This window comes from Galendromus occidentalis, unplaced genomic scaffold (assembly GCF_000255335.2).
Source record: "Galendromus occidentalis unplaced genomic scaffold, Mocc_1.1 scf7180000075543, whole genome shotgun sequence".
Lineage (NCBI taxonomy): Eukaryota > Metazoa > Arthropoda > Arachnida > Mesostigmata > Phytoseiidae > Galendromus > Galendromus occidentalis.
The window spans coordinates 35472-144190 of NW_003803533.1; the positions used below are offsets into that span (position 1 = coordinate 35472).

At 51.4% G+C, this 108719-nt stretch overlaps 11 protein-coding genes across 14 annotated transcripts; 4 read left to right on the top strand and 7 right to left on the bottom strand.

Annotated features, from left to right (window-relative positions):
- Positions 1–2953: 2953 nt before the first annotated feature.
- On the top strand, positions 2954–8287 carry LOC100902912 (NAD kinase 2, mitochondrial). 2 transcript variants are annotated; one of them, XM_018638844.1, is made up of 7 exons: positions 2954–3418; positions 4253–4294; positions 5040–5128; positions 5976–6230; positions 6589–6849; positions 6979–7271; positions 7445–8287. In XM_018638844.1, the coding sequence occupies exons 1-7, from the start codon at positions 3026–3028 to the stop codon at positions 7621–7623; spliced, it is 1512 nt and encodes a 503-aa protein (XP_018494360.1). In that variant the 5' UTR covers positions 2954–3025; the 3' UTR covers positions 7624–8287. The 2 variants fall into 2 exon arrangements, with proteins under 2 accessions (XP_018494360.1, XP_018494362.1); XM_018638846.1 differs by lacking the exon at positions 4253–4294.
- A 450-nt stretch (positions 8288–8737) lies between these two features.
- Positions 8738–11197, top strand: Glys (glycogen [starch] synthase). Its single transcript, XM_003737393.2, has 2 exons — positions 8738–10819; positions 10966–11197. Exons 1-2 carry the CDS (start codon positions 8982–8984, stop codon positions 11156–11158), a joined length of 2031 nt encoding a protein of 676 aa, XP_003737441.1. The 5' UTR covers positions 8738–8981; the 3' UTR covers positions 11159–11197.
- Positions 11198–12585: 1388 nt separating this feature from the next.
- Positions 12586–18335, bottom strand: LOC100905800 (CUB and sushi domain-containing protein 1). The gene is made up of 10 exons (XM_029110990.1): positions 18275–18335; positions 18015–18173; positions 17203–17782; positions 16758–17050; positions 16098–16607; positions 15035–15808; positions 14631–14857; positions 13524–13685; positions 12995–13320; positions 12586–12883 (listed from the first exon to the last, which is right to left on the bottom strand). The coding sequence occupies exons 1-10, from the start codon at positions 18333–18335 to the stop codon at positions 12586–12588; spliced, it is 3390 nt and encodes a 1129-aa protein (XP_028966823.1).
- Positions 18336–27654: 9319 nt separating this feature from the next.
- On the bottom strand, positions 27655–28794 carry LOC100903198 (telomere length and silencing protein 1 homolog). Its single transcript, XM_003737394.2, has one exon. It carries the CDS (start codon positions 28645–28647, stop codon positions 27814–27816), a length of 834 nt encoding a protein of 277 aa, XP_003737442.1. The 5' UTR covers positions 28648–28794; the 3' UTR covers positions 27655–27813.
- A 25101-nt stretch (positions 28795–53895) lies between these two features.
- LOC100903341 (protein N-lysine methyltransferase FAM173B) lies at positions 53896–55260 on the top strand. The gene is made up of 3 exons (XM_003737395.3): positions 53896–54193; positions 54362–54473; positions 54947–55260. Exons 1-3 carry the CDS (start codon positions 53957–53959, stop codon positions 55258–55260), a joined length of 663 nt encoding a protein of 220 aa, XP_003737443.3. The 5' UTR covers positions 53896–53956.
- A 946-nt stretch (positions 55261–56206) lies between these two features.
- On the bottom strand, positions 56207–64803 carry LOC100903485 (uncharacterized). Its single transcript, XM_003737396.1, has 9 exons — positions 64732–64803; positions 61694–61784; positions 60754–60864; positions 60439–60558; positions 58999–59127; positions 57648–57815; positions 57055–57147; positions 56615–56753; positions 56207–56450 (listed from the first exon to the last, which is right to left on the bottom strand). Exons 3-9 carry the CDS (start codon positions 60849–60851, stop codon positions 56235–56237), a joined length of 963 nt encoding a protein of 320 aa, XP_003737444.1. The 5' UTR covers positions 60852–60864; positions 61694–61784; positions 64732–64803; the 3' UTR covers positions 56207–56234.
- A 9574-nt stretch (positions 64804–74377) lies between these two features.
- On the bottom strand, positions 74378–77529 carry tun (N-terminal glutamine amidase tungus). The gene is made up of 3 exons (XM_018638865.1): positions 77239–77529; positions 75548–75808; positions 74378–75413 (listed from the first exon to the last, which is right to left on the bottom strand). Exons 2-3 carry the CDS (start codon positions 75800–75802, stop codon positions 75021–75023), a joined length of 648 nt encoding a protein of 215 aa, XP_018494381.1. The 5' UTR covers positions 75803–75808; positions 77239–77529; the 3' UTR covers positions 74378–75020.
- Positions 76075–77309, bottom strand: LOC100903632 (RNA-binding protein 42). The gene is made up of 3 exons (XM_003737398.1): positions 77279–77309; positions 77076–77201; positions 76075–76950 (listed from the first exon to the last, which is right to left on the bottom strand). Exon 3 carries the CDS (start codon positions 76936–76938, stop codon positions 76075–76077), a length of 864 nt encoding a protein of 287 aa, XP_003737446.1. The 5' UTR covers positions 76939–76950; positions 77076–77201; positions 77279–77309.
- Positions 77530–77825: 296 nt separating the features above from the next.
- RpS21 (ribosomal protein S21) lies at positions 77826–78460 on the top strand. 3 transcript variants are annotated; one of them, XM_003737399.1, is made up of 3 exons: positions 77826–77847; positions 78048–78111; positions 78233–78460. In XM_003737399.1, the coding sequence occupies exons 2-3, from the start codon at positions 78062–78064 to the stop codon at positions 78432–78434; spliced, it is 252 nt and encodes an 83-aa protein (XP_003737447.1). In that variant the 5' UTR covers positions 77826–77847; positions 78048–78061; the 3' UTR covers positions 78435–78460. The 3 variants fall into 3 exon arrangements, with proteins under 3 accessions (XP_003737447.1, XP_003737448.1, XP_003737449.1); XM_003737400.1 differs by having other exon boundaries at positions 77846–77909; XM_003737401.2 differs by having other exon boundaries at positions 77846–77970; positions 78233–78450.
- Positions 78461–79205: 745 nt separating this feature from the next.
- Positions 79206–82346, bottom strand: Pngl (N-glycanase Pngl). Its single transcript, XM_003737402.2, has 11 exons — positions 82194–82346; positions 82008–82052; positions 81545–81858; positions 81319–81420; positions 81108–81232; positions 80829–80955; positions 80588–80698; positions 80313–80459; positions 80074–80202; positions 79791–79948; positions 79206–79681 (listed from the first exon to the last, which is right to left on the bottom strand). The coding sequence occupies exons 2-11, from the start codon at positions 82050–82052 to the stop codon at positions 79530–79532; spliced, it is 1410 nt and encodes a 469-aa protein (XP_003737450.1). The 5' UTR covers positions 82194–82346; the 3' UTR covers positions 79206–79529.
- A 4951-nt stretch (positions 82347–87297) lies between these two features.
- LOC100906241 (homeobox protein ceh-12-like) lies at positions 87298–99759 on the bottom strand. The gene is made up of 3 exons (XM_018638811.1): positions 99402–99759; positions 87799–87956; positions 87298–87690 (listed from the first exon to the last, which is right to left on the bottom strand). The coding sequence occupies exons 1-3, from the start codon at positions 99757–99759 to the stop codon at positions 87298–87300; spliced, it is 909 nt and encodes a 302-aa protein (XP_018494327.1).
- Positions 99760–108719: the final 8960 nt, after the last annotated feature.

Consider the following 108719-nt stretch of genomic DNA (forward strand, 5'->3'; position numbering starts at 1 on the left):
GGAACCAGCCGATGTGGTGTCAGCCTCGTTGGGTTCGCCGTCGGAGTCGGCGGCGGGGTCCATCATCTCCGGAATCGGGCGTGTCTCAGGCACCACGATCTCTTCTGTCGGAGTCTGCTCAACGGTCGAATGTCTCTGACGCAACACCGAGTCATAGTCAATAAATAGCGGAACGGACTGTCCTTCAGTTCAGTTCGTTCATGGTCCGAAACAATGAAACCCTCAATTTCCCATATGCTGAGAGGTTATCTCACTCTCCTTGTCCGATCTGCCCTGATCCCCGGAGGCATCGCCCCCTGCATCGCCCTCCGAACCCCGTGCGCCCGAAAGCCCGTCCTGCTATTTCCCGCGGTTTCTTATAGCTCTGGAACTGTGAAGTACGATGTGTCTCAATATAAGACCGAAAAAGCGTTGCGAAAGTAGGAAAATTTCCTCCCTCTGTCGACGAATATGCATTCAGCGTGGGTCAAGCAAGGTTACAAGTTGGAGTTGTGGTAGCATCTGGAAGATTGTATGCCGCACAGAATAACTACACCTTGAGTTCTCTTCCTCGGTTCCCAATAGGAGCATTGAACGTGTCAGGCGGTCATTCAGTATCCCGTCTATTTCCTTGAGCGGCTCGGACGGATTTTTCGCATCCAGTGGGACTCTCCGCCACTGATCGTTCACCCCTTTCTCGAGTTGTGAGATTGGCTCAAAAAAGTTTTGGGAACCATGCCATCCCTCGAGATGATTCATTAGGCAGACTCTAACACTCTTCCCACAATGGTTCCACAGACTTCGTGGGAATACTGTGCAATTTCGCAAACAGGTCCCGAATAAATATCCTCTGAATCGAACCAGCTCCTCGTGAGCGGAGAGGCCTAAGCCAAGGGACCAGGCCCATGGAAGGGGCATGGTGATAGATCGTGAATCGAAGACGGCGATAAAGCGGCGCGGGGATGGAACGGCGTGGCGATGAAAGAAAGATCTCTTACCAAGAGAATTCTTCATGAAAATGTGCTCTGTTCTCTCTTATCTTTCGGAGCTCTAGAGACGCATGCTTCGAACAGACTTATCAATCGACCCGGGTCTATCGATTCCTCCGAACTCGGAACTCTTACGATAGAGGGTCAGACCATATCGAATGTTACTCGAGATCTGCATCGCGACAGGATGATCTCGTCGCCCATCCTGCTATCGAATAGCGTGAGTCAAGAGAAACGACGGAATCCTCCGAGGATTGAGGATTTCCCAGTAGGCACCGATAATTTGACACAAACGACATCTCCTATAGTATCTGTTAGAAATAGGGATTTCAATTAGATAGTGAGGCTCTGAGCCCCTTAGCTTAGAGATTCCGGGGTTCACCCCACGCGTGCGTCGGCACTTAGATAGCTAGACAGAGAGGACTCCGGAACCATCAATCGAGCTAGTCCGATCTGAATTCCTTCGCCTGTCTAAGGGGGTTGAACCCTAAGTAGATCATCCTAGGTAATCAAGCATCCTCTCAGAGGATAGCTCTCCCCCTCTATACTAGATCTGTATTTAAGCAGCGCCTAGATAGAAATAAAGGATGAACACTGTAACTGAATCCCGAGCTGCTACTCTGCGTCTCACTGCGTGATCAAAGCCCCTGAGCTAGTTCCGAGCCAAGTTTCCCCAGAGCCTGCGATCGACAGCTCCAGGTTAAATACGTAATCAGCACTTTTAGCGCTACAAAACAGAAGTTTTTTAAGATACAACGTTCAGGAGGATTGAATCACAACTACGTTCGGTGAGTACCAGTAGTGTTATATCCAACCCAATGATCACTCAAGGTAGGATGATACGAAACCTCGGTATGACGACCGGCCACTGCAACTCTGGGACTATCCAGGTCTTTAGAGATTAGCCGCGAGCCGCGACCGTCCATCGAAGTCTATTGTCATCACCGACATCCTGGTTGTTTAGACAGCCGGATGAGAGGTTTCGGGGAATCGTGCGTCATAGACCATGGAGGTGTGGGCATCTCCATACGGGGAGCTCCGAACCTGACGCCTTCCCTCAAGATGAGAGTCATTGCTGCGAAGACGAGGCCCAGTTCGGCAAGCTAGCACAGGCTTGACAACGGAAGCGAAAAGCCCGAAAAGCTTCGCCCCTTCCCAGCAGAAATCATCGTCATCATCGGGATCGTACTGCCGAGTCCGTCAGCGATCCACACCCCGCTTGCATATTCTGGAATGATTATTCGGCGTTCCTGCTCGCCGGTCTCTCACATCTCCCAGGAACGTATCTCGGGGATACCGTACATGCCGTGCCACTAGGAACGCCGTAGATCCGTACGGAAAAGTAACGATTTGGTCCCGTTCGCCGGAACCCTCGAACGGTCCTTTACCGCTTCGTGATATGATCTACCGAACTCGGGAGAGCAGCATGTTCACCTCGATGTCCGGGCTCCCCAAACGCCATACGGGGGAGATTTCCGAGCATCTATCTACCGTTTGACCTCATATAGAAGATGGCTATCCGACCGTTTCCGTTACGCCGAATTCGATGTTCGATACGCGGTCGATTCAAGGATCCCAGGAACACTCTAAAACTGGATGGCTGTGTGCAGAGTTGTCTGTTGATGCCGACTTTCCAACGATGATCCTCTCTCCTCCTCGAAGAAGAAAAGTTCTCCTCCGACGACGTCGACTGTAGATAGCACCTATGGAACAACGACCGCGGCTGCGGTGGTAAAACACATGTAGCAGGGACGAAAGCGAGTTCGGTGCTAAACTTTTCCTTCCTCGTACCACAGGACAATTTCCGAAGCTCCGAGTGCGCGACGGTGCTCAAGAAGGACCAGCTCGAGTAGCCTCCGCTCGTGACGACCGGTTGCGGTCGTTGTAGTCCAGGCGGTGGATTAGATCCTTACCAAAGGTCAACAGTTGTTGCTGTGGCGGCTGCGGCGGCTTCGTAACCGCGCTTGGTCATCGCCTTCATTGTCGACAACGACGGCGACGACGACCCTCGCAGCTCCTCTCCCGCGCCGGGAGCTACACGGCATGTAGCGACTAGCATGAGGTTTCTGTGGCCTGTGCTGCTCCGGACCGCCACAGAAGGGCCATCGTCCTACTGGCGAATTGGTTGCGGCGTTGCCAGTAAAGGATCTGCTCAGTTTGGGAGCGCGTCGCTCTTCTGCTGTAAGCCAGCGATGATCACATCAGCTGAAGGCGGCGACAGTGACAGCAGAACAGCAGGCATGCCTCTTCGGAATCGTCTCTGCCCGCAGTCCCACCTCAGTAGTCTTCAGTCCTCATCAACGTCGACAACTACAACAACGACGACATCGCCGACGCAGATTGGTGATGCATTCGCGCCAAAGAAAGTGCTCGTTCTGACGAAGTTCTCGCGGCTCGAATTCGAGAAACGACGTCACAAGGAGTTCAAAGAAGACGAACTTATTCGCAACGTAAGTCCCTTCCTCGTTGACTTCCACTATCATCACTATCTCTCAATAGAGCTGCCACTGCTGTTCTATTTTTTTCTGATAATAATCATCACTGCGGCGGGGAGCGGCCTCGAAAGCAAAAAAATCGGAGAAAACTGACTGAGATATTCGACGAGGTATCTCTAACGATGTATAACTGTTGTGAATAATTCTGAGTTTGCCTATGATTGGACCTGTGCTCACCCGTGTAGCCGGGTGAACAAGATTGATCGGATTCGTGAGAAATCCTTGACAATCATTCCCGAGACTAATGCTCCTTGCCACTGGGTGTGCTGTGTGAATATGCTCGACCTATCTATCTTTGATCTCCCACGTCTTCGGTTATGCATCCAGGTTTCCCGAATGCGGTTGGGTGGATTAACCTTCACACGAAATGAAAACAGGGCGAAACCCTCTTCCGGAGGTCATCCCCTTGTCCGCCCCCAAAGTTAGGAGTTAGGACGCTAACTTTTTCTCTGGTGTCTAAGGCTCACTTGGTTGGGATCCATGATCTATCGGAAATTCATCGTAGATTCAATTGAGAGGGGGAAATCCTTCGACCAGCCGCGACCTTCCGTCTCCCGAATGAATGTTTAAAAACGAATTGATAAACAATCCTGCCGAAACGTATTCTTGGATGAGATTTTCAATCGTATAGCTCATCGAATGATCAAATCTGTCCAAGTCGACCAACTCTGCGAATCGATGAGTCGGGCTACAGCGTGTAAATGCTTCACAATCAAGGAGCGAGCGAGAATTCTCTTGACGAATTCGAATCCTACGATTCTGCGAAGTAATTTACGAAGCTCATTTCAGAATTTGGATGACCTGACTTCCGACGAGGCTCTCCTCCGACAGGTCAGAGAGCTTAAGCTTGATCACCTAAGCGAAAAAAAGAGCAAGAAAACCTCCAATTATAATCCTCACAGCTAACTCAACCTAACCCTCGCAACTACATGTGCTTCTCGACCTCACTCTAACATCTCTGTTGTCTTGTACGTCTATTGGCGAATGTATATCACTGCTTACTCGATCAAGGTCTCAGAGAGAAGATTTGAGGTCAGCGGGTTCGATACTCGGAATATCGACCTCTGACTAAAGTCTCTAATGGCATTCGAGCGTTTTCTGCGAACGCTCGGGCATTCTGAATTGATCCGAATGAATATCTGACTTAAGAGATTACTCCGAATGCTTCCTGCTTCATAGATGGTCTCGATCCTTGGCAAATGGGAGTCGAGTCCATTTGTCGGTTCGGAATGATCGTGGTGTCCTCAGACTACACTTCCGAGTGAGTTCCGTTCGATTTTCCGAGCACGTAGAGCGTCGTCGAGAGCCCACCTGAAACATACTAGAGGTTTTGTAGAGAAAAAATCTAATGGGCTCCTCGAATATGAAGGTTATATTCGGGCACGAATATCGATCCGTCTATGATGATCCGACGCGGATCCAAATATGGTTAGTCTGGGGACCGCCGTCACCGCAGGCAAAAGCCGCCGCTGACATTGTCGTTGTTTCCGCTTGTCCGTCTATCCAATGTCTACGCGAAAATGAGCGACCATTCCTGGAAAGCCCTATCCAAGTCGCCCCTCGCTTCTCTTTTCAGCTCGAAGCCCGAGGTTCCGACTATCAGTCGCTTCTGCATCACCACAATATTCACACGAAGAACCGGGATCTGGTGGTGAACACTCTCAGGTGAGCCGAGGCAGAATCGGAAAAAAATCCTTAGCGACGCTCAATGTCGTAATCATTTGTCCTTCGAGGCAAGAGATTATTAAAACCTTCCGAATGGAGGAAAACGATGATAATAATCAACTCGCTGTGTGGCGTGAGAGATGCGAAATGAGCCGTGCTTAGGGCATGGATTAGCTGCTTGATTCAAGAAATCGTCATGTGAAGGGCTCGCCTTCTTTCCAGCCGGAATCCCCCGGTGATTTGACGGGTGATAGTATTCCCTGAGCTTGAGCACTAAAGCTCCATGATGCGAGATGACTTTGACATCTCCGGGAATCTTACGTGGGGATTCCCCGAGGATCTATCGCCGGCACTCCCTTTTTCTGGAGCTTTCGACTCAATGAAGGGCCGTCCGAATCGAATTGCATCGTCTCTGGATGGGAAATCGGGCGGGACGATTTTATAGAGCTGAAATGATTCGATGATTACCGGGCTCGAAATTGAAAAAAAACCGAAACCGACCATATCCAGGACCCTATAGAATCTTGTCGGGCTTCGCTCAGCCGGCAAACGGCAAACGTTGATCAGAGTCGCAGGCTAATCAGCGGTAGCGGATAATCATCCGAGAATTCAGCCGCTCTGTCCATGTTGGTCTCTTGATCGGTGGTTCGACTGACGGTCTTCGCCCGGCTGTCTCAGGCGGCACTTTGGTCATTTTGGTCTTGCGCCGTGTGCGCGGTCACGTCGCCGACGGGAACGATTCCATATTCGTCGTCGGAAGTAGTGTGATTTTAGCGGCTTCTGATCGATGGAAACTTAGATATACCCTCGAGTTCTTCATTTGGCCCTTATTCGATTTTCTTTGCAGGAATGCCGGCCTCGAAACGCGATTGGTTGACCGTTTCGATTATACTGACGCCAATGTGGAATGGGCAGACGTGATCTTCACCACCGGCGGCGATGGGACGTTCTTGATGGCTGCATCGAAAGTCAAATCTCGGGACAAGCCAGTCATTGGAATCAACAGCGACCCCTCCAGGTCAATTGGCTATCTCTGTCTCCCTGGGAAGTATACCGAGGCGTTCCCTGCTGCTTTGCAGAAGCTTCTCGCCGGCAGTTTCAGGTTCGTTTTTCGCATTGATACCACGACCTAGGTGCCCCCCCCCTTTAACTCCCCCCTCAGCACAAAACGAATTTCGGAAAACAGTCTGCCGAGTCGCTCAAGAGCTGTCCGTCGTTGAGTTAGAAGACCTCCGGAAATCGTCGCTGAGAATATAGGAGGCGGTTGCTCTGACCTTTTTTGTTCGAGACTTTGCGGTCGAGATCTGACTGTGGTTGTTCGGGTACTTGGGAGAGTCTGTCCCTCCAAACTCCGGTCCCGAATCACAAGGAAATCGATGCTCCATGTTTGTCGGGAAGCACCGAGTCGGTGTCGGCAGTATTTGCAATTCAGATTTCTGACCGTAGCTCAACTCTCTTAGGTGGCTCTGGAGACAGCGAATCAGAGTTTCGGTTCAAGGCGAGCACGCGTACGACCCTCCGATCGAGCTCCACGATCAACAACTCCAATACCCCGAATACCGCTTCATCGACTGCATCAACGAGGAGCACAAACCAGCCACGCCAAACGCGCCACCGGAAGGTGCGGAGTCCAGCGAGAATCCGCCCATCGCATCGCCAATCAGAATTCTTCCAATAAAGTCTCTCAACGAAGTTTTCGTCGGGGAGTCTCTCTCGTCGAGGTGGGTACCTCGCAGCCGATCTCGTATGGAGATCGTGATACGCTCCGTAGAGAAATCGAAATTCGCGCTCATTCCATATGTCTGGCTGATCTCGCCGCAGAGCAGGCCTCAACGATGATTTACTTTCAGAGTGTCGTACTACGAAATTTCGATTGACGGCTCGCCTCGGACCAAGGTCAAGAGCAGTGGTGTGACGATTTGTACTGGTACTGGTTCCACCTCGTGGTCGTTCAACATCAACAAGGTTACACCTCAGTGCGTGCAACGGCTTCTGGAGATCGTTCAGCAGGAAACCGGTCAAGACGTCGGCGTACGGGACAGTACTCTGGTCCAGAACATAACTTCCAAATTCAACGACAGCCTCATTTTTGATCCTTCGCAAGCTCGCATGGCGTACACCATAAGGGATCCTGTGTTTTTCGGTGAGGAAATTCGGTGCTGCGAATTATTTGCCTCAGTCATGTAGTATGTAGGAACGTGCTGGTTGTCCCGCTCTGGTCGCTGGAGAATGCCCCGCGTTTTATTCCGACCGATCGCGTCGGTTCCAGCGCAAGATGCGTGGATAGTTAATGAGTGCTCGATCCTTCCTCCACAGGGACTCACTTTAGTAGTAAGCCGCGCGGCTTCGCTAAAAGGATAGAGATTCGTTCTCGGATGTTCGACGCTTGTCTCGTTATTGATGGTTCTCTGTCTTTCGTCTTCAACGATGGGGCGACCGCCGTCCTCGAGATCCTTGAGCAAGATGCGCTGAAAACTGTCGCGATCGAGGATTAAACGACCACACGCGTTCCGTCCTGATCGAGCAATCTATTCGGGACGGAGAGGCGAGAATTGAGGAGGATAAGGGGACGACTAGTTCCACTGGAATGCTGTCTCCGGGCTGACCGGACTGAACGCGCTATGTGATGAGAGACGCTGAAGATGACGATCCGGAGGAGGAACATTCTCGCGGGGGAAGAAGTCGGAGATCAATGATGAGATGGGAGCGACAATATACGACTTCGGTGGAGCACTCACGTGATGGATCGATCATTCTCAAACTGAATGATTCAATGGCTGCCATTGTCCTTGGTGGAGACCTTACGTTGGAGGGTGGGGTGTACATAACAATACGCTAAAATTCCAGTTGACCCGCTCGAATCTATTCCCTCTCTCAGAGCAACGTCGGGTACGCAACGACGTCAATACGACGGCGATGGTTTTTATTCCGTGTTATCTGTAACTTAAAGATATAAGTGCCGCCAAGAACGACATCAGTCGCGGAACGAAGCAAGTACATGGTTATTTTCCATATTCCTCTAAAGATGGTCGAGCAAGTCAAGGACGGGTGTGTGACCTTTGCACACTGTTCTCTGAAGAAAAAGAGCCTGGCAGAGTTTTATGAGGAAAAAAAATTGTTTCCTCATGTCTTTAATAAAATTTCGAACGTTTCTTCGGATACTCCACGTGGATTTACCTTTCCCCCGAACATCCCTCGTACTCGGAGGAATAGGTAATTCGGTCGATCCCGACAGTCGAATTTATTTTCCAAGGTAGAAATTTGAGGCATCGATGACCGCTCAGTTATACATCACTTCGAGACTTTTTCGACATCAAGAAGACTCGAGACAGTGAAAGCTGCTCATTTCAACTATGTTGGGAATGATGAGTGTTCCCCCAGATACGGTCCCTCAAGAGCAACCCGATCAGACCCAGAGTCAGTCGCGTAGAGAAAACACTCGAAAATCCGTCGACTTTATTTGCGGAGATCTTCGTCGCCATCGCTTGGGAAAGGCTTCCGTGCTCGAGCCGTGTGCGGCGCTACAAGGGTTCGCGCTCGGAGAGGCTCAGACCCCGATGTTGCTGGTCACCCTCTCGCTCGATCTTCCCAGCACGCGCCTTTGCTTGACATTGTCGGCTAGATCTCTCTCTGCAAAAGACTTTCCAAGAACGGTGTTCTGGTACCTTGGCCGTTCGAGGCGCCCTTCGGGTGCTGTCAGTGGTTGAGAATTGAGCCCTCGGAACATCTCCTGTTAAGTTTGTGTGCTTCAATCAAACGAGCGTTCCATTGGTCAGCGAGCGTTCGATTCGTGGCCCTCGGTGTTCTCGTCGCGTGCGTCGCGCCGTCCATTCCTTTCTTCTGGCGTTTGGGAATGTCTCGCGCTTCAAAACGATTCTATCGGCTCGAAGGTGCGCAGGATGACGAGGTACTCGATAGAGGCGAGAGCGCTGCTCTGGAAAATCGGTGGATTTTCGAAACGTCGTGGGAAGTCGCCAATAAGGTCGGAGGAATCTACACCGTGATCCGTTCGAAAGCCGAAATCAGCGTGGAGGAGCTAGGGAATCAATACTGTCTTTTGGGACCGATCAATGAGAATCTCCTACGCACTGAAGTCGAGGTGTTGCCCCCTCCGCCGGGTCCATTTACCGAGGCTCTCAAGGATTTCGGGGAGCAAGGAGTCCGAGTCATCTACGGGCGATGGCTGATTGACGGCTACCCCCAAGTGGTCCTTTTTGACATTGGATCGGCGGCATGGAAATTGGACGAATGGAAAAAATATCTTTTCGAGTTGAGTGCCATAGGAATACCGTGGCACGACCAGGAATCGAACGACGCCGTAATTTTCGGTTTCCTCACGTCGTGGTTTCTCGAAAGCTATTACAACGCCGTCAGCAAACTCATCGGTCAGCCTTACATCGTTGCACAATTCCACGAGTGGCTTGCAGGGGTTGGCCTCCTGCTCTGCCGACTGCGAAAGCTGGATATTTCCACCGTTTTCACGACTCACGCTACCCTGCTCGGCCGGTACTTGTGTGCGGGAAACGTGGATTTCTATAACAACCTGTCCCAGTTCGACCTTGACAAAGAAGCCGGCAACCGTGGGATCTACCATCGATACTGCATGGAGCGAGCGACAGCCCGCGCTGCTCACGTTTTCACTACGGTCTCCGAGGTGACAGCGATGGAGGCCCAGCATCTCCTGAAGCGCAAAGCCGACGTCATTACGCCGAACGGTTTGAATGTGAAACGTTTTAGTGCCCTGCACGAGTTCCAGAACCTGCACGCGATTTCCAAGGAAAAAATACACGACTTCGTCCGCGGTCATTTCTACGGACACTACGACTTCGATTTGGACAAGACATTGTATTGTTTCATCGCGGGTCGATACGAGTTTTCGAACAAAGGGGCTGATTTGTTCATCGAAGCCCTGTCGAGAGTGAACCACAAGCTCAAGGAGAGCGGGAGCGACGTGACGATCATTGCGTTTCTGATTTTCCCCGCGAAAACGAACAATTTCAACGTGGAATCACTTCGGGGTCAGGCTGTCTGCAAGCAGCTTCACGAAGCAGTCGACGAGATTCAGAAACGTATCGGGAAGCGTCTTTTCGAAACGGCGCTCAGCGGGAGAATCCCGACGAATGACGAGTTGCTGAGGAACGAAGATGTCGTGAAACTCAAGCGCGGCATTTATGCCACGCAACGCAGCGATCTACCTCCCGTTTGCACCCACAACGTTATCGACGATGAAACCGATCCCGTACTGAACGCGATTCGACGGTGCCAACTATTCAATAAGCGAGAAGATCGCGTGAAAGTGATATTCCATCCTGAATTCCTCTCCTCAACGAATCCTCTGTTCAGTATGGACTACGAGGAATTCGTCAGAGGCTGTCACATCGGAGTTTTTCCATCGTATTACGAACCCTGGGGCTATACGCCAGCCGAGTGTACTCTTATGGGTATCCCGAGCATCACGACGAATTTATCCGGTTTCGGTTGCTTCATTCAGGAGCACGTCACGGATCCGATGTCGTACGGTATCTACATCGTGGAGCGTCGTCTCTACAGCCCTGAGGAGAGCGTGTGTCAATTAGCTCAATTTTTAAGCGATTTCAGTCAGCTGACAAGACGTCAGCGCATCATCCAAAGGAACCGGACGGAACGTCTAAGCGACTTGCTCGACTGGAAAAATCTTGGAGTCTACTACAGGTAAGCTTGAAACTCCTAGACCCGGAGACACAAAGCGAAAAAGACATTGGAGAGCGCCGGATCCCGTGTAATAAAAAATCAAGAAATCAGAAATACAAACAAAACATCCCGTCGGTTCTCATCTGAACCACTTTTTTCCCCCTCAGGAAAGCGCGTCAGGAGGCAATCCACAAGCTGCATCCTGACTTTGCGGAACACGCAACCAGCTGCAAGCTCCAGCTCAAGTACCCCAGACCAATCTCGGAACCTCCCTCGCCTTCGCAATCCAGGACGTCTACCCCAGCCCCGTCCGAGCACGGCAGCGGGAGTCGAGAAGAGAGTGAAGACGAAAGAGAGTGATTGAGATGCAAATGCAATAAAACCGTTGAGTGTCAATCATCTGAAGCGATTCGTTGTAATATGCCTCCCGAACGAGGAGGTTTTCGGAACAGAGATATCCCGCTCACCTACGCCCGAGGACGTCGACAGTCGCAGTGCCACTGCACTCATGACGCGTCGCCTTGAACCGATCGGAATGTGGGTCTGGATTAAAGGGAGGAGAATACCTTCGGCTCTCGTCAATGGAATCAGAGGTTGAACAGTGGTTCAGAAAAGAGAGGGCCCGCTCGGTTCCGATGCTAGCGATTGGCAATCAATTTTTTTCCACCATCCCTGTCTTCTTAATTATCAGGCAAGGGAGACCAACCAGATCGTTGAGCGGTTGGTGCGTGTATCCTTCGGAGAGCGGAGTCGGCCGAACCTAGGATACCGGCTGCCGGCGAGGGATGCCAGACGATGGAGGGCGACCTATGGGGAATTGAGGGTGACCTATGGGTAATCGCCGTTGGAAGTACTGCTCCAGGAAAGTCGGCGAGTCCCTGTTCAGTTCCTCCGACTGAGCGGGCGAATAAGTAGAACCGAAAAGCAAATCTCGAAGTATTGTCGATTCCCCTATAAGTGGTGTACTTCTCGATCTCCTTTCTTAATGAAGTCCTGATCTTTGACAGTAAGAAATTTTATTCGATTCGGTCAAATGTGCACGAGTTGGCTCGAGATTTCGACCACGGTATCGCTCGCTCCCCGTGATGCGTAGGTCTCTATTTCTACCTTCCTCCTCAACTCTCAAGGTCTCTGGTTAAATTCACGCTGAGTAGAAAACATCATCATTGACTCCAGACACACTGAACCCTATGTTATCTGCCGCGGTGAACGATTTCGCGACGGGATGGAATTCATATATCTTCCAGGCATGCTTCAAATGAGAGACACTCACGGTTCCATTCGCTCACGCACTCTTCGATTCCACCTCCGTACGAGGTGTCGTTGAATCAAGATCACAGATACGCCGCCTGCCTTTCCTTCCGTCAACGGGCAGCGCGAGCTATTTTAATTATTAGGTAACACAAGTTGCTCGTTGTTACTCTTCGTCCTTCAACTTTTTACACTGACTATCTCCCGAGGCATTTTCTCACCGCTCGAAAAAATCTTCGATCGACATCGGCCGAACGCAAATGCTGCGAAACAATTATTTACATCTGAATACCTCCGATCGTTCTCTAGGCGCTCCCCGTTTCGGTCGAACCTCTCTGAGCGACCCCACCTCCGCGACGGTCTACCTACTTTACACTGTACATCAGACGGAGCTCTGAGACGAAGCTCCGTCAAAGCTCATTGATCCACCGCCAACTCCACAAATCTCTTCACGAGCGCATTCGTTAGAAAACCCGACCGGCGTGTCGTGATTCTCCCGTGCCGAGCGCACTCGTTCTCCGAATCCTGAGCTAAGATCAGACGTGGTGGGTCTGCTCTTGCACCTCCTGAATGTTGGCGTAGATGGGCTGACTAGAGTCCCCGCTGTTGTCGTACATGTTGTCGTTGTAGAGATTCTGTTGCTGGAGGGCGATCGGTGGCGTATTGAATGTCACGAATTGACTCGAGGGGTGATTGGGCGGCAACGGCGGCGGCGTGACGTTCGCGTACTCGGCCATCGATGCAGCGTCGAACGGAGGTCGTTGCGTTGTCGATTGATAGTTGTTCTTCGGCGAACTGATGTGGTTCTTACCGACGTATCGCGCGCGTGCGTGTCTGCAAAAATTCAGTCTCATTTTTTGCGTCGGGGAACGAATGAGCTTCTGGAAGCTGGCTCATTTCGAAATCAACGCGGGAAATGGAAGTTCCCAGGAACTTCGAACTCACATGTTGACAGGTGGACTCGGTTTGTGCTTCATCCAAATCCAGGCTGCACCTATGAGAACGCTAATGAGGAGCAAACCCCCAATCGCGAGCGATATACCGATTGAGCTCGATGTCTGCTCATCGTACTGTGGTATCAGACGCAGGTTATCGACGTCGTTCGCTTGGTCGGACCCGCCATCGACGCACAAGGGTTCGCGACCGCTCCAGGTGCCGTTCGCGAGACAAACACGTAACGTCTCTCCGATGCTGATTTTTTCATGGAGACACTCATACTCGACATGTGAATTGTAGGTTGTGGAACCGTTGACCAGAAGGCCTCGACCATTCTGTGAATGGGGGAAAAATACTCGACGTGAAGAAAAACTGCAGGAAGGAATGTGCTCCGTGGTCCCGACCGCCGGAATCGGGGATCATTTCTACATAATCACATCTATTGAGGACTTCGCTCGGAGAATTATCTCGGTGAGTCGATTAAGCTGGTGAATTATTTCTTTCGGTGATTATTCCTCGAATTTGTCGGAAATCTCACCGGTATGAGGTCGGGTCTCCCGCAGTCGATTACACTGCACGTCGGGATGATCGGCGGTTCCCAGCGACCGTTCGGACGACAGACGCGCGTGAATTCTCCAACTATTTGATAACCTTCTTGACAAGAGTAAGAAGCGACGGAGCCAGCGTTATACGATGAAACCTGTTTGAAAATGAAAGCGTCCTTTAGTTCGAATCCGAAACTTCGAATCACCATCACGATGCTGATGGTTGCATCTTCGACGATCGAATGCAAATTTCCGAAGCGCCGCAACCAGCTGTCATGCTGCAGGATCAAGGTAAGCGTGTGCCGCGCGGACTTGTCGCTGGTGAGCAAAACCGCAGCCTCCGCTTAGAGCAAACAAGACAGCAAGGGTTTCCGGGCATCACTCAAATACCAAGGCATGGGGAGAGGATAGACGAATCGGAGCTCGGGGTGCTAGTTTGAGTTTTTTGTGACTTCGGAGTGCGGTAAGAAAAATTCCCCCAGCCTCGACGGTAGATTGCGGGATCGGCGTGAGGAACTTTATGTAGATTTCGTATTCGGGGAGGAAGACGCTCCATATAGAGTTGTCTGCGAAAGGATCTGCATGGTACTGCTGGGGACAATGCTCTCGGTGGTCAGATCTGGGGCTGAAGAGACCGTTGTGATGGGAATTCCCGAACCCTTCTCGGAACTCGGGGGGCTCGGTGTCGGTTCTGCGGTCACATTCTTTCTGAGACTCATTGAATCGGTGATCAGTATAGAGATCACTGCGTCCAGCTCCGGTATCAATGGATCAAGGAATCCGCCCGATTCGAGTACATTCAGCTCGGGGGTCAATGAGCTCGTGAGCTCGCTAGATTTCTGCAGCTCCATCGTGGTTCCGGTGCTCAATGAGCTCGACAGTTCAGTTTTGTTTTGCGGTATCACTTCAGGAGTCATAGGACTCCCGACCTCGATACGGTTCACCATGTTGAGCGTGTCGTTAGCGCTCTAGAGGGAAAGCACAAATAATAAGAACAGACAGAGGAAGGTCAGAGAGTCGAACGATGGTTATTGTTTCTTAGGAAAGCGAGACGAATGGAAGGAACAAGAAAAAGGAAGGGGGAGGATTGTCTTACTGACCTCGACCAGTAATCGACTGTCGGTCTGAGGCGGTTCGGGACACAGGACTTCGACGCAGGCAGGATCACTTCCTGACCATGTCCCATTTTCGAGACACAATCTCCTCTCAGCGCCATTGCTGAGTCTGTAACCGTTGTGGCATCGGTACTCGACGAGAGCCCCGTAATGCGTCGTCGGTGCGTGGAATTCCCCGTTCTGGATGCTCGGAGGAGCGCCACAATCCACATCTGGTGGGAAATATACACTCGCTAAGTATACAGATTATTATATAATGTCATTGATATATTTTGGGAAACGATCGAGGGATTGAACTTCGCGGGCTAGACAGGACGAAGGGAAGACGATATTGAATATTCCTATTCTCGATAGAGGGCAAAAAGAATATTCCGGCCGTCCTGACTTACAATGACAAGTCGGAGGGTCTGTACCGTCCCACTGCCCACTAGGTAGACAATTGCGAAGAGCTACCCCCTCGATGATGTGTCCTGCCATGCACTTGTACATGACACTCGAGCCGACCTTGAAGGAATCGATCGACGAGCGGTCGTTGTTCGAATAGAGAACCGTCGTGTTCGGGGCGACGTCGGGCGGTTCGCAGCGGATTTCTTCGCATTTCGGCGAAACTCCAGTCCATCTGCCGTCCGCACCGCAAACTCGGGTCTCTGAACCGACCAATCGGTATCCGTTTATGCAGCTGTGTTTGATGACAGAATCGAGAGTCGTCGTGGTATCGTTCATGTACTTGACTTCACCCTTCAGAATAGGCGGAACTCTGCCACAGTCAACGAGCTGGCAGTGCAGAAGAGTGCCCGACCAGAGGCCACTCTTGAGACACGTCCGACTGAGATCACCCGACATGAGTTTATAGCCGCTCAAACAGCCGTATTCTACGCTAGAGTGCACGTTGACCAATTGACTTCCGTCCGCCTTGATGTACGCCCCGTTGGGTATCGGTGGCGGCGAGCACGCGATGATGCGGCACTCGGGTTCGCGACCCGACCACACTCCGCGTTCGTTGCACGTCCGCGTCACGTCACCGTTAACGAGCGTGTAATCGTTGTTACAGGAGTAAGTGACAATCGATTGGTAGTCCCATGTATTGTTGACGAAGTTGATGTTTCCGTTCTCCGGAGGGGACGGTTTTCCGCAGTCGACATACCGACAAGTGGGAGCCGTAGCTGGAAGCGGAAAAATGAACGATCAGTACGATGAGGAACGAAATTGATATTTCGGGGTACCTCGATTCGACTTCAGCTTGAAATGCTACGTTTCTCCGGATTCTCTTCTGTGGATGGAGTGGGGGAAATCACCGCTCGCCCGGAAAACGTCGAATTCGAATCCACAGATTTTTTTTCCTCGAGTTGGAGATTGCGAACAATGTCGAAGGAAACAGCAGGAATTCTCGCCATGCCTCCGATGTGAGCTCGTGAATTTCTGTGAACGCTAAATACGCCTCTAAGCACTCACCGGTCCATTGCCCTCCGAGCATACATTTCCTCCTGGCCACCCCTATCAGTGCGTGGCCCCGGTTGCATGAGTATACGGCGTCTTTGCCTGCCTTCACACCCTCTAATTGGATGCTACCGTTGACGGGTGGAGTCAGAGTACCGCAGAAGTTCAGCTGGCATTTCGGCTCCTGGCCTGTCCAGAAACCTGTCTTGGCGCAACGACGGGCTTCCTCTCCGACAAGAGTATAATTCGTATCACAAATATAGACAGCTGTCGCGTTGAATGTCGTTCTGAGGTCTCGGAGAACGGCTTTCCCGTTCGCGATATGCCTCAACGATCCGCAGTCAACGTGTTTGCATGTAGGAGCGGTTCCACTCCAGAATCCAGTTTTCTGACAAGTTCTCTCTGCGTCGCCTTGAATGACGCTGCCCACTGGACATCCGTACTTCACGGTCCGAAGAACACCGAAGTCTTTACCGACTAGCGTGGAATTCTCGCTGACGTCAGGACTACCGCATCGAACGGGTTCTGCAATAGATCATCGACGGTTGCGGTCAAATTCTGCGGAGGTGAACCATCGACGTGGAAATGAATTGAGCCCGATCCGTAGATGATTCGGAACACTGCCGGGCGACATCTCGGATCAGGAGCTGCTCCTGCGTGGGGGGAATATCTCACCGTATTGACAGATCCAGGGCAAGTAATCGAGATCGCAGTTGAAATCGTTGAACATCCAGGAGAGTTTCTGGTCGAGCACAATACAGTTTTGCTGTTTGTTGTAGTTATTGGGTTGACCCTCTCCCCAAAGTAGCTGAGAGCTCGCGATGTTCTCGCCGTTGCTCCAGAACCAGCCTCGTCTTCCCGGGCCGATGCCCCGTTTAAGAGTCGCCCCGATCCAGACGAGGCCTTGATTCAACTGATTGTTGTTATTGCGTCGAGTTAATTCACTTCCGATGAACGGCAGCGTCCGCCTGCAATTAAGTTTCGAAAATCGTCACTCGGGTTAGTCTTCGATCCAGGGAACCTGAGCTCCCGAGAGACCACATCGGACCTGAATCCGTCCCGCCCACCCCGAAAGCGGCTCCGATGAGAATATTTCTGCATCTTCCGGCTGCACGCTCACCTATCGACGTTGTAGGCGAGCAATCCCCCTCGCTTCTCGCAGTGCTCTTCGGCGTTCCTGCGACTCCCGCCCTGCAGATGGAACTCGTAACAATTTCGCAGAATCGACACCACATCGTCGAAGTGTCCGCACATGCCCACCGAGAGCTCCTGCGTGCTGAAAACCTGAACTTCGCACAGGGAAAGGGATCCGTCTCCGCCGACCATCTGCACCGAGACGTAGCGTCCAACGATCGGATAGGCGCAGGCAAACTCCTTCATGGCGCCATCTTCGAGCGTTCCCGGGAACCAGGCGCATAGTCTCGAGCCGGTCAGAGAACTGGAGTTGCTCACTCGGATTTCGATATCGTGCAAGGGTTGATGCCCGCAGCAGCCTCGCGTCAAGATTTTCACCACTCGAACTTCGTACGTTTGCAGGAGATCCACTTGCCACCAGGGCGAGTTCTCAACTTTGGTTTCTGTGCATACGGGCTTTTCGCCCACCGTCGACATATCGCCATCGTTGGCTAGCTTTGGCCCGGCGGGATTTTTGGTCGACACGCTCGACTGCGTCGACGGCTTGTTGAGGGCCACATTTGTTGCTGCAACGTAAAAATTCGCGGGTAAACGGAATGAACGGGAAAACAACAGAAATGTTTATCAGATTCCTGATAGTCGATTTGAATTGCGGCCCGGATTCGTCTAAGCCGTTTTTGCGATCTAGACGTCTATTACAACTCCGGTTCCGCTCCTGTGGGTCCTGGTCTTTACAGCTCGGGAGCAGCCATGCATAGGCTCATGAGGCTCTAATCCAGAATAATTGACCATGCTTACCACAATAAGGGAGCTTGCCCTCCCATTTATTGTCGTGACACTTCCTCGTGCCGCTACCGAACAATTCGTATCCGGTGTCGCACGTGTAGGTCGCGGCTCCATTCTCGACTTTCACCGTCGAGTAAAGCGGAACTGCGGGCGGTGGACAGCTCGAAGCGGCTGGAATAGAACACAAAAGTTAAGAACTGAGGGTCTCAGTTTTTGACGTAGAACTACGTCATTATGGACGCTGTCCAAAAAAATGTGACGGATCTGGTTACGGATGCACGGATGGTTTCGGATTGCGGGTTTCGAAATCGCAATAGGCTTTTCAGGCGACATCTGGCAGGGGAAAACTGTCAGAGAGGCTATTGAACTCCCCGCGACTACGTGTCCAGAAAACTACCTCTGGAACCTTCAAATCACCTAAGTTATTAAGAACCAGCGTTCGGCGCGCCCTCCGGGCGCACCTAACGCTGGATCGGTGCGCTGCTGGCGCACGCATTAGCACCGATAATTTATTTCTGAGCATCCTCTGGAACCGGAACACAGACCATTCGCTATCCAAATGTCCGGACAAAATGAGCGATGTCCTTCCGAAAAGCTGGCGGAAGGCGATTGCTCTCCACGGAAAGGCTATTCGATTGATCCTTCTCCCTTGTCAGATCTCGCTGCTGTTTCTCCCCTCATTCAGCCGATGCCGAATGCTGAGTTAGTGAGCAGGATAACACGAAAGGATGCCGAGTTCCCATTGTCATAGAGCATGAAGCGATCGAAGCGGATCCGGCTCCGAAAGGCCCGTGCACTGTGACCTAGAGGTGCTAGGAGGAGGAGGAATCACGGACATGAGCGATCTCGCTGCCGAAGTTCCCATCAAGGAGCAAGGAGTCAACGACAGGAGCGGAAGTGTGCGCTCCGCTCCGCGACGCGCCATATGGGAATGACCGTTGGAGCACGGGCAGCGACCGCGTCACAGCGCGACGGCGCGGCGGCTATAGATCGAGCAGATCCTCTCCGGAGGCTACATACTGATTCCGGGATGAAGTCCGAGCTTGTGATAGGCTTTTGAGCGATGGGGGAGGTGTATGAATTGAATGTCAATTCGATTTCTCCGCTCTGCCGTAAAACAGATACACTGACGAACCACTGTTGAGCCACGGCCAGCGGCGGCAGCACTGGTGTGGCGAGGGCAATTAGATGACGTCATAATTCGAACTTCTGTTGGCGAAATTGCGCATTCAGACGCAAAGTTACGCGACGCAACTTGGCCTGCGGTGTCATGAGGACCGCTCCGATGCCTCGACGAAATTTGGTACCGATTGCACCCCTCCTTCGGGTAGCTGCCATAGACCTCAACGTGACGCACAGACGGCGTTTATTATAGTGTAGGGGATCATTGGACATTGAAACTAAACGTGGTGCGTTATGATGCATTGTGGTACTCAAGGGTGCCGCCGGAGTAAACGATCCTGCCACTGAGCTGTCAATCGTGGTACGAAAGCGGCGAAATATCAGGTATTGTACTGGGGTATCAGCACATCGTCTCCCACGCAACTCCGGAGGCGAGTCGAATGATAAGCGCGCCCGACACATCCACGTTTGCATACGCGCCGCCGCGTGGTCACCTCACGACCGAACTGAATCATTTAGATAATTGGAACCATATAGACAGGATCCGGTTCCAGAACCGTCTCGGATGCTCAAAGCCGGAAAACTGAATCTCAGCCACACCGAATCCGGACGCAGAATATGATCCGATACAGCCAACGGCTTGCAATATTCGACTTTCCCTTTTCACCATCGGCTTTTACTTTCATCCTTTACCCCCTCATCGTGAGGACCGAGGAACTTTGGAGGTTTCGAGCAAGGAGCTATATTCCTGATTCGCTGAATGAGGGCTCGGGACTCTCATCCGAATTTGAAACTTACTGCGATAAAATTCATACATATATCAAATCACGGCTCCGCTCGACTACTTGATCGTTTGGATCGGGACTTCATAAAGATAGAAACATATCGTTGAGAACCCGGGATTCTCATGCAGGATTCTCATGCGGGACCGAACTTCATTGGCTTCATGAGAGTGCGTCCGAACTTCATCCTCCGTGTCGAGACTTGAGATGACAGGAGCATATCGTTGAGGATCCAGGATTTTCATCTGGAATCGAACCTCATCGGCTTCGGAAGAGTGCGGCCAGACTTTATCTTCTGGATCGGGACCTTATCGGTTGAAACTTATCTTTGAGGACCCCAAATCAGAATCCAAAATCGGAATTCATCGCAAAACTTCAACTATCTATATCTCGATTTCATAATCATAGACTGAAACAATAAATCTTCCCTCGATTCGCTTCATAGACTTCATCGCGATCTCGCGATAAGTCCCCTCGAGTACGTTGACGTAGTTCTACGCAACCCACAGGTTTGGCATCAAGCTAAACCTGCACTGAATTTTTTTTATTAAACCGATCTCTGCCAGAGCCGATGAATCAGTCACGTCAGTCGAAGGCGGCGGCTCATGAGTGAATCGGAGTGGACACGAGGAATTCGCCTCGGCGAGAGGCTTGCGAGATAGAGCAGCGCAGCAACAACCTCCCCAAGAAAACAATTCGGCGAAACGACGAACTACTCGAGAAAAACTCGCGAGAGTTTCGCGAACAGCGACCGTAATCCGAATCGGAGGGCTGGGATCGATTCAGCGTCTACCGACAGGGAAAAAACTCGGCCGAGCTAAGGTCAGCGGAGACATCGTTATGAGAACAAGGACACCAATTCGTTTTCGTGAATTCGCTCGAAGAGTAAGTCCCTGGATCGCGAATGGGAGAACTTCGGCAAAAAGCGGGCAAATGTAAAGCATTTCGAACAGAATCACAATAGAAGTGAGAAGTCGACCGTCCGGACGGTGTCCGAAATCCATCCGAAGTACGATAATTTGCCGTGATTTTGCCGCCAACTTCTTCGTAAGCCATGAACGAGGAAGTCTTGACGGCCACACGATCAATCCGCATCGATCATCGTTGAGAAGGCGACGGTAAATTGCTGAAGGTAGCTTGCTAATACATGCGCTTCGCAGATGTATGTTTCTCATTTATTGCTCATCAAAAACGGTTCTGACGGATTGTTGAGACTTCCACCGTCGAAATACCTCGCAGGCGCTCATGCAGAGGGAACCAGAGTGGTGAATTTACATCAGGTCCCTATCTCCTCGCTCCTATGTCCGGAGAGAAAGTTTTTGTCCTCGCACGTTCCCAGCCTTCCTCTCGATCAGATGTTGTGAAAATCGGAAGCTCGGTGTTCAGCGGGAAGATGATGCCCATCTAAGCTGGTTGGGGCGCCAAAATCTTCTCCCACGGAAAACGTTCGCATTTCCCTTGTTCCCGACGATTTCACGGTGTTGGGTGTGGACCGGAAGATTGAATGTTCGTTCTCAAGAACAGCAACGAAGAATGAGCGTGAAAACGAGCGGACTAGGGGGAGCTCGTTCCTGCGAGCGAGGAATTCTTCGGGGCGCGCTCGAAATTTCCCGATCAAAGTCAGTCAGGGATTCCTGCAGACATGCGGCGAGCGACGGCGAAGGGAATTCAGGAGGGACCGTCCCTTGCGGATTATCTCGCAAGCACGAAATTCGATCCGCTCATCAGCTCATTCCTAATTTTTTAAGACAGTCGACACAACGGACGGGAAGAAGTCCTAGATTACCGTTCCGTCCGGTAGGCCAGAGCTGTATATATGTACATGGTACTCTCCTTCCGCTGCAGTGACTCATTTCGTTCTCGGACCAATTGTCTAAGACCGTCTGCATGAAATTTCCTCATTCGTGTCCAGAGGAGAAGAGATTTACTCTTGGCACTGAATTGTCGTACATTCACACGATGGATTCGTTTGATTGGCTCTAATTGCTCACACGCGATGCACGGATCTGGTGTGCTCGATTGCTCCACCGTCAAATGATCGTATCCTCTGACCATGAAGGGAGTCGTCGGAAGTAGGAACAGATAGTCCAGAAAATAGACTATACACTCGATCTAGCCCTCGCATTAGCGGACGTCTCGACTCGGGGGTCGTTGTCGATTCAGAAAACACTTCGAGCGTCTGAACAAGTCCAAGACGCGTTGCTTGGTCACAACTCCAAGCCGAGAAATATCCGCTGCCTAGGAAAGGCTCGGCATTGAGGGATCGACAGTTGGAACCCCGACGAGATCTCGTCTCTCTAACTCGCATTGGACGGGGGAAGGGCGGCCCTGCCTTTGGAACATAGATCCGAGCATATTGAGACGAACACCTTTTGCTGGAGTTCCGGTCCGTGTATTTGGCGCAGCGGCAACGATCCTTCCTCCACCTGCCGAGTTAATTCTACCTTGTTTCTTGGACAGTACTGCATGTTTACGGCGAGCTGGGGACCTCACCTGCCCGTGGAGCACAGCGCCGATTGGGTCGCTTCCCCGCCGAGATTTCAAAGCGAAGAATCGTATGTCCCCGAGCCCTAATCTGAGGAAATCATGGGCTGAGTGAACCCTCGTCCTCGCCTCGTTTAAGCGGCCCGAACAGACCAGCCCAGCCTGTCGCGTAGAACTGAGCGTTCGGTGCTCGGTCGTTCATGGCGCCAGGGACCCAGTGCCCGAGACCACGTCAGGATGGCCTGGTCTCGTTGGATCGAATATCCCCGCTTCGGAAAGTCCTCGAATCGAGCCCGGGAGATATACACTCGAGCCCTGGAAAGATGCTTTCCCGGGAATGTGGAGGGTTCTCCTTTGATTTCATTTTGCAACTCTGCTTCCCCTTAGGTAATGCCGTCTGGAAGTGGCCATGGATTGTGTCACCAGTCACCACGTACCACCGGCCGACGACGGGCACGAATGCAGACGCGCGGGCTCAGGCACTCGCTGGCGCAAACAAACACACGGGCGGACGAGCACTCGGAGTGAGTCTTTTATTCTAGAGCAGATTGTTGCTGGATCATTGTTATTTATTGGAGCACTGGCTTTGATACGGCTCTTAGTTTTCTATGGGAATACTCCGACTGAGTGCCTAGTTGCCAGCCCACTTCCCTTCACGATCCGAGCGCGAGCGACCACAGGCTCCCGTTGCCGCATTCGGCTCGTACCGAAATCCGCTCTTTTATATTCATTTACTCTTTTATTCGATTCGGCACGACTAGGGAAATCCAGAGGCAATGGTGGCCTTTGATCGCGGACCACCAACACGCATGCCTCGGCACAGCCTTTCGACGAAGATCTCACGAGCTAGACTAGCTCGTGGGTTACGAGGGGAGAAAGTTCCAGGCGTTGAAGGGACAGCGAAAAAAAAGACTTAAAAATATGTGATCTTTTTCTAAAGTGTCTTTTCCAGCTGGTTGAACTGGGTGACATAGTCAAGTGTTGAAAGGAGGGAAATAGGTGGTATAAATGCAACGTTTAAGCCTTACGGAAAAACAAGCGGAACAGCGACCGAAAACCTCACAATGAGGACAGCAGCTGCTGCTGCCTTACTGCTTTCGAAACGGGAGAAATGTCTAATGGAAATAGTTTCAGAGATTGGAGTTCTCGTCTTGAAGATGTGAACAGCCCTCGAAGTTCGGAGCAATCAGTCTGGCTCAAAGCAGGATTCTTCTCCGTGATTCATGAATTCATGACAGTGGTCTCGCGGAATATCGTGCTCTATGGATTTCCAGTGTGAGAGGAATGCGGTCTCCAGGGAGCCAGAGTTCTGACCCAAGCTTGATCCTGGGAAAGTTCTTCCAGACTTGAAAGTTCCGCGCTGCTCCTTCGCGATCATTGAATACTTCTACGCCGGATGGGGAAACTCTCAGCATCTGATGTAACTCGAATGATGGGAACAACGGACCAGCGCGTATAACTAACAACAACAGCTGTTTTTTTTCATGATCAAGAAAATTCCCAGTGCGGCAACAGTGGTTTTGCATTCGCCTGGAGAATCTCCCGCTCCTTTCACTTTCGAGGCGTCGAAAATCCCGAACCCGTTCAGCTTGAGCTTCGATCGAGATGTGTCCTACGATTTCCTTCTCACCCAGGCTTCCGGTCACCCCAATGGCCTGCAATGAGCCTTTCGAGTATCTTTGCATGGATGCGCACCGCTAGGTTGAATTTCCGATCACCGTGATTGCTCGCCGCGTCTCATCCCGTGGATGCGGAAGATTTCACTATGCATCGTCAAACTCAAGGGTCCGACGGCCATTGGAGAGGAGCTCCCCGAAAAATGAAAAAAACGGTCGGTGGAAATTCTCGAAGAACTTCGTAAAGCCCAAGGCTCCGCGAAAGATACGCGCAGTAAAGCCAAGTGAATAAATTGCTCACTCAGCTCACAGACGAGCGAAACGTCACTTCAGCGCGCCGGGCAAAATTTGGGAGCTGTTTCAACAGATCGGGGCCAACCCACGGCTGCCGAAGAGCAACCGTTACGAAGTGTTTTGGCGTAGTCCGCCAATAAACCTAACTCCCATAACGACCGCTAGAAAGAGAAGTGACCGACTGTGCCACTGCGGATCGTTTGACAAATCTCCCTACCGCGAGCCAGACGAACGAAAATCTGCTGCGATTTTCCTCGATCCGCCACCGTTGACTCCGAACGACCAGACCTAAAGACAATGATCATAATCATATAGCATACGATAAAAGCGAGAGTTCCCACGAAAAGAAACAACCACTCTTCAGGTGGTCGCCGCTTCTTTCCACGGAAAACGGGACATGGTAGGAAGAAACCGACCCCGGGTCATAAAGCCCTCCGAGATAAAAGATTGAAAAAATTCTGGCTCCGGACCGACGTCAGCGTTTCAATTTTTGTCGTCGTGACGGCGATCTTCAGTTTTCGAAAGCGAGGAGAAAGCGGTCCACGAGAGATTCTCTATCTCGAGATGTAGGTTCGGCGTGCTGCGAGAGGCGAACTTTCACTTCTAGGGTGATGTCGCCGCTGCTGCCGCTGCTTCGAAAAGGGTCATCTGCGAGTGAATCTAAATTCTCTTCCGGGGGATGCCTCCGACGTCCGCTTGCTCGCTCGTTCACTGACTGCTTCACTCCTTTCGCTCTTCATGGTCCAGGATATTATCAGCAACCTCATGCGCATGAAGTCCGGCGACTGACTTCGAAATACTCATTCTTCTACCAGGCTAAGCTTTGCCCCGCTCCGGCCCGCGCTTTTCACGGAACTTATCTGCTCCCCTCCCCCTTCCGCACCGCCGGCAGAGGGGTGTGGACGCCGATCTTGCCGGAATTTTCAAGATACCAGATGCACACGGCTGTCGATCGCCGTACAGAAAAAGTTAGCTTCCTCGTTTTTAGCGTCTACGGCCTGCGTTCTGATTGAAGCGGAAAAAGCGCCGGTCAATATCATTAGACGGGTTTCCGGAGCTATTGGCGTCAGAAAAGAGGAACGAAGGGGACGAGGAATGAGCGTACTGTCTCTTTTGACGTACTTCCCGCGAGACGACTTTCGGACCTTGTTTCGAATTGTCGTTGGCGTTCAAGTCGCTGTGTTCATGTTGTCTTTGATGCTGATGTCATTGCAGAAGCAACATCTTCAAGATCTGTAGACGGTGTTGCTTTTATTGTTGTTGCTGCTGCTGCCGCGGCGGCTGCTCAAGAAAGAGGGGGAAGAGAACCAATACAAAAGGGCTCTTCGTTTCCTCCACAATGGGCACTTGCAAACAATGTGAGGACTGCGCACCGCACAACTTTCCAAAATCGAGCGGCGTCACGCAAACACTCATGAATTCTATACGGACCTCCTTAGCAGTTCTGCAATCCGCTAATGAATGCCCACATTACGGTCGTATCACGGCAATGATCATTGTGCGGAACGCATCTCCCTCTTTGACGTCTTGTTCATACAGCTCGGAGAGATGGCAGCTTCGGTCAGCCGTGGTCTGCTTCTTCCACAGCTACGGCTGATTTTTCGAAGGGTAGCCGTGAACTCGATAAATCGAAACCATTATGTCTCGACTGGAATTTTACAGATCCAATATATTTGATTGTCAGATTCGAAGGCACCCACCGAAGACAACATACCGAGAAGAATGGACAATATTTCCCCCCTCGATTCTCCGTCCGAAGGAAACATTTTCCTCGGGAGCCATCGCTTCGTTTCTGAACGTTGCGCCGGTCGGTTCTGTACAATTTTCGCTCACGTTCCAGGGGAAGGATTCCTCACATTTGTCTTGAAAAGAAGGACTCATCGCTCCGAAGATCCTATATAGTCTTCTGAATGTCTTTTCTCCCCCGAACGAAGATCGCCCCGCTTTGTTGAAGGATCCATAGTCAGGATGCTCGTCGACATCCAGTCGAATCCTAATTCGACCGTCGGTATCGCCCCTGGGCTATTCTTTGGACGAATAGGGATATCGTCGCACAAGAACTTCACATATTCCGGCCTGGAAACCGTCATACCGAGTCTTCTGAGTCGAGCGGGAGCGATGACCCTCGTAGGATGGTTTCGACTTCGCCACCTGCATATATCGCCGCACCGATCCACATTCTCTTCTCGGGGAGAGAGCCACAAAATTTGTGATACAATCGCAGCTTCCGGTGATTTTGGATAGTCTCAGCTCGCTGATCGAAGGATCGAGACTACCGCCGGACACTGACGCAATAAATCTCGCGCCATCCCAGAAAGCACCGGAATGATTCTGGAGGAGAATTCCACGGAGGAATACGAGAACCGAACTTCGAATTATCTTGCTACCTGACGGAACTGATCAGCTCACAGGGCGGATACGCAGTCGCAAACCGTCAGAAACACTTCATTTTCACGCTTCTCTCCTAGTTCTAGACAGCCAAACAGAACCTATCATTCATCATGCAGACTTCGACACGCAATTATTGTTGCCAGCGGTTCTTGAAGAATATTATGCAACGTGCTCGGAGAAAATCTGCGCTGCGTCCGTCCGCCGAGCCCAGGAGTCAAGCAGTCATCTCAGCTGACGGACCGATTAATCGAGAAGAAAACTCCCGATAGGAATGATCGCGCACCGCGTACATTCGCTGAATTCACGAGGTGCGCAAGAACTCCCCCATCAAGCCGCTGACCACCTATGTAGCTGCCAAATGCAACTGAAAAAGGTGTCATCGATCGATGCTTCTTCGTATCCTACACAAGTTCCCTCATTCCGCGGACGTCCACCGCACGCTCAAAAATCGTCGAGAGAGTGAGCTCATAATCTGTGCGGAGGCTTCTTCGCCCCCTAATCATGCGACAAGAGGAGAATATTCTGATCATTCGAAGTGCGACATCGATTCCATGAGCTCATCATACTCGCTGTCGCGGTTCTCCCGGCAAGGAGTTGAGCAGGAATTCCACGATGCCAACGATCTCAGAAGTCATATTTCCGTAGCCGAACAGCTCCCGGAATGCTCCCGCTCCGCCGGAGAGAACTGGACAGTTCCTGATTGCGCCCTGTCCTACCAAGAGACGGAGACTTCGGGATACGGCCGCTCATCAATCCATGCGGCTCCGATGTCAGCTTCATCCTCTTGACGGAGAACGACCTAGGAGTACGAGCCGACTAGATACTGTACCAACAGGGAATCGACAGAGCAGCCGAAACGCGCTGACGGCCCAGCCGCCTGAACGCGAACGTCCTTCAGCGGGAAGGAATCGTCGTAAACAACAACCCCAGAAACAGCTTACGAAACAGGAAAATGAATCGGAGAATCAAATTAACTTCTCCATATTTATATTATTTTTTTATACAGCATATATACATTTGGGCAACGCAGATCTCTACGAGTCGATCACGGTCAATATGAGAATAATGTACAATAACTCCACTGGTCCTTGATACACGAAACGGGAAGAATCGGCGAAGTGTTCATCGTCGGTTGAAGTGCTTCCGGAATTTTTCGAGATGAGCGTCGTCTGATGCCCGCATCGGGCCGCCCGGCTCGCGCTCTCGACGGACTTGTTCTTTTTTCGGTTTCTTTTGCTGAGATTCGAAGTTCACGGAAATATTCGTTGGCACTAGAGACGTTTCCTTACGCTTGCCCGACATTCTTTCGTGGAGCATTTTCATCTTGGCCTCTTCCGTTGCTTCGATATTGCGAATTCGTTCTTCCATACCGAGGTCAACTTCGGGAATGCCGGCCAACATCTGGTTGGATAACATTTCTTCGTTTTTCTGCCCTTGCGAACGCTCGAGATGGTTGGGAAGTATCTGCATGAGAAGATCTTCACTTTTAAGAGACAGCGGCTTCGCTTCAGCTTCTGTCTGCTGTTGTGTCCCTTGGCGTTTCTTCAGCTCAGCCTCAATGTACTTCATCATGTCCGCATCTTCGTCGCGCTCATTGGTCTCTGACGCGAATTGATTCCCGATCACAATCGTTTCCGTCGACGACGCTTTCATATCGGTCAAGCCCCCACCCGAATCTATTTTAAAGGGATCCGAAACTTTCTCTTCAGTGTCCGCGACCGGTTTGCCGAGGATCAGCGCCTCGACAGAAACACCGTGGGGGCGCTTGCGTAACTTCTGCAATTCTTTCGTGTCTTCGAGTACGCTCCTGTCTACGTGATCGTCCTCGTCGTCGATGAGCGGCGTGGTCCTGAGGCACTTCTTCCGCTTACTTTTTTTGAAAACGATTTGCGGTACTTCGTCGACGGTGTCCGCTACTCCCGCTTTTGAAGAGGACGCTGTGTCGTCGCTCGCCATTGCCAATATAAAGGATCACAAACTCGAGCTTGAACTACCAGCGGCTGTTGGGTGCCGAGAATCCCGGAGCGAAGGATTTTTCTAGCTAAAGAACGCTCTTTCGTTCGACAAGCTGATCGAGACACCGCCACACAGACCGCCGAAGAACAACACAGACAATGATAGCTGTGATCTATGCCTGGGCTGGAGAAAGGCATGCGGCTTATGTGCGATCCCATAAATTGGGAAAATATTGAGAGGAACTGGCACCCCTCGGGACGTTTCAGGACGAAGGAAATTCACTTTGGAGTTGTCAACATTGTCCCATCCAACAAGTGACCGATCCAGGAACGCCGATTATGACCAATACCACTTCGAGTGGCATGGCGTAAGCGAGAAGTCGAAGAGGTTTATGTATAAGGCCGATTGCGTCGCTTCCTAAAGAGCCAATCCTAGTCAGGAACAAAACGCTCGCTTCGACCGACCGGCTGTCGAAAGAAAAAGCTCTTCTCCAGAGCCACCCGAAGACACTTGCGGGAAGACCCAACGCGACCCAGATCTGCTCCTCTTCAGAAACAAATCGACCAACGCCTTCCTCCACCGTTGGGACGCTTTAACGGGCTTCCTGAGTGAAAAAAAGTCGGGGAAATCTGCCTCATTTTCAGCTAGACCACATTCCTCGACGTAACACGACTTGTGGATGAGGGCAAGTCTCGCACGTAGCGCCGTCCAGCTTCGTGGCTGATTCTGCGGGGTGCCATCTTCCAGCGTCTGTCCCGGGTCGTAGCGGCGATCGCGGTTTCTCTTTTCGCTGAGGAGACAGTCATGCCGAATTGCGGCAGAGCCAAAGGAGTCCCTTCCAGCTAAGGAAAACCAGAAACGGGATGAGCGGGCACGTGGAGCCCGCCTCCTGCCGGTGAACGTCCCCGCCGAAGAGATGACCACGGTCGGTCTTCGGACCGCGGGCCGTACGCATTCCACAGGCGGGTATTCGATCGCCATCAATTCAGATCCTGCAGTACGTCGATACGCTTACGCTCTTCACAATAACCAGTTTCCACTCTGGCAATCGTATAGAAGTCCGGCTTTGAATGGATCTGTCGCACGGCATTGCCCCGCTGTCTGATCCTCCACTGTACTCCCGGGGGGCGGGCTCCGGTCGAAGAGAAACCCAAGCGAGCATTAGATAAGGTGAACATGACGTTTTCCATTTTCGAGCTGGCGAAGATGAAGGGCTCTGAATTACGGAGATCTATCCCCCGAGAACCTCGTTTATATTCCGCCGACGACGTGGGTCGCGCAAGGCATCGTAACTTTCCACAACAGCCACCGGGGCGACTGTCGGCCCTTCCAGACGCTCGTCGGACGGAGTGACGACGTTTTCAAGCGATGTCCTTCTCTAGCTGATAGCAGATTGCGGGCACCGATGCCAAGGCCGAATGAAATGTCTGAGTTCCTCATTTGTTGGTGTTCTCAACCCGAGGTGCGAGCGCCTCAGTAAATACGCGCTGTACCGCGAGCACCGGAGAATGCAGCCGCCGTGATTAGTCTCCGGTATTTGTGGCCGAAGCGATCGTCGACGTTTCGACCTATGTCAACTTCACCTGCAGTCACCCACTGACGGTTGGTGTCGCGACCGCTTCTGCTGTGGGGACTGGTCGAGAAAATGGACCGTCGGAAGGTTATCTCCATTCCTGTCTTCATAACTACAAGATGTCTGTCTTTTTGCTCAATCCCGCGGTTTTCTGGCTCCCCGAGCACCCCGTGACATTTCACGCAGAAGACGGTAATTTCATCTGCATCGTCGAGAAGAAGCAGAAATACTCTGCGATTTCGACGGTACCCTCGCGTCACGTCTCTTCAACAACGCCGAGTCGATCAGCCGGCTGGCTAGCGGACTGGCGGGTTGACTGGTGCCTTGCTTCGGATGCAAAACCTCCTCCATATGAACGAGAAGCGGCGTCATCGCCGCTACTCGACAACCAATCTAGTAGCTGACGCCGCTTCTTCTGCTGTCGACGTTGTAAAGCATATTGGTGCCAGTTGGCGCCGGTAAAGACGGGCGTCGTCCGTAAAAGCTGCTCTGATGGAACAACGTTTCAATAGACGCTGGCTCCGGGTATTCCAGCGTACGTTGCATCGATCGACAGAAAGAATCAACGTACGCACCGGACCGGCTGCCGCGACAGAATCGTCCATCGAACCACATAACGTTTTTCTGTCCACTCGTACGGACGCCGCGGAACATTCTAGACGCTTCGGCGGTCTCGGATGCTGAAGAATCCCGGATGAGAAACATGCGGAACCGGCGGCGCGATTATCCGTCGTGCCTGGAAGGAACGTTCCCGGACCTTCGGAACTCGGGTTGCGTATCTGTTCGTGCCGTCCGTTCACCACCGTCGTCCTGGCCGCTCACACCTTAGCGTGACTGGACAATGAACGCGCCGTTCAGCGAGCGAACATTGCTTAAAAAAGCCGTGACGTCTCGACGACGCCAAAACCTAATTGAAGATATTCAGTGAACGAACAATGCGCAGCCGAGCTAGGTAGCCGTTCTTATATGGCGCTTCATTGTGTCCGATGTCGGCCGAACGACGGGCTGACCAAGTGAACCAGTAAGACGACCGTCGAAGATGACCGCGCTGTCACTCCTACCACGAACGACACACACAGCGACGGCGCCGGCTGAGGTAAAGGCAGCGGAGCGCAAGCCACAGCTCATTCAATTGCCACGTGTGTTTTGCGGTCTTCAACTCTCCTTCCCTTCATAGTCGATGGACACATTTCTGAAGTTCGGGAGAAGGATCGTGACGATGACCGGAGTATCTGACCGGAAACGAAGTCTCCAGAGGACAGGGCTTATAAGGGAAATACGAGCGACCGAGAGATGACCGGGTGTACCCCTGTAGGGCTCATTTCAAGACGGAGAATTTCGCCCTCTATTGGTCTTCGTGAGGTCAACAGCACCGTACTCAAACTCCAGCCGACGCCGGGGAGAGCTCGAGGGGTCAGCGCGTCCAAGAATTCCAGTGCGAAAGAGAATTTCCGCGACACTGGTCGCTTCGCTCGGGCGGGAGGTTGCGGGATCCGCTTGCCGTTGCCGAGCAAGAATCCTTACGGAAGCGGAGCTGCCCGCTCTGATACACCTGGGTGCATCTGCTCCCTGGATTCGCCCTCCAATACAACGCTGTGGACGATCCCAGCTGTGTGTTCCGTCTCGCGAGGGGTTCGGGATTCGGGAATACCGACTGGATCGAGTAACCGAAGGCAGGACGCCGGTCACATGGAACGGCCTCGGACGGCGGCTCATGCGGGAATACTCGATTTCGGCAAACAGGCACTCGCTCCGGCAATCGCTCTCGCTACCACCATAGTCCACAGTACAACGCGTTGCATAGCGAAAACTGGGCGATCTATCGTTGGTAATGTGGACAGTCAAGGCTGTGACCTAGAGCTCCACAATGGAACTCTATGACGGGAGGGGTTTTTAGATACATATAAATGTGGGAAGGAAAGAAACGCTATTTTATCTTCAATTTTTTCCGTGCACTCCCTCTGTGAAGCTGAGGGGAATTAGCTTGGCCACTGGAAGCTACAATGAATATCCCTGAGATCCGCCCTCATCTCGGTGTTTCTCTGATGATGAGTTTTCGCCGCGGTTTCACCCTGGAGTCTTAATTCCTTGACGAAATACGCGAACTTGTGTGAATACTCTCCAAGTCCAACTTGCGGGAAGTCAGTTCGTTTTCTAGTGGCGGCGGAAGTCGTGCTCAATGATGTTCGATGTTTCGGAAGGTTCTTCTCACAGGCGACCCGAATGTTTTCTGCTGTCTTCGGGGACAGAAGTAGATCTATTCATGCGCTCGCTTGAAAACAAGCTGTAAAAATTCATGAATTGCCGGGAAACGAAACAAATTTTTCGTGACTTCCGCCTGGACCCCTCCATATCGGTGTCGAAAACTTCGGGCGCGTCATTGGTCGAGCGATCGGTCGGTCGCTCGCTCGGTTAGCGGCGAACACGATCCTTCACGAACGATAAGCTTGCTGGTTCGGCCAACAAGTTCCCCCAGGTAACTGAAGCCGAGACAGAACGCACACAAAACATTCACAGAAACCGCTTCCGCCGGAGCGAGGCTTTCTTTTTTCCATGTTGGTTAGATGGAAAAAGGTCGCTCAACATCAGTCCGGTCGTCGAGCAGGCAAGGAAGCAAGCGACAACCAGTGGAGCCAAGTCAGGACGAAATGACAAAATAGTCGCCCGGCAATAACATCGACGAAACAAAGCGGCGAGAGCCAACGTCTTGCGTACAAAACAATTTTCAATAACAATGCACGTTTGATTCATAGCCAAGCCAATTCGCGGTGGTGCTGGCGTATCCTTTCCAGCTATTGTTCTCGGCACAGAAACCCCCACCGATTTTGCTTGACTCTTCGATCAGGAACCTCTTGCCGGAGTTGCATTACGTTCTTAATGCCCTCGTCTCTCCGGAAATTCGATGGCATTTTCTAAATCCCCCCATCCCGCTGATTTTTGACATTTTTTCTGCAGCTCGTCTTGATCTTTTCCATCTCGCGCTGCATTCTACGATCGTAAGGCTTCCGTCCCCTTCTCCGCGGCATTCCTCCCCCATCGCAATTTCTCAATGACCCGAACGTGCTAGCCTACGTGCCTATGACCAAGTGTTCATGAGCAATTATTATCTCCGCCGACCGGGACCGGTACCCCCTCATCACATTTGTAGTCGTCCCACCAGCCGTGCCGACTGACTGTCGTTCGGCCGTCTTTCACACCGTCTTTTGTCGAAATCTTATCCTTGACAACTTCCGAGGACGCAGCGCACCACTCAGGTATTGTTGCTTGGTGCTGACACGGTTTACATAACGCGCGACACATTAGACTCCCCTCGGACCCTGAGGGCTTCCTCTTCCATGAGAAGGACCACGAGCACCGGAAAGCTGCAGAAGGGGCAGAGAACCACTCAGGTCTGGGATTCGGAATAAATAAGTTCCAGCATCTCGCTTTGAAATCTTGAACTTTCGTAGTCCATCGCATGTGGGATCGCTCGGCTCCTTCAAGACGGAGTAATCGGACTTGGGAACATCTAAAATCTAAAACATGCTCGGCTCATTCAGAGAGGATAACTGGGTAGGCAAATTTGCTAAGCTGCCCGAAGATTGTAACTTTCAATGGTACTTAGTGATGCGTCGCTCGTCATCACACAATTCGATTGTGGAGAGCCGGGCGCGCCGAACAACACTTCTTCGCGACGACATTCGACAGCTGCGACTTTCATTGTCAAAGGTCAACACAAAATCTTCTCTTTGAATGGGTTCGCTCCACGGTGTTGACTCCTTGGCCCTGAACGCCTGGTGAGGAACCATCGGAAATCGATGCGGGAACGTTGATCTAGCCAGAAGATGTAATACACTTGGCTCTGCTTACCTGGAATAGAGACGACATCGTCAGAATATATGAAAGGCTCCTGCTCGACAAATCACAGTCAACAGCGCTGTCTGGTAGACTGATGGACGCCATTACGAGCTCCATCGTCACCTTCATCAACGTCATCACAATCAGCTCGAATTCCATGATTGTCATCACGGTTCTGGCGGGCTGAATGAGAGAGCTCTTAATTGACAGCTGACCACAGGCTTATAAAGAGGAACCTCCAAGGGCTTGCGAATTTACTCCTCATCACGATCACCAAAGCCCAGACTTTTCGGAACGTCCGGTCGGATGTTTGTGATGATGACCAGAGTTTGGTCGAACTCAATTATATGTAGCTAGATGATTGCCCTGACACAACCTTCAACCGAGGATATCCTAAAGGGAAGTCGATCGAAGCCCCAAGGGAGACGGACAAAACGATTCGTTCTCTTATTGCTCGCGAGGGAAAGCCTTCACTGAATACTCAAATGTATTCGGGGGTCACATCGCAAAGATGGCCGGCCAGAAGCCTTCTCATCGCATGGCATCGGTACCCCGTGTCGGTCCTCTTCCTTGGAAGTCCCTTTCGGGATGAGCGCCCAGAGGAGCTTCCCTTCTGCTTTCCGACCTCAAGTCCAATAATTCCTGATTGAATGAAGAATAAATGAAAAAAAAATGAATGAAGTCTTTCGGAAGTCTCGCATCGTTCATCGGCGACTCTCGATAATCACGCTCGCTCCCAGCATCCCATAATATATTCCGCCATGAGAATCTGCACTCTGGCGTGAGCGACCATGTTTTCTCCTGGAGTTCCCATTGTGGAACGTTTCCCATATACTTGACTTCATGGAAAGTGATCCCGCTGCCGTGAGTCCACTACGCACTTCCGATCCTCCAGAAGCGAGTTCCATCGCCAGAATTCCCGAGTTTCAATGAGCATTGTTCTCTGCGATGGGTCCGCGGAACATAGTCGTCGGAATATTAATCATGAGAAAACTTTCTCTCGGAGCCTCAGACGTTTCCCCGGAATTTCACAGGATAATGAGTCGTTCCCAGATCCCAGAGTTCTGAAACGTACGGTCATGCCAGGAGTGAGAGTCTCGACCTGTAGGGAAGTTCTGAAGGAGTGTATGAGATGAGGCGGACAGTGATTTCTCGTACGGGAAACTGAATAAGAATGCTACTGAGCAACGCGGGACTATTCAACTCTTCCTAATTGATTCCTGGCGAGCGCCCGTGCTCGAATAGAACTAAGGCTGCATTTTCCTTGTACGCCGAGCTTGCTTAATTGAGATTTCCGAAGCGATATTGCGATTTCGTGACGTTTGAAAATTTGTGGGCGGAGAGCTAGAAACCAATGCCGTACTTGATGTGGATTGCGTAAGCCTTTGTTTCGTTTGGGACACGACCGGGTCCTATTCAGTATAAGCGGGCACTGGTACAGCTTGGTTTCTGAAACCGGGACTGGATTCTGGATTGTTCGTGAGTGTGAGTCTGCATCTTTTTAGCGTATTTGTATAATATCAGTGCTTACATTTACGAGTTTCCTCTTACGCCGCGCTGTCCATGCGTTAGCTATCGGGACGGATGTTGATTACTCGCCGAAGTCCGTCTGAAGGTCGGTCGTAGGACAGAGTCACACGGAAAACAACAACAACAACAACACCGACGGTCAAGCACAGAACATCCGCAAATATATTCCACTGGCTTGCAATATCCTATTCCTCTCGGTGGCTGCGTTGTCCTGGCGATTCAAGTCCGCGGAAGTTCCAGAAGTCGCGACCTCAGAATGCTAAACAAGACAGAGATTCGCCCCCGCGAAGAAAGCGGGACCTTCGATGTATAGCCCGGTCATTCTGGATCGTCAGCATGACCACCAACAAGGCATCGAGATCCGCAGCACAGTGTCCAATGGCCTGTCAAGAAATCGGTGGGCTCCATTATGAGGAAAGTTCGAACCGATTCGCATAGCTAGACCCCCAAGCGAGCTCCACCGAATTCTAGAAGAGGAACTTTACGTTTTCTGCGGGCACACTCTTGGAGCGCATGCCTAGCTCTGTGGGAAACGAGCCCGGTGATCCGGGAGTAAAAACTCCAAACACCCTGGCTCAGATCCATGGAGTCATCAATGTTGCCCATGTGAGAGCTTAGTCCATGGAATTTTGAACATCTGTTGTCCTCGATAAACAGCGACCAATTCCCGACGGTGAGGCTCGAGGGCCCAATCTTTGTATTAGTCCGATAAAGACGCCGAGCCTTGAGATCTTCCTAGTCGGAACTTATTTGTTGACGATGTCATTCCCAAACAAGAAGCAGTGACAGACAATGCGTTTCGCTCAGAGCAAGAGCACATTCCCCCTCGTTCGCGCGCATTGTAAATACCCTCAAGTCTCAACACAGGTGCTTGTTTTGTTAGCCGAGCTGTCGCTCAGAGTGAGGTCAGTGTAGTTCGTTAAATGATTCGACCCGCACACGGGCGATTTCTTTCTAGCGATCCCGCTTTCTGGCTTCCAGCGTCACTCGGCCTCCTTGAGCGCGATTGCCCGGGAGCGATCGCCGAGGGGAAAAGGGGTTTGAGGGGAAAATTCACGCGGACACCACGTTACACTTCATTCGACGGCATCTGGAGAATTCTGCCAAACTAGCACTTCCGAAAGGTCATGATGTCAGAATTGGGATATGGGAAGCGGAGAGGGGTAGGTCGAGCCGAAAACCGCGCCCCATTCCATGAGATACGGGCTGGCGTCGGAATAAGAGGTTCCGCCGCCACCATGCTTTCCAGATGTGCTCATTTTCTCCGCGAAACGGTCATCAACGAGCTCACGTTTTGGATCACGAGCCGAACATCTGGTCTCTGAACGGACTTTCTCATTGCACTTCCGTATATTCACTTGCTCGAGTCGTTGACAAGGATGTTCCTCATTGTTGACTTCATTATTGTTTTTTTTTTTCTTTTTGCGTTGTCATTGAGCATCTGGGAAACACGGGCTACACAACCATGAGTTGAGGTATCACTGGTGGGTAGCTCCGAGGCTGTCCGTCTCATAGGTATCGGCTCCGCCTGCATCGATCGAAGGTCATCGGGAAGTTCTTAAATATCTCCAGATGCAGCAGGTTTAGAAGAGGTGTTCCATTCGCTTGTTGAAGACGTCACGGGACCTCTTTGGATCGGAGGAGTCTCCGTTGCTGAAGCGCTTGTCTGAGCGCATTCGAAGCCACCGAATCGAGACACTGTGCCGGCGAGAACAGAGCGGGATCCGGCACACCCTCGACCCAAGTTATGCTCTGGAAGCTTTTGAAGGAAGATGGGTCGCCTTGCGTTGGAACGGACAGCATCAGTCCTTCAATAGGGTGCGATTCTTCTCCGAGAAAGATCTGAACGATAGCCGGCCAAGCTTTGGACGAGCTCGACCGACTCCGGAATTTCTCGTTGTTCACTCTTCCCGAGAGCTTGGCCCGGATCTCCTCCTCGCTCGTGCACTACACCTCCTAAAGTCGGATTTTCGCGATGGGTCCCACAGCTGCCTCCGAGACATATTCGTCTTGCTTAATGTCGACAATGAATCGATTATTATCGGCCACTACCAGGATGAATGCGAGACCGAGTGGACAGGTAATTTTAGAAATTCGGAGCCGACAGAATAATGAGCGAAGGGGCGGACGGGCAGACAGAGAGACGTACAGATAGACACGAAAGACAGGCATCTCAATGCCAGCGCATTCGTGGATAAGTCTGCCAACTCTGGAGCCAACGACCCTTGCGGAGGTCACAATTCCCGCGAGAAGAATCCTCCTGTAATCACGGAAAATACTTTCGTTTGCTGGCATCGTCCGTCGGTCACACCGGGAGCAGGCGCCAATGAGCATTGTTGTCTTCGTCTCTTCGTTGGCAACAAGCTCCGATATTACTGTGTGACTGAATCTTCGCAATTCGAAAACCGGCAGATGAGTCGGTGAAGAGCAGAGATGGCGTTCCAAGATTTATCGGAGAAACTTCCTCCAGAACTCGGCACTGGAACGTAAGCGAAATACTCCCCCATATAGTCGGGAATGACAGAGCACGGTACCGATACGACCAGCTATCACCTTGTTTGCTGTGAATTCTGTCGGAGACTCCGATTACGTATCAATCATCATATTCCTCATTCCGCGACGTCAGACGAATCTCGAACGGCATCCGATGTGAGCTTTGATTCAGACTTCAATCTGAACGCGATTCCGCCGCTTCCGACCCGGAGACCCGTCTCGGAGCGGGTAGCGGCGCCGGAGGTATAAATTTTTGAATTGCGCCAGGCTGCATCGAGTTTCTCTCCGACGATCTCAGCCTGAGACGTACCCGTCCTGGGTTTGGCAACTACCTGCTCAGTGTGGGTCGGTGGGCAGTCCGTGCGGTGGTGAGTCACATCACCGGCACTTGGGCTCTGACGAAATTTCACTGATTCTCTAGAAAGTCTTGAAATTCGTTGGCGAAAATTACGCCAATGACCCGCAGCGCACAGCGGCCGGGAACGTCGCGGTGTGCGTCTTCGACTCGCTGCTTGTGACGATGATGGGGAACACGGCTCGGCCGGCGCGGCGTCACTGAGTTTCCCATTCAGAGGGGAACTTCTGGAGCGGTTTGTGAGAGACAGCTGAGCGGCCAGTGCTAGCATGAACCAGTTTTCATCCATGTTATTACTACGGAACCGGAAGCGGCACGGCATTGTGATGACTGCTGATGACGATTCATTTTGCAGTGCCTTGCACAGACACTATCCGAAACGATCCTGCGCTTCCAGAGCGGAATGGGAGACAAGACTGACGGAGCGAAACTCTAAAATATTACGTGAAGATTTCTTTTGTCATCGGACGATCGGCGTCTGCATTCGAAATGCGACTCGATTCGGCTCGAGTCGTTCAAATTGGTTCGGCTGACCCCACAGACGTCGGACCGGCGCGAACGGCGAGCCGTAGCCTCAGTTCCGTCAGAAATAAGCCAAGCAAATTCATCGCTCTATTCGATAAGTGAGCGATGATCCTGATTCCCTGGACTGCCTCACCGTAGTGCTCGACTCAAGTCGGCAACTATTATGACAGCATCAATTCTTCTAAAAGGTCGCGACATTCAAACAATCGAGAAGACCTTTCGAATCGACGTCACCTTCACCGTCGGTAAGGCGATGACCAAATTCGTAAGAGAGGAAAAGAAGTCAAATATTCGTTTCCACGATCTTGATTGAGGCATCGGAGCACCTCTTCCCAAAAGCAGGTCTCGGGCATCGCGTGATCGGGAGGGAGGGAGCGAGCGAAGCGACACAAGGTGGAACAAGCGGCATATCTTCGATAAGTCTCTTCTTTCTCCGATTTCGTTTTCTTTTTCTTCCCTCGTTTCATTGATTCGAATCGAATCTGGGTCACATCGAGTGGCTACTCATCGGATCGGAGCCGTCGCTTCGTCTCACTGAAATACTAAAATATACCCGCAGCAGGTGACGATGGGCCGAAGAATTTCGTTTCGGTCTGCGTATGGACGGTCGACGAGCAACGGATCGAACTCCGTGAGAAGCTCATCCTGATTGCGAGTCCATCGACTCAAATTCGGCTATTTCTTCTCTCTCGCAGTGTTCCGTGCACCACGTCGAAGGACTGAGATTCAGTTTCGCAGTGCGAAGCAGCGAAACGGAAGGCCGAGGGCATACTTGATACTGCTTCGAGCTAATGCCCACGACTTCAGCGGTCGATACTGGAGGCGGGGATCTGGTTCGATTCTGTGGGTAGTTCGACGCCGCTCCGCCATTAGACATGGGGACGGTACCGGACAACCTTTGTACATGTTATAGCTAGCAGCAACGACGCGAGTCATTCGGCGAGCGCCCAGTCAGGTCCTTCCTAGCGGCCATTGGGCAAAATAATGCCCAGCGATTACCCTTTTTTGCCCATATGGTCATTAAAATGCGAACGCCTATACATATTGTGTCGCTATTTTCATCCGTGTTTGATTCGCACACATAAAAGCCGCTGTAATTGTCTCGGTCTCGACCCATTCCTGCAAGGCGCCTGCTCCGCATCGAACTGTAGCTCCAAGACGCATACACGTATTCTTTGACGCTGACTGACGTTTGCGGTAGAAGTGCTTTTCGGGAACCGTATTGGAAATGACGGCGCCGATGAGACTATTTATGGTGATAGCTTCGCCAAAGTGTAAATCGAAATCGTGGCCAGCGAGAGAATCTGCGCCCGTTAGTTGATGACTTTCGAATGACCATGTGAGGAGCGGGCAAACTACATACCAACCGACGAATATCCAATGAGGGAAATGACCAAAAGCCCGAACTACAATGAAGGAAATCACTTTTCCCAATGGTTCGAACACGTGAGACCCGCGGATCGAGAGAAAGTTCGCTGAAGAATCGAGCGACTCATTGAAAAGCAGACCGGAGCGAGAAAACGGAAAAAATAGCCCCGGCTGAGCAGCGTTGAGAACTTTCGTTTTCGTGTGGGAATTCCTCCCGTGTGGATTTTTTGCCCAAAAGTTCTGCGACTTCTGTCCGCGAGAGGATCAATCGCAATAGTCGCCGCGGAAACTAAGCCAGCCATCGGAAGAAACTTAAGCGATTCGAGAGATTCGTTCGATGTCGGGTTTGCTTCTCTTCTAAGCGAGTCTTGACGAGATAGAAATTCTAATGAGTGGCGGCTGAATTGACCAAGTCACCGGTCGCTGTTGTTCTCGTCGTTGACAAACAACGGTATCAAAAACGAGCGCATGAACAGCAGGTGTGACCTGTTTCTGTGGGTGCCCGACGGGGTCACCGCAGAAGTCGATGACTACACGACTTACGGACGGCACGGGCGTCTCTCTCAGTCCGCTCCGCCACCGGACACACCGGCAGAGAATAGCTCTTCTAGTCATTTATGTAAACGATCTTTCGTCCGACCAACACGAAACGCTTGTGCATCCCGTCGGTCAGCTAAACGGCGATCGACGTACATCACCACAGGTGCGGAGAAGAAAAGAGTCTCGGTTTGGAATATGAGCGTACAATAATCCTTCTTTGTCCGACTCCTGGCGACGACATCCGCAATCAGGGAAGCGATCGCCCTCAGAATTCCTCCGTGTCAGAAAATTTAGGAAAATGTCTTGAAGTTATCTTAGGCGTGATTTTTCTTCCAAAAACTTTTTTTAGCTCTCTGGGAGTCTATGTTGCCTGGTCTATTCACTGGGCTTAGAGCGGGGGAAGATCCGAGTACTAGGTAATCAAGAGAAGAATCGATTTGTCTGATGCGTGGACGACCGCGGAATTCCAGCGGGACTCCGCATGAAATGACCTCCGATCGGAGGAATCTTCATAAAGCCACCGTCGGCGACGTATGTCCGACAATCAGCACGTGAGCCCATCAGACCATTCATGCAAAGAAGTTCGGCCGTCCAACTTCCAGCGACAAGTGTTGTCAAGAGCCCACGTTTTTGTTTGTTGAGCATCTGAGCTTCGAATGCGGAATCGCCTCTCGATGAAATTATGAACAAACGAAAGAAACTGAAAATCCTTCAAATGCCAAGGATTTCTATCACGGCGCGGAGCCAACGAGTCTTGTTCAGAAATTTGCTGCTATAACAACAACAATACAAACGCATAATATTCCGCGGTATCGCGAGCGCTGCGTCAAGTTTCGCATTCCGTTTCTCCTTCCACGCTCGGGAACCGCACTGCTCAAAGTTTGAAGACGAATGAACGTGGAATCCGATTATTTCGACCTGCGGTACACGGAGAGCGAGCTCGACAAAGTTCATAAACCGGCTGCAGAATCCGGAAGCGAGGTAGGTAATGAACTGTGATTGTGAGCAGACAAACCGAGGGAACTTCTCGCGCTCGGCACTGAGAAGCTGAGGACACCGATCGTCGCCGTAAGGCGATCACGTCGAGAAGCAATCCATTTCCGGAGATCAAGGACCTGGATACTGTCCGCATTTTCTGACTTCATTCTCGATTTAATGATCCAACCTCAAGCGCCCTGGGCGGAGGAGCGTTCCTCCTGATCATCGAGTACGCATTATTATATGCATGAGTGGCAACGACCAAGGAGGGATCATAGTCGAAGCTCTTGGTTTTTAGATTCGGCGGGGATCATATCGTCATCGTCGATCTCGTGGAGCCAAAAACACTCGTTGCCAGCTCCTTCCCACCTCTGCAATAATTACGACGATTTAAAAGCACCATCTACAACCACGGCTCGCGATGATCGCGGCGATGATGCTCCTTATCTCGATCATGGGGGAGTTTTACTTCCGCATGGGTGATTCATCAGCTCGATGTATTCAGAATATCTGTCGAATCACAAGACACCTACAATCTGGCCAACGGACTCCATAAAAAAAAGTAGTTTTCCCGCCGGAGGCATTCAAGATGCGATGAAGATTTTCTCCCTTCATCATGCATTGATATTTCTCCGCGGTGCCTTTTCCCACGACTCTAAGAAACTCATAGATGGCCAGTTGCAACGGGATCGAAATTTGTACGGTGACCATTCGACGGCGGGAAAATTCGCTATAGTCACGCGAACCATCCAAGCGACGCGAATGAAACGTGTCTGACGGGCAGAACAAATATTTGTGAGTTTACTCCGGTCGAATCCGTCATCTTCACTGAACACCCTAGAAATTCGGCTGAATTGGTCGTTGTCTTCCCTGGCTTCTTGAGCAGACGGTGCCTTGGGGGCTGATCCTTCCGTCAGAACGTTCTCGCGGCAGCTTCTCTCATCCTCATCGTGTTTTCTCGACTTTTTCCATGTGTTTGAAGTTCCGATTTTCGCTCCGGCACGATTGGCCTGTCAACAAAAGTCCGAAGACGGAGAATATTCGACGGCGGCCGGGGATCTCTCAGTTTTCAGCGCGGGGTTTCTCAACAGGCATCTCATCGAGGTCGAATCGAGAAGAATTTATTCGAAGCGATGAAGCGAATGATTCCAATCCGTTTGTCGAGTCTTTGAAGATCATTCCAATACTGGAATATGTTCCGTCGTTTCGGAAATATATGCATATCGCTCGTCGTCACACAGCTCGTTAGCGCTCGATTGCGTGAGTTCCGACTTCCCCGTATGGGGAACATCTGTCATTTCTATTTGATTTTTCGTTTCGTTGCTTCCCTTTGGCGCTCAATCAATCAGGGCGTATACGCGGCGCAAGGACCGACCGAGAGGGCTCACGCACGAACTGGGAAGAAGTGGCATGCCAGAGAATAAAACAGATGGGAACGTTCACTGAATAAGCCATCGACCACGTCCAGCCAACGTCAGTATGAAACGCACTCTCTTGAAAATTCCCGATCGTCGATTCAGAGCCTCGTCCCGCGGGATCTTCCCTCGAAATTCTTTCTCTGGTCACGATCCCCTCCGGCGGAAATTTACGACGACCTGCGGTCGAGGGAACCTCGGCCGCTCTTCCGAGAAAGGCCGTGGGCTAGGTTCTCTAATTTTTGTCTTCGGTTTGTTCGCGATTCCCGTTTTGTCCGAGACGAAGTCCAAAGAGACCCGAATTTCTAAAGTTCCGCGAGGGAACAGAGAAAAACTCGGATCAAAAAACCTCTGGAACGCTCTGGTCTATGAAATGCTCCGCGGTTCCATCTGCCGTTGCGCTCGCCAGGATCTACCGTGGCGTAAATGAGGTCAGACTTCTTCAAATAACAACTTCATCGACGGAACAGAAAGAAGAGAAAAACTCCGTCGCGCTCACTAACTCGCATGGAGAGGAGAGCTGGAGACATTCTTGGTCGATATGATCAACGCAACGAAACATCAAGCAGAGCAGAGATAGCTTCTGCCGTTTTCTGACGGACTGAGGGACGACCATTCCGAACAGAGGCAGATTCCCGTCCATGAGTTCACCCGTCCATCCATCCGTCAGAATGTCGTCTAGAATGTTGCCGCAGAAGAGCATCAGCGACGAAAACAGAACCACAAGTTACCGTTGGCACCGAAAAATATCGGGGATTCTCTCGGACGAGCGGATTCTCAATTCGGAAAACTTCTTCAGAGATCTTCAGAGCACAGCCAGGAATGGTCCAATGTTGCCGTATCTAGCGAAGAAAAGTTCCCGCGACACCACGCACCTCCGGCCCATGTAGTATTCGCAGTTCGGTGCTCACCAGAAGAATAATGACCCGGCAGCGTACAGCGCTTTCGGAGCCGAATAACCCGACTTTGATCCAGGAAGGGCGACCCGGACCAACTGACCTCTGTTTATACTACTGTCGCTGGAGTTTCACAGTTGCCATTCCCATTCGGGCCATTGCATCAATAGATCTTCCCCCCAGTTGTCCGAGACGGCTATTGCCTGAATCGCCTGATCCCGGGCCCAAAGTCTTCCCGTTCGTGCACGCAATTCATATTAGCTGTCAACCAACATGGAACGGATCCTTCTTCGTTTTCACGGACTCAGAGACGACGTGCGAGGCTCTAATGGTACGTCGCGAGAAGGTTTGACTCTCATTTTTTTCAGCGGGTTCCCCCGTGTCAACCGGATGCTTTCAGCATGGAGAGTCTTCGCGACATGATGTCGGTGTTCCCAATCGGAGGAAGAAACGTTCCGCAGAGCTTCACAGTGCGTGCGGTAATTGGTATACTGCACGTCGGAGGGGAATGAAACTCGGGGTCCACGGAGCGAATCCCCAAAACTATCTCGTCAAGGCCACGGCATGGCATCAAGACCAAGTTGAATGCAGACGGCTTCTTGGGAAACAGTGGCGACCACTCTCCGCGATAACGAAACGAATCGTAGAGCGTGCGGTCTGGCCGGCGTGGAATAAAACATCTTCGCGCGACTGGAATTTAATTATTGACTCTGCGCTCAAAGAATAGAATCGGCCCTTTGTGCAGCAACGTGAATACTTAGCATTGCCATTAATTACTACTCTCTCCTTGTTCTGAATCGGTCGCTGTAGACGAGTCATTGGCAGGATCATAGCTCCAAAAGCCTATATCCGCGACGAGCAACACAACACAAGACTGTCATCGACCTCAACGTCGTTCTCGCGGTTGCCGTAGTTGTAGTGGTATTCCTCGTGGCGTTCGCCGCCGCTGCTAACTACTAATAGTCGAATGGCAGACGCGAGCGACCCCACGCCATTTCTTTTCTTATGTAACTCAGCGTTCCCAGCGCTAGACAGTCATTGCATACTAGTCTTCATTTTGTTGGAATTTGCAGGAGCCGACTGCCGGCGGCACCACGACACGACGCGTTTCTCCTACTCAGCGGATCTTTGAGCAACAAAATTTTCAAAATTATTCCGATAGTCTCGCATTGCAAAAAAGGAACGCTTTCTAACTTGGTCGTCTCCGATCTGCGACTAGACGTTGCGTCCGCTCGGCGTCCCGATCGAGCACCACGAAGAACAAGGAGCCGCGCGGTTCCGGATCGATAGGGCCGAAGTCCTCATGTCGGTGGCTCGAGTTCCAGAATCGGGGCCTCTCGATGGTTTTCGATATCATATACTTTCACGGTCGTTGAAGCCCAGGGTATCCGTCCGCCTTCCCCCAATATTCCTCCGCAGAGGGACCCGGCATGCGCAACGAAATATCAGCAGCGTAGGCATCACAGAAAGGATTCGAATCGAGGAGAGGGGCATCCAAAAATGCAAGACACCTCTATGCCCCTCGCAGAAAGACGAAATTATCATCGCCACTACGAAAGCAACATGTTTCGCTATCAGGAAAGTTCGTTTCGCACGGACGTTTTCCTCAAGCGATACCGACTTTGAGCGGTATTTGATATCAGCGCAGTTTAAGTGTGTTCTCCACACCGTGTGATAACCGGGCGCACCTCAGAATGCTAGCCCCCTCTTGATGAAACTGGGGGGCATGCGAAAAATGAAAACGTTTGACCGTTGCCTCGAGCTGCCTTGATCCAGAAGGAGGAAGCTTCTCTGAAGTAGAAGACCAACAAGAATCAGACGACTATTTTTCGGCCGTCTACGACGACGTTCCGCCAGATTATCTGACCCCAATTCGCGGTCCAGAGAGGAAGGCCCTCGGCTCGTTGTTGTCTCCGAATCACACTGACACGAAAGCAACCAATCCGAGGCGTGTTCTCCCGTCTCATCAGCTCCGACATAAGCCCCCCATTGTGTTCCCATCGCGAGTTCCCTTGCGCAGGTAATCGATTTATTCTATCCCCCAATCCTGTTATCTGCAGTAGACATCATGGGCTCGGTGGGGCGATAGGAATCGATCGAACTCTGATTTCTCTGTTTGAAGGGATGAATTTCCCACCAAGCAGATGTTCGGAGTTTCGCTCTCCTCCCGTTTATTTCGTTTCGTTTTCTTCCTCAAGATCTCCCCGAATCAGCTACAGCGATCGAATCGGCGCTCGTGTTCCCGAAGCTGCCCCGATTCCGTTTCTGAACACAACCTGCTCGACCCTGAACGTTGTGTCGGTCGCCTGGAACTGGAATACGTGAAGTGTTCTAGCGCGGACGTTACCTTGGACGAACGCAGGCAGCAACACGGCGATGACGAGAGCACTGAGTAATCCAAATTGCGAAGACCAATACGAGAATGCGGGGCTCGGCCGCCGTCTCGAGCCACGAGCGAACGGCACCGCGACACCCTGAAGCCGCATCACGGCGAGTTCCGAGTCAAGTTTTTAAAACTCTTTTCTTTGAATCACCGCATAGCCAAGCAACTGAGCCCGGGCATCCGTTAAGGGAAAACACACACCACGCAGAGCACGGGCGCCGCACTTCATTCAAACAACCGCCACTAACGGAACTGTTCCATTGTGTCGAACCGAAGTGCTGCGCACGAAAGTCGGCGAGAGTTTTCGGGTAAGGGACCAACCGAAGTTCTGAAGAGATGCTACAAGCCAGCGGCTATCAAGGACTTTTCAACGCCGACCGCCGTCGTTGGAGCGGGAACTGTTAACGAAGCCGACCAGCAGCGCAAGCGGACTTCGTCGACCGTTCGTATAACGCCGCCGCCGTCAGAACTTCGTCATGTACGAATTTGTCGAAAGTAGAATAGAGAATGAAAAGTACGTAATTGGAGAACCGATTGCGCAGAAGCCGATGACGGCAACGGTATCTCCAATTCATCGGCCGGCGCTTAATCGGGTGAAATTCCATCTCGAGTCAATGGTCTTTTCGAGGCGAAGGAGCTCAGACGCTTCGAGGTTCGGGACTCGCCGTGGGGAGCGAGTTACGTTCTATGCTCTGAGACATCGCAATGGATCAACGAGAGAATTCGGTGAACCGTCCGAGGTCAATTCACAGTCTTCGTTTCAATCGGATGAAGCGTCGCTGCACTGATTAATGAAGTGGCCATCCTCCCACTCAACGGGGAAGGAATATTTCTCCGAAAGCTAGAAAGACACGCTTCCACAAGAGCTCAGAGTGAAGGTCGCCGTGGAATGATGTCAAGATATTGAATTTCGCGCGGCTCCTGCATCGGTTCGAGCCTCGGGTGAAGGGATGGAAATCATGACAACGCTAAGGACATCAGACGCGTGGGAGCCCGAAATCTGAGCTGATCGGTACTCACAGAAGCAAAATTCTCATTGAATCTGGGCAGATGTAGAGAGCTTTTGGCATTTCTTCCCTGATAAGAAACTCACAGAATGCGGAACCGTCAATAGACTCCAGTCCGAAATCTGTTCCGTGCTGGTCATCGACAAGGAGATCTTGCCCATTCTTTTCCTCCTCCTCCGAACTCCAAATATTGGATACACTATTCGTTTGTCGATGACCGAAAGAATTTTCCTTCTCCAGAAATCCAAGCATCCTTACGTCTGGGTTGTCGCGGGGATATCTCTGCCCGAAATACCTTCCAGAAGCGCTGAGGGGTATTCTCTAGATGGAAGCGTTTCTTTCCTGATTGTCCGTCAAAAACTTCCGCGGGACCATTTCCGATCATTCATACAGTGACCTTTCAGAGGTGTCTGCCATCTGAAATTATTGATGATGCAAGTCGTCCCAGACTGGTCCCTTCCTATTCCTTCCTCACATCAATCAGGTCCACTCAAGCTCACCCTTCGTCGAACACGGTCGGGCGGTCGACTCGAGGCCCCCAAGATTAACGAGATTGCTTAGAAGTCAACGCTCTGATTCCTGAATCTCGGGAGATTTCACGTTTACCTATTACGGGAGTTCATTCATCGAACGACTCGTATGGGAGCTATTGAGATTGGATAATAAAATTCCAGAGATTCAAATGAAGCGAGGCCAATTCGCTTAGAGCGAAACAGTTGTTTGGCGTGGCTCACATGGGGAAACCTGGATAATATCAATGACTCCTCGTCTCATCTTTGCGCTCTTCGCGGTGAAGGAAGCGCGGGGTTCACCGAGTCGACGGAAAAATCCAACATACTTCTCCCTCGCCAAGAATGTGCGGCGGAGGGCTCCGCGACTCTTCCTCGTCATAATTCGTGATGAAGGATGGTGTAAGCGAATGACGCATATCTGCGGAGATCCATTTCGAAACTTTAAAACTTATCGTTAGCGCCGATTGTAAGTCTGTATTTAGATACTGAGTATCTGTCAATAGAAACATATCTCGATGCGACCTCCGAAGATCGTTTCCGGGGAAACCGTTCTCGTTGCTCGTTCCGCTCTTGTGTCATTGTGGAGCTCGATAATAATCGATGAGTGGAGATTGGATTCATCTCTGCCTCTGATTTGATGAGAAACCGATGGGCACAATCAGAGATGGATCGTTTGATTGACCCGGAGCAACATGTCCCTTTGAATTCCACGGAGCAAATGGTCTCCCTGAGCTCTGCGGAGCGGGGGCTCCTAGATTCGGGGAAAGGTGGGTTCTCTCCCATGCTCGTGCTAATGCATGATACGAAAGGCGCTGAGCGAAGGCTACGCTCTGAGTAGCGCGCCGGTCGGTCTCCCCACAAAATCCCTCCACCCTCAGTCCCCTCGCAATCAGACCTACCGGGCTCAGTCTGAGTTTCTGATTATGGTAAGTATACGTAGGGTGGATCGCGTGGCCGGTCGGGGATGCTCGCGGGGCACCCATAGATCTCCTTTGATGGTTTCTCCGGCTTGAAAGTGCGCCGGGATGATTTTTCCTCTCCTCCTCCGCCGCTAGACTCCTCCGATCGACTGATTGTTAGTGGTTCTGTCTCCTCCGCAACACGAACCGCAGGACGTGATTCTGGGTGGGCTGAAGTAGGGGATCTAGGGTTCATTCGATGAGCCAAGGCTGCTCTCAGGCGATTTCCGATAGTTCCACTGTGTCTCGAGATTCTGCTCTCATCGAAATCCATTCGTTCGTCTCACGTCAGGAAACCACATTCTTTTGACGTTCTCTCGAGACTGCGGAAGCAAATGCCGTAATCTCTGCTCCGTCTTTGAGTTGATCTTCGCCATCCCTGACCCTCGTCGAGGCCGCAACGGAATGCCGGAGGCCATCTCCAAGGTTGACCTGAGCAGAAGGCCCTTCTTCCCACGGCAAAATACTCTCCGGAGGAGACCTTTCCAGCGGCGGGGCACTGTCTCACATGTCCGACGAGTGAGGGTTGGCTGGAAATAAACGAATAATTACCACATCATGACAATCTCTGATTGGCCGGACACTAATTCCGCCTTATCATTTCCGATCACTCATTTCCTCTTGTTGATGGGGTAAACCTCCAGATCTGGCTGACACTCGGACTTAATGATGATCCGCGGCGACTTCAACCAATCTCAATTGCCGCTGGTTCTCCAAATTCTTGAGCTCAAATCGAGTTCCCCCTTCGTCAATCTCGGCGACCGACCCTACGACTGCTCGCGCCGCTCTCTCAGGGCATATCTTACATTGCGTGATCGCTGATTGTTCGAACTTCCGCCGTCTCATTTTGAAATCTCGGGAGCTATCACGATCACCTATTACTCGAGCTCATTCAATAAATGATTTGGCTCGGGAGTTGTTAAGATTAGAGACTAAAACTCAAAAGATTACAGTCGAACGCAAATTCGTTAAGAGCGACCCAAAGATTCTGTAAGAGCCTCATCGGAATGATCGGAAAATATCGACAACTACTCGTATAATTCCCGTGGTGACGGGAGCCTGATAATCTTCAAGTCTGAGGAAAAATCGAAGCTTTCTCTTCGTTGCCATAAAGCGCACCAGAGCCATATCGATTCTAAAGACAATTGTCACCATGGAAAAGTCTTCCGAGAAGTTCATGTGACGCACGCCTGAGATCCTCCCAAACGTTGTGAAACCCGCGAGCTTATCGTGAGAGCGATGAGCGCATGTCTATACACAGACATCGTACATCCGTAGAGAGAAGCGTTTCTTGATACGATCCCCATAGATCGCACCCCGGAAAACCAACCCCGTAACTTGTTTCGCTCGAATGGAATTCGCCCATCGAGGAGTGCAGATGATGATTGAATCCTTAACTGTATCGGAAGGATGCGTCGTTATCTCTCGACGCAATCTCAGTCTTCGATTTATGGAGGAGCCGATGGATATGATCAGAGATGATTCCTGTGATTGTTCTGGGGCAACAGGACGGAGCTTCGCGGAGTAACGGGAAAGGGGTCTTCAACTCGAAAATATGCAGAGGCTCCCATCGCTGTGCATGGATCGACTTCGATGAGAGGAACTCAACGATTGGAACTTTGGGATCTCCGATGGGGAATAATTAGAATAAATGATTTCTCGTCGCTCTCGTGAGACACCTTGTTTTCTCGTGAGAGCGTTCCGTTAGGTTTCCTCTACAGTACGTCGGCTTCGTGCGGTTCCTGTTTCAAGCAATGGCTGGAGTCTGAGGTCCCCCAGCCGTTGCCTGGACGTCTTTGATTCCGGCTCGATCGGATGCCGATCAGACCTTTTGTAAAGGTGAAATTGGCGACTCGGGATCGATCGAGATGCCCGTTCCAGATACATAGACTAGAACATCGCTGTCGTGAGTCTCGCAGGATACCTTAGCTATGGCTTGGTGTGGCAGCGATACCGAGATAAAGATAAAGGTTCCCTTTCCGCGTTCAGTCCTTATCAAAACATCCATCGCGCCTGCTAGCACCACCAGCAGCGGTAGCGGCTGCAGCTCGATAACGCGGCTGCCTAGCCTCCTCTAACGTCGCAACGTGCCGCTCTCCAACGTGGACGTACGCTTTTCCCACTTTGACTGTGGAGAACGCGGCGTTGATGGTTCGTTTGGCTTGACTTCCCGTGGGGTTTCCTCGTTCCTGGTCTGTCGAAACCCGCTAGGACCATCGAGCTCGTCAAGGTATCCCGAACTCCATTCGGAGAGAATCAGCTGATCGCCGCTCACGGTCGAGCATTTCGGAGGGATCCCCGACTGCCTCCACGACAGCCAGGTCTCTGGTGTTCTACCACTCTGATCGAGACCCGATCTCCAGGATCAATATCTCCCGGATCACGACCGAGCCCCAATGAGAACCCCGAGCCCTCAGCTCATGCCCCGGAACAGCTGTTCTCTCGAACAGCGGCTGAGAACCGCCGCCGACCCCATCGTCGGAGTTCTTTTGTCGATGAAGTGTTGAGTGACTCGTGCATGGACCCTCGAGGAAAACTCCTGTTGGGAATTTCCGGAATTGATCAGTGATCGATATCAGGGATCTGGAGCCCAAGGTCGACAGGGACTCATATACATCGATTTTCGGACCCGAGCTCTGGTATTCACGAAGGGTTTTCTTACAGAAGAGAGGAACTCAGTAGCTCGAGGGAGTGAGCGATTCCCGAGCGCGCCCACCACCGGATAACCGTCTGAAAGGCACCTGCGGTGTCTCCGATAGGGGATCGCATCTGACTAGAATAATAATTAAAGAGGAATCGATCGCGAGAATTTTCGTTCTTCTAGTGCGAGCATGATTGATCAACTAATTTTTGGTACAATTGGAGATCAGACCCGTGATGAAGTTTCGTTTCTTTCTTCAGACTCCATTCGAGAAACATTGCTCCGGTTGCGGAAAAATCTCTCAATCGAACTTCGACCGCCAGGACAGCCGGTACCGCGGAAGAAATCTATGCAGGGTGAGATTTAAGAAAGAAACTCGTATCTATCTCAGACATTCGGCCTCCGACGAGCATTGGGGTGACATTTCAGCAACTGATCCATCTATCTGAAAGCTATCTTATCTAGCATCGTGTATCTACCAAACATACACTTATTTAGAATTATACTTCCGAGTATTCCGTTCACTCTCTGTTGACATCCCTTGCTGTACCGTCGGCGTCGCAAGCTCGTAAAACAGGAAGGGTGGTCCCAGGATCGAAGCCCGCCTTTGCGGGTCGTCATCGAGTTTGACTCTTCGAAACTGATAGTCACGAAAAGGCGGGGGAAGCGGGCAACCTCTCACGAAACTCCCCATTCATTCCTCACCAGAGTCGCGCAATTGCTCTGGGACTCTACATATTACTATTGCTCGCTCGGGTCGCCTTAAATTTTCATTTGGAGCGAATCGAAATGAATAATTGTCTCTCGCTTACAGGAGACTGGATGTGCAATTTTTGTCCTTACAAGAGCAACAACTTGTCGAACGTGAAAATGCATGAAACGCATCATTCAAAAAATGCTCAATTCAAGTGCCGTTTCTGCTCTTTCTCCGCTGAGCGACAGAACGCGTTGATTTCGCACGAGCTGAAGCTTCACGTCGATGCTCCCTTGGTCCGCGCACCCTCGCAGCTCCCCCCGGCCAGTGGTCGAAGGAAATAGTTGGAGGGACAGCTTATCTGTATATGCATGCCCTGGGCTCGTCTCTTCTGCATTCCAAGTGCTGGTAGGATAGATGACGCTCTTATCCATGCTCGATTGTAAGATAGTGCTATTGTTTTCGGCGAAGTAATATATACACCATAGCGATTGTGTCTCGATGGTTGCATCTGGTTTGATTATACAGTAAAAGCTCGTTATGAGGACCCCCATTACAACGAATTTCTCGGTATAACGAACAAGAAATTCCTCCTGCTTTGGCCAGCTCGCCATGGGGATAGTGTTGAGCGGCATTCGTTACAGCGAAAACTCGTTACAACGAACCAGTTTCGTCGGTCCCTCCGTGTTCGTAGTAACGAGCTTTTACTGTATACGAGTGGATCCTTGCCCGAGTATCACCTACGAGAGTGGTAATATAAGGAAACTGAGTCCTCTTCATAGATGCCGAATTGTAATAAAACTTTAAAACCATAATCAAGCATCGCGATCGTCGCTGAACGATAGAGTCACGAGAGCGGCGTCCTCCGCGCAGGGAACCACCTGCTCTACGGAGCACTCTCTGGATACGGGCTGATTCGCGGAAACTCATTTCCGTCGTGGCCGTCCCGCTCGGGAGAGGAGTAGATGAGCATGCCTTGGATGCGAAGACAGATCGAACCTTATCTGGGTGTATGAGTGCACGACGAAGCAGGCTCGTGTCACAAGGTAACACCTTCCACTTCGCACCTGAGCGAATACGTCGTGTGCACCCTTCAAGGATGAATGGCAACTGCAGAGCAACCGTAGTTTCTTCTGCCGACAGAAAATATGAAGGAACAATCATATCCCGAACTGATTGCGCAAAACTGCATTCTGGAAAAATCACGATCAACGTTCGAACTTCGATAAGGACGGAAGCTGTATCTGTCTCCACGAATGATCAAAGAAAGACCGCTTGAGGGGGTCAATCAACCGGAGAAGGATTTCCCGATATGAAGGGAGGGGTCCGTTGTTCAGAAAGCGGTCTCAGATTTACTAATGAGAATTCTCAGCCGCATGATGGGAGCCTGAAATCGGTCACCGTGTCTGTCGAGGCGGCCCAACTTGCGAAATGGCGCCGTGTCGCGCGGGTCGGCTACGCTGTTCACGACGAAACCCACACACAGCTTGAAACATCCGGGCGTATCGCGTTTCGTCGAAGGTCCAAGACCGCCAGCTGACTCCGCGCGAGCCGCGTTCGAAATGCGCTCCAGGTCTTGGTTCGAAGACTGTGGAGGAAGCTGATGTTCCCATCCTTCCGCGGACAGCCAGGAAAGCCGATCATGACTTCCATTGATTGGAATCTAGAGTTTTCGCCGGAGAAGGGGAGCCAAACCGAGAAAAAAAATTCTGCTCTCGGTCTCGTCGCAGCTGCGACTACAGGAGGTCTCGCTGTGGGACTGATGGCCATCTGCGGACCCTTCGTTCTCCCGGGATTCAGAAGAATATGTCTACCCTACGTCCCAGCGACTGACAATCAAGTGAGTGGGGTTGGAGCTTCTCACATCTACCGCGGAACGTCCCAACCCGGAATTCGAGATCGACTGCGACTTCTCCATCTTAATTTAAGCTCCGAGAAAGGAAAGCATTGCCCGCGAAGCTTCCGTCAATGACTGATTATACTAAGGAATTACTGATCTAATTTATAGGTTTCCAATGTTCTCCGGATCCTCAAAGGACGCTCCTGTAAGAGCATTGTGGATCTGGGTTCGGGGGACGGACGGATCGTCTACGCACTTGCCGAGAACAGGAAAACCCTCGGTGAGTAGCTCGACTACGAAGCTGAAGCGTACTCCCACGCGAGTCTGGTCGCGAAGACTTCGGCGCGAGTTCGAAGCATTTTGTGTCCGAAGAACATAGTTGATGCTATTGCTCGATTTCTTTGTCTTCGCACTGCAGTGCGCCGATCCGATCGAGATCTTATCATTCGACTCCGTGCTTAAGATCAGCTCGGAGGTTCAGCTTCTCTCAGCTCACAACCGAGTGAATGCGAAAGAGCGGCACCGAAACCGCGTGTCACTCGCGTATGATCGCCGACAACTCGTCGCGAATCTTCCCCCGATAGAGAGGTCGGAGAGGACTCGACCGGGAACGCGGTAAACGACCCGATGGAAGACCGAAACGGAGCCCAGTCTCTGCGGAGAGCAACTCGAATCATAATAATTTTTGTGCGGGCGATCAGCAGCTCAATTGACTCGAGGCCAGCTCAAGGGGAATCCGATGTATCTTTTCAGGCGGAACCGAATTCGTAGGAGTTGAGTTGAACACCTGGCTCGTCCTCTATTCAAAACTCGTCGCTCTCAGGCGCTTCGGAAGGGAAGCGAATGTACGGTTCCTTCGTAAAGACATCTGGAAGTACGATCTCGGGAACCACGACACAGTGGTAGTTTTCGGCGTCGAGTGTATGATGAAAGAGCTCCAGCTCAAGAGCGAAAAAGAACTCAAGAAAGGCAGCACAGTTGTGGCTTGTAGATTTCCCTTCGAGACTTGGATACCCACTAAGGTCGAGGGTGACGGTGTGGATACGGTATGGTTGTATCAGAGATGACATCTTGAAGAATCGCACATAAAGCCATCAATTAGGTTCTGCACGGAGTCAGAAATCTTCCTTCGGAGTCAGGCTCCTCATTGAATTTTGATCGAGCACCCCCTCTCCGAGTCTTAGAGTTCCAGGGCTGCAATCAGAAAGGTTCAGACGCAATGACTTGGAATCCGGAGATCTCTTCCGTGGACACGACAGTGGCAGCTTTTGTCAAAAATATAGGTTTATTTTCATCAACATCCTATAAACATGTCAACGATCACTTCCGACTTGATGGGACGTCGGGAAATACGTCGCTTGAGGATTCCATCTTCAGATCGATGCGAAGCGATCTATCCCTCGACAATTTATCATTTGATTCATAGATCTGGAGAATCGCAGACTTGGGAGCTTGGTATTTACAAAATGGAGTTGAGTAAAATTCCGTCTAAAGCTGGCCTTTAAGGTTCAGAAAGTTGCGTTCTGTCCGCTCATCATTCACAGCTCTCTCACTCTATATATATCCTGATTTACAGTCGGCTGTGACCAGGCACTCCTCCTTGAGTAGTGCGGAACATTTTTCCATGTATCACACCGAGGCAGGAAGAATGGTGTTCGGTCCGACCGCTTACCAATCATCTGAACGATATCAGTGTGCGGAAATCAATGTACAGATGTTCGACCCATCGAATTGCCGCCTGCCTCTATATTCTCGATCCTCCCTTACCAAATGTTTCGATGAATGATTGAGACTCCGCAAAGCACCGTGACAGAGCTGTTTTTGTCGAGAGGTTCTTGCAGTCAAGTTTCCCGATTTGGAACTCCCTTGTCGCCTCTAGGATTGTCAGATCGAAAAAGATCGAGACCGTCCACCAAGTGGAGGCAAGGAGTCACTTATACAGATATCCGGAAAACTTCGTACCAGAATATCGTCAATTCCGATAAATTTCGAGAAATTCCCGCAGTTTCCTCATGAATATCTCCTTGTCGGACGGCTTTCGTCACGTTTTCGGAAGGGCTGGGGGTAAGACGAGCTGGAGCATTCGATTCACGGCTTCGAGAGAAGACGATCTCAGAGAATCCATAAATTCTTGGGTGAAAACAGACGAGCGCGCCGACTGGGTCAATTGCTTGAGGTGTGCTACAGTTTCTTGGTGATTGAATATCAACGACTTGATGACTGCGATCGCCACTGCCAGGAGCATGGTCGGGAGGACCTGCGGATCAAGGGGTTATTAGGAACGTCCGAGCCTAATCTTTCGACAGAAGGCTTCGCGGGATGCGAAGTCATCGTCGAGAGGCCCGCGAGATTTCACGGTCGGCCCATATGTATCATCAGCGTCAAAAACTCCGCAAGAGGACCGATCGGTTTTCATCTTACCGTAGTGATTACGTAACCGACGAGGACTAAAGAGCTGGCGAGCACGACGAAAGCCATCAGCCACAAAGAGTCCTTGCCCCAGGGATATTTCATGAGCTCCTCAACGAGCGGGTCTACGAGGAAATGCCAGACCGAGAACCTAAAACAGACGGTGGTGAGTGTGAGCGGGCGAGAGGATAAGCTCTGGAATCGTCCCTCATGCTTATTTCATTTATTATGCATCAAACACTGTCTTCTGTCTCCGAGAGAGTCTTTCGAGGAGCCCACAGGTCTGTCACCCTAATCTGGTCGAGCTCATGGCCTTACGACATCCATCATCGCAGAATAAGCATGCCCGAATTCCGCGAGACAACAGCGGGGGCTTTACATCGGAAAACCACGCCTCGCGGGGGAATAATGCAAAGAAATCGCTGCAGTCATGGAATCAGAGTTTCCCGCACCTTTCAGCTTCAGAGGGACAGGACGATGTCGAAGTCAGACGCTGGAACGCTCCTGGACCTGATGGTGCCGAGAAGGCAGAGCTTGGCGACCGCCTGGAATTCGAATGCGTGATCAATTTTTTTTCCAAGGAAAAGATGAGGGAAAACTGTTGCCTATCCCGGGGTGTATCTCGAGCGCTCTGAGAGAATTTCCCAAGCAATCCCGGGGGGAAAACTACGGTGACGTAACCCGCTCGAGGTCAAAAGCACCCTCCCACGTGACCTCGAGCAGCCTTCTTGAGCTCTTTAGGTCCGATGGAATGTAGGTAAGCCGTCATGACAGTTCGTCATCACGAACAGATCGGGCGACGGGGTAAATCCATCCGGATCCGGGTCGTCTATGGCGGATCGGGGGGACGTCAGCGGGCCGCCTTTCGATGTTAATGTTCTATAGATCCGTTAAATCAATACACTTCCGAGAGCCACACTTATTTTCGGAGGGAGTCGTCGCTCGACCAAACTATCTAAGACTGGATCAAGTGAATAATTGCATGGGGAAGCGTCGTTCGACTGGACTCTGGACCGTTCGCGAGGCGGAAAAAAAGATAGCCCACCTTAGAGGCACGCTATGGCTGTGCCAGTCAGGACTGAGCAGCGATGGCTCCAGCCTTGCCGGCAGTGTGAAGCTCTGCGGTGGAGCTCCGACGTTATTCCGGCTGTGTGGATTGTTCGGAGCCAGTCCACTGAGCGTGGAGAGATTTGTGAGAGATCTCGTCGATGGGCTGCAAGCGAAAAGGAACTCCATTAGAATAAATCCATGACGTCAAATCACAAGACGGAGATCGAAATATTGAACCATCCATCCGTCCGTCATTCAGCAAGGTACCGGTCAGCCGCACCCGTCCTCGATATTCATCAATACTCATGTGCTCAATGCATCGAATGGGATCCATAAAAATTAGCGTGCCCAATCATCATGTTTATCTACGAATGGAGAACGCGAATTTTTCTTGCAGAATGCCCTCTTAATGCATACAACGTAGGAACGAACAGAACCGTGAGTCCTTTCTCAAGGAACGCGGTCCTCAGTGGGAGGACTCAAACGATTAACTGATAAAAATTCGAGCTGCTTCTAAGCATCGAATATCGTGTCGAGCGAACCGTCGCGCCGCCGATCATTCAGTGGGTCCTTCAGCGAAATTTCGTTAGCGCTGCTCGTGGCAGTTCTGCAGCATATTTCAGCCGAGCTGTGGTGAGTCATGCCAGGTGTTAGCATTGACTGAGATGAGTCATTGAAAGTTGAGACTTCGTTCACGGTAAAACGTATCTGGCAGACCGGTCGACAGGCTCGCTATCTGTATGCTTGGCTGGCTCCGGGCAAGAATGGCAGTTTCTCGGCGAACGAATCGACTGGCTGTATGCCAGACAATTAAGCACGGGCCCAAACCGAGGCGTGAATGCACGGATGAATAGAAATATCTCCAACCACTGTCTCTTCCACGTGTAGCTTTCGAGGAAACAAACGCCTCACGTCGTCGTCATATTCGAGATGGCTCGAGTGTGATCGACCGACATGACTAAGTAAGCCCTCGGGCACAAAGGGGCTCATCTCAGCTCACGACAGCTAACAGGACACATAGATTTAAGGCTCTCGTATTTGGTCTTAATATTGTCGAAACTGGTTGTCCTTTGTTCCACGGATTTATGCTTCAACCGCCTGGTACGACGTAGTACGACTCCCTTGACCGCGAATACCCGCGGAAAACTCCAGACCAGCGAGAAAACATTTGGAGTGCCCCCAGGACGGATACCACGCATCCGGCCCTCTCACCCTTCCAGTTGAGCAAGGAGTCCATTCAAGAAGGCCGCTCCCCAAGCCTCTATGGATCAAAGACGGGTAATAAATCGAACGCGAGGTGTCTTCTTCGAGGAGGGAGGGGAAGCCAGCGCAAGCGGCACACTCACTCTGATCTTGCTCGAGAACTCCGCCGTTTCCGCTGGGCGTAGGCAGGATATCGCTGGCTGAAGAACGTTGCCGATGATCCTCCCAAGGTGCCATTGAACTGGCAGACATCCGTTAATTTTGTTTGAGTCCTGAAACAATTCCGAAACATCAAGTCAAATCTGCACACGAAATGAAGCGCTATGGTCAGAAGCTTAGAATATGAATCATTGTACATGATAACCGCAATGTATGTCATTTCTCGTGGTACGAAAATCAAACTCGCTCAGAATTTCCTGCATTATGTCATGGATCGAGTGATTTTGTCGTAACTTGTGTCCACGATTGCCATGAGGAGCCGATGCCCGTCTGATGCTGTTGCCGAGAAAATAAACGACTTCGAAAGCAACGATGAGTCATCGCGACTCGGCCGCAGCGAGAACGCTCGGTCGAATGGCTGTCGCCGAACAGAAAAAAGCGTAATGTGGAACTTGGAACGTTCGTAGTCGAGAAGGTCGTCAAGTTGTTCACGGACGCCATGATTCGGGAATTCCAGAAGCTCGGTGCGTTGCGCTCAGAGGCAAAAGACACGCGGGCCGAGAATCGAAAAAACGCTCCCTTTGCATCCCATAAGGGGCTTGCAAGTTGCCATCGAGCGGCCCAGGTGCGCCGCCGCTTCCGGACCGCGGCGAGTCTCTCCATTAGACCACCGCGCCGTTCCAAATGTTTCTGACCTTGTGAATAGGGACCAACAGCCGCAGATTAGGGCAGTTCAAAGGTTAAGATACAATCCCGGCCTGGTCTTTCGGCCTCGCGTGAGTCGGTAGTACATAGCACGTAGTTACAGGAGAGGGTCCTCACGCGAGTATCCATTCAGGTCGTCTCCGAGATTCGACCGAATTGGAAGCTCTTGAAGCGGGGCAAAATGTTTTCTAAAAGCCAGATTAGATGATGTTTCCGAAAGAACACTTCGAATTCGCGGAGGTACTATCGACTCGACCAATCAGACTTCAATAGAAGCAGATAAATTAGAATTGCGCAGATTCAGACGAGGTTCCAAAACAGACCGATCGATGGCTACAAGGGGTAGTTTCCGCCGACGACATTCGATTAGTCTCGGAGAGAATAGCCGTGGGCGTCCAAATCGACGGCAGCTCCTTCAACAAGAGAACTCCGCATCAAAGAGCCTTTGGTATAATGCATAGGTCGTCGTGAGTCTCGTTGAGACTCGCTCCGGGAATAGATGCCCCAGAGGAGGCGGGAGTGGTCGGCAAACACTGCCGTATTCCTGCCGTCCTCGGGTCCGTTCAGCTTATGTCTATCTCTCTCTCACACGCTCGGAGTCAGCGCGTCCAAGATGGACGATTCGAGAGCAGAGAGCTCTATGAGCCCCGTGAAACATAATTCCCTAAGGCATGACTTCCTTTTCCTGATCCCGCCTCCTTTGAATGGGGAGCACTGACCCTTTTTCCTTCGAACTAGCTTCACTCGCCGAAGAACTTTTCCGTCTGGACGGGTGGAACGGCGCGAAGAGAGCGTCTTTCGAATCATACATCAACGAGCGCAAAAATCCCGAAGATCTCCTGGAGCGGGAAATAACAGCGTTTTAAATAATCCGTCTTGGACAAAGAAGCGAATGGCTCCGATCCGGACGGCCGGTCATCGAAAATAATAGCATCTGCTGGGATAAATCTTGCCGTCGCATCGTTTCAGATTTCCTCGTATCGGAAACGCCGAAACGGAAGTTGTTTTCGCCAGGACTTAAAAGGCTTGCTCACCTTTTCGGCGGAGGATCCGTCATGGCTGGGCTGGGCGTCGACGGCTTTCTTTTATCGAGCACGGAAAACATCTTCGACGTGTTCAGGTTGGGTTTCATCAGATTGAGTTCACTGAAAATCGAGGAGAATCTCACTCAGTCACCTTACCGTCGCATAGACCTTGGATTCTATCTAAGCAGGACACGCATTGCCGAACACCTCACGGAATCTTCTCAGGATCTGGGACGGTCCCCGTTTCTCGAGTTCCATTTTCACTCTACAGAATTGGACAGCATACAGACTGGGGATAATTGACCTATTTCTTCCGAACGCCTAAGCCCAATGCATGACATACACCTGCGAGAGCTTCTTTTTTTGTTTACTCATAAGTCAAATGTCCAAGTCTGTCGAAGGGTACGTCATGAGTTACGTCAGACACGATCGTACCCGGAGCTAGCGGCTGAGCTGTATCGGTCATCGAAAGTGGAGCGGGACGACTTCATCCGAATTTTGTGATCGAGTCACGCTAGGTAGGAGCTGATTCACGAGTCTCGTTCGAACAACAAACGAAACGAAGCACCCGAGACTTCTGAAGTTCTGGGAGCAAGACTGCGAAGACACAACGTCCGATGACGCTGCGATCTTCGGAACTTCTCCAATCTTTTCCCGTTTCTCCTTGACTTTTCCACCGCAAACCTCTTCCAAAACGAAACGGCCCGCGGAGAACTGACTGAGAGCAGGGCCGTTCAGAAATGCGCGGATTGCCGAGGAAAGATCGGCAGGAAGTCGAGCATGACCGACTATCCATGCACGGGCTCTTGACATTGCTGCTACCTGGGAGCACTGACTGAGCGGAATCGACTTCCTCCCTCAACGAAGCGGCCTGATCTCAGCTCCCGCGATTTCAACTTCAACTGAATCTGCTGCGATTTGCTAATTCCCGGTGGAGAATCGAACTAACCTCAGTGTCGGCACGATGCGTGATTGGTGCACATTTTCGTGTGCCCGTTTCCTTGTGTAATTCGGTGGCGCTACCCCCGCTCACGCAGAAGCTGTTGAAAAGAATGAGATTGTAGAATTATTCTCTCGCAGCAATCGGAATGCATTCCGTCGATCCCCACAAGGTCCCCGATTGGGCGCCTTCTTTTCGCTCTGGCCCATCGACGGATGGGAGTTTTCGCCGGAGGCACCCTCGCTACCTAAAGCATTCAAACGTTGGCAATGACCTTCGAGAGATTATTACCTACTTCTATTTCGAGTTCGTGCATTTAATTTCTGCGTCTATTTGGAGTTAGATTGCATCGGTCGAAGATCTCCTTCCCTTCTCGGACGTTCCGCGGATGCCTAATGGTTCCTAAACCAGCTGGTCAGGTCGATAAGTTGGTCTGTGCCCCTATGGGACTGATGACACTCCTCGTCGCGGCCCGATGGACCCCGCAGTCGAGACTGATCGTCTGAGCTCCGCGAATAATTGGCATGTCTCCATTATTTCCGAAAGCGATAATCATGCCCGCCTCGAATTCCGGGGAAAGAATTTCCCTCGATTCTTATTCTGCGGGGATCGATTGTCGATCGCTCGCGCTTCACCGTCAAGGTCCCTCAGACGTATAAAGGCGGACATAGTGCGGACCGTCAATGATCGTGCATTCTTATTCCTCGGCGAATCGATTCTCGCAAACCCGATCACGATTGGATCATCGTCGGCGTGGGAAGCTTCGGTTGCAAAGTTCAACTCAAGTTCTATCAGCGGAGGCTCTCCAGAAACCCAAGTTAAATCGTAATTGAATCGAAATCGCAGAACGACATCGGTAGGACAATCAAAGGTTCGGGATTAGTCGATTATTGGATATCGGGGTTGAGGTGAGGAAACTAAATGCGTTTCAGAGACGTCCACCGCGAATTTGAGACGAATCGATTCCGACAGTATGACAATGTTTGGCTGAGGATGGCTGTACACAAACACGTACCGGGTGGTCTGACATCACGCGGGCCCGGATTTCACGAAACCCTTATCACGACTGCTCACCGCCGGCAGCCTCAGTCTCACAGGACGGTACGCCGGTTTGAGAACCCGGATTTTTTCGAAGCGATGCTTCAGGAACCGCGCTCAGGCTCCAGAGATCACCAAGCGACCCCGACATGCCGACCGGAGTCACAAAGGAGGAGTAAAAGGAGATCAGGTCCCCACATCCGGTGCAGGGTTCAGATCATCAGACTCGAACTGCGGGGAAATCAAGGGAAGGAAGTATTGAACTTTCCGGGACGTCCTCTCACAGAATGAGTGGGAAAAACTCACGTTTATCGAAGGCCGCCGCAAATTGATCTCTTTGCCCCGAATCCGAAAAGAATCCGGAAGAAAGCGAGAATCCGAGAGATTTTTCCTAGATTCGTGAAGCAGCTGCGATAGAGCTTGCACGGAACCACACCGCGTCCTCGAGAGGCTGCGTTGTTCAAAAATAATAATCAACGCGGGATTCGCTGAGCTCCGAGCTGAAAGTCGGCTGAGCTTCCAGCTCTTTTCGAGGAATACTGAATGACTCGTCGCAAGTTCGTTGGCTGTGATTTTTCCACGACTGATTCTAACAACCGACTTTCGCCTCAGCCCCGCGGAAATGCGAACGTGATTCGAAAGTTCTCGCTGCGAAGTGCTTCTCTTCGATCGTCTTGCTTTTCTAACCACGTCGGAGCGGAAATATAAATATCATTCCATTCTGCTAGACTTGCGAATGATCAAGTGAACTTTTGCTGATCTCAGCTCTCCACGGGTCCCGCCTCTCCCAGAATAATAATAAGAATGAGATTCCGATGATAATTCTACCAATGTTCTCCGAGGCGAAAATTTCGCCGAAAATTTCTTTCGCCGCTCAAGGATTTGTCCAAAGCGACATTTGTGGGCTCCTGCCCAAGGGATGACTCATCGAGTCGGCCTCTGTCAGCAGGGCCTCCGATCAGCTACAACAAATCCACTCCAATCGTAAGATTCATATATTCCGCTCCTGCTCTCAATATGTCTCCTCATTGACAGCGAGCCCACAGAGTCGACCATGCCTACGATCTCCAGAAGGGGAATATTCCAGCGGACGGTACCGAGGGAAGTCCAGAACGCCGCGGGAAAAGAATCCCATCTCGACAGCGGCTAATACAACAGCTGTCACAGGTTCCCTCGAACTCTTATGATTCACCTTCAAGTTTAAGATATATCTGCGGTCTATTGATATCCTGATTTGTTTCTCAGAAATCGAAGCGACCCATGAGCCGGCGAGGATCCTGGGCTGTAGACGCGAAGTCAGTCCAGAGCATTTCCCTGAACTTTGAAACGTGCGAGCAAACGCCGGTGGACGTGAGCGATAAACGTCGGTCGACCGCCTGAGTCAACGTTCCGCGCTCAGGAGTGGAAATAGTGTCTCTACTAACCACTCGTATTCTCGAAAGCACAGAGCGCATACCCTTGAAAGAAAAATTCATCTCTCGTGCTACCTTTGCTGTAGCAGTATATCCCGAAAAAAACGATTCCAGTTCGTGCTCCAACCATCAGGTGATGTTCGACATGATTCCCATGGTCGCAGGTCCACTGTCACGTCTCTCGAATCTTCAAATATTTGCACATATCACCATGGCTTAGAACATAATCACTGTTCAACTGCGACTTATCGAGCCCACTTCGGAGAAAATAAACCAGAACGTAATCGAACGGCACAAATTCTAGTTCGATTTCGTCAAACGAGGCAGGATGATGCCACTTTGATGATTCTGCCGCTGCTGGCAACCGATGCACGAAGGTACCTAGCAGCCGTGGTAACCGCGACTGCTGTTGCCGGCAAGCTCTGACACTCCCGCGAGTGGCAAGGGACCTCAGAAGGCGGAGGAGAGTTCATCATCATCCTCAACAACGGCAGAAACATTAGCAACAGCGTCGACCGCAAATGTCCACTACGTGAGGGCATTCATGTCGGCAGACCAATGCAACTTCTGACTCACAGACTCGCTATTCCCCCCTACCTGGGTGCTCAAACGCTTCTCCGCTAGAGCATTGTCACTTCTCTCCGCAGCTCTGGCACACTGTCTCCTTCGTAGATTCAGGCTGACACTCGCATTTCGATCAGTCAGCCATGAGCGAGATCCTCGCAAGGGTTCCCGGACTCACACGCGTGAACCGCTATCTTGTCCAACAGATTCCAAAACACCATTGAAACTAGAAACTCGACTTGGATCTGGACGGCCGGCTCCGAAGGCGTGGCAATTGCGGCCTACTGCTCGCATAATAATTGGAATACTTTCATAGGTTCCATCTCTCGAGAGAAGGTAGAAAGAAAATGAGAGAGGAGGACGCCAGCGATGCTCTTGTTAAGTTCCAGCGGCGAGTTGATCCCCGATCAAATCGATGGGTGATAGGAATCCATCCGCTCACTTCTTTCGAATACGAGTGACCGGAAAGCTCATTACCGAATCACAATGCAATAAGCTCTCCATCATTATCGGATATGAAAGTTGGCACGATCAATATCAGGAAAGCTCCTTATCCTCGGGCTTATCAGCAGATCAATGAAGAAGGAGGAGGGAGGCATAGAGAACTCGATACAAGACGCGGGGCGAGAGTTATGAGAGAATGAGCGTGTGACCAAGGATCGACTCTTGGTCTTGTGGTCAATACTCATGCACGACACAGAAGTGTCTCGCGACGCATACTGGTCAGAGCTGTCCGCGCAATTCTCAGAAGAATGAAGCACAGTCCACTCCATCGATCAACGCATGTTACGAATTCGAGATGGCTCGCGGAATACGATATTTTGCTTCTAACGAGTCCCGAATAAAGTGTAGAAACAGTCTTTGGGCTCCCGACTCTCGATTTGTCACACAGTGGCGGAAAGAGTATGTCATTGAGTAAGACCGATCCTATCAGACTTCGAGAAACGCAACCCTCGGGGTTGTCTCTCCAATCTCATCTAATCGATTGGAAGCTCGAATCTCCGATGAGGAAAGAGCATAGACGATGAAGGAGAGAGGAATTTGAGAATTGACTCGACTTTCGTGATTTCTACGTCCAGTTCGAGGAACGTTTCTCTTCCCGCTCGAGAACATCGTGCCAAGGAACGCAATCACGGTGGCACGGTCCTATCGCTTTCGAATGAGACAAAAGAGCGGCAACAGTAGAGAAGAATGCAAAGATGTTTTGTACAGGACCACTGCTGAGAGTCGCTGAAGGTGCGAGCTCTTGGGCGAGACTCCGCGCTCTCTGCGAGAGAAATTCGATTACGGTATCCAATCCGATGTGATCTTGTCGGGTCAGATATCCCGGGAAAATTCACCTCCACGTTCAAGGAAGCTCAAGCGACGTCTTCCAGAAACGAACGCATGTCAGATAGTTCCAGAATCTCTCGCGCAATCGTCGAGCGCTGTTACTACTCATTCGTTGCCGTTTCCTCGTTCTATCGATGTCTACGCGTCATGTTCTAGATTCGGGCGGTAGAGAATGATCCGAAGTTTTGAGCGGAAGACGCTCCGAGCTACGCACACGAAATCGACGGGAGGTCGCCGCGAGACGGCTTTTGTTCAGATTTCTTGCTTTCGAGATGAGTAGACATTTATTTGACATCTTGAGCAGGGATTCCTAATTTCCCCCGGTGGAAAACCAGTTCGCGTCATGGGAAATCAAACACACAACGAGGGTGTGACTCGAGCAGGATCCAACAGTCGGATCTGCCCCCTTGGGTGCACACGACTCACGAAGCGAGATTCGAAATCTAAGTGTTCCGGCTCCGAGCAACAACCGTCGATTTTATCTGCTTTCGTTCCCAGACTTGACACCTCATCCCGGAACGGTAGACAATCACGATGATTCCCGAGCGATGTGTTCATGCGATTAATATCAGAGTCGTCCGATCGGGGGAAAAAACATCTGAATCGCATCTGAGAGAAGCTCCGCAAGTCGACGGATGTCCATACAATCCAACGAAATTTCCACAATCGTGCAGCTGCATTAAAATCGTCATGAGAAGACGTGGAACAATCACGGTAGTCGATAATACCGACAGGCCGACTATTACGAAATCTGCCTCGACACGAGTCTTCGAGACACCGAAGACGGAAAGTTGATGTTCCGTATTGTTTTCCGCGGATGTACGTATTTGTGGGCTGCCACGTACTCCGGAACCCAAGGAGGGCATTGCCCATGGTGACCAGAACGAGCTCGTAGCAAGCTCAAAAAACTTCTCTCGCATTCGAGCCCCGTCTCCCGAGGATTTTCCATTTGATCTCCCCATCGCTAGAATACGAGTATACGATGAGAATCTAATTTACGAGTTGGATGTTCATCTCGAACTGAGTCAGTCAAAACGAATCTAGACGATTCGGACTTTCTGATCGCAAGAGACGCTGACGAACTCGCTGGGAGGATAGAATTCGTAAACACTCCAGAATCATATCCGTCTCGTTCCTAGGCAACGGATAGACGCGAAAACTTCTGAGAGATCCTCTCCCATCACACACTAGCGATTCGGAATGTCCGTTTCAGGCGAGGAGTAGATACTGAATAAGATCGCAAGCAGATGGATGAGAAGGGATATCCATGAGGGAACAAGGAGAGGAAAGAGATGCTCGAGTGGCTCTAAAAAGTTGAATGATGGCCGTCTCCTTCTCTTCTCCTCTCGCGACGGCGTTTCCCAGAGACGTGAAGCTGATTAAACGTTTCCGGGCTTATCACGTCTCGACTCAGCGGACGTCATGAGGCGGAACTGATCTCAAACGCATTGATTCGATCCTTTGAAAATTGCTTCTTCGAAAGTTGCCCCCGCAATCCCGCGGGGAGGCGGAGTTCAAATCCCAGCTCCCAGACCCGCGCACCTGCGTACCTCTGGGAGCTCCTAAACGAGAACATATTGTAAAACGGTAATGCCATCTAAGAGTGCGGATCGCAAAGCGTGGTGAATTTTATTCCTGCCTATCTGTTCCGAAATGAACAGCTCGAATATGAAGTTCTACCTTCTTCGATCCGCGTCGTATCGGGCGACCGCGAGAGATATCGAAGAGAAGCGGCAGGAGCTACGAACGAGAGTTACGGCCAGCGGCGCGACGGCGCGCACGACAGAGAGCTTGTCATCATATCGTGGGTGTGGCGGAAGGAGAATTTACACAATACCGTTCAAGCTCCGTGACGATGGCTTCTTGTGCTGTAAGCACTGCGATTCCGGCAGTAGCTGAGAGGGCAGCGATTTCGATTTTTCAAATTTATCCATCGCGATCGTTTCATGCTTCTGACTCTGAGCTCGGCTGATTTCGGATCTGAACGCTGTCATTCATCGAAAACTGAATGCTCCAATGGACCGTCTTGAGGCCTGAAGCCCTCAAGTATTAGGTATTTGTTGGAGGAAATTCCCGCTATAAGTTGGGGCAACGATGTCAGAGATCTGCTCACGATCGTCGCTACGGATGATAGGAGCACTCATCACTCGATTCCCAGTAAGCGTGATGGGAAAAAAACGCCGATCGTCATGAGTGGTTTTACCGGAAGTTTGACGCGGTCAGAAGTTCCGTGATCTTCTCTTAGAGGCTTAAACGTGAAACGAACTTTTCTCTTGACCTTGTGGTCCGTGGGTTTCAACACGCAACGACTGCCGAGTTGAGAGAGATTTCGATTTCTGTCGAAAGAATCCCGACCGCGTTCATGACGAGAAAACTCAGCTGTCTGATGGCAATATCAATCGGATCGGCCGAGCGTCATCTCTCCGTGAATTGACGTCCAGGAATTCAAACTCGTCGAAGCGAACGATTCTCTGTAATGAGCCTCCGGGTCACAGAAGTCATTCGAGTTCGCTACATAGTGCTATGAAGGCGGAAAATCACAGAAGTAGAGAGCGCTCCAGAGGCGCGATTTCTGAACGGAGGAAGAAGCGGCTTCCGACGGGTTTTTCCTGCAGTTTACGCCCAAGTGCCTGAAGGAAGCTGATGATTCTGTGTGCGTCATAATTGTGTTGTGATGAATACCGCGTTAACCCGCGCTCTTCGGTTTGCAGACGCGTGTAGCTCTTTGTGGCTGTTCGCGTCCGTAAGTGTTTGTGAGAGTCAGTGTCTGCCAGTGAATGGATGAGACAGAGCCGAAAAAACCATGAACTGGTAGACGGACGCGGAGATAGGAAGGATCTTAGAAGACCCTATGCGGGAAGTTGTTATCCGAACAGCAGCCAGAGCGTAAAGTTTCTTTATAAATTGGTGTCGAATATTTTTTCGGCTGAAAAACAATTCCTGTCCGACATCGTTGCATCCTCCCCGCAACATGTTTTTCGTTTCCGCCGTTTAGGAAGCGAAGCACTTCTCACGGTATCAACCACAGACTGATCTTGTCCCTTCCCGGATATCGGGAGGGCTCGCTCAGGACGTACCATAAGTATGCGATATCCCTTTGAGTCCTGTTTGATTTCGAATCGTCGTCAGCCCCGAAGTCCCGCTCCCTGCACGACCGTCCAACGGAATAGTTCCCGTCGTCGACCCGAAATGTCAGGTCCAAGGGGATTCCCACTAGGATCTAACCCAACTTCCTGACCACGTCAGGGTACTTCTCACTGCCTAGTGGTTCCGAGATCGCGGAGAGCCAATGACGGAGTTGGGTACCCTTTGAAGCGAACCTCGCTCGGTACGCAGCGAGCGAAACTAGATTACCCATTCAGCCCACTAGAACACCCACTGTCCGAAACAGAAACTTCTAAATTCGAAACTCAGATTCCGACCCTGCCGCAACGATGTCAAGGTGTAAGCCGACGACGCGTCGCTGCCTACGGGACTATCAGATACGCTCATTGCCGGGAAGACGGATGAATCCGGGACCGCTGACCGCAAGGGGCAGCGGGCCATCGGAGCATTGTCTCGCAAAGAAATCGATTTAGTTGGCGACGACTGTCGTCGTCGTCGGGTTGCCCACGCTCATTGAACGTAATCACGTGATTTCGGAGCCGTTAATCCTCGATGCGGGGCGTCCAGCGAGCGATGACTTTGACAACGATCAGTCAGCCCCTGAACGCAGAAGCACCAGCAGAAGCCCCGAGGTAAGATCGCGATGCCGAGGGCAACCACAAGGGCCACGGCATGCGAGACGGAACTCCCACCAAAATGAAAGGCTCTAAAGGAGAAAACTTAACGTCAACATAACCGCCGAGCGCCCCGATGGGAGTTGGGCGTAAATTTCCGTGTTCAGCGAACGGGTTGAACACCACGACGATTATGCTGCTGATGGCTTTAGCACCGTACATAAAGCTGATGATGATTAGACTTGTTGGCGTTCTTGGGGTGACGGGGATCGTTGTCACGGCTCGCGTTCCGAGAACCGTTTGCTTTCTGTCAAGTGTTGGGCTTCGAGCCCTCTTATCCGGCTTGCCGGCTGTAATTAGCTACCCGGGAGGCTGCCAGACTGATTGACAGAATGCCTGACTGACTGAGTCAGCGACTGACTCACCGAGCGACGGAACGACTCCCTCACGGGCAAAGGGACTAACGGACGGACTGACCGACTGTGTTCTGGCCCTCAGTTGAGGGAGGACGGACGGACGGACGGACAAACATGGTCGGTAACAAGCGTGCGATTTCGACACGTTGACGGTGACTCCGGTGATTCAGAAACGTGCCACTTTCGAAAACCGGCCTTTCTGTGCCATTCAGCGGAGGGTCATTACCGTCGGCAATGTTCACAATTCACAATTCACCCACAATCGGGCGGATGGACATCGGAGTGGGCTTCACGGCCGCTGGGGTTTCAGTGGAAAGTCGTTCGGAGCGCGCCGATATCTTTTTCCTCAAGTTTCGCTGCGTATCCCTCCTTGCTTGACATTAACGGAGTCGAGTCGCTCCACGTTTTTTTCCTCTTTTTCATGTCAGTCCTCAGCGATTCGCATCGCGTTGTCGTGTTTTAAAATGTAATCCGATTTTATCCCGGAGTTTTCTCCTCCCGACTGGATTTAGCCCATGCTCTTATTGTACCAGCCCAACACTTCGGTACGGCCCGCTTCAAAAATTCAATCCGCAGTTCCCGTACTTTTTCGATGTCAGCAGCGGCTTCTCGACCGCTTCTTCCAAGAGCTATCTGAGAAAATTACGGTCCCGAGCTACAGGAAGATCACTGCGAATTCGCGTGACAGCTGCCGCCAGCACCGATGCGATCTGAAGCGTCGGTTTTTGAATCACTCGGCTTTGTGGACGCTCTTCACAGAAAGATGCAAGGGACTTTCAATCCATCCGACCCCAACCCTTTGTTTTATCCCATTCATTCACTAAAAGCTCTTTTGTCTCTCCCTTAGAGTCATCCACTGGTATTCATCTTTGTTTATTGATAGGAGCATGTAAGCGGTCGCTTTCGGCCATTCACTCACTACTAGGCTTGCACATTCATTCGAACAGCGATGCATCGCATTTTAGAATATTATTCTTCCGAACAATAAGAGCGCTTTCGTAACTCTTGGCGGAGAAACCTCGCCGTCACGTTTCTCGCGCGCGCGACCCATCGAGAGAAAACTGAAATCATGTGCGAATCTAGAAACCATCAGATGCCACTGACTCTTGTGGCTCGGGACAAAGTCGGTAGACATCCAAGACGAATGCTCGAAAATGCATTTCCGCCGCAACGTATAAACTGCATTTACGGTTCCGGAACTCGTTGCGTAAGTATACGATTGTACGAGGGCGGCGGTGGCGGCAGTTCATCGGCTTGAAATAAGTAGGATGTCGTTTCGTAGGCAATGAATTCTCATATTGAGTAATAGCGTAGACGGAGCAGATACACGGGAATACACACGCAGATGGAAATGGTCGGCTTCAGTAGGATCCTTTTGTGGGATAGTGATCGATGTTTCGCGAACATCAAATGTTCGTGAAGATCTATCGAAGCATAAAAACCATCAGTTTATTTCTGTCGAATCAAAGCTTTCAGCCCGTTGTAATCTGAGGTCAGTTTCTCCAAAAATAAACTCGACTTGTCCATCTGAGCTCTTACGTCAGAGTCCGATCCCTTAACTGACCAAACAGAGCTCCGCTTGAGTTGTTGACGACGGGCTAGGAGCAGTTCGAAAGATCTCTATTTCTAATGACACAGAAGGCATCGCGCGCACAACGAGGGAACTTCACGCAAAGTCGATCGTAGCCGGTCCTGTGTGTCTGCTGGGAGACGTCACGCCAGCCGAAATTTATAAGGATAAAGGAGCGAACAGGAATATAGGAACCGGAAATTACGGAGAACGGAAGGCGCTATCCCATGCAACGCTCTCTCCTCCTCCTCGATCGGCTCCGTCTCTCCGGTAGACTACGGCGCCTCCGTCAGGTGCGCCGGCCAGGGGAGAACGCAGAACCGGTCAGCATTGATGAAAACTCGGAGCTCGGACACAGTACTCGAGAGAAATACGCTCGATGATTAGAGCAGGGTCATATTGCCGAACACGAGGGGACGCATTCGGAGCACATGGCGTCGGGTTGGAGCACGGAGCGGCAAGCCGGAGCTCCGGGCGCACGCCTGAGACACTTGGTCGAAGAGAGAAGTGGCGATCCGGAACGCATGTGCTCCATGTAACCCTGTTGCGGCGTTTCTTCTATAAGGCGTTCAACCTTCTTGGCTGAAGTTGTGTGTAGAATATTTCGTTTGCGAAACTCAGAATAACTTCACCAGCACTTCTATAAGTCAGCAAGCGCTGCGCCCAAGGTTAATGCAAGCTAGCATGAGCAGAGGTCTCGTCGAAATATTGCTTCTTTCAGAAGAAAAACTCAGCAAAAACTTTTGACGATCGTCGGTAAATGGGGAGAAGATCCCAGCTATGTCATTGTTCCTTCCTCCCCTTCTGTTCAGAAGGCCCGCAGATAGGACGTTACACGTAGTGGGACTGGGCGCGGTTCGGGTTAAGCCGGTCTACTAAGAGAATTCGCCATTCGCTGGCATGTTTTTTTCATGGTTTCAAGGGAACAAATCCCTTCGATTTGCTTCTCCGCAGGGTCTCCGCTATCACTCGGAGACCGTTTGATATGCACGGAAGGAATCACTAGAAATTACTGCCCAGTGCGTGGCAGATTTCTGTTTATGTTCTGGGGGCCATGCGCTCGAACGTCTCAGGCAGATGGATGCGCCAGAGAACGTCTGTTACCCGCACGCTGATCCCGCTCGCGGATGCTCCAGCGTGGTCCCAGCTTTTTTTGGAGAGATCGAACATGAATAGCAAGAGACGAATGTGGAACGGAAATTTGAAAGTCGATCGCATCGATCCCGTACGAGTCCGGGAGTTTAAATGCCCAACGGCGCTGTTGTCAATTCGAATCGACTTACCGGTTGGGGCACCCTCTACTGTGCGAACTACTTATCCTCCGGAGAGAGATGTCGACTCTAGACCAGGGTACATGGCCTCATCCTGCCGAAATCAAATAGGTAGTGTCAAGGATTTCCTCCCGGGAAACCACGATTAACACCACCACAAGTCACACCACTACCACCCAGTCGCTCGGACTCACAGTCAGTTTTGAAAATTTCCTTCGTTCGATAACAGATGGCGCTTCTGGTGAGTGAAATCGTGGAGAGAGATCGGCGGGTCGGAAGGCTCCAAAGCTGTTGCTTTGTCGGTCCGCTACTAGCGTGTGGATTCCCTTGGTTCTGGGCCTATACGAACTTCTGTTGATGAGTCATGCGCGAGTGGGCCGAACGGAGCGCTTGGAACATTCAAACAGAGGTCATAGCTCTCCGCAGCGATTCCGTCCGACCGTCATGGGGTCAAGCCCGAGTCGCTCAGGAGGAGCTCCCGAGGTCTATGAGGCGTTGCTACATCGATTTCGGAATTAGCCTGAAAATCACTCTCTGTTGCGTCACCTTCGCCCTCGATCGGTACAGTGCCGGACGGGACGAAGGTTCCCGTCGCTCTCGGATCGAGCCCGGAGGTTGCGATTCTCGCCGCTCACCCTCCGCTGCCATCCGATTGACCGCTCCGAGGAGTGGGCCCGACCTGCCGCCAAAGCCTCCGGGCTGTCATTCTCGCGGCACAGCTACACGGGTCTGATAAACGTCACTCTCTCTCGCCTCGAGCGATCTCTGGGACAACTACAAACCATGGACTCGATGTCACGCGGCTGTCGCAACAGGTGCGACTACAAACATTGCCGACCCAGCTCCTAGAAGAGGGCGAGGCAGAGAGCTCTGAATGATGCACGGGTTGACCGACTGTGTTTTGATTCTCGAATAATCTCGAGCCTCGGTGGACCCCCTCAAAAATGACCATGCCGTTTATCAGGTTATTAACCTGATCGATTGCTGCTCGCACGGGAGTAAGGTGAGGGATCGATCTCTGCTGCCAGCCGAACCCTCTCACGGAATCTCTTCCTTGAAGAGGAGGTTCTTGACCTTGGTACGCCCGGGAACATGTGCCCGCGGGGCTCGTCTACGGGAGCGAAAGCTCATAGATAATTCCCCGAACATTGAAGCATGGCTCCGGCCTCGAGAATACATGATGGACCTTCATGACATTCCCTGGGGGGAGCACCGCCGAAATCATGGGTCTCCGAGTCCTAGCCCACCGTCAGACCCTGCATTTCTAAAGGAGCAGACCGGGAAATGTCAGCTCGGATCGACATGTCTTCACGATGCCGATCATCATTCTGTTCATATAGATGAGAGGAATGGATGTAAGGTATCAAAGTTTTTATTCACAGGTAAATTACATTTTTGTCATGCATCGCTGGATTCCTCCGAAAGTATCCGCTTCGGTGGATCTTGATTCAGAGGGAGGATGGGGGATAAGCTCCCGGTTGAATCGGGAGCGCGGATCAGTCTATCCCCGTTCAAGGGATCGTCTCGAACATCATGAATGATGATATCAAGTCATTAGGATATTGCGTTAGTCGCAACGGCTGGTGCCGCTGCTCTACTCTCATCCCAGAGAGACTAGAAATCAGGCAGGGAGTGGGGCGTGAGGCGAACAAGAACCGTGCACCTCCAACAGTTTTTCGATCGACATTTCACCCCGAAGATTTTGTAAAATTCGAGCAGAGCCCCAATAGGGGAGCACTGACGGAGAGGTTCGCCTCATGACTGCCACACTTCTGGAGAATACGTCCTCGGAGAGAAACAGAATCCAACTATTGGCCCCACTCCCTCAGCTCCCAAGTCTACGAGTTTTGGCTGATATTTCATAGGGACAGAAAAGCGTCCTCATTGACCCGGAACTTTTGTTCGATGCTGCGTCGTGGATAACATAGACGACATATAACGCTTAGAGTCTGTACAAAAGGATCACCAAATTCGAGGAGTTGAGAATTAGAATTCTCGACCCGATGTGTCCTCTCTAGGAATCCTCGAACATTTTGTCGAGATGGATGTTGAACTGTTTGCAGAAATTGAACTGATTGAGCACCACCCCGGGGACACCATTGCCGGCCTGCATGTCGATGAACCACTCGAGGTTGTTCGCCGAAATCGAGTTCATTATGGGCGGATAGGATGGCGGGGGTTTGATCCAAGAGCCGTCAGGTCTCTTCATCCGCTGCCGATTCGAAGCGAAGGTGGCCAAGTAGTCCCGCCCCCCGAGACATCGCAAATGTCTCACATAACAATGTTTAAGCGGAACGTCAGGCTTGAAGGTCTTCCACACGTATTCCTCGAGGTCCGCAGGGAAGTCCATCGTCGAATCTAGATCGTAAACGTAGCTCTTCCCCTGACAAGATTCATGGTAGTAAACCTAGAAGAGGAGAGAGCGGTGTCGTGAATACCGACTATTCGCATGAGGTAGTCACTCAGATGGGATCTGATCGAGTGACTGATAAATCTGATCGATTAATTGAAGGAAGGTAGCGGCCCCCCTGTTCAACCCACCAAAATGACATGGTAGTCCCAAACCACGAAGCCGTCGTTGTTCTTATCACCGGCAGTCTGCCTCCAAAGGGGGATACTCTGATACTTATTGGAGATGAATGTTACGAAACATGAGCTCAGGAGCTCTGGCTCGTTATTCTTCACGTATTCGCAGAGTTTGTAGACATTCTCTTCGCAGTAACATGATGTGTATATCAGGTCGGATCGAGGCGGCAGTTTCAGGAATCTTGGTGAAGGAACGATATCCGCTTCCATCTCTCCCTGAAAAGCGGGAAGCGTGTAGGATCAGCTTCGTTCAGATTTCTTTGAAACTCGCTTCTACGCTGGGAAACTCAAACCTCTTTCGAATTCCCGGAGGTTTTCAAAATACCTCAGGGGGTAGAGGAGGCTCTGTTCGAAAGAATTCACGAGTCGCTCTCATTATTTCGTAAACGACGAGTATATTTATTTTTATATTATGTACATATCATTGAGGAACAAAGCCCTCCGACAGGTGAGCTGAGCCTCAACATCCTCGGAGAATGAACTCAAAGCAGGCCTAGTTTCTGTTTCTCCTTGACCTTCTTCTTCACCACATCCATGTTACGCTCGTTCCATGTGCTCTTCCGCAACTTGATCGGTCGACTGCCCACATATTTTCCATTGAGTTCGCGCATCGCTTTGATGAAACCTTGGGGCTCCTTGAAACTGACGAATCCGTAACCTTTGCTCTTGTTGGTTCGTTTGTCCCGGATGACTTTCGCTTTAGTGAAGGTTGGATATTTTGAGAATACTCTCGTGAGCATTTCGTCCGTCACGTCATTACCTAAATCACCGCAGAAGATACGGAAATCATCGGGATCCCATTCCACTAGCGAATTGTCTTCCCAAACTTGCTGTCCAGCCATCCGGATAAGCTTTTTAGGCTTCTTCTCCTCCCGGACTGCCGGCGACGTGGAGGGCTGCGATGTCGCCGCCGGAACGGGTAATGTGGTTGGTACTTTCTGAGTAGAGACGACCACCGTCTCGGCGGGCACAATCTTGTTCTTCTTCGCTTCCTTGAGCTCCGCTTCAGCCTTCTTGAGAGCTTTCATGATCTCATCGTTGGCGAGATCCTTGGCTTTCTTCGGAGGCGCACTGTAGACCTTCACTGGAGGCGCGGAGATCGTGGAAGGACTTGGATGGTGCGAATGGCTCATTGACATGGGGTGCATCGGCATTGGCGGTCTCGGCATCATCATCGGAGGAATAGGAGGAGGTCGAATGGGAGCTGCGCGATGCATTTGAGGGGGAATGAACATCACTGCCGGCGGAGCTGGCGGCGGTTGCAAGGCTTGCTGGACTTGAGACATCTCCAGCTCGAAGCGAGTCATCTCTTCCTCGATCTGCCTGCGTCGAAGTTCGTCGTCCATGGCTCTTTGAGTCTGGAATGTGGGAACGGTCAGATGAGATGAGTTCATCTAAAGAGAATAACGTTTCCGAACTTGAACGTCGCTGGACAAGAACAATCCGACGATCCAAGCGAACGATCTGTCCGGCATCTGCTTACCTCTGCGCGGTGGAAATCGAAATTGAGGAATTCCCTCCGACGAAAGGCTCGGGGTAATTTTTGTCAAATCTGAATGCCTCTTTTCCGTCCGTTCGGTGGCGCACGAGCATTCAATCGTAATTGATCCTGAATTCAAAGATTCACGAGTGAACGTGAGACTCACCTCCGAACGGGAGCTTCACAAGATTATCCGCGGTCGTCACCTCTCACTCCTCACTGACTTCGAATATCACTGTCTTCGAAACGGAGTCCAAGCTTTTTATTGTAGTGCGACTCCAAAACATTCGAGGGAACCCTCTCCCCGCCCAGAGGTTTCGGTTCCGGCATGAATGCTCACTCTGCGCATTCCAGAGCAAAACTCGGATCGAGAGTCCATGCCTTTTTCGAAATCGTTTCAATCGGGGTGAGGGGATCGACTCACAGAAGAAGATAGCGAAATACCGATCACTGATTTGAGAGGGGTCCGCGAGGAACCCCCGCTCGAAAAGACTGCCTTTGAATGCTGGCATGTGGGGAAGCTTCACTCTGATCATTAGACTCAAAGGAATTCCTCTTCCAAATTCGTTGGGGGTGGGGGAGGTTCCGCAAATCGGTTGATGGGATTAGTTAATATCGGGGTATGAGTCGATCACGAGGAGGATCGAATTCCTCGGGCCCCACCGTGTTCGTGTTCCCAAGCTGGTTTGCGGGATGAAGCTTCTATCGCCGCCGTGGAGCCCGTGTTGCCGGACGAAGCTTCCCTTCTGGTTTCCTTTTTGCTCCGGGTGTTTAGGTGAGTGGCTTCGTAGCCTGAAAACTGGTTGAAATATTGTGCTTGAACGCCCAAATCTCACAGTAAGAGCGTCGAATTGGAGTCGAGGACCAGCCACTCTTCGGTGTCTCCGGAAATCGCGAAGTTCGTGCCGGTTATCTCGCCCAGAGCGTTCGAGGTCTCGTCCACTGGATCTTACACGTGGTCTGTTTCATTTTCAGAACAAGCACTAACCATGCAGAACGACTCCGGAGAATGTGTGGATATGTACATCCCCAGGAAGTGGTGAGTCCAATGTGTACTTTCATAGGACGTCCCGCAATCGATTGGGAGTGAGCTGGAGGCTGCCCGAGCCGACAGCTCCTTCGGCGCTCGATCTGTTGTTGATATCTTCCCGTATTCGCAGCTCTACTTCCAACCGCATCATCCACGCCAAGGACCATGCCTCGATCCAACTGGACTTGGCTGTTCTCAACGACAAAGGAATCGCTGTAATTGAAGACACTAAACGTTTGGTGATCTGTGGAGCGATCCGGAGGATGGGAGAGTCCGACGACTGCGTCAACCGCCTGGCCAAGGACTTCGGGATGTTGCCGCAAAACCTTTAATAAATAAGTTGTTCCTCTGGAACAAATGACTCGTTTTCACTGTCGCTGGTCCTATGCTGGATGACTCGACATCTCTGCATGGAGAATGGGAATGCGTCGATCAAAGTCAACTCCTTTCACATCCGTGGACCTCGAATTCTCGCGGGTCTGCCGCCTCCTTGAGTTCCGTCTTCGCAGTGGCCTCGGCTCTCACATAGGTCGTTCTCCTCCGCAATGGGGAGCGTCTACATTGTGGAACCGTTCTGGTTCTTTGAGCTACGAGGTATAGAAAATTGAGTCAATAATTAAATTTCTAGTCGCCCCCCTCGATCAGAAGTTTGACGATGGCTCGTACATATTCTTTTTGGAACAAATTTGGTGAGGCGCGAATAATAAAATGGAAAATATATGGCTGAGAGAATGCGATATAGATTCTCTCGTCAACCGTCCATAATCTTGTGTGGTGCTTAGATCATCGACTCCGCACAGACAAGGAACGGGACAGCGAATCCAAGTTTGATTAGGCCTCTGGCCGGCTGACCGGAAGACTTGACGAAGCTTTGGACAATATTTTCAAGCGAATAAATCTCTGTTGGGGGGTCCCCAACTCCTGGAATTCCCTTCTATCCTCTACGGGCGTTTATTCCGTGTGTCGACTTGACGTGCTGGTTAACTGTCTTATGGGAGATCATATTACTGATCACTATAGGGGAGATATCGTGATCATTCCGCCATCGGATAGTTCTGAAAATTCTCTCATGGTATCGGAAACCGGGAAGCATACGATTTTCTGAATCTCCCAATAGGGAAGTAGGTACTCTCTTTATTCCTTCGAGACTAGAATCAATGAATATTGTTGACAGCATCACAAGATCGCAATGAATCTGAGAGAGAAACTGATCCGTCTTCAAAACATGATCCCCACAGGAAACATGAATCGTCCAAAGCGGTCCTACGAGGACGGGGAATATGGGGTCTCGATGTAAATTTCAGACACTCGTTTCCCATAATATGTACAGAACAAGCAATATCAGGTGTTTATGAATCCATGTAAACCCTCGTCTTCGCTGAGACGTCTGACACTTCCACAATACGGGTCATCATCGCTGGAGACGCTTAGAATCGCAGGATTATTTTGAGCACCGTTGCGTCGTCATCGAGAGCCTGACGGAACGCTTGCGCGTGCTGCCACGCGCAGTCGCCTTTGCCACCGGTCATTTCGCATGCGACAACGATATCTTTGGAATTGTCTAAGGAGCCCGTCAATTCTGCAATAGATTCGTGCCGGTTAGAGCTTGGGATCTCGAAGTCGGCTTTCTATGATGAACGATGAGAGCTCAAATAGTCGTGCATATCGGAATATTTCTGCTAACTCACCGTTGTTCCTGACGCATATCGTTGTTCCGTCGGCTATGACGTTGACCACTGCCTTCCCGTTCTCGAAAACATCCGTCTTTAGATAAATTTCTATCGACCGACAGGGCTTGGTGACTTTGAACTGGTACCTGAACAATCCGTATTCCGTGTTCGGGGAGCTGAGAGGGAGGTAGATTTTGAAGCACATTCCGAAAAGAAGACTCCTAACTGCATTAACGAGGCATCAAACATCACGAGGCGCTCATTCTAGGGATTTCGCCACAAGAGAAAACAGGTGCCCCACCGTGCAAGGTACGCCATCTTCCAGTCTTTCTCCACTTTTCTGCTGACATTTATGCAGGTTTCCAACATTCTCGTCCATCCCGTGGTCCTCGAAATCTCCCTCCCGTTCTCTCTCAGCGTGTATTCGTCCCTGTCGATCATCAAGGGGTCCGTCGATTACTCGGGGACAGTCGCAGATCATTTCGTCGAGCAAATCGACTACATGGATACACAATGATACGGATTCGAGAAACGACTCACTTGCTCGAGACGTAAGTTAATTGAAGCTCCTTGACGTCTGGGTTTTTGTTGGAAATCACAGTTTTTTCCGAGGTCTCGTTGCGGGCCAAGCGCCAATCGAGGTCTCCCGAGACTCGCCCCCCGTAGGACTTGTCCTGTGCGTTGTACCTAGTGGGAAGAGAGCTGATCTGAGCACACTGGGAGAGGGATCTTCCAGGCGCAAAAATGGAGCGAATATCTGCTTCGGATTCTGAATAGAGTATTTGAGCTGAAGCAGAAATGTCAAGAAAACTCACTTCGGCGGAGTCAGAAACTCGGTGAGCTCCATGACCCGTCTCCTGGCGATCTTGTCTTTCTCCTCCTTAGAGAGTTTTTCTTGGTATCGTCTTGTGCGGACCTCTTGATAACTTGAGAGAAAACGTCTTTTCAGTCGATACATAGGTGAAAAGGGCGAGTGATTTCACGAGCTTCCGAGGCTCGGAACCCTGCATACGGATTCTACGAGATCTCCGCCAATAAACTTCGAAATCGACTCACTGGATGAGGTCGGTCTCGTCGATAGCTGTTCTCAATTTCATCGTTTTTTCGAAGTCTGTCACGTACCTCCACGTGACATCAGCTGTCTCACACGAGGAGAAAGCCAGGATGTATTTGAGTTTCTTGCCTGAAAAATTCGAGGTTTTCTCGCTCCATTCCGAAATATTGGAACCCCGTATTATGTTCCGGATAGCGGGCGAAGGCCCAGATACCTTCCAACAGAGTCCTTGTTTTGAGGAATCACGAAGTTTGGGAAAGCTCGGGGAAGCGATCACTCACCCCATCCAACTTCATACATGAGCGGTTTGTCTATCTCGGCTTCACAAGCGTCACAATGAAGCCATCGGCCTTGGGCCTCAGACCAGACCTCCGTCCACACATGATCTGTCACGTCGTATATGTACCTGCGACGACTCGGAGTTCAAGCCCGAGCGGAGCCAAGAGCTGTATACGATTGCACAGAGTCCCGGCAGAATGAATGGGTTCTCACCTCGCATCGAAGTCAAGGGCTAGACAGAACAAAGTGAAAACATTAGCCCACTCGCCGCAGCGGCCAACTCGAGTCTCCATGAGTTTCCGCGGGCAGTTGTACCTGGCGGAGAAAATCGACGGCTCAGCTATGATGCTCGTAGAGGATGAGACAGTGAGGGAGGTTGCGGTGCCATTTGCCGAGTTAAGCTAGAAAAAGGGACACATGCATGAGATCCAGGGCATACCTTGGGAATCGATAAGATTTCCGACACTTCGCGCAAAAATAAGACTCGACTCTCTCTGCGAGATATCTCATCTCTTCGCGCGATGGCGGTGTCAGTCCCTGATGATGGGTCTGGACTTTACAGGTTTCACATAACGGTTGGTCGTGCCATGAGAAGAATTCATCCTTAAACCATTGTATCAACTCCACTAGTAGGAGATCCTTTGCGACATCCGGGGACGGGTCTTTCGCAGCGACGCGCGCTTTCAAGGTTTCGGTTGGGACGAGCGATGCAGCTATCGCGCGAGTTTCTTCATCCTCGTAGCGCAAGCATACCTGGAGTCGAAATATCGGCTTAGAGAAAGTTCTCTCGGTGATCCTCATCGATTTTATCGAGTTGACAGAAAACGGCTGAGTATCATTCGAGAATTTCCTGCGCGAAAGTACGCATGTCGACCGAGTTGGTCTGAACCGGCCAAGTCTACCTCGTGAATCGCATCGAGTTCTCGGAGGAACGGATGCTTTTCCATCTGGGAAAAAAAATAATTATCATTGCAGGAGATGCTAGGACGCCTCCTCCCGACGAAAATGTTTACCGGCGCGATCGAGAATAGACTGGAGAATTCGACGGCAGAACAGACCGGTGATGCCGATAAAACGCCAAGAATTACCTCTTCGCTTGAAAAACTCGCCAGTGTAACTTTTTACGGATCACCGATCTAGAAGTGGGGAGGTTGCGATGGTGTAGAAGATTTTTTCTCCAAGTCGTCGTTTCTCGCTAGCGCCGAAGCAGACCGCTGCCGTTCGTTGAATCCGAATCTGTCGGCACTGTTTGCGAGCAGGCCGCACCACATTCTGTTTACCACGGAAACGAGAAAGACTACCACCGAGGGCGCCACTTGATAGCAGTTCGGTTTACCCTTTAACAATCGATTCCGTCATTCATGGCCTAAAGTAATCCTCTCTTGATGTGATGCAACAAACATATATACGAGTCGTTCGCGAATTCAATCGTCATCTCAACTCTGTTGAGCCTCTCCCTCCCGCCGGCCTAAAAGGACAGGGGACGGAGGCACGACATTCCGCGAAAGGCTGGAAATATTTCCAATGTTTCCCTCGGTGGACAGTCCTGGAAAGGGTGATGCAGTTTATCCACCCAAGACCCTTGACGCTGCACTTCTCCGAGGCGCCCTCCGTAGATCCCGGTGGGCTATCTTCATCATGCATTGCTTTCCGTTGAGGCTTTGGTGTCTCAAAGTCCGAATTCCGGCTCCCCAATGCCGCCGACATTGACGCACTGGATGAGGGTATCAGTCGTCAAGGATCGCTCCGAACTCCGAACAGAGGCCAATCTACCTTTTCTCCATGTCTGACACTTCCCTAATTGCCCCATTCTTTTTTTTCTTTCCCCGCGCGGAATGCTCCTTTCGGATCAGGAGTAAGAGAGCGGCGACTCCGACGCGGAGGACCCTTGCCACCCTCAGGGCTTCCCCAAATCAGTCACAGCGACGAATCTAGAATCCTCAGACGTGCGGAGGGCGTTCCGATGCCACGTGGTTCCGAGCATAGCTTGCTGCTATCCATCTAATTTCATCAATGTTCTGTGGAGTTATCCGAGCGAGCGTTCGGAGGATCAGGATCGTCCTACAGGCGACAGACGCCATCCCGGCTTCAACACTACTCCGGAGTTCCGACCTGGGTCTGAGCCGGTCTCACAAAGAATTAATGATGAGCGGCGAGAATTGGTTTTCCGCATGCCATCCTGAGGTAGGAAGTTCCTCAGGTCCCCTAGGCTTGACGCAAAAAATTTCACTCCGGTCACGAGTTTCGTGCCTCGGCTCATCGGGAGCGCTCGGTCCGAGCGGCTCGGAGACACACCGAAGGACCGCCTCGGAACAACCCTGGGGACTGGAATGTATCGTACATTCGAGCACACGAGGGCACAGCCTGAATCATTCCGGAAACCTCGATATTGCCGCAGACTAGACGACCGAGGGGCTTCCCTGAAGTTTCCAGTCTCAGCCCAGCACGAACCCAGCACCATTCCCGGCAGTTGGTCATGGACGAGGCGATTGATATCCTAGAAATATTCACCGATTCGTGTTTGCAAGGTCCACGTCGGTCAGTGAGCCTGCTCCAGATTCATGATTGTCACCGAGGTGCAGGTGCCGAGCGTAAGTCTCGGTTTCTTCGGCATAGGGATACATCTATCATCACCAGGGCCGAGAGCCGCGAGCTCGGACTCAGAAGCCGTAAGCTCCAAGGGAATTACTGGGCAAGTCCCCGCAAAAAGTTCATGGAAGCCGAGAAACGCCGTGAATATTCGGGGAAAGGGCTGTGAATAATTCTCAGCCATGATCATCGCTTATCTACGTCAGTCGACTAGGTCTCCGTCGAGCTCCGGCAATCGGAGATACTGTCGGATGACGTCCTCCTTTGTTCGTTATTGCACAGCTCTCAGTGCACTCAATGCAGTCGATATGTTTCGTAAGGAGCGCTGATTCGGCCATGTGCTGCTTGTTCGCTTCACGCCCCCGCAATCAGTTATGTAAAAATGATTCTCGAACATTGCAGGAGTAGTGTCTCCTACTGTTCGAATAGCCTGAGTTTTTTTCCGCAGAGAGGAGCGATTCCGTGAAAGCTATGTGTCGCCAGGCCGTGGAGTGTAAGCTTGAATCATCGTGTCCTTCGTGTTGGGGAAGCTCGGGGAGATGCTGCAAAACCCGGAGGTCTTGCAGCCTCATGCTACTCAGAGACTCCGAGGTCGGCACCCACGCCTCCAGTGTCAAGGCGCATGTCACCCTTTCTCACCAGCTGCACGGTAAGTAGGAATATTGAATACAGAAGAAGCAGCAGTCGGTTGGTTTGTTAGAGCCTAGCTCATTCGATCGGACGGATTGATAACGCGGAGAGACACTCGCACAAGCGCATAGTGACACGGTGCGACGAATTTCTTGAATATGATCCAATCAAGGATCGTTGGGAGGAACGTGTGAATACAAGGAATGACGTCTCGCGAAGAACCGCGAATTCGGGCTCAGTAGCTTCCGAATTCGGGAGGACGAGAGATGAAATGTGTAGCAGTGTATAGGAATTCAATCGAATTCAGGCCCCCCGACTCGACTTTTTTTCGCGCGCCGGAGCTGTTCGTGGCTGAAGCTCTTCGGGTCTATTTCCGCATCGGAGGCTGGATGTCGCGGGAAGGTTCGAGTCGAACCGTCGCGAGACATGGAAGTCTCTTGTGTATTTCAGGTAGCCGATTGTGGCGCAAGATCGCACGAGCGTACCTTGTAGCATACGTCCTCGAATGACATCCATTCTTCCTAGGTATCCTTCGTTGACCCGGACAATTCGAGGCTCATCTCCTGGCAAATCTACATTCTTCCGATTGGGTTCCAACCGAAAGGTATTTCAGAGAGGCCGAGGAAGTTTTATTTGAGAAGGCGCGGTGCATCATGAGGGCCTTGGGGGATTTCGATTCCGACGATCGTGAAAACGCTTTGGAATAAATTCTAATGTCCTCCCCTATCCTGTTTCTGAGCGGTCAGAGGTCAAAGGGACCACTCATGGAAGCTCGTTCCCACCGTGTCTCCGAACGACCGCAAAATGGGGCCGGCCTGTTTCCAAATTGGAACAAGCTCACGGAACTTTTCTGAACTCCCGATTCTGATTCTTTTGCTTCGAGGCTGTGCAGCTGAATGCACAAGATCTCTTACGAGTTGTTACAGATATCGAGAGGTTTCTCCTGCGAATCGATTTTGATACTCCAGAGTATCGCGATGAATCCATTTATCCACATTCATCTAGGCTTAAGTCGTAGATTGTTTAATACCTCTGAACATACACTGTAAATAATTGTCTTATGCCATCCCTCAGCGAGCTACTCAGCTCTTCGGGAAATACTTCCGGCGAATAAATTCAAATTTCAACGTGACCGGAAAATTACACTTCGGAGCTCCGCTCAGGATGTCGTCCGGGAAGAAGCGGATTTCGAAGCGGACGCCGCGATACCTCGTCAGAGACCGGCCGGCGAGCGTCTTTATTCTCACAGTGACGCAACGAGGACGATGTCTTGTCGACAGGTGGAGCCGCGGGAGGAAGAGTCTCGCTGATTTGGGGGAAGTCTTCCCGATCTGTTGCCTGCAGGGAGCCCGGTCCCCGAACGGAGAAATGTGGAAGACCTTGCCAGACCTCATTCGGGTGCAAGCATCGTGATACCGACGGAGATCAACGATATCAGACCGGGATCTTCGCTTTGTCATACCTGGAGTGAGGCATCACACAGACAAAGTTTCATCCGAACTGAAGTTCTTTGCTCAACTCCCACCCACGTCACCCTCACGGGTCACATGCGCAGATGGAGGGTGGATCGGTCTATCACTGTTGATCGTGGCATCGAACAGGGATGCTGTATAGCTCTTCCGATGCAATAACGAGAATTCCTGAGGCGTTCCTGGCACAGTACCGGCAGCGTGGAAATATCATGCTCCTCGCTTCGGCTGCACAAGGAATCGGTGACTTCCTGAATTTCGGCTTCCACGCAGAAGCCTCAAGCGGAGGATTGTCATTAACTAGTTTTCTGTCACGAATAAAACACATAATCATCTTTCCGAGTGTGATGACGGCTCGAGGATCGGAGCGAGCTCGAAGAGAAGCGCGCCGGGTGTAAATAAATTGAGAGAGGTGCGACGATTCTTTTCCTCGATACGAGATTGCATTGGGAGAAAACGCTCCTGATTCTGTTGTCATCGTCCCCTGGCTCGACGCGATCTTGTTCGAGCTTCATGGATCAGGTATTCACAGATGAGGAGACAAATTATTCAGATTATTCGAAGATCTATCCTGAAATTATGAATTTCTGTGCCCTGCCCTCGTGTTCAATCTTTTAGACTTCATCACACTTGTCGAGAGCCCTCATAATGAGCCTCGTCGCCCTGACTCGCTCCTGACGCTGCTCTCTCCCTCCCTTTCTCTTCGCTCGGTGCGGGAGTATTGTCTCTGATTGCGCTGCTGGGCGCACTGACAGCCCTTGCAAAAATCCCCCATCAACCTGCAGCCAGCGCAGCGACGTGGAGGCGCCTTTGCATTGTTAATGAAGCTTTAAATTCGTTTTAATCAGCCCGTTCTATGCCTCGTTCCCTCGGTCGTTCGATACGACGCAATCAACTAATGAAACGTAGAAGAAGGTTGAACTGCGCATTAAAGACCGCCACGATTAAAACAACGTCCTGTAAGCTGACCTGCTGAACCTTGGCCGGCGGGCCGGCCGGGATCGTTCCCCCAGTCGCCCTCGACCCTGGCTACGACAAATGCGATGAGAATTTAAATTCCGGGCGGAATACTTCGCTCAAATACCGGGGATTAATGACAAATCGATACTTAGGACCTCATTTTGAACTTTATTTAGCCCAGCTTAGCCGCTGATGATGTTTCTACACATCGCCTTGCACTATAGTTCAGCTGGCGTTCGCAACATCTCCTGTCGTGAATTTCCGAGTGAATTCCGACCATTTGTTTCGAGCGGTCAAATTATTCGACGGAGTTCCGGACCCGGCACGTCTCCCACGATGCCGTCTCGGTGCTATTGTTGTCTCAGTCTCGTTTGGTGTTGTGTTCTATTGCGAAAATAACTATTGCTCTGCGTGTTGTTCAAGTCTGCTCCCCGAACATCTCGCAGAAGCCAGACTTGCGGTGAACGGAAAACCAATCTTCTCTCGTAATTCCTCTGTTTGCTTCGCTCTCTCGCTCAGCCGACACTCGCTTGTTCCTGCGGCGCTATACGACGTACGGTCTATAAATACAATTGTCTTGCACGAGTACTTCCTGCGTGGTCTCTTTCGGTGAGCGAGGTGCTTCGTCCAGATCCTCAGGATCGAGGTCGCGGGACGAATCTCGTGATGAGCAATCGTCCGGAGATTCTGGATAGTCTTCTTGGTGGTGATGGTGGTGGGAACTCAGACTGAAGTTCAGAGGTAGCCCCGAAGCGGGCGTCTGTGGCACTCCGTGCATCAGCATTCCCTGGTTGCTCAAAGAGCTCAAACCCCCTCCGATCGAGGTTTGGGAGGATCCCTCGTCTTTCTTCTCCCGACTCCCGGAAACTTTCGCTTCTTGTTGAGCTTTTTTGCTGCGTTTCCATTTCATCCGCCGGTTTTGGAACCATATCTTCACCTGCCGAGGGAAAAATATCTTGTTCTCCACCGTTCATTGAGAAAGCGATTCCACGGTCATTCTGAGTGCGAATTCCGCTTGATGGAAGTCGGAAGCCGATGGACTCACCTGCGTCTCCGTCAGCATGAGGTTAGTCGCCACTTCGAACCGCTTCGGTCTCGAGAGGTACTTGTTCATTCGAAACTGATTTTCCAATTCTAGAAGCTGCTGTGAGGTAAACGCTGTTCTAGGACGTCGGGTCTTGCCCAGGAGATTTTGCTGTGAGCCTGAAACGGAAACCCCGGTTGAGAATAGAGACCATCTCGGAGGATCGGGACGATCGCGCGGCTCTATTTTGGTGGGGAAACCCCACCGTGTTCCGAATGAAAAGAAAAACGTGGACCGCAGACGGAATCCGTGAAATTATTATATTCACAGGACTGAGAAATATCCCTCCCATCGTCGTTTCCATCGAACTCCGTCAGATCAATCGGACCATCAGTCCAGAGACTGAGATCGCAGCGGCTCATGGATTGGATGGAGTCGATTCCGATTAGAATCTTCCCCGGAGCGAGCTCATCCTCACGAGCGCATTTCGACTGTGGTTTCCCTGAATGAATGAGAGGCTGTTCGCTTCGCTCGTTGACTGCTAATGATTCAGGGGAACGAGAGCGGGAGACTAATTTGTGAGGTCATGACCATCATCACTAGCTCCAGCACAATCGAGACCACCATCCGCGATGCGACTGTGATCCTCCGAGCTTTTACACCTTCCCCCATCCCTCCGACCCCGAACGGGGTCTTTAGACCGGCTCCGTGACAGACTGGTCGTCAACTCGCATCCCCTCGCGAAGTAGTGGTGGAGGGGGTGGTGGGTACGGTGGTGCTCATGGTAGCTGTAGTAGAAGGAGAAAGAAGAAGAAAAGTGGGAGTCCCCTTTTTTCTCTCCCCGCGTTCACTTATCTGACAGATGGTGTGATTAAATTAAACTGTTTGCCACAAGAGAGCGGTTTGCTTGGCAGGCCGATTGGCTCACACGAGCCGAGGAGCTGGTCAACTTTGCCTCTGCCAGTGAGCTCCGCCACGTCCATGTGCGAACATGAGGCGCAAACAGAACAGCAGAGCTTTCTCGCGATGTTGACCGAAAGAACAGTTAGCTGCGGGATAACGGGAAGCTGAGAGAGGATCCCCGAACGAGTCCGCTGCCCGATAATCAAGTTCGAATTCGTGCAATTAGCAAAGTTTGTGTGGTGCCGCTCCTACCGCCGCTGTATCAACTGTTTGTGCCTTCAGCAACTCTCTTACGAACAGTCGTGGAACTAGGGGGAGAGAGCGTTCGCGTTAAAGAGACGGGGGAAAATACGGGAGGAGTGCGGGACGGGAACAACGCGGGCGATGGCGGAAGCAGCGGCAGCCGCGGCGGCTGGCAGAGTAGCGTCCAACCCACCCTCAATCCCTCGGCCATTATGCTCCCGAGGGCAGACGTTGGTTACCATGGGAACTCAGTCAGTCGAATTGCCCTCACTGAATGAGTGGCTGCTCCTTTCTCTGCTCCTGCCTGTGCGAGTGTCGGTCGTTGTGTACGAGTACAGCTATCTGCAGCGGGCTATGCTAGGCAAGCCGAACGAGAACAGGATCGTGTTCCTGTGTCTCTGAGTGAGTTGTTGTTTTGAGTGATCACTTAGCCAGATGCTCGTCGGAGCTCCCGGCCCCCGAGGCTGGCATCGCTCATCGCCGCAGCATTCATCCTTCACGGCTGGTGGAAATCGCGACTACCGTAGAGGCTTCTCTTCCAGGAGGCCCGATTATTATCACTGACACAATCACATCATTATTATCGTGACGAATCGGACTTTCTGAGGTCGAAAATGAGATTCTCGGCTCGACTTTGAGCCCAGGGGCATGTATGATATATCTTCTGAGGAGTCCACATCGCATTGGTCTCAGATTCCAGGGGAAACGTCCAATCGATCCATCTAGGATTCTCCTCTGGCTCGATAGCCCGCTCTTGGACAGGATTCCTTTTGTTTGAAAAATATTGTTCCCTCAACTGCCCGTTTAATGGCTGTCCCGGTCGAATCGACTTGGATGTAGCCTCCCCGCGCGAAATTCGAGCTCACTCCCTTCCCAATTGGGTTCGTATTTGTCGACGGGTCTTCAAGTCCCCCGCTTCAACTCAGACTGAAATCGATAATTGAATTTGTTGTTTTATTTAACCCGAGGCAATCACAGTTGATCCAGTGGCTGGCTAACTGAGCGCAGCGGGCAGACAGGCGGGAAAACGGGAGAGCGGCCGGCCGGGCGGCCAGCTACAAACGAACCGACTTAATCCCATAAGTGGTTCAGGGGGTGAGCAAAGGGCGCTAACCCAATTCTCGATCGAGAAACGGATAGATAGACAACGAGTGATGCACTGCTCGAAGAATAGATGGAGTGAAGGGATTAGCAGTCTGAATGAATTGCTGAATCCTTCGGGTTGAATCTCCTCCCCTCAAAACTGTTCCACCTGATTTGCGTTTCTACATCTGTCTCTACAATGTTCCGAGAGATATCCCTGATGTCGCACATACGAAGCTTCGCAACGAATTCAAGACGAGGATCATTTCGCTTTCCGGACGTCTCCAGCTGTTTCCTCGCGAACAACAAACATCCACTATTCGACTCGCGGATACCTGCATCTCGACTCTCGCAAATCACGAACCAATATCTTCTCGCATCGCGCGCCGCCAGAAACACGAGGAGGTTCCCGTTTTTTGGTTCGAATTCTTCCGGGGAAGATTGCGTGCGATTGAGGACTTTGTCTCCTGCTCGATGTTCGGAGGCGGAAGCGACAGTCGACCCATACTCCTCGGATCGCTTACACCTTGTTTACGTTACGGGATGCCCTTCTCTCGATGCCCTTCCGTGATACTGGACTTCCCTTCCCAAGCTCCGAGCTAAGGGCGAAGCTCCGGAGGTTTCGTCGTCTAATTCCGACAGCATCGCGTTCAGTTCCCGTTCACAACTGACGACGTCGTCGGCGCGTGAATCCTCATTCAAAGACTGTTGAACACCGTGAACTCTCAATCATGGTGATATGAGGTTCGGTCCCTCAAGAAAAACGTCTCCCTGGTGGCGACTCCGGAGAGATCCGACTGCAGCGTGATTTCCGGGAACCCTCCTGAGATATCAATTCGCCGAATGCAATGCTCGCTCATTCGTTTCGGACGGCGACTGGCGATGAGAGAAATGGTGCAACTCGGTACCGGCTCTGCACCATGAGCTTGACCGGGAACGAATGCCGTTGAATGAGGACGTTGCAAGCTTTCTCCAAGGCTCAGAGATCCCGCGTGCTCGCGCGATGAGTCGGTATCACCAACGCTCGACCCCATCTTCGACTGACTACTCTTTCCAGCGGAGAGCAGGAACGATCTTGCTCTCGATCGACGGAATATTGCATCGAATCACTGATGGGGGTCATTCTTCCCTCCGGATCCTGCTTGCCGAGATCAAGCCATCTGATCAAGCCATCATTCTCCACCTCATGTCAGATATACACAACATTCGTTGGGGACGTGACGGAGAAGGTCTCTTATCGAAAATGCGAGTCTCTTTCGAGCTTGCCCGGGAAATCACGGTGTTGATGATTGCGTCTTTTGGATCTTTCGAAGGTCAGAGCAACGAACGAATTTTTCCGTCGCAGCCGGCCCAAGACCTCGGTGTCTTTGGCTCCTCTGCACGCGCGATCGATACCGCGCGTGTTATCTCTCGCTCTCACTCAGAAGCAGTTCCTTCGAGAATTCCCCGATAGCTATGAATTATTGCTTTATGATGAAACAACAAGAAGTCATTCCTATGTTTTCTTCTGCCTGCTAGTCAATTCGCTTGTTGTGAGAGCAAATGTACACATACATGCGCCCCAGAGTGCATTCGGGGTGGTTTATGGCCGATCAAGCGGAATGTGGTGCTCGACGTTTCCTCCGTTGGCGTTTGAAAACACCGTGTTAACTAAGCTAACTACGCATCGAGAAATTCGCCGCCATAAATAACCACTGTCTGACGTCAAAACGCTCCTTAGTTCCGTCAAACAAGCGACAATTCCTAGCTACTATAAGGTTGATTCTTGTTCGAATAACTGATGTTCGCCCGGGCCTCACGTCTCGGTTTGGTGCCAAACCATCACTCAGACGGACAGTCTCTCAAAAGCTGATCTCTGCAGTGTTTCGCGAGATTTTCGCCAATTATACATGTTTCCGACGTGATTCCTTGCTCAATGGCGGTCGATCCACCGACTGGATCTGGTCTCACGAACCCAGCGTCTTTCTCCGAGATGACACCCAGAATCTCGGCGTCCCGACCCTTCGGGAATGGTACGTCGCGTCGTGAGAGAATCCACTCTGTGAGGATTTTGGTGCCGAATACTCACATCTGAAGCACTTGCCAATCTGTCGGTCGTTTCTCGAGGCATGAGGGAGCCGCGGAACGCAAGTCGTTCCTTTTCCTTCGGAGATCGCTGTTTCTCCGTTGGGAAAACATTTGTTGATTTATTTTTCGGTGTATATGTTGTTTCTTGATGTGGCGACGGCGGGCGTAGCGGGGACGCCGCATCTAGGAATCCGCTTGAGAGAAGGAAAACACTCCTCTTCGGGAGCTTTGCTCTTGCTCGACAACAGCCCTCAGTTTTTGAAAAATGGATCGCAGGCCGCAAAAGGCTAAGACAACAAATGGTATGTTTGAAAAATCTTCCGAGAGCGCGGAGCACTGACGGGAGAAGAGCAATCCATGATGGGTTGCCGCTGTTTTCGTGAATGTTTCGGCCTCCCTGCCTTCCACAGAACGGACGTGGAAAAAATCCATCTGCGACTTGTAAGAGAAACCCCGCTGCCAATCTGAACTCGGGTTAAGGAGGCAGGACTGTGCATACTAGGCGAAGAGCAATCAGCCCTCTCTTAATCTTATCATCAGAAACGGAATCTGGATCGGTATTGCTACGGTATCCGGCGTGCAGCGGCTCGGCCGGGCCTGCCGGGACGAAAAGTCGTTTTGGCTAGTGACAGGCCCACAGCGCATTCATCCATGGGCCGTTTGCATCACTACGTATATTCATTCATTTTGGTCAGTCATAGGCCTACTTATTCTCATTTCCTTTCTCCTCGTCGTTCTCGGCGACGACTCTCGCTTGGTGGCCGCTCGCTCCTTGAACATGTATCCACTGGCCGCGCAGCCGACCGGCGACGATCCCATTAAGTAAATTGGAAGGAGCTCACATGAAGAACAAACAACGAAAGCAACGCGGCGGCAACAATGGCGAAACAACATCTGCTGACGGCAGGGACGTCAACGGACCCAGCCAGTTTGTATACATATAGACGACGACAAACTGGCGGACTCGCGGAAAGATGGGAAAACAGACGTATGAGTGAAGACACTGGTCGTAAATTATGCTGCCATATCCTTCTGGCAGACGTCCAAACCTCCGTCTAACAAAAGCGTCGCTGCATGCCAACACGGAGCTCAGCCGTGGCCTCATTCCGGCGGAGATTCAGGGCAAAAATGAGGATTATGCTGCTAAGAAGGTACAATGTGAAAATATCCGTCCTCGAACCGTGTGTGCTTGGCACGGAGATAAGTTTCGCGGACCCTCATCTTTCGAAGGAGAAAATTCAATGCACAAAAAGCAGTTCGAGGGCTCTGAACTTTGACCTCCGCGGAACTCCGTCGAGCTTTCTGAGACAACATTTCTTCAAAGTTTCTCAAAGCCGATCGTGGGAGTAGGGTGGAGACTCCAAGAGTATTCCAAGGCCGCTGGGAAACTTTTCGTCTCTCGCTCCCAGCCCGGATAGGACGTGGAGATTGCACGCTTGAAAGCAATGCCATACTCTCGTATCAATTATTCCGGAGTACCGAAGCCGGGGCATCCGAGTCGACCGGGACAGCTCCTCGGCCGACGAGCGTTTTCGCTGGAAAGCCAGTCTTCCCGAGAAAATCCGATTTTTCGGACTGTGGAAAAGATCAGACCTCTGTCGAATTCCTGAACGACTGAGACTCCCCATGAAAGGTCAACGCAATGGTCGCAACGGCAAGGACATCTGAACGGAAAAAATACAAACGCAACAGCAGGACCCGAAACTGAAGCCAGATTCCGAGGCGATTCTCCAGAAGCAGCCCGACATTCGTGAGCCGCCTAGTGTTCTTCACTACATAAAGTCAGCAGGCTTGCTCCGCACCCGCTCACCAGCTCTGGATGGCAAGCGGGTGGCTGGTCGGGCGGCTTGTCGGTCGGACGACGGGCTGAGTATAATGTTTACCTTGGGGATGGGGGAGAGAATGTGGGCACCAATCAGAGAGAAGCGTCTGCCCTCGGTGCAGCGAGGGAGCTGGCAAACAGGACAGCGCCCCGTATCCAAGTCAAAGATGAAGCCGTTGCCAGCTTGCCGGTTCTTTCGCTTGCTTGTACCCGCTGATGAGCCCAATTACCTCCGCTAAACCATTCCATTATCATCACCGACGCTCACCTAGACCGTGTGTGTCGGTTCCTGCCGTTCGTTCGACAACGAGACGGGCCGTCGAGAGCCCTGATGAACGTTATAATCATCGTAAAGCTTTTTTCCTGGTATTCCCTCTCCCGGTGCGAGGATTCAGAGACGGCCGAGACTCGGACGACTGTGAATCGAACTAGCGCTTCCGATTTGGCGGCTCGAGATCAGGCGAACTGAGTGGCGTAGACGACGTCCTCTACTTTCTGGCCCTTCAAGATAATCCGATAAATGAACCCACTGTTCGAGCCGTGCCCACGCGTTACCTCGGACGGAATTTCGTTTCCTCCCAGTTTTCCTCGTCGCGGACGACTGATATCATTCGACTCTTCCTGGCGCCGGCTCGCTCCGGGACTTGCCAACAGTTCGGTATGGGGGAGAAGCCAGTCAATCAGTCAGACTTCATTTGCATTGGAGAAGATTTTCCCCGAGTGAGCGAGGCAAGATGCCAGCCCGTCTTGTTGGCTCACCCGACTTGCCTTCGCGAGGGCGTGTCTCTGTTCTTGTCGAATATCCACTCCCGAACATCGGCAAGATCGTTCCCCCGTGACACCGGATCCAGCCTATTTCCAACACGTTTAGCGGGCCGTCTCCAACAGCGAGTCTATCGACCGATTACAGGTTTGAACGAAACGGAATCGAGTAGATAGTCCGAAACGCTTCTCCGCTGCAGCGGCACGCCGTGACTACGCCCGGTCTGATTTGACTGAAACGAAGCCAATGAGAGGGTCGCCTGCACAGTGCTTCGAGCCCGTTCGAGTGAGAAAGGTGAGTAATCGGCTGCGTCCGCTCTTTATAGCATATTTACATTCGGTCCCCCCGTCGTCGTCTCTCTCCATTCACTGTCTTCGTTGCATGTGGCAATTAGGTTAACAGATGGCCGGACGGCCGCCCGGTCTGTCTCTCTCTCGCTCCATTTCCCCCCGATTTGCGTCCTCACTACCCTCCTCTCTTCCGAAGGGACCTGTGCCAAGTGACTTCTAAATAAGCTTCATACGAGCGAGCGAGCGAGCAAACGAAGGGACGCACCAGGGGGAAGATTCACTCAATTGCGACAGACAAATTATCGCACTTTTCACAAACGACTTTCGCCTCCGCTCTCCCTCTGGATCCGTCTCTCCCTCTCTATCAATTATTCTGCGTATCACGCTGAGCCTCGATACTCGGAGAAATCGAAGACGCTCGGACCTTCGCATCCCAGACGGAAGATGAAAACTCGGAGGGCTCCGAAAAGTAGCGAGAGAATAGAATCAGTTTTTCCCGCAGAATCAGATTTTCAGGGCGTAGGTTTTCCCCACAGAACCGATCGGGCTTCTCCCCGCGGAAATTCGAAATTTCGATCTCGAGAAGCGAGACCCGGGTAAGGATTTTCCTGGCGAACAGAAGTCTCAGCGTGGTGGGTAGGCGATGATCTGTCAGAGCTGTGAACAGGTACTCGCCTTAATTGCAGCCGCTCGCGTGACATAAGGATAAATCTAGATCTCTTTAACAGCTTCACAGGTAGCCCCCTCTCTCCCCTCGCTCACTGACTCGGCACTTACACCCCTCAGTGGTTGAGACTTAATCCATCGCTTTGATGCGTCGAGAGCTCCGGCCAATATGTTGGTTGGCTTAGCTCGCAAGAGAGTGTCTGAATCCTTATGTCGATCTCTGTTCCCTCGCTTACTCGCTCGCTCGCCCGTTCACCCGCCCGCCCGCAAGCTCGTTCGTTTCCGAATCCCCGTCCGCGAATGAAATTACCAACGCTCCATGCGATCTAGCTGCAAATTGGATTGCATGGCAGGTGCGAACGCTTGTGGGAATAGCGGAAGACCATTGAGACGATAGCGACGATGAAGGGAACGAAGAACACGCTCCGCCAGGCCTCACTTTGACTGGAACGCAAACAATCTGACGCACGAAGGGAATAATTGTACACGGCTCGTCAAGAGCAGATTGTTCAGTGCCGGCAGGACGAAGAGCTCAACTGGGTAGGAAACTCCAACGAACTGTTCCGGCGAAAGAAAACCCTCAAAAGAAGGATTATTCTGCATCATTTTTTCCTATGCCGATCCAGATCTTCTCGTTCCGGCTCCTCTACTTTCCGGGACTCATCGTGGCCGAATATTTTTCGCATTATTTTCATCTCAATCTTGTGAGAGCGTCGTAACGGGGGTTTTCCTGACGGATTCGGTGGCCAATTGAAGTGCGCGCTCCCCCCTCGTGAGGGGAAACAAGCCCAAGGCGCCCCGCTCGTCCCGAGGGGGAAGGGCATGAGTACACACCCTCCCATGTTGTCGTCATGGTCGCTAAAAGAGGCGACAATTTGCTTACTGGAAAGCTTCGCAAGCTGAATTGACATTTTGTTTGGGAGAAGTGCAACCAGCCAACAAGCTCGGCGCTCAAATTTGACACGAGAGGATTGGTAAACGCTGACTTCCCGAAACAACTTCGCCAGCTGATTGGCAAAGCAAAGCTCAGCAGATCAGACTCACGTAGTGTGAGAAATGAACTCTGGCTCGCAGCTCCGCGAGGTTGTGTCAGCTCTTCTTCCTTCCGTCTGATTAGGGTGCGTCCATAGCAGGAGCCCCATGCGGAAAGTGAAGCCGGCGTTGGCCCTCGAGCCGAGACCAACTACCCGTCCTTGGGTGCTCAAAACTTAGACCGGTTGGAACATGTTGAAGTTGCGAGCGATGAGGGATAAGAGTCGGGAGTTCTATCCTGCTGAACGAGAACTCCGTGCAGATGAGAATCCCGTGAAGCACGCATGCCGTAAAATAGCGCACTGGAAGCTCACGATGACCACGAAACATTCTGCGAACGGTTCCATCGATTCCGTGTCTTCCCCTGCGCTGTCGCAGGATTCCTCAGCGAATTAAAGGGAGCGGTTCCTCTGAGAAAATCCCTCCATCCCGTTCCCTCGATTCCTCGGGTCTTTCGGTGGAGGGAATTCCTGTCTCGGAAGCTCAATACAACGGAGTTTCGCGCCACGGGATACCTATGCGGGTAGCAATCGCCTTCATCGACTTGCTCGTTGAAATTCCTCAAAACCTCAGAGGTCAGTCCGATGGAATAATCACAGGTGTTTCGACAGCTGTGTGTCAATGAATGACGCCCGTGAGCGGTTTCAAACGCGAACTTCTACTGTTGATCACTGATCATCCTTTGGCGATACATGGAGATACGGAGTCCTCGGGATCTCCGACCCCGATGGAAGACGTTGTGAGACTAATGTATTATAGAAGATACGCGCTATTCATCTTCGATCAGTCCGTCCGAGCTGCAGCCCAAAGCGGAGCTATTAGCATCATTCCAGAACTTCAGCGAGGCATTTCTGGTTGAAGATCTCCGGTTGAGAGATTCGGCCTATTCTTCGGGAAGGGTTGTTATAGGTCTACGGACATAGAGACGACAAATAGAGCAAACGAGAAACATCAAGGAAACTCTTTCTCGCGAGAGATGAATGCCAAACCTTACCAATAAAAATATCTCTGGCCTCGTCAGCTGTCAATTTTCTCCTTCATGAATCAGTCCTCGATTACTATCTATTTCATCCCGACTATAGCGTACGCGCTTGAATACAGGGAAGGAACACCATGAATGAGATTCTTCCAGTCTCAAATATCCAGACACGGATCCGCGGATCCCTTCCCTTGAGCTTTTCTTGGGATGCCCCCTCACGACACCAGGATTGCCAGCATGGAGGGGAAATAGGGTGAGGAGATGCCAGGCGAACATTCCGGACAGCAGATTTAGATCAATGGCATTCCGAGCGCGTTTGGAAGCAAAAGGGGAAACCTCGTCCTGATCCGAAATCGGCGAGAGAAGCCGCTGACTACGGCACATGAAATATTGTGTTCCCATTGAGTTTGGATGAGGGAGTCTGCGACAGAATGTCGATCAGCATAATGGTCTGACCACTGCCAAGCCGGAGAGAAGAATATTCGGGCCGGTGATCAGCTCACAAGTGAGAATTAGACGACTCGTCGAACCAGATGAAATCTAGAATGAAGAAGCGGGTCGAGTCGGAGTCCCACTCCGCTGACCATCGGTGTTCTAGGATCCTGAGCGGAGCAGCCTACCTTCCCCCAAGAGCAAGATTGAAATTCTGAGGGGTTTCCACACCCATCCACAGAGTCTCGGGCTTCCCGGAGTTTTTGAGCTCTTGATGTGGATATACAAGTAGCGAATGCCCGATCGGAGAGACAGACTTCAATGGGCCTCGATGGGTGTAGACGGTGGGAGAATTCACCCTCGCTACTGACGTCGAGCATATCACAAGCGGATTCGCATTCATCACATTGGCGTACACGATAGCCGGCCCGTTCTCACTTGGAGCGATTTCGGAATTTTGCATTCTCGCCGGGCAAATATCAAGCAGCCGCAGTTACCGAATGCATGAAGCTTCGTCTTGGTTTGACGTGGCTCCAAGGAGTCTCTATTTCGGACGGAGTCGGCGTTCTCTGAATGCGAATCTCTACATGGTAGAGCGAACTTTGGAACGTCTACGGTGGAGTACTAGCCCTCTAGCGGAACTCGCATCGGGAGAATCTCACCGCTCGCTGATCTTTCGCTACTCTTCCCGATGAGTGCAGTCAGAGATATATAGTTCGCTGGGTTTATCAGAAGCCCGAATAAATGAGCGGACCCTGCTCTATTGGAGACTCAAGCTTTTCCTCAACCTGTACCGCTTGCGGCTCGACATCGAGCGCAGATTCGAAGGGGTAGACGGTCACCGTCTCAATCGATAGGCTTCTGTGCATCGAATGCTAGATCTGAGAATTCCTCTCCGGATCCTCGTGGATCTCTGAGCGGGGCGCAGCGAGCAGGCACACCGCGTCGATACATTTAACATGAGACTATTGTTGTCCGCGTGGGTCGCCGTCGGGATGGATAGCCCATTTTTTCATCCGCGATAATTTTTCTCGTCTCTCATGAACGTTTTTAATAGAACTATTTAACCACAGCTGGGGAGGAGAACATCAATCTTCGAATGGGATTCCCCCTTAATCGCCGTTTTTCCAGAGGGGCTACGCGGCGCATTCTTTTTCCGTCTCGTCACCTCCACGCAGGAAATCATCCGTGACGATGCTAAGCGCTCTCAGCGGGCGCCCAGAGAAGGGTTCGAACCTCTTCGGAAATTATAGCTCACGAGATTCGACAGAAAGGGGAAAGTCCGTCTGTTCACGTCCCATGGGGGGGGTCGACTGATGAACAAGGAAGAAGTTGCGAACTCACCATCGGGCCGCTGGTAGAGTCCTGCGGAACGAGCCAGCCACTCCAGGTTAACGGGATTTTTCGTTAGCGGATCTATGTGCGCCGGATGAAATGCAGGACCGAGTGGAGACGGTTGATAGGCGGCGACAGCACTGAGGAGACCCGGATAGTTTGGGAAGGCACTGAGCAACCGAGCCATCTGCTGTGAACTCGATGGACTTGACGTTGACGGTGAGGTCGATCTCGAGGGCGAAGGACTTTCGCGTTCCAGCGTGGGCCGCGAGCGCAAAAGCGAGTCTATCGAAAACGTTGATTTGGCCATCTGCGTCGAATTGACTTGTGACGTTGGATCCGAGGTAGGCCCTTCAGTGGGCATCATTGCGTTGGAACTCCAAGCACGGGTTCCTGGGAGGCGATGACAAGGCACGTCCGCTCGTTTGTTGCCGGGGCAGGATTTTGAGCAAAAAATTCGGAACTTGAGTCCTCTACTCGGAGGAACACCGCTTTCTTCGCGAAGCCGATTCCAACGATCCCCCACTACGGAGTCGTCGCACTTGTCCTTCGCCGTGGAGGGCCGTAGAGACGTCCGATTAAAGGTTCATCTCCGTGGACCGTCTGTGAAGTGATCGAGGTCCGAGCGCTTTGCCCGATCCTTCAAGGCTGCTGTATGGAACGAGTCTCACCGCGAGTCGTCATGTATCAATCGTGTTTGGATCGTTTAGGGTTAGTTGTTCGGCTCTGTTCCCTCAGAGCTCCGTGTCCCCCTGGATAGAGAGAGTGGGCGGAGTTGGGGCGGAGTCTGAGCCACGGGGGTGGAGTCTAACGACATTATATGCCGCTTTAGGGGAAATTAAATTTAGATGTATTGATTCTCGCTGTCCCCCCTCCCAGCCCGTCCGTTTCCTTCTCACACAGTTGCCTCTCTCGTCGTCGTTCGCTAACAGTACCCCGTTTTCTTGCCCTGCCCCTCGACCCTCCCCCTCGTCCCCCCGGTATGTCTCTCCCGCTGGATCTTTCTACCGCGTCTCCGCCGCTGTCGGCCCCGTCGCCCTTCCCACTCCTCCCCTTAGCTTATTTATGTTCTTTCGTCTTCTGCACCGGACGAGAATCGGGAGAAGGACGAACGGACGCTTGGAGGGACAAATCGAACAAACGAGCGGACTGAGGGACCGACGACTCTCTGTTTGGGCTCGCGGAACGATTTGTCTTGATAGCTTCAGTAATGTAATTGGCTACAGGTTGACCGAAGCGCGACCGCTGGCAATTTCCCCAGGAACCTAGGCGGATCTTTCTCGAAGTACCATCCTTTGCTCAGCACCGCACTGGTCGATTCCTCTGTTGACTTCCTTCCGTCTTGGAGGAAGACTTCAGATTTTTCGAGATACGGAGAAGCCTCTTCGATCCCTCCTACGAGGAGCCGAGCGTGGCACGAGAATTGAAATAGGCGGTGGCCGAAAGCCGCCGCAACAAATCTGGCTGGTTGTGAGAGGTTGTCTCAAAGTCCCAAAGAAGTAGTTGATCAGTGACTTAGAAGGTCTCGATCGTCGATTGAAAAAGTTTTTAATACCATAGGAGAATGCGAAAAATAATCGCGAGGAGGAAAGTATGGGCAGCCAACGGCCAGCCGGGTCCACATCCGACGAGATGAAAACCCACATCAGCATCGAGCGGGGTCCCTGGGTACCGATGCGTCCCGATCAGCTATAGTCAGAGCGGTGGAGATAGTTACGTGCTTCATTTTCGCCAGTTGCCTACGCCGACTACGTGAGGATTGAGGTGCCGATATCGGTCCCGGCGATGCTAACGATCCATGTTGTTATCGCAGCGCGCAGGAACCTGCATCCAAGGAGTCTCGCGAGAGGCTCCCCGCTTCGAGATCCTGGTCGCGAACGCAATGAGGAGTCTGAGGTTCAAGAATCCGGAAGGCCTCGGGGATTCAGTGTACTCGCTGGAAGAATTATCCTGGATCACTCGTGAGGTATCGAGCCACTGCGTCACAGAGAGCTCGGTCGACAGCAGTCGGAGGGAAAGGAGAACAGAAAGACCATAAGACGGAAAGCAAACATTCATCACTTTATTTCACCGCTTTCCCCAGCTTGCACGATGGAGTTAAGAGCCTCTTGAGAACGTTCTCAAGCGTCATTCCTTGCTCACTAGCTAGCACCAGCTAGTGAGCTGGAGGGTTCGCTCGTACGCCATTTGACCCTAATAACCTCCTTCAGTGGCCCCTTGGGTGTAATCGACTTTGTGTGGGCTGATTCACGCGTCCGCGTTTACGCAGATAGAGTATACCGTTCGCAAAACATTACTCATGAACCTCAACATCTTGCATAGCGCTCCGCCTTGTTACCGCTGTCATGGGTTTTACGCGGGCCGTGGACGGAAGACGGAATTATTTCTCGAATCTCGCGCTCGTCGAGCAGCCTGAGCTTCATTCCGAAATTCTGAATTGCCCCCTATTGCAAGGCCGAGCCCATCGAGTGGATCGCTGTGCTTTTTCGCTGAACCACATGACAGACGACTGGGAAAAATCATTTCGCATGTCTCCAGACTTTATACCGGGAACTCTGAGCCGCTCTTGCTTAGCCGTCGCCGCTCCGTGGACTCTCTGGACTGCTATTCCTGTGCATGCAGGCGTTATGGCTCAGCAGCGAGGGGGCGAAATTTCCGGAAACCACACCTAAGGTGAGAAGCATATCCTTGATGAGGTTATTTGATGACTGAGTGAGTCAGTGAGTAAAGTGAGGTTGTTCCCCGCCGTTTCCTCCCGCTCGATGCGGTCACGTGTCGAGCTGCAAAGTGGACAATCTCAAACGGAAGTTAGTGGAGTACACCGCTCACTCTTCGGTCAGAAATCAGCTGAATTACGAGGAACTCTGCGCCGCAGACCAGCCCACCGGTGGATCTAGTGCGCGTACGAAATTGGGGGCACAGAAGAGCAGCGATAGCTAGGTACGAGAAAGCACCGAACAGAGTGGATTGCTCGGCTTCCCGCCATTTGTAAACGAGTCCGGCAACGTGATGATGGCAGATGGCGACAACAAGGAGCAAGCTGGTGAGCTAGTCATTCAGTCAGTTGGGTCGGCAGGCAGGACCACAGGACGGCGGGTTGACAGCGAGCAAGCGAATCATTATTTGCCTGAGTTGGGATCTGATTTCCATATTAGTCGCCCATTAATTCTACCCTAAGTGCTTGTCGTACCTACATTCTTGCTAATGATCCGACGGAGGGGAGCCTTGCGGCACACGGAGCTCTACTGAAATCTGCGATGCGACGGACTGCGGGGATGAAGTCCTCTATGATAGTTAAGGGATCGGAACTTCCAAGAGGTCAGTCGAGGGAAGGATCCCTCGTTTCTCCATACCTGTAGATTTACGCTCTATATCAGGAGAATCAGCTCAGGCGACGCATACCGAATTCTATGCGAAAAGAAACTTACCTGAGATGCGATTTCGGGATTTTTTTTCGGGGGGAAGGCAGCTTTTCTGATACCAGAGGACGTAGAGTTGCCAGATAGTACTCCGTTGAAGAGCTCGGGCTCCATCTTTTTCGGTGAAAGTTTCCGTCCGGTTGAAAATCAAGAAACCGTCTCGCGGGACGAGGCGCCGTGCCGAGTTCACAGATACCATATATATATGGCGTTTTATTCGTTGAGAGGAGAGAAGAGTGGGTTTCTAAGAATTTTCTACGTATCGTCCTTGTGGTCTTTAAGTTCTCGGACCGTTTCTTCTAGCGCAGGGGTGTCAAAGAGATGGCCCGCGGGCCACTAGTGGCCCACGAAGAGTTTTTTCATGGCCCGCGGCCGATTCTCGGGAATTCCATAGGATAATGTCCTTGCAATTTTCGAATCGCGAATAGAACGAGTCGACTCTGAAAAATCGAGAATCGATTGTGACCCATCATGCATATACGTGTGTGTTTCCCTCCAGCTGTCCGCTCTCCGCTCAAACAACGTGAATTAAGAGTAACCAGCCGAGAGGGCGCTTCGCGCCCTCCCGGCTTCCGCATCCCGCATGCCGGGTGCGATGCTTTTGAAGCTTGAGCTGTTCAGACGGAACTCGATGCGAATGCCGATATTTACCAACGAAGAATGTCAGCATGGGTTTGTGGTATAATCCATTCGTGAACATTGTTAATAATGAGTTCAAACTCTGGCTTTTGATCAAGAAGATATTGGGTACACGATGTTTTTGACTAAAGTCTTAGGAGCTTTTGAGCTTTTTTGTATGAGTAAGTTTCTGCTGTTGTGGCACTTCTTTTCGGCAGGTCTCCTGAATAGCACCTTGGTGTTGGCGTTTCCTTTACGTTGCAGCTTCACGGGAATGATGGTGAGGCCCGCAATCATAGCGTGCTTCTTTTGAATATCTATGAGCTGATTGCAACTGAATGAATTTTCCGCCTCACTCCAGAGATGGACCATGATCCTCGAGATTTTCGGGGGGCCTTCCAAAGCTCGCCGCCGAATTTTCGCAGGCGCTTGCGCCTCACGCCTCGCATCTCGTGGATATCTCAAGTTGTAAGCTCTGCATTCTGACAGAGTCGAAATCCTACGCTGAAAAATAGGCGAATTTCTCCTAGTTCATCGCAATCGAACTACGGAATATTGAGGATGAAGAACAGAAGAAGAATGAAACAACGCTGATAAATTGGCGAATTCCTCCTCATCGAAATCAAACTGCGGAATATTGAGAATGAAGAACAGAAGAATAATGAAACACACTCCTCCTGCGCGATGAAGTACTTCGTTGCAGACTTATGAGTGGAAGTGGGATTGAATTTAGGTTTCAAACTGGAAGCCCTTGCAGGCTCATGAGTGAAACTGTCGCTATAAAGCTTGTGAAGAGAGAGGCTGGTCCCTAAGCCTGGGAAGGTCCGAGAGAATCGATAGTAGGAATCAAGATTCATTGATTGATGTCTCATAAGCGCTCAGATCTGATGCTTGATTTTATTGATTGCTCAATGGTTGATGAATTGATTGATCTCTTGAGCGAAACTCGAAACAGAGTGCCTCGCACGTGACAGTCAAGGCAGTGAGATTGACGGGAGGCAGTCAATGAGCCAATGCGCAATCGACGCTCTCTTGCGGGACGCTTCATAGCTTGAGTCGAGGCCAAGTAGAGCATGTTCGGAAAGCTTTTATCGTCCTTTCTCGAGTGAAACCGTGAAAGACGACGGCCTTTCACGACTACGGGCAGGGTAAATATCCAGTCGGGAAGTTATGTCCGGTATCGGGGAACATTTTTGTCCCCCCGATGTCGCGCTTTATAATAGGAATGATGTCGGAAAAATCTCTGGATGTGGCCCGCCGGCTTCTCCCACACTTGACACCCCTGTTCTAGCGTTTCGTGCCCAAAGCATGTACATTCTTCTACATGATATCGAGTTCTGTTATTCTCCACAAAAACATACACAACCGTCCGGGTCTTAGCATTCCTTTTTCTTGCATATCAAGTAATGGTATCATGTCACGTCAAGATACCCATGAGAATCCTGGTCGGTTGGTGGCTACGTCTCCATTTGTCCGTCCTGGATGCCAGGCCCCTCGGAAAAATCGCTCCGTCGAACTTTCGGTCCTTTTCGTTACAACTTTCTGTGTGGGTTCTCATCACTGGTTCGACGAACCCTGTGCGACTGAGGATCAAGTCCTCCGTGGAACGGCGTTCGCCGATCATTTCATGAGCGAGCGTGGACGGTGCGTTCCTCGGCAGTCCAATGACCGATTTCACAAATCTGCTCTTGACTCTATCTAAGTGATTCAGGTTCTCTAGAGTAAAGTCTACCGCTATCGATTCCAAGCCGTACATGACCGGAGGCGCAATCTTAACCCTGAAGATATTCATCGCCTGCTTGATGTCAACGTCGGTCATTTTTCCCAGCGGAGCCGTGGCTGCTGCACACTTGTCCGCTTTGATCGCCAAGTGCTGAGTGAAACTCAACTTCGGTGTGAGAGTTACTCCAAGGTAGCAAAAGCTGCCTACTAGTTCTATTTTTGACTTCTTCAATGATATTCTCCCGTCGTCCTTGGTGTAAGATCCGCCGTTGCTGAATCTCATCACTTTCGCTTTCTCCGTATTGATTTCGACTCAATATTCGTCGCTCCATTCTATCGCCCTTCTTATGTACGATTGTAGGCGCTGTCTGTCATTCGCAAGGATTACCAGGTCGTCGGCAAAGAAGGCGAACTTGGCCTCTTTTCTCCTCAGGATATCCGCCGATTTCGACGCTCATAGTACGAAAAGGAATGGGCTAGCGGGGTCTCCTTGTGTGAGTCCGTGGTTTTATCATATTTCCCGGTCTACGACGTGGACTCCCGTTCTTGTAAATTGCCGTCCTCGAGGCGACCGTTGAATAGGCGCGTGAGTATCGGGATTGTGGTAAAGGGATGGGCTTAGAGGTGCTCGTAGCAGATTCCGTCCGGGCCGGTTGCTTTACGCTTCTTTTTACATTGGAGTAATGCGTGAACTTCTTCGTTAGTGAAAGGCAATTCTTCGTCGTCGTCGCCCAGTAGTATACCATGGTAGATCATTCCACTCCGCTGTTCCTCTCATCGAAAGTCAAGCCCATCGGTAACACTCGTGATTGAGCTATCACGGAGAGGGAGGCGGCATGAGCAGCGAGATGTACCATCTCCGGACGACGCATTAGGAATGGTGAAGACGGCGAATCGCCATCAACACCCCATCCGGTCATAATCAGCATCATTCTCTTCGGCAACGTACCGAGCTTGGAAGGCCCCGGATCGGGCTCGGATGAAAGGCTAGTCAAGACATCAAGAAGTTAAGAGGTTCAAGGACTCAGCCTCCCAACCGGATCGCCGCAGACCGCGCGAGACGGAGATCCTGGAGAAAATTCCCCGCCATTGGAATTGATAGTTCTGCTACACTCATGTCTCATCATCAACGCTGACTCGATAGGATTTCGTCGATCCACGTCTGAACGAGTGAGAGTAGAGTCGGCGACGGTGGTGCTCTTGATTCACTTTACTTCCCGCTCGGTATCGGGTGAATGCTTCCGCAGCACTTCGCGGGGACACAGTTCGCGCCAAAGGATTTGCCGAATGATGTCGATTTCCGAGGCCTCGATTCAGGGGCGAAATGACTCAGCGCTCGTCGCGTCAGTACGGACGCTATCAAAATTCGTTGCGACTGAGCGTGACTTACTAGAGCTCCCAGATTCGCTGGACGAGCCACAGAAACGCTATAGACTCCTCATTAAGATCAGAGGTCAGGAAAGTCGGTGCGAGGGCTGTCTTTTTTCGGGATTTGCGTACAGAACGGAGGAAGGTCCCGAAAGAAAGCAGGATTATCCTCTGCAAGAGAGAGGGGCCTGGCTGAAACTTAGGACCCGACTGGTCATGCAAACCGTTGAAAGGGTACGCCGTGTGCATGATCTATCCGTCAAGCGGAAATCCCGGAGTTATGGGCGTCTGCTTCTCCAGCCAGGTAGGCATCGCTGAGCTCGATGCTTCCGAGACGAGTCCTGAGCAGGGCAGAGATTTATGTGCGACTGCATATGAACGTGATTTGCACGCTTTGCGGGACTCCCTTCCCGATATGTTCAATTTACTCTCCTTATCAGTACCTATTAGGCTTTGCAACCGCGGTGATTAACCGCGATTGCGTTTCTTCTCCAACATGGGACTCATGGGACACAGCGACTAACCGCGGTTTTTCATGAAACATGCGGTTTTTATGCAAAGCCTAGTACCCTATCGCATTTAATGAATTTTGTGAACTCAAGAGTGACTCCTCGGTCATTCTCATTAGGACCGATCCATAGCTCTTTTTGAATGCTTTCACACAAGGAAGAGCCCGGATCATATTTTGCATGCACAATTCGTGTTTGTTCCACAATCCATTCTGCATATAAATCCTAGCCCCAATGATAGAACCTACGATGGAGTGACCCGAACGGACCTGAGGAGCTTCGCGCTCGGGAGCCGCAACTCAAGGAACGGCAAACTCGAGGTCGACACTTCGTGGCTCACAGCAGCCGACGGGCTCTGGGATAAACTTCTTTCCGCGGGGCGCAAAGTCGACTCTCGAAAGCTGCTATGAGACAGAGAAGATATGTGTAAAATTCTACGGTTCATAAACGTCATCCTAATTCAAGATCAGCTTCACCGCTCCTGCGTTTCCGCTCCTTGACGCTGGCGTTTTTGTGCGTGATGAGGGGGCGTGCATGTGTGCTGCGGGGACTCTTCTCTCCGCGTTGAAACGAGAGGAGAGGGGCGGTGCCGGTTTCCAGTGGAGGAACGCCGATGTCTTCAGGGGCTCGCGAAAGCCAGGACACGACCGATAGCCTCTGAGCTACCACCTATTGATATCAATCCTGTTTATAAGGAGAGACTCCTTGTCTGATACCGAGAAATCTCCCCCCAATCAGATCCAAGGGAATCGTGGAGAATCATTGGGAGCTGGGGAGGTCAGATTCTGTCGCGACTCGGTGTATCATTCAGAGGTTGGAGGTGTTCTGCTGTAGTTTCACAAGGGTGCCACGTGCGTAAGCTTTGGGACGCCCGAAATCCTGGTCCTGTCGATCCCTCGCGCTCACTCGTGCGGCTGGCGTCCGTGAGGGTACATGTGTATCCAGGGTTCTCTGCGGAAGCGATAAACTTTCGATAGAGTTTCAGCCTAGTACGGGAAGACAAACGATCTCAAGAGCCCCCCGATGAAGCCCGAGCACCGGTCAACCTCGCATTGATTCCGTCCCTCATGTCGAGAATTCCAGCCCACGATCCTGTTCGTAACACATTACCTATATGTCTTCCGAGAACGAGGCACGCTGTATTGGTTCCGTCTGGCGCGCTCGCCGAAGTTTCCCGTGCTATTCAACCAGTAGTCGCCCGCGTGATGTTGAGGCGGCGCACGTCGGCGCAGACCACTGCTGGACTCGAGAATGAGCCAAGATCTCCGTCGGGGCCCGGGAGGACTTTCCTCAGCTCCGAATTCTACACTCATCCGTCTATAGTTCCCATGATGCGATCTCTGATGGTGCAACTCTCGCGCATATACGACCCACAATCAGCATTCTTTGCGACAGCCGCCGGCGCCGCGAGGAATAGACCGTCGCCCGTCGCCGATCGACGGAATTCGGGAACTCTGACCGCGCGCGAGCGATTCCCCGCACGGGAACGACCAGACAGCGCAAAAGTATCGCTTCCCGCTCCAGGATCCCGCGCGGAGCAGCAAGCGGGATCAGGCAGCTACGGAGCTCGATTTGAGTCGATGCCTCTCGCCGGGCATCGGAAGTTTCGGGCCCCTCGAGCGACCTCTCTTTCGGCGCCACCCCTGCTTCAATGCCCATGCTGTTCCCCGGAAGCCCAGAACAGCTCTGTG

What these genes read in the sequence shown, in the direction of transcription:
- Glys (XM_003737393.2), top strand. Translation starts at nt 8,982, where the DNA reads ATGTCTCGCGCTTCAAAACGATTCTATCGGCTCGAAGGTGCGCAGGAT. An exon ending in AATCTTGGAGTCTACTACAG is followed by an intron (nt 10,820 to 10,965) that starts GTAAGCTTGAAA and finishes TTTCCCCCTCAG; the next exon opens with GAAAGCGCGTCAGGAGGCAA.
- LOC100902912 (XM_018638844.1), top strand. Translation starts at nt 3,026, where the DNA reads ATGAGGTTTCTGTGGCCTGTGCTGCTCCGGACCGCCACAGAAGGGCCA. An exon ending in GGGGAGTCTCTCTCGTCGAG is followed by an intron (nt 6,850 to 6,978) that starts GTGGGTACCTCG and finishes ATTTACTTTCAG; the next exon opens with AGTGTCGTACTACGAAATTT. An exon ending in AAGGGATCCTGTGTTTTTCG is followed by an intron (nt 7,272 to 7,444) that starts GTGAGGAAATTC and finishes CTTCCTCCACAG; the next exon opens with GGACTCACTTTAGTAGTAAG.
- RpS21 (XM_003737399.1), top strand. Translation starts at nt 78,062, where the DNA reads ATGCAGAACGACTCCGGAGAATGTGTGGATATGTACATCCCCAGGAAG. An exon ending in ATGTACATCCCCAGGAAGTG is followed by an intron (nt 78,112 to 78,232) that starts GTGAGTCCAATG and finishes CCGTATTCGCAG; the next exon opens with CTCTACTTCCAACCGCATCA.
- LOC100906241 (XM_018638811.1), bottom strand. Translation starts at nt 99,759, where the DNA reads ATGATGCCCACTGAAGGGCCTACCTCGGATCCAACGTCACAAGTCAAT. An exon ending in ACTCTACCAGCGGCCCGATG is followed by an intron (nt 87,957 to 99,401) that starts GTGAGTTCGCAA and finishes TTTCCGTTTCAG; the next exon opens with GCTCACAGCAAAATCTCCTG. An exon ending in TCATGCTGACGGAGACGCAG is followed by an intron (nt 87,691 to 87,798) that starts GTGAGTCCATCG and finishes TTCCCTCGGCAG; the next exon opens with GTGAAGATATGGTTCCAAAA.
- LOC100903632 (XM_003737398.1), bottom strand. Translation starts at nt 76,938, where the DNA reads ATGGACGACGAACTTCGACGCAGGCAGATCGAGGAAGAGATGACTCGC.
- LOC100903341 (XM_003737395.3), top strand. Translation starts at nt 53,957, where the DNA reads ATGTTCCCATCCTTCCGCGGACAGCCAGGAAAGCCGATCATGACTTCC. An exon ending in TCCCAGCGACTGACAATCAA is followed by an intron (nt 54,194 to 54,361) that starts GTGAGTGGGGTT and finishes TCTAATTTATAG; the next exon opens with GTTTCCAATGTTCTCCGGAT. An exon ending in CGAGAACAGGAAAACCCTCG is followed by an intron (nt 54,474 to 54,946) that starts GTGAGTAGCTCG and finishes GTATCTTTTCAG; the next exon opens with GCGGAACCGAATTCGTAGGA.
- tun (XM_018638865.1), bottom strand. Translation starts at nt 75,802, where the DNA reads ATGGAAGCGGATATCGTTCCTTCACCAAGATTCCTGAAACTGCCGCCT. An exon ending in GGGACTACCATGTCATTTTG is followed by an intron (nt 75,414 to 75,547) that starts GTGGGTTGAACA and finishes CTCCTCTTCTAG; the next exon opens with GTTTACTACCATGAATCTTG.
- LOC100905800 (XM_029110990.1), bottom strand. Translation starts at nt 18,335, where the DNA reads ATGTCGCCTGAAAAGCCTATTGCGATTTCGAAACCCGCAATCCGAAAC. An exon ending in GGGCAAGCTCCCTTATTGTG is followed by an intron (nt 17,783 to 18,014) that starts GTAAGCATGGTC and finishes TTTACGTTGCAG; the next exon opens with CAACAAATGTGGCCCTCAAC. An exon ending in CTCGCCTACAACGTCGATAG is followed by an intron (nt 17,051 to 17,202) that starts GTGAGCGTGCAG and finishes ACTTAATTGCAG; the next exon opens with GCGGACGCTGCCGTTCATCG.
- LOC100903198 (XM_003737394.2), bottom strand. Translation starts at nt 28,647, where the DNA reads ATGGCGAGCGACGACACAGCGTCCTCTTCAAAAGCGGGAGTAGCGGAC.
- Pngl (XM_003737402.2), bottom strand. Translation starts at nt 82,052, where the DNA reads ATGGAAAAGCATCCGTTCCTCCGAGAACTCGATGCGATTCACGAG. An exon ending in AAATCTTATCGATTCCCAAG is followed by an intron (nt 81,421 to 81,544) that starts GTATGCCCTGGA and finishes TTTCTCCGCCAG; the next exon opens with GTACAACTGCCCGCGGAAAC. An exon ending in GAGTTTCTGACTCCGCCGAA is followed by an intron (nt 80,460 to 80,587) that starts GTGAGTTTTCTT and finishes TCTTCCCACTAG; the next exon opens with GTACAACGCACAGGACAAGT.
- LOC100903485 (XM_003737396.1), bottom strand. Translation starts at nt 60,851, where the DNA reads ATGAAACCCAACCTGAACACGTCGAAGATGTTTTCCGTGCTCGATAAA. An exon ending in GCTAGTTCGAAGGAAAAAGG is followed by an intron (nt 59,128 to 60,438) that starts GTCAGTGCTCCC and finishes GAATTGTTTCAG; the next exon opens with GACTCAAACAAAATTAACGG. An exon ending in TCGGTTACGTAATCACTACG is followed by an intron (nt 56,451 to 56,614) that starts GTAAGATGAAAA and finishes CTTGATCCGCAG; the next exon opens with GTCCTCCCGACCATGCTCCT.